The sequence below is a fragment of the Hydra vulgaris genome, chromosome 10, assembly GCF_038396675.1.
Source record: "Hydra vulgaris chromosome 10, alternate assembly HydraT2T_AEP".
Classification (NCBI taxonomy): Eukaryota; Metazoa; Cnidaria; class Hydrozoa; order Anthoathecata; family Hydridae; genus Hydra; species Hydra vulgaris.
Window position 1 is genome coordinate 23,998,704 of NC_088929.1, and position 144,179 is coordinate 24,142,882.

The 144,179-nt window shown below is 28.1% G+C and overlaps 3 protein-coding genes and 1 long non-coding RNA gene across 4 annotated transcripts in view; 1 reads left to right on the top strand and 3 right to left on the bottom strand.

Annotated features, from left to right (window-relative positions):
* Positions 1–10,183: 10,183 nt before the first annotated feature.
* On the bottom strand, positions 10,184–11,231 carry LOC124816743 (uncharacterized). Its single transcript, XR_010641400.1, has 2 exons — positions 11,111–11,231; positions 10,184–10,847 (listed from the first exon to the last, which is right to left on the bottom strand). It is a non-coding gene; the product is annotated as an uncharacterized LOC124816743 (long non-coding RNA).
* Positions 11,232–31,055: 19,824 nt separating this feature from the next.
* On the bottom strand, positions 31,056–40,852 carry LOC101235716 (uncharacterized). Its single transcript, XM_065807568.1, has 7 exons — positions 40,506–40,852; positions 40,081–40,341; positions 37,260–37,472; positions 36,539–36,793; positions 35,806–36,288; positions 32,004–32,216; positions 31,056–31,660 (listed from the first exon to the last, which is right to left on the bottom strand). Exons 1-7 carry the CDS (start codon positions 40,591–40,593, stop codon positions 31,377–31,379), a joined length of 1,797 nt encoding a protein of 598 aa, XP_065663640.1. The 5' UTR covers positions 40,594–40,852; the 3' UTR covers positions 31,056–31,376.
* Positions 40,853–44,333: 3,481 nt separating this feature from the next.
* On the bottom strand, positions 44,334–71,459 carry LOC100212935 (tektin-1). Its single transcript, XM_065807569.1, has 7 exons — positions 71,315–71,459; positions 58,013–58,434; positions 53,751–53,821; positions 52,641–52,778; positions 52,288–52,510; positions 44,701–44,868; positions 44,334–44,583 (listed from the first exon to the last, which is right to left on the bottom strand). The coding sequence occupies exons 2-7, from the start codon at positions 58,421–58,423 to the stop codon at positions 44,395–44,397; spliced, it is 1,200 nt and encodes a 399-aa protein (XP_065663641.1). The 5' UTR covers positions 58,424–58,434; positions 71,315–71,459; the 3' UTR covers positions 44,334–44,394.
* Positions 71,460–92,815: 21,356 nt separating this feature from the next.
* LOC100210923 (SID1 transmembrane family member 1) overlaps positions 92,816–144,179 on the top strand; it is a 109,062-nt gene continuing 57,698 nt past the window's right edge. The window contains exons 1-9 of the mRNA XM_065807570.1: positions 92,816–92,996; positions 111,643–111,758; positions 111,876–112,031; positions 116,378–116,426; positions 116,558–116,656; positions 123,045–123,113; positions 125,714–125,840; positions 126,133–126,207; positions 142,673–142,766. Of these exons, the coding sequence (XP_065663642.1) occupies positions 92,820–92,996; positions 111,643–111,758; positions 111,876–112,031; positions 116,378–116,426; positions 116,558–116,656; positions 123,045–123,113; positions 125,714–125,840; positions 126,133–126,207; positions 142,673–142,766 (962 nt within the window). The 5' untranslated portion in view covers positions 92,816–92,819. The remainder of the gene's footprint in view (positions 92,997–111,642; positions 111,759–111,875; positions 112,032–116,377; positions 116,427–116,557; positions 116,657–123,044; positions 123,114–125,713; positions 125,841–126,132; positions 126,208–142,672; positions 142,767–144,179) is intronic.

The window sequence follows — 144,179 nt, forward strand, 5'->3', positions numbered from 1 at the left end:
ATTAAAAAAAACTTTTTTAAACGAATTGTGAAAATAAACAAACAAACAAAAAAAACAAAAAAGTTCGAAAACTCGTCTGCAGCATTGTTTATACTAAGGATTGCGAAACTTTAACTATAAGCGTGTAAAGTTTGTTATAACAGGTTTCTTTCAGCATTAAAATAACTGTAAAGTTAAAATTATTTATTGTAACGTTCGAAAAGTAAAGACAAAAACTGTGCAATATAAAAAAAAAGACAAAGAGTTTAGAAAAAAAATTCTTTTCACTTTGACGTTAAACATGAATGAGTATGGTAAGAAAAAGCCCTTAGTCAAATTATAGACATAAGTAAATTTAAAAAGAGTTGCACACCAAAATGTTGTTGCGTCAAAATAATGGGCTGATTGAGTTCATTATTAGAATCAGCAAAAACAACAACGCCAATGATTTTTCAAAGTCCGAAAACTGAAAAGTGTAACACTTTCATTCCGGTAAAATTTAATCATATTTATATTTTAATATTATTCATCTTTTTAGCCAATTGGTTTATTAATATATGCATATATTTATGTAGGCGTATAAACAAAATCTAACGAAGTTTTTTTTCTATGCACGACGTATCAAAGGATTAGCATTTCATGGATAGTATGGAATAAAATCCTATCTAATAAACTTAAAACTCTTGAAACTCTTGACAAATTTAAAGTAAAATTAAAGCAAATGCTCCTAGTTAGTGATGGAGTGCTTGACTTTTTCGGGTGACACAGATAAGTTTTTTCGATTTAGTTTAAAGTTTATCTTTGTCAACCCTTTTAAAGATTTGGTTATAGCATGCTTAAATAAATATAAATATATATAATTTTTCATTGGAAAGGTTCAATTTCTTCTCAATTCTGTGTTTTATTATTAATTTTAGTATTTAATCTTAATTAATTTGAAAAAAAAAAAAAAAAAAAAAAATTTTTATTGTAAGTTTTACTTTGTGCAAATTTATATTAATCTTTATATACTTATTTATTTAATATTTATTTCTAAGAATTTGTTTATATTTTATTGATTTATTGGTTTATTGAATTTATTGATTATTTTATTACTTTAAAAGAAATTTTTTTTTAATTTTAAATTTTTTTTAAAAAAAACAAACAAGCAAACATTCTTTATGACCCTGTAACTTTGTGTTTTTGTTTTATCTTTTTAAAAATACAGTCTTATTTTATATATATATTGGTAACATTTATATACTCTATACGAAGTTATTTATATTTTACGGAATCAATCTCGGGGCTTGGCGATAAGACAAATTGTGTCTTCTTCTTGCCCTAGCCATCTGTATATTGGAAATATTGGTTGTATTTATATTTTTTATACGGCAAAAATGGAGAGAAAAAAAAAAAAAAAAATGGATCAGACTAGAAAATTGGATCATGTCATAATGGAGATTTCCTTGCTGCTTTAGAGTTATTAGATGAATACGACCCATTTCTAGCTAATCATATAAAAACTTACAAAAATCAACGTAAAGGTAACACTTTCAACTAATCAACTAACATTTTAAAAGAGTTCAGCAAGTTACTTGGCGATTCACATTTACAAATGGTAGTTATACATCACTTTTATGTTTTTATTTAAAATCCTTAGAAGTTGACAATTTAAAATAATTTTTTTTTAATTGGCAAATTTCTTTCCTGCAGTTGTACAAATTAAAGCTGCCAAACATTATTCAATTACCATCGGTTCAACCTCAGACGTCTCGCACATAGATCAACTCATTTTGCTGTTCGGTATCTAAAACAAGTTTTCCATTAGGCATTACATACCGAAATACTTCACAATAAAACGTTTTTTACCCTTTATTACGATCATAGGTTACTGGGCAGCTGATATGCTAAATCTCGCTAAATATACATAATATATTATTCCTCCAGATATAGATTCTGTTGCAATCACATTTCATGCATAAGAATTTTTATAAATAAGTATAATAGGGTAAGGTTGCTTAAATCGTACCAGTGCCTAAGTTGTACTTCTTGAGTTCTGAATGAATTAAGCAGACTACTACGCATACAACCAAAATAAAAATATCAACCAGATGTTTTAAGTGACATTTTCTGAAATAAAAGTTTGTTATAAAATTAATGTTCATTTTTGCTTTAATTTTTGTTTTTTTAGCCATAACTCTGCAAAATTGTTCATAAAAAAACTTCGTTTTTTCATTTATTTTAAATACATTTTGATAATGTCAAAACGTATTTATAATAATTGAAAAATTAAGATATGGAAGAGACTTGAACTAAATTAAGATAAGTACTATAACTTAATGAAAGATAATCTTTGTTTATTTTTGCGTACTCAGAGTCAACATCAACGGCCTAGGCCAGGGCTTTCAGCAAAGAATTTGTTTACGGATTAATTACTAAATACAAATCCATATTAGATAACAAGTTTACTGCTAACCAAATATATATGACTAAACAGGATTGTCAATTGCCCATAAACCAATGAAAATAGTAGCTCAGAAAGGTAAACATCAAATTGGAGCACTTACAAGTGTTAAAAGAGGTTTAATCACCACAGGTGTATGCTGTATGAATGCTGCAGGTGAAATCATACCTCCTATATACCATAGGAGGTATGGTTTCACCTATTTAAAAGCAAGCGGATGAACGGTTGCTTGAAAAAAGGATCATCACCGGGTACTGTTTTTGGATGCTCTAAAAACAGATGAATAACATCATAACCTTTTTTTCAATAGTTGGTTCACAAATTTGGATAAAAATAATAATAAACAAATGCTCCTTCTTTTGGATGGTTATATTACCTATACAAAAACGTTGAAAGTATATGCCCAGCGTGCGACTACGGCATTATAAATATAAACTACCACACTACTGCAATTTCTTTTTATCTATTATATAAAGATAGATAAAAAGAAATTGCAGTTAAGAAGTGGTACTATAAATTCATTAAAGATAACCCTTGTTTATTTTTGCGTACTCCAGAGGCAACATTAATCACCAGGGCCACAATGTTGTTCCTTCCTATTACACAATTCACCGTCCCCAAACTTTAGACAGATCTATTTTCAAATCTTTAATCTTTTTGATTAAAAAAACATCTTTTAAAGTTTAGTAGATTGTGTGCTAACTCACGAAATGTTACCATAATTAATGTGGCTATGAATTAGACTAAAGTATATTAACTTAAGACTTTGAATATTTATGAATGGGCTAATTCTGTACATTATGCCAATTATTTTGTTTATTTTTAATTCGATGCATTTTATGTGAGGAAACCAAGATAAGTTTTTATCGACAAAAACTCAAAGGTATTTTGAAAAGTCTTGCTTTTTAGTTTGTTTATCATTATAAAGTGAGCTGGTAATTTAAGTGGCAGATTTTCTTCTTGTGTTTTTTTGTAAAATAATTTATATTGAGTTTTATCTGTGTTAGCTCCATTTATTAAACCATTTATTTACTTTCATCAATTCAATATTCATATCTCCATATTTTGTATGAAAAGAATTAAGTCTTTGGTATAATTATTTACAGTATTTTACACGAAAGAAAATTAATGACATTAATATTAAAGTGTAACCCTAAAAAAATATAATCTTGTTAATAATTTATACTTTATTTTAACTGTCAAAAAAAAGTGAAAAAAAAACATTAAAAAATTAAACGAAAAATAAAATCAACTAAAAAGAAAAATAAATAAATGTTTTAAAAGAAGAAAAGAAAAAGAAATATCTATGAAAGAAAATAAGTAAAGAAGTTTTGAAAATAGAAGTTAAAAAAAAAAAAAAAATGATGATTGAAATAATTAAAAAGAATGGAAAAGAAAGAAAGAAAAACTATTTATACATTGAAAAAAGATCGGCAAATCAAGATTTTTTTATTTTTTCATATATTTCTTTAGTTTTATTTCATATATTTAGTTTTTTTTTCATATATTTCTTAGGATTCTTTATTTACGATTTATTTTTTAGTTAAGGTCTTGTAGTAATGATTTTTCTTTAGTTTTTTCGCGTATGAAATTTTACTTTTAACTTTTTGTTGGTTATTTATTGTTTTATTTTTTAGTTATTAATTATTTTTAAACAGTGATATATAATTTTTTATTCAATTATATATTATTTGTTTTTATTTTCATTTTAGTCTGTATTATATGTTTTATTTTACCGTGTATTATTATTTTTTTCTTTATTTATTATTGCTTTTTATTTTTAATATTACGTTGTTGCTTTTTTGTTCTTGTGCCAAAAGTTCTTAACATAATTTTTTGTTTTGTTTGTAATGTTTGTTGTAACTTTTGTTTTGTTTTGATTTTCTGAATATTTTTCTGTTTATATTTTATTTATATATTTAGTCATATTATTTGCAATATATATTGGTTATTATATTATAAGAACCAGGGCCGTATTTAAGGGGTGGTTTGGAGGGGCAATAGCCCCCCCCCCTGGAATATGTCAAGGGGGCGCCAAAATTTTTACGGAGACTATAAAAGGTTTTCGGAAAAATTATAAATTGTATTGATATTAAAATATAATATTATAATACAAAATACTAAATATTAGGTAATTGACAATTGTACAATATTGTAAATTGTTATTTGTTTCCCAATCTGCGGAATATTATTTCGGCCTCCGTAATAGATGAGTATAGCGGCGACCGCGGTCACGGTAAAATATATTATACTTATGTAGTTATAATTAATATATTTAGGTTAGCGAAAGATACTATGACTCAAAATGAGGTTTTGATTTTAAAAAAAAACGAAGACCAGATATATTACTGATTTGAGGAGAAGTGTAGGAGAGTACTGGTACATCGATTGATCTATACCTGCCCCAACCCAAACCCTAAGTCGATGTAGCAGCATTCCCTTGCATGTTATCCATAAATTAGCCAATCTAGAAGCACTCTCTTACATTTCTCACCAAATCAGTAATATATCTGGTCTTCGTTTTTAGAAAAATCAAAACCTCATTTTGAGTCATAGTATCTTTCGCTAACCTTATTGATATGTAATGAATCAAAAAAAAAACTTAGCGGAGCTGCAAACAAAAAAAGAAAAATGCAAATTGAAAATAATATTTCAAAACTTCCAAAAATATTTGATTTTTTTTCAAAACAAGAAATAAAAGTTAAGTGTTTTTAGCAACTGTCGGTTATTAGTTTTATGTTTTATAATCTAGCTCTCTAGTTACATTTAATACATTTTTAAAATAATTAATATTAATTTAGTTAAAATTACATTAATACAATAACTTCATTATACACTTTGTTGGTTTAAAAAAAAATTAAGAAAATGAAGAATCACCAAGTGAAATTGAGTCTGTTGTATTGTCTAAGAAAATAAGTAGTCAAGTATCACACAACAACACTAGAAATATTAATGATTTACATAAAGCAGGTTCCAGTGATGTTCCATTGTAAGTAATTTCATATGTTTTAAAATATTCCTTTATAATAATAAGTTACATATTTATAAATAATGTTGGCATTTTATAATTGCTGACTGGAACCAACCTTGTATGAAAAATAAATTAAAATTCCAGTATTTTCAATTGTGCCTAATTGTTTTAAAAACTAGCCTGAGATCTATTAAAAGAATATGTTTTAGTATTTTATTAATTTAAATTTTTATTGTCGTTTTAGAAGTAACAATGAAGAAAATGAAGAGGCACTTAGTGAAATTGAGTCTGTTATATTGTCCAAAACAAGTAGTCAAGTATCACTCAATAAGACTGGAAATATTAATCTGGATATCGATGTTTTACATAAACCAGACTCCAGTGATATTCCAGGGTGAGTAATTTCACAATATTTTAAAATATTTCTTTATAATATATACAATTTGTATAAAAATGTTAGTTATTTATCTTTGTTGACTTGTGTAAATCTCCTATGTAAAATTAGTAAAATTTAAAATTAAACCTAACCAATAAATGTTGTTTAAAAAAAAAAAATATCAATTAAATAGATTATTAGAGAATAAATTACTTAAATTTGTTAACATATAGCCATATAGGTATAGCAAATAGTGATTATTATTAATTAGTGTTTTTTTTTAATTTGTGGTAATTTTAGTTCTGATCCAGGATTGTGGTATTTAGACGAGAAAACAAAAGATTATATTTGTAGAAATGGATTCAGCCAAAATATAAATGCAGATTTTACACATTCCAAAAAAGAGTATCTCATTGTACATAAATCCGGAGGTAATCAGACTTTTAATAGGTACTTAAATAAAGATTGGTTTAAAACTGTATTAGTCAATGGAGAGACATGCCAACGAGATTATTTATCCTACTAAGAAACAAATGGATCAGTGTATTGTATCCCTTGTTATTTGTTTGAAAACCAGACTGTTTTTTCTAAAAAAGGATTATCAAATTGGAAATATCCAGAAAAATTGATAAAACATGAAAACTCAGAAGGACATAAAATTTGTGTATACAAAATGAAACAACGGGCAACTGATTTAGGCCGAATAGACATTACAATTACTTGTCAATAAAAGTAGAGACAAATTATTGGATTAATGTGCTAACTCGAGTATGTTCTGTAGTGAAGTCATTAGCTAGTCATGGATTACCATTTAGAGGAACTGAAGAAAAGTATGGATCTTCTGTTGCTAATAGTGATAATTTTATTATGGCAATGGAATTAGTTGCAGAATATGATCCTTTTTTGTGTCAGTATATAAGTAAATATGGGAATCCTGGTAAAGGAAATACATCATATTTATCTTTTTATACTTATGAGCAGTTCATAAGTATGTCAGAAAAAGTCCTAGAAACAATTATTAAAGAAGTCAAAGCGGCAACATACTTTTCAATTAGTATTGATTCAACCCCAGATATAACTCACATTGACCAACTTTCTTTTATATTATAAGGTATGTATTACCAAATGGAGAACCAGTGGAACGTTTTATTGGGTTCATTGATGATGCTGGGCATAAGGCTGAGTCGTTAACTGACGCTATATTTTCTATATTGAAGAAATATGACTTAAATGTTTATTTTCTTAGGGGGCAGTCTTATGATAATGCCAAAAATATGTCTGGCATATATTCCGGTGTCCAAGCAAGAATTAAAGATGTTATTTCCTTAGCTGATTTTGTTCCCTGTTCCGCTCATTCGCTAAATCTCATTGGAATGTGTGCTACTAGTTGTTGCAAAGAAGCAAACAATTTTTTTTCATTTATCCAAAACCTATATGTTTATTTCTCATCTTCAACTTATCGCTGGAGCTTATTAAAAAAATACAATAATTCCACTCTTAAGAGTTTATCAGATACTCGTTGGTCTGCTCGAGATGATGCTTGCCATAGTTTGAATACAAATTGGGCTGGCGTGAAAAAAGCATTATTAGATTTGAAACATGATCAACTACAAAAACCACTTACAAGATCAGAAGCTGAGGGACTACTTCGACAACTTGATAGACTAGAAACATCATTTATGACCGAGTTTTGGAATGATGTACTTCATACATTTAATAAAACTAGTAAACTATTACAGTCTGTTTAAATAGATTTGAGTACTGTAGTAGAGTTATATAATTCATTAGTTGCTTATGTTAAATCTGTACAAGAAATGTTCCAAACCTATGAAGACGCAGCAAAAGAAAAATTTATAGATTGTAATAAAATTCCGGAATTTGAAAATAAACAAAGAAAACGAAAAAAACATTTTGATGAATCCAATGATCCTGGTCATACATTTGATAGCCAAAACAGTTTTAAAATTAATACATTTTATGTCATATGTGACAATTTAACAGTCGAACTCAACAAAAGAAAATCTGCTTAAGACAGTATAATATCTAAATACAGCTTTATTTTAAAAATATATGAACTAGACCCTTCAAAAATACGCGAAGATGCAAAAAAATTGAAAACTATCTACAAACAAGATCTAGATGAATCCTTTGAAAATGAATGTGTTCATTTTCAAAGTGTATTAAAATTAACCACCAACCCTCCTATAACCCTATTAGATATGAGTAAATTTATAAAAGAAAAATAATTAGTTACAATTTTTCCTTATGTTGTTTTTAACTTTAAGAATGTTCCTTTGTATTTTGGCCTCCAACTGTTCAATAGAAATGTCTTTTTCTACACTCCGTAGAATAAAAAATTATTTAAGGTCATCTATGTCTTCAGAAAGACTTAATAGTCTTGCAGTTCTTAACATAGAAGCTACTCTTACAAAGAGCTTAAATTACTCAGATGTGATAAAAATATTTGCGGCAAAACAAGGAAGAAAAAAAAAACGAAGTAATTATTTTATATATTATAATTTATTTAATAATATGTTATATATTTTATGTTTATTTTATATTTTATTAGTATATTACCTATATTATTCTGTTATTTTTTACCTAGCAAGAAAAAAAAACTGAAGTAATTATTTTATATATTATAATGTATTTAAAAATATGTTATATATTTTATGTTTATTTTATATTTTATTAGTATATTACCTATATTATTCTGTTATTTTTTACATTTTTAAATATATTAATAATATTTACCAGGCCACTGCATTAGCTTTTTTTATTTTTATTTTATTTAAATACTAAATACAGACACCACAAATTAGTATTAGTAGTATTACTTACCAACTAGTTTTAAATTTACTTATGCCAAAATCTTAAATACGGCGCCAAAATCTTAAATACGGCCCTGATAAAAACTATGATTAATATATTTACTAAACCTTTAAAAAATTTTTTAGTAATAGTCGTTTTATGTCATTGTTAGTTGTTACGTTTTGTTAGTTTATTACTGTTTGTAACTGTTTATTTCTGCTTGTAACTTTGTATGTATAAGCGATTGTTGTATGGAAAGTTATACCGATTTATTTAAATTATTATAATTACTATATTATTATTATTACTATTATTAAAATAACATGTTATAATTTTTATTATTTATAATTATTATTTTTTATTTATTGTTATTATTTATTTTATTTTTCATTATTATCATTCTTTATTATAATTATTTATTATTATTGTTATTGCTATTATTGCTATTATTATTGTTATTATTGTTATTATTATTATTATTATACCATTATTATTTTAATCATTGTCATTAAGTGTTTACTTAATGCTAGTTGTTTATACTATTTGTAAACAACCTCGAAATGTATTACCAAATATTTCAAGAATATATTTATTGATTAACTGTCAAAGAAAAAATATATTCATAATTTTTTTTTTTAATTAAAGACTGTTATGGTTTTTTGAATTTAGTATATTCTTGCTTCTTAATTACAAACAATTTTAATTTGTTACCATATTTATTATTATTTTTTTTCATTTTTGATGACCTTTTTCATTTTTGATGACCCATCAAAAATCTATCAATTTTGATTATAAATTATTTGTTCATTATATTTGTTCGTTATATCTGTTCATTGCATTTGTTTATTATGTCTGTTCATTATATCTGTTCGTTATATCTTTTCATTATATTTCTGCTTTGACATAATTTTTAATCTTATCAATTTTACTTTTAAAAAACTTTTAAAGTTGAGAAATTCTTAGATTATTTAATTTTTTGCATTTTTTTCAAACTTCTTCACAAAATTTTGCTTTTTATTTTCATTCATATACGTGTGTGTGCAGATAAATAAGGGACTTGGTGATATAACAAAAGCGTCTTCTTTTTGTCCTCGCCGCCATTAAATTTTTAATTCACGAAACTTGTAAGTTAATATTTTTAACTTGTTAACGGCTTAATTAATTTGTTAAAACGGCTTGTTAACGGCTAAATAAATGAATAAATAAATAAAAATAAAGAAATAAAGCCGTTTTCATAATAAAATTTTTTATCATTAAAGGAATTTTTAGAGATTCTTAGCAACCTTATTGCAGACACAAATTGTTTGTCTGTGTGTAAAAGCGCTTTTAATGATGATGGAAACAAGTAAACTACTGTAATTAAGCTACGGCTTTCATTATGTGTATAAAGTACTATTATGAAATCTAATGGATTTTTTCGCTGAAATACGAATTGCGTTTAATAAGGATGTTTCTGGCTGCCGGCTACATTACTCATCGTCGTTTTTATATTGCGCATGAAATTAAATACTTTTTGATCCCAAAATCATGCTTCTAACTACTGCAAAATTTTCAAGTGAAGCATTCAAAGATAAAATTGAAAACCAATAACAATGCAAAAAAATTAAAAGTAATTACCAATGTATATTATTATAACACAATATATGATTTTATAAAACTACAATATTATTATAAAATAAAGATTTTAAAATGTAAAAACAATTATAAACATGATTTAACTTCTTTCTAACCCACCTCTTTCTCAATCTTTCTCTTTTAAAATTTAATTATTCTACCGCCTAATTTTCTCTATCCCCCTACAATTTTTTCAAAATTCAAAAATCTCAACATTAATCGTTTACAATATAAAAATTGTTCTTAATGATGTGAAAGTAAATGTAGCGGAGTGATTATTTATTATTTTATTCGCAACATATTGAAAAGTTTATAAATTCGCTTATACTGTTTAACATCTGTAAATACCCGTCGCAAAAACTAACTCCTATAATTGCTTTAAAAAGAGAAATATACGTTTGGCATTCCTCCGGAGAAGGTACTATTATTGTACTGCACGGAGGAGTGACACATGTGGAAAAACCTTGAGTAAAGCCAGAGCCAACATTGGAGCCAGAGTTAGTAGTTAAATTGGAAGAGCAATTTTCTTGAGCTAAAGAAAAGTAGCTTCTATAACATAATTGAGTAGGGCTATCGTTGTTATCTATTGTAACGCTTTTTGAACTTGATAAAATAATCACCAAAGATATTGCAACAAAGTTCCATCGGTGCATCTAATAATAATGAAAAATTTCTTTTAACAAATGCAACAATTAAAGATAATCTTTTAAGAACTCAAAAGGATTTAATGACAAGATGGATATTTCATTTTTAAAAATCGAAAATAATTTAAAATAGTTTTCAATATAATAAAGAATTATAACAGTAACTAAACGTTGACCTGGTCACTAAATGGTGACTTAGTCACTAAACGTGACCTTTTTATAACAATAAGTTCAACATGAAGTTATATTTTCATTAAATTTACAAACTTTACCTTTGTATTTAGTCTTAGATCAAGTTGTAAATATAAAAAAATATTCACTTGCATTTCAAATAATAATTTAAGTTTTCCGCAACAAAATGAGATTTGAATACCAATTAAAATTTGAATGACTATTAAATTTTTAAACGGAATAATTGAAATTATTCCGTTTTACAATATTTTTGCAACCAAAAACAGGATGTTTTTGCGTCTTATGTTACATAACATTAGCAACAAGATATTTGTTTCAAGGTACATACTTCCATTGATATATATATTTTACCTCCTGCAAATCTCAAAAATTGAAACTCAAAAACAGATAAAATATTGCGATCAAAACTAACTAAATTTGTATAACTGTAAGGTTAAGTATGCTGCTTCTTAAATAATGCAGGCGCAATAGGGTTGTTTTGGAATATGTATGTTTACTGTTATTAATACCCAGCAGGCACACAACGTTGTACTAACGTTGTATTTATGTTAAAATCGCGTTTTACGTTACTTAACGTAATCTTTTTACCGTAATATTTTTACGTTGAGGTAACGTTGACACAACGTTAAAAAAACACAGAAATATTAACCTAACATTCTAACATTCAGCTAATAAACGGAGAACGTAAAAAAACAAAGAAATATTAACGAAGTTCTGCTAACTATAATTAAATCTACCGTCATGTTTTCCTTTTTTTTTTTTCTTAAAGATGGCATATGAACTTGCATCAGAATCGACTAAAAATGAGTTTTTAAAAATAAGAATTTACCATGAGCCTTACAATATTTTAAAAACTTTATATAACATGCAGTTACTTAAAAAAATTTAACTTGATTTTTAAGTAACTGCATGTTAATTAATTACTATGTTTATATAAATATTATTAAAAATAACTAACACAATTTAAATGCTTAGACATAAATCAAAATCTTACTTAAAAAGTTTTTAAGTATGTCCGTTGCACAATGGTTTCTGAGACGCGATTTTTTGGCATAAATTAATAACTTCAATTTAAAGACAAAATAGCTAATAATTTTTATTTCTCAAAATTGGCAATATGTTCTAAATATTTCATAACTAAATTTTATATAATTAATATATAAATATATATAAAAATATATATATTGTTTATATATATATATATATATATATATATATATATATATATATATATATATATATATATATATATAAATATATTTAATATATAGATATAATTCATCTAATATCTATTGTAAAAAATATCATTAGATGAATTCATATTCAAAAACCAGTTAAATTTGACTATATTTCATTATCCAATGTAATTAAACTTAAATAGTTTATGGAAAGTCCTCGTCGGAAGTTGCATCGTCATAGTCGTTTTCGCTTTCACCCAGTGAAAAATAAAACCGCGTCCCACATGGGTTTCGCGTGGGTTCCGTGTGGGATTGATGGGATTTACGTGGGACGGATTTTCCCATGTGGTATCCGTATGGAAATTTGTCACCTTAAACCCATGTGGGTAATCCCACATGGGTTACATGTGGGAACCATTTGGTATTTACACACATGGGAAATCCCACGTGGGTTTCCTGAGGGATTTGCATTGGAATTAATTTGAAAGCTGGAAACTGAAAAAAAACTTTTTAAAAAAAACTAAAAAAAAATTTTTAAATCGACATTGCATTGCGTTACGTTTATATTGTGTGAAAATATTTTATATTAATATAGAGAATGGCAAGCAAGTATGTAAGAACCACGAATAATGTTTATCTTTCTTTATAGAAATGAGATTAAAATTTGTGCAAATAGACGTATTATTAGGATAATATAATAGTTATTTGAATATAGATCTTGAGTAAATTATTTGCAAACCATTAACTGATGCAAGTTGAAATGTTGTCAAAAACCAATCTTGCATGCATGGGACACTGCAGTGTCCCACAAAGAAATGCAGGTCAAAGAATTCCCAATTTTCTTTATTGAAAAAAGAAAAAAATAGGATGGAGATGGGTTTCTGTAACTTTTTTTATGCTCCAAAACTTTTAACTTTAGATATAATAAGGTCCTTAAGACTTAAGGGACTTACAAACTACATTGAGGAACAAAAACAGGATATTTACAGAAACTTTTCAATTTTTAATCTGGAGTACCACAGTGTAATTGGGAATAAAGTCTCTGGGTCCAGTATTCAAAGTAATATGATCTAAAGTAACATATAAATTAAATAAAATGCTTTAAAATGCATGCAGTTATACATATAACTCCTGATAGTTAATATATGTATAACTAGTTATACATAAAATTTATTATATAAACTTATTTTTTAAGGTTATGCTTAAACAAATTAGTACCAATTAATTCAAGTTCAAGATTTAGTTCAAGTTCTTATTTGTTCATTGTTTTTTCACTATTTTATATTTATTTGATCAAATTTGTTAACTAGTACTAATTCTTACTACAGTAAGAATATTTATCATTGTTGAACGTGATTTTATTAGTAACTTAATTTTACTTTCAACATATTTTGACAACACCCTTTACATTTTAAATGATGACAGCTTTACTTTTCTATTGATGTTAAATTTATTACGTTTCAATAACTCAGATTGAATTTTAACTGAATTATTGTAAGCTTTGTAAGGATTTGTTGTATATCAAATGGTGTTGTAAATAAAGTAAAAATAATATATATATATATATATATATATATATATATATATATATATATATATATATATATGTATATATATATTATATATATATATATATATATATATATATATATATATATATATAAATATAACATTAAAACAATAAAATTGATACAAAATTTCACTTTAAAATGAATACCATTAACATTGTGATGATAATAGCATTAGGAAACTAGTATTTATGTATTATTATTATAATATAAATAAATAGTTTTTTAATTCATTTTATAAAATAGAGACTGACAACTGATAATTAATGGAAATAAATACAAATTATAAAAATCATGTAAACTTCATTTATTATTTCTAAATACTATATTAATGTTAGTCTACAAAGTTAAAATCAATTTAGAGCATTGTTACTAGTTCTTTTGCGATTCGCAATACCACTTCTGTCTCTCAAATTTATAAAATAGGTGGTCAAAGCTTGCTCATTAGGCAGGTTCTCAGCATAACAATGCTTTTTTCTTACACTTTCTAAAGAGAAATATGGCAAATTGATTACTTATTTTACCTAAATCATAGGGTCATCTATGCATAATGATGTCAGATGATGACCCGTTTATTGAACACCTTCACCCTTTATCAAACTCAGTCAATTTTTTGCCATCTCCCATTGAAAATGATGTCAGTTTTTGTTATCATATTATGGTGGTATATCTGAATTGTTAATATAATATAAAAAATGCATACACCATCAATTTTTTTCTGGTTCAATTATACATTTATTCTCAACAGTACTAAAAGTAAAAAAAAAACATAAATTGTTCTTTCAGATAAGCAAGCTAATTTCTGAATTTAAATTGTTTTTCCTATGATCCTCTACAGTTTTAAGCAACAAAGCAAGAAGTTTTTAGACCGCATTGTTGGTGTAAATACCTCTAAAACCTGCTCATAGCTAGCATAAATTGTTTTACTTTTTTTTTAAATAAAATATTTTACTTTTTTTTTGAATTCAATTTTTTAATTGACATTATTTTGGTCTCAACATCCCCTCCCCATTGTCAATTATTGTTAAACTCGCACTGCCCCTCTATCTACTGGCATCATTAATGGATGATCCCATAGCCTCAATACTATATATATATATATATATATATATATATATATATATATATATATATATATATATATATATATATATATATATATATATATATATATTTATATATATATATATATATATATATATATATATATATATATATATATATATATATATATATATTATTTTTACTTTATTTACAACACCATTTGATATACAACAAACCCTTACAAAGCTTACAATAATTCAGTTAAAATTCAATCTGAGTTATTGAAACGTAATTAATTTAACATCAATAGAAAAGTAAAGCTGTCATCATTTAAAATGTAAAGGGTGTTGTCAAAATATGTTGAAAGTAAAATTAAGTTACTAATAAAATCACGTTCAACAATGATAAATATTCTTACTGTAGTAAGAATTAGTACTAGTTAACAAATTTGATCAAATAAATATAAAATAGTGAAAAAACAATGAACAAATAAGAACTTGAACTAAATCTTGAACTTGAATTAATTGGTACTAATTTGTTCAAGCATAACCTTGAAAAATAAGTTTATATAATATTTCATGTATAACTAGTTATACATATATTAACTATCAGGAGTTATATGTATAACTGCATGCATTTTAAAGCATTTTATTTAATTTATATGTTACTTTAGATCATATTACTTTGAATACTGGACCCAGAGACTTTATTCCCAATTACACTGTGGTACTCCAGATTAAAAATTGAAAAGTTTCTGTAAATATTCTGTTTTTGTTCCTCAATGTACTTCGTAAGTCCATTAAGTTTTATGAACCTTATTATATATAAAGTTAAAAGTTTTGGAACCTAAAAAAAGTTACAGAAACCTCCTTATCTCACCCCTATTTTAATACTTTTTTTTAATAAAAAAAATTTGACTCAAACCAGCATTTCTTTGTGGGACACTGCAGTGTCTCATGCATGCATGCTTGGTTTTTGACAACATTTGAACTTGCATCAGTCAATTGTTTGCAGATGATATACTCAAGAACTATATTCAAATATCATATAAACATGTTAGAGAATGTTCATATGATATTTGAACATCACAAATTTAATAATATTGTTTTGATATGTTATATAAATAATACCATAATAGATTATGATATGAAAATAATATAGGATATGAAGGCAATGATCAAAGAATAAATTTACTTATAGAAATTTAGATGTTTGTTTATTAGTTTCAGAATATTATAATTTGTGTGACCACGGCCTATAATAACAGGCCTTGAAATCGCGCAACAAAGTTGTTAAACTGAAGGCCAGTTCCTAACGCTTACATTTTCATTTTTTAACATTAGACGAAAGTTTGTGTTCACGCTTTTTTAATAAATCCTTAAAATTTGATTGGTTTATAAATTAGATAGTGCAACTTCAAGATGATAACGTTGTAAGGTTCAAGGTGTTACATTGTAAGGTAATAATATTGTCAAACTAACGATAAATTTTTTTAATAAGTAAAATGCCTTTAAAATGCTGTGTAACTCTTTGCAAGTCGAACTATCTCAACTACAACAAAAATATCAATTTATACAACTACAGTATTAATTACAACTACAACAAAAATATCAATACTCAACTACAACAAAAATATCAATTTATAAATTCCCGAAGAATCTAGAGGAGAGAAAAAGATGTAGTGAAGCTATTCCAAGAACTGGTGTTATTGTTACAGACAGTATGTCAACTTCATTGTCATGTCAACATACAGCAGTATGTCAACTTCATTGGCCAAATGAAGCACCTTTTAAAAGCAAATATGGGAAGCAACGACCTTTAAACCTACCATCTGTTTTTAAAAATATTCTGTCTAGTTGTTTAGCCACACCAGCAAGTAAAGTTAGAAAAACTGTAACTTCAAGCGGTTTTCGAAGCATTTTACCAGATGAGTTAAATGATTTTCTAAAAGAGGATGAACTTATATTTAATGATATTCAATCTTTGTTAAGTGATAATAACGATGTTATTGTTTTCCAGCTTAATAAAAAAAGTTTACACATACAATCAAAAATGTACAAACTTGGTGTTCCATTATTTATTTTAGTAATTTTCAATGATTATTCATTTGTAGCTAACCATAATGGCACAACTTGAAATATTTCATCTTTAGCTGTAAACAAATTAAAGTTAATAAAAACAAAATCAGCTTTATTTGAAGCAGTTAGATTTTTAAAAAATAAAGAAAGTTCGCTTTAGTCAAATATTCTATTCGAACACCTTAATGCTATGAGAAAAGTTAAATTTGGTGAAGTTTTATATACTTCAGATATTATATGTAGAGCATATGAATATTTTGCTATGCGACGAACTTGCATAGCAAATATGATTGAATATGATTGTTTGTGTATTGACTACAAGTTCCCAAGTATAAGTACTTTAACACGATTGACTTCAAAAATAAGCTCAATGGAGGACCTAAGTTTCATAAATAGTGTTTTTATGAATTTAAATCCATTGAAAAGAACTTCCATACTACTAATTGATGAGGTCTATGTCAAAGCTTCATTACTTTACCAAAGAGGTGCTATGTTTGGTCAAGCAGTAAACTACCCTGAAAAGTTAGCCAAAACAATTTTATCATTTATGATTTAATGTCTTTTTGGAGGTCCAGAATTTATATGTAGAGCTCAACCTGTTGCAAATCTTTCCTCTGAATTTCAGTTTGCTCAATGTCAACAAATTGTTGATACGATAAATAATATTGAAAATAGTAAGACACTGATAATAATTACTGATGGTAACCCTGTAAATCAAAGATTTTTTGGAATGTTTAAAACAGTTGATAGTAAACCATGGTTAACAACATCAGGTATATATTTATTGTATGATTATGTGCATCTCTTAAAATCTATACGAAACAATTGGTTGACAGAAAAGACTGACGAACTTCAATTTTTGAACAATAAAGAACTGGCTTTGGCTAAGTAGAGTGGTTTAGAAACTTTATATAAAACTGAGTGCAATAGTCTTTTTAAACTCTCTAAACTTACAGCTAAATCGGTTTATCCAAAACCAATAGAGAGACATTTTGTAAAGTTTTGTTTGTTTGTTTTTTGCGAAGAAACAGTAGCTGCATTAAGAACGCATCCAGAGATTGAAAATAAAGCATTTGAAGGTATTGCTGTATTTATTGAAAAAATAATTTTTTTTTGATATATATATATTTATTGTATGATTATGTGCATCTCTTAAAATCTATACGAAACAATTGGTTGACAGAAAAGACTGACGAACTTCAATTTTTGAACAATAAAGAACTGGCTTTGGCTAAGTAGAGTGGTTTAGAAACTTTATATAAAACTGAGTGCAATAGTCTTTTTAAACTCTCTAAACTTACAGCTAAATCGGTTTATCCAAAACCAATAGAGAGACATTTTGTAAAGTTTTGTTTGTTTGTTTTTTGCGAAGAAACAGTAGCTGCATTAAGAACGCATCCAGAGATTGAAAATAAAGCATTTGAAGGTATTGCTGTATTTATTGAAAAAATAATTTTTTTTTGATATATATATATTTATTGTATGATTATGTGCATCTCTTAAAATCTATACGAAACAATTGGTTGACAGAAAAGACTGACGAACTTCAATTTTTGAACAATAAAGAACTGGCTTTGGCTAAGTAGAGTGGTTTAGAAACTTTATATAAAACTGAGTGCAATAGTCTTTTTAAACTCTCTAAACTTACAGCTAAATCGGTTTATCCAAAACCAATAGAGAGACATTTTGTAAAGTTTTGTTTGTCTATTTTTTGCGAAGAAACAGTAGCTGCATTAAGAACGCATCCAGAGATTGAAAATAAAGCATTTGAAGGTATTGCTGTATTTATTGAAAAAATAAATTTTTTTTGTTGTTAATGCCAAAGCACCTGGTGCTGGCATTCGGTTTAGAAATGAATTATGCGGAGTTGGTGATCAACAGTTACAACTGCTACAAGATATTGCTGAACTGTCAAATTTTATGAAACCTACAGGTAAGCGTGTAAAACAGCTTACGCTAGATACCAGCAATGTAATAGCGCATTCATGTTATGGCTTTATTGATCTCGTAGAAACTTTGTTGAGTAATGGAGCAAAGTATGTCTTATTAGGTTGGTTTTCAACAGATCCACTTGAAAAAGCTTTTTCTAAGCTTCGACAGGGATCTGGAGGTACTTACTTTAGAAACGCTAAATCTGTAATTGAAAAATTTAATATTGAACATACTAAATTGATATTACAATTTGACATTCCTGTTGATGGTATCGATGGTCATACTTGTGACATATGTTTAAGAGATATTTCTACTGATGAAAAAGAACTTCTGGATAATATACATGATCTTGAAAGCTCAGTTAATAAATCTACATTAGTGGATATAGTTTACATAGCTGGCTATGTGCAAAAAAGCGAAATAAAAATTTATGATGATTCTACCAATTATTATTATAAATATGGAAGTTATCTGTATAGCCTAAACTGAGGCGGACCTGAAATTCCTTCTGATACTCTTGTCTAATGGTCAATATTTTGCTTTTTTTTCAAGGTGCTACTGACCCTTTATGCAGAACATTTTGTGTTACTCAGTTTCAGTTCATTGCTGCTAAATATAAATTTAAAATCACATAAAAACAATGCAGAGTATATTCTAATATTCTACTAAAGAATTACTCACTAATTACCACTCCCAAAATACTAAAGCTATCATAATTTATGTGAAAATTAGTTTTGTAATTTATTATTATATTTACTTGTTATGTTTTTTATTTTCTCATTAGCCTATATGTCTCTCAATATGTTTGGATTTGTAAATATTTACCCTGTTGAGATATTTTTAGCAAAAAAAATTAAAAATACAGTTATCTTTTTAATATATAGATATATGCTTTGTTATGGTTCTGCTTGTTATTGATACTATTTAATATTACATAAATATTTTTAATGAAATTTGAAATACGAAAAATATGATTATCTTTTAACAATTTTTTGGTTTTCTTTTTATATTTCCGTCTTTACTAGAGATTATTATTAGAAAACATAGACTGCCATTACACCCTACCTGATATAAAAATATATCAATATAAGTAAAAGTGAAAGTTTAATCGGCCTTCAGTTTTTACGGCATTTTGCGCGATGTCAAGGCCTGTTATTATAGGTCGTGTGTGTGACGAAAAAGTAAAGATACTTTTGCATCCAGTGGCTATTGCACCCATATTGTTTTTGTTTAACTACTTATCCTAATTGATCACTTTTTTTCAGGGTTCTCCTCATGGGTTCAAGCTCATTACGCATAATATGTGTTCAATTACCCATAATACGTTAGTCATTGTAAGTAATAAATTAGGAAATAATTATTTTTGAAATATTGTAGTCATTAATGACTTCGACCTGGCTAATAATTAAAATTGCTCGACTAATAAGGTTCCTTATTAAAATTGCTCTCTCTCTCTCTCTCTCTCTCTCTCTCTCTCTCTCTCTCTCTCTCTCTTTCTCTCTCTGTCTCTCTCTCTCTCTCTCTCTCTATTTATATATATATATATATATATATTTATATTTATATATATTTATATATATATGTTGATGTTGCAAGGTATTAGATGCCATTTCTGTTAGTAAACTTAATACCTCAGATGGAAGAAGTAACATAAGATGATTCTGATTTCTTCTATGTAAGTTAATACTGGATATGATAGGATCTAAGTTATCTAAGACTCTATGAAAAATATCTTCTAGATTTTTTTCTTTACTGGTTTTACGAGGATGAAATTGTCTATCATGTTTAAAAACTTTATGTCTGGCTTCAGACCCTTCTTCACCAAAATAACCTATTGGTAGTACTGTATTTTCTAGAGTTTGTCTGCCATGTATTAAAACTTTATGTACAGTTGCAGGCATCGGATACCAAGGATATTTAGACATAATGTTTTGCCGTATCAAAACAATATTTTTCAAATTTATCTAAATTAGTTTGAAACTGGGAAGAAATGGATATAAGAATAGTTTTAAATTTTTTTATCAATTCTTCATCCACGTTAGTTATTTCGGAAAATTTTTTAACATTTTCAAATGCTTGGCACACACTATTACCATCGTTGGTACTTCCAAAACCTCCTACTTTTGGTTTATCCTAGTGAGGGTGTAAATTTTTAAATAACCATTGTTGTGTTTTTTTTTTCTACATAAAAGAATTTTCTTGTTACTAGTACCACGAATTTGCCATTTACACAAATCATATTTGTATATGTGGACGATGAATTCAAAAAATCGTATCCAAGCTTGCAGTGGACTAATGCCATACTGTAAAGTATTAGGTTTAGGCTTAAATAATTCTGGGATTTTGAATTCCTGCACTTTAACAAAATAATTGCGAGTAGCTCCACATATTGGACAAGCTTGGTTTGATTTTGTTCCAGTTAATATATTCAAAATTTTGCCATCAATTGGCTTCATAAATATATGAAGCTGATTTGAATTTTTTTATTATTAGAGAAATAAATTGTTATTGGCTCTAACTTATTTATTTGCCCGTCAATATCTTGTTTTTCTTTGAAAATGTGTTCGTGGATTCCTTAATGAATTCGACTTTTAACGGTCTAGAAAACCGCACAGATTGAGGAATGCGATTGTTCATAAGATTTATAATCTTCTGAGTTCAAGCGGAGTGGTACGACAGTTGCCACAAATAAATTTGAATCAGAATGACATCTAGCTCTATCAAAGTTTTGTTTATAGGCAGAATAACTGGAACTGCCATCAAAACCATAACTAAATATCATCTCGGCTATAATTTTGTCAGTATTAATGGATTCCATGTACTGAAAAATCACTTCTTGTTGTAATTGTACAACACGTTTCACTGTATGCTATAAGAAATTCTTTAATAGTACTTGTTCAATGATATCGGAAATTGATATACCATTTGGTCTACATGCTAATTTACAATTTGTAATCTGGATGTTTTTTACAATTTTTGATAACAGCTCCTTGTCTAATGTTTTGATACTGTTGTTTATTTAAATTAGAATCCAAAATTAATTCTAATGCTTTTTTGGCTGTATAACGTACTGTTTCTTTTTTTGGTGAAAATACAGTTTTTTTAATTTTAGTTGGCCGAGATGGACTTGTGTTCAATTCTTTTAGAACTAATGCTAAATCACGATTCTTTTGCTGACATGCAGCCATACCTGCTGCTTGTAATATATGAGATGTTTTGTGCAAATTATCCTAGCATAACTCTGATGCTTTCAATTTCTTGTCCTGATCCGATTTTTTGGTATATGATAATCTTGGTTGTCCAGAAGATGTTAATGGGAATTGATTGACTTGAAGATGTTGATGGAATTGCATCATCAGTAAATGTAGTTTCTCTTTTCAACGAATCTGAATTTTTACTTTTAAATCAGTATATTTTTCTTTGACAATCTGACCATTTTTTTAGAATTATTTAGAGAGAAATCAAAAGCTGAGGATACCTTTTGATACCTTTAATTGCTTTCATAAATTACAATACGAATTTAGACATAACCATTCTACTACACATCCACAAATTGATTTTACAGAAACAAGAAATGCTCTTGATAAAAATAAGTTTGTTTGTGGTGTTTTCCTCGACCTGCAAAAAGCATTCGACACAGTAAATCACGATGTTCTTCTTGCCAAATTACAATACTATGGTGTACGTGGAATTCCACTTAAATGGTTTAAATCCTACTTAAATAACAGACTTCAATACGTTACAATTAAAGAGACATCTTCATTAACCAAAACTATAATTTTGGGAGTTCCTCAAGGGTCAATATTGGGGCCTCTGTTTTTTCTTGTATACATCAACGAACTAAACACCTGCATTAATAATAATTTAACATACCATTTTGCCGATGACACTAACCTGTTAATTGTTAAAGGTTTGCTTGAAAAAATGCAGTTAAAAACTAATGAGGCCATATTTTCTTTTATTAATTGGCTTAGAGCAAATAAAATTTCACTAAACGCTACAAAAACTAAAGTAGTTGTCTTTAAAACCAAAAACCAAAAAAACAAAGAACAATGCACTTTTAACATTTATGAAAAAATATTTAACTTCGTCAAAAACTGTGAAGTACCTTGAAGTTTGGCTGGATGAGAGTCTTTCTTTTAAGTACCATCAAACTTACAGACTAAGCTAAATTGATCAGTTGGAATATTAGCCAAGATCAGACATTTCGTAAATTTTGAAACACTTATGAGTATTTATCATGCCATATTTGGATCGCACCTTAGGTTTGCATGTCAGATCTGGGGTAAAAAGCATGTCAGATCTGGGGTAAAAAAAAAAGTCCTTTTAACCAACTAGTTTCACTTCAAAACAAAACCCTTAAAAATGTTCACTTTTAAAATTTCCTATTTGACAATGTTTCTCTGCTGTATAAATTATCCAAAGTTCTTAGGTTGAACGACAATATTACTTTTTTAAATTGTTTATTTGTATGGGATTATGTACATGATAAACTTCCGATTTCCTTTAAGGACTTTTTCTTTCAAATATGTAGCAAACATTCTCACTTCCTAAGATTTTCGGTGAAAATTTGCACCGAAAATCAGAGTTTTTGGGTCATTTTGACTTTTGAATAACTTTTGAACCGTAATTACATTTGACTTGTAGTTAATTGTAACAACAACAATAAGAAAATAAAATACTACAATTTTATGTTTTTAAATCTGTCGGAATTGTCCAGAATCAAATATTTTACTGACTGAGGGTTTTGACTGATTTGTTAACTTTTGGAACCGTATTAATATTTTAAAATAACTTTTGGTCCGTTATTACATTTGACTTGAAATTTTCCATAGTGATCCAACAACTATAAAGAAATAAAAAACCAAAAAAATTTTTTTTAATCTCTTGAGCTCGTCTAGAACCATCTATTTTACAGACTTAAGGGTTTTATATTATTTACTAAGTCTCGGATAAAAATGGGTCATGTTATAATTGCACCATGCAAACATGCATAATGGAAGTCAAATAATACATTATTTGAAAATTATTGTACAATTTACAGACCGTTTAGTGAAATTATGGCATAAATAATAGACCGGTCAATAAATTACAGAAACAGGGCTGTACAAACCAATTAAGCATACCACTTTAAATACATTTGATATTTTTGAACCGATACTACATTTGAATTGAAATTTTAAATAGCGATCCAATTTTTATTTAATCTGTTGGAGTTATCCAGAATTGTTAATTTTACAGACTGAAAGATTTTTACTTATTTAATTATGTTTTAGAGAAAAAATTTAGGGTTACGCTATAATTACCCCAACAAATACATATTTGTTATATAATACATATATTTGTTATATAATACATATAAATACATATTTGTTATATAATACATTTAAATTTGTTATATAATACATATAAATATATAAATACATATAAAGGATTACGGAATCTAAAAAATACTTCATTTTGAATTTATTGCCTAATTTACAGAAGGTCAGTAAATTACAAAAAAAGAAATGTATCAACCAAATGGGTATATCAACTTCAAATACATTAGATATTTTTGAACCAATATTACATTTGACTTGAAATTTTAAATAGTGACCCAATTTTTATTTAATCTGTCGGTGTTATCCAGAATTCGGGGTTATCCAGAAAAAAGGAATCATGGAAACCAAATAATACTTCATTTTGAAATTATTGCCTAATTTACAGACCGGTCAGTAAATTACTGTGAAAGAGCTGCACAAACCAATTAGGCAAATTGGCTTTGAATATTTATGATTTTTGAACCGTTATTACATTTGATTTGAAATTTTCTATAGTGATACAAAATTATACGAAAATTAAATGTCATAATTTTTGTTAAACCTGTCGGGATTATCCAAAATCGTTTATTTTACAGACGTATTTTTTGTATAATTTTGTACACGAACAGGGTTCGTGTAATGGTTGGAACACTTTGAGTCGTAATAGCCTGAGAGAAGTAAGGAAGATTTAACTAGTAAGATTAAGTGTTAGTATCAGATTATTAAAATTGGACAGATGTCCAGTAAAAAGTAAAAGCTTATGTAGAAAAAGTAGGTACACATATTCCCTTCTATTGTACATCTGTCTACAACTGTCTAAGTATAGTCTTTTGTATTACGTAGATTCGTGTATTATTGAATACGTTGCGTTAAAAAAGTCCAACCAGTAGGAATTTGTCATTCTATAGAAGTGTTTTTACTTATTTGCCTAGTCTTGGAGAATAAAATTTAAGGTTATATTATAAAAACTCCATGCAAACATGCATAAAGTATCATGGAATCCAAATAATACATCTTTTTAAAACTATTACTTAATTTACAGACCGATAAGTAAATTGCTGTGAAAGGGCATTAAAATCTGTCGGAATTATTCAAAATTACCTATTTAATAGACAGACAAAAGATTCTTTAATAAAGTTACAATTTTATTTTAAATGAAAATAACTTACAGCAAATGCTTCCTGAAATTTTAAGTATTTACAACAGAAATAGCAGGTATAACAGCAGAAACTCTACCTAAAAATGTAATAAAATTATTATTAAAAATACGAATACATAATCTGTTAAAAATATTTTGTTAATTCATTTCAAAAATTATAAATTAAAATAAATTATAAATTAACAGTTCAAACTAAATAAATATAAAATAAGAAACATACTCTTTAAGAGTCTTTATGTGAACTATTGACAACATAAAAAAAGTTTTTTATTCTAAAACTTATATCTTGGTTTTTAGTGAATGATTAGAAGTAGCAAGTTTCAGTAACGAAACAACTTAATCATTTTTAATAATAGACATCAGCGAGAAGGTAAGCCAAGTTGTCTATCAACACAAAACATCACAACAATAGCATCACAACCACAAAATATACAGACCTGTGGCACTAAATGCTGCTAAATCACACTGGTGTTACCACTCAGCTAACAATGTTAACTTCTGTCCTCAACCCTCTACTGTTTCTAACCAACATTAATGATCATCCTGAAAAGCTCACAGGTATTTGTTAATGATTTAAGAAACATATGGATTTCAATCATCTCATCATCGATTACCTTTTCATACTATCCTCTCATGGAAATCTATACAATTATACTATACAAATCATTGCAAAGTTAGTATTTTTATGCAATATTATAGTATTATATTGTTCCTAAGTGCTCCAAAAATTCTTATTCATCTAGTTTTTTCCCTAGAACATCAGTTCTTCGGAATTCGCTTCATTCATTTTGTTTTCCTGATTCATAAAGTTTGCAATATTTTAAGTTGTCTGTTAATCATTATCTTGCTCTATAATCTTCATCTTGGCTCTTCCAGTAACTTCCAACTCTTAAAGTGGTTCCTTGCAGTCTTGTTGGAAATAAAGATTACTTAAAAAAGAAAAAGAAAAAAAACTCAATCTCGCGTGATTTAACAAAGTATTATTTAAGCTCTGATGTTTCTCTCGATGGTGCTTCTTTTGATGTTATTGGTTTGTTACCTTCTGTTAGTTGCACTATCCCTATTTCTAGCCATACTAGTGAATTTGTTCCAAAAGATGTTTCTGCTTTTAAAAGTTAATCTTCTGATTAAAACTTAAAAATTGCGAATGATGTTTTTCATAGCTCTGTAACTCCAACTTATATTGTATACATGCCTTTAAAAAAAAACTCTGATGATTGTCTTCTTTAACTCGAACTTATTTTGTATACATGCCTTTAAAAAGAAATTCTGATGATTGTCTTCTTTAACTCCAAATTATATTGTATACATGCCTTTAAAAACAAACTCTGATGATTGTCTTCTTTAACTGCAACTTATATTGTATACATGCCTTTAAAAAGAGACTCTGATGATTGTCTTCTTTAACTCCAACTTATATTGTATACATGCCTTTAAAAAGAGACTCTGATGATTGTCTTCTTTAAAATCAAATCAACTGTTGAAACAAATGATTCAATATTAACGGAGAGTTTGAATTACTTTGAAAATCTTACAGAAGAGCTAAGGGAAAGAATTGATGATTTTGAAAGAAATGTAGTTGATGTTTTTGAAGGAGATAGATATAATGAGGAAATTCGCTCTGTATATTACAACCTCTTAAGTAAAAATTTTTCAGTCAATAATGTTGAATCTGTTATCAGAATTGTTCTACAAAAAATGGCTGGAACTTCATGTGACTTCCAAAAAATACTTTAGCTGCTGAATTTTTTTGTAAAATGAACCTTTTATCAAAAGCTCAGGTTAGAGAGGCTATGTTGAATAATACACACAATGTTCTTCATACAAATGGCACAAAGTACAATACTAATAAGGTTAGTAATTTTCTAGTATTTCCCAGCATTCAAATTTAACAGCTTAAATACCTTTCATAAGTTCAATAACGCTTTTGTAATTACCCATTATATTTAATAAAAGCAGAATATACTTCGGTCTCTAAAACAGTTTGTGACACAAAATGAGACTATGAGCACTTATTCCAAATTAATTGGTTTAAAGCTTCATTTGGATTTCGGATAAACCCATGTAAGCATTTTTATAAAAGATTTTCAGAGCCAAAATCTTTAAAGATGCTTTTAATATCTATGTTTATATCTAGAAGCAAATTTAAATGTGCTTTGTAGGTTGTACCTTTGATTTTATCTTGTACTTGTACCTTCAAGTTTATCTCTTTGCCATTTACACTGGTTTTTTATTATTCGAAGGCAAAACCAATCATTACATTCAACCAATTACACAGCACATACATTGACTTCTTGAATGTTTTTATTTTTTATCTCAGGAGACGAGTAAAAACTATAACTCCAATCACAAAATATATTCTAGTTTAAGGTTATGCGAGAGTTCCAATTTTTTTATCCGGTCAAGGCAAACTGTGACCTTGTCACCACAATCTCAAATTCCAAAGTGAACTATCATAAATAGGGTGCCCAGAGGTCCTAATTTTATCAGGATTATCCTGATTTTTTAGAAGCTCTCCCTGATTATAAAAATGTCCTGATTTTGTCCTGAAATTCGGATTCCCGTCCTGATTTGTCCTGAACTTTTTTTAAACTTTAAGATAATCAAGATTCAAAGCTCGAGAAAGGTTTCAGGCAATTTTAAATTGACTATAAATTCAAGACAGCTCAAGAAATAAATGATGTGTTAAACTATTTGCTGTGTGAACCTTAAAGGTGTTGTAAATCTGGTCTAATATTCGCCAGAGAATAATTAGCGGCTCACATTACAATAAGGATTTTACGCACGTGCTCAGAATCACCTAATGACAAATGAACGTGTAATCACTTTTCTAAGCCACTTGGGAATTTCGTTGTGAAATGTTCTATGTGGTTTATATTGTTTTTTTAGCTTATAATTCGTAGTCAGATAGTGAGAAATATAACGTAATAGTTGAAATATAGCTATACTAAATAAAAAGTGATTCATTAGTGTCTCAGGAAAACATAGAATAAATTCCCCAGGAAAAAAGCTGAACCTTAAAATAAAGTATGTTGCAGTCAGTTTCAACTCAATCGCTTCATTTTTAGATACATAGATTTTCTTATTATATATAATACACCTATGATTGTTTGTTTCAGGATTTTTGTACTCAATTCGATAATTTTGTATTTAATTTGAATGTTTTTATTTTCGTTGTAGTTGTAGCCATTATACAATTTAAAAGTAATTTAATTAAATTACTTTTAAATTGTATAATGGCTACAACGAGGAAGAACCTTTATTAAGAAGAATATTCTAAAGATTTGGATGGTATCAAAAAGAGTAGAAAGAGAGATTCTTTCGCATTCTGTTCACATTGTTCATTGGATATTGATATTGGAAGTACAGGCGCTCTAGCGATTTCTAGTCATTATAGTACTAAACTTCATGATGAAAATTCAAAATCCAAGTAGGGGAAAGGCGCCTATGATGGCATACGCCTATGATGGCATACCGGTCATATTTCCATTAAAATTGGTTTTGGTAAAAAAATGATTAGACCAACATGACTATACTGACTTTACATTAGTTTTAGTGAAAAAACGTCCCTTGTGCACAAGTATTGTTTTTATAATCAACAAAAATCGATTTTGGGATGTGCTGTTGTAGTTTTATTTCCTTCATATATTTAAGATTGCAATTTTACTATTAACTGAACAGAAATGAAATTTTCATGCATTTTATATTCAAGTTTTGTGCATTTAGTGGAATAGTTACTTTAATTTTATCTTTTGAACAAAGCAGACACAGCTTGTTTTAGTGAAAATGATGACTTTTACCCATGATGGCATATTGACGAGTTCTGGGTGTTGAAATATTGACGAGTTGGGAAAACCTTTTTTTTTATAAGAAAAACTTATTTTTAAGTAAAGTTAAAAGAAAGCGATGCTCCAAAATTTTTTGTTTGGTCCAAAAAATACGTAAAACGCAATATATCCCATGCGCATGCGCAAAATTTTACGATGCTGGTGTGTAGCATGAAATGGTAAATTAGGATGGTTTCGAGTAATTTCTGGCTTTTCTGAGGGAAGAATCTAAGGTTAAATGAAATCATTAAGTTACCCTCGATCCTAACTAGCCCTATCCTCCCCTATGCCATCATAGGAGCAGTGGTTGCCTATGATGGCATACTTGTGCTTTTTTTTACAATAAGAATAACTTATAAAAAAAATAAAACTGATGAAAACTCCCAGGGTAATTATTGTTCTAGATGCAAAAAAGACTTCAGCGAAAGCTTTTTGGTGCCATTATAATTTCTAAACTACCAGGTTTAGATGATCCGTATTCGGTCAATCAACTTAAAAGTGAGTTCATTGACTTTTATACAGCGGCGATTAATAATATTGAAAAGTGAATCTGCTTAGATAAGTATCCTTGTTCAACCGATTGGTTGGTGTTAAAAGCTAATATTAAATATGACGGAGTTCAAAAGTCGGCTGAGTATTTATTGCCAGATATTGCCATGAAAGATTCGTTGTTTTATGCAACAAATAAGTGAAACTCATTAATGGAAGCTTCTTCTGATAAATTAAAGAATTTGCCAATTGATAAAAAATAGTTTATTTTGTTTGGAGGCAAAAAAATTGTTGATTTGAAAACTCTAGTAAGCGTAATATTATGGATTCCTACATCAAACGCGATTGTGGAAAGAGTATTTTCCTTGTGCAAAAAGCAGTGGCCAGACAACCGAAATCGGTTGAAAGTTATAACCGTGAAATACTTGCTTCAAATAAAAGTAAATGACGAAAATTTGCTGAATCAGATATTGTCTAACAGTAAATACGTGTGAGTTTGATGTTTTATTGTAGTAATAAATGTTATTTTGAAAATTGCCACTTTTTTCAAAATGCCCTGATTATGGACCAAAGGTATCTGGGCACCCTAATTATAAAGAAGTTAGAATCTCCTTTGTCAACAGTTAGAAGTAATTCATCTAAACTGATATTTGATGACGAAACAGCTTTTTTAAATTGTGGTTTATCAATTTTAATTTTTTGCAGTATATATATATCTGTTAGATGTAAACTGTCTTTTTCTGTTTAATCTTTATTTTTATTATTAGCCATATTTAATAACTCTATAAACACATAAAGAATAAATGCAGTTATTTGTATTATTGAGATATATAAAAAAATATACGAAGAAATCACTATAGCATCTATGTTGACATCAACACAACATAAACAACATAGTTTCTTCATTTTTAAATGTCATCATCAAAATCAAAACTATAACTTGTAAATAACAGAATGCCGTAATACAAAGAAGACAATTTGAAAAATTCATTTTGCAGTTCAAATTAAAAGTTTTGTGTCAAAAAGCAAGCAAACAAAACAAAGCTAACACGGTTGCTAAGGTGTTGCTATGAATAGCAATTTTCACCCTATACCATAAAAACGTAAATTTATTTATAATGGAACGTATAATTCATCTCAAATGATATATCTTTGGAATCTGCAATGTTTAAACTAGATAAAAAAGCAACAAAAAAAAAATTAGGATTTTTTTTTTTAAATCTAGTTTTAATAAGGGTAATAAATTGTAAAATCATAGCGTTTTTTATTTTGTAAAAATTGCTAAATAAATTATTCTTAAGGTTTATGGTTATTAATATATATTTTAAAATTTCGGCTTTATGTAATGGATATTTTTGTATATTTTTAAATTTTTGCCCTATTGTTTACACCGGGCAATTGATAAAATAAGGACTAAGTTAGAATAAAAGCGTAGATAAAATGATTCTTTTTTATATAAAAGTTTTAATTTAATACTTCTTTTGCTGAAAATATATACCATAACATTTATATTTATTTAAATGCATCTTTCACCAAAAATTTAACAAAGCTTGTATTGTGTTTAAATTTATGTTTAACAAAAACTCTTTTTAACTCTGTTTATCTTGTTTAGTTTGTAGTTTTCTTTTAACTCTGGTTATCTTGCTCTGTTTATCATGTTTTTTTAAGAGTTTAACTCGAATATATTTACTATTTAAAAACTAGCTTAATAAGGTGCAATTTCTAATTTCAAAGATTTCCGATTCAAAAAAGAGTGATTAGATGGCATTTAAGTGATAGAACTAGATGCATAAAATTTTTTCATAGATCTTTTAAGGATTTTCCTTTGAATATTTCCATCAATCCTTGAATAATTTGGCTTGTAAAATATTATACTTTTTTTTCTCATACTAGTTGAGCAACATGACATAGCACACGTGTTTGGATTACAATCATTCAAGCACACTGTAGGACACACTGCGGGATTTGGATGTATAGCTTTTGTAATAGTGTCATAGTTTGTATCAGACTGAAACGTTGTTCCAATGGGATACGACACTGTTGCAATCGAGGCTTTAAAAAAATAACAGGTATAAATTATAACAATATTTAGACAATTTAACAGTAGATATAGAGTATAAGAAATTGAAAAATGTTGTAAAATTATTTTTATTATGTTATATTTAATGTAACGAAGTTTATTAGCATATATATATGTTAATAAACTTCATTACATTAATAAATATAACGAAGTTTAAAATATTTGCAATATTTTAAACGTTATATTTATAACTGTTCCTATGTTGATTATATATTGTTTGTATATACATGAGTTGATTATACTATATGAATTATTTGAATTGCTATACAAATTAGAAGGCTTTTTAAAATAAATTCATTTACTCAATGGGTTTACCTTCGCATGGATTTAGCATGCATTTTTGCCATTCTTGCAAGGGTGTGCATGTTGGTAACGGGTTAGTACATGCAGCCGTTCGGTATTGCATACCATCGCCACATGTTTTACTGCACGCAGTCCAATCAGTAAACTCTCCATGAACTTCAGTATATTTTGATTCGGTTTTTTCATGTAGCAAGTCATCGTGCATTAAGCTAGAGTATGGATCGCCTATTTTAAAATATTAAGAAAAGTTTAAGAACTAACACAAATACATACAAAGAAACTTATTGTTTATTTAATAGTGCACCAAACAATGTTGGCGATTATTTTTATTATATACATGCTTTGAAGATTAAAACGATTTTTTTTTTGCTTAAAAAATATTTTGTTCTCTACTCAAAAATGTAGTTTTGTACTACAAATGATAATGATTTTAAGTTAAAAAAAAAAACATTTTGAATCAGCCTATCCCATACCTGTAATGCTAAAATAGCAATTGACGTAAATGACGTAAAGTACCCACGATGCATACTCTAATAAGTTTGTTTGCCAAAAAAATATCCATTAGGACTAATTTTAGTAGATCCGACTAAATTTTCTTTAGCCAAATTATAATTCTATTGAATTGATATTTTATTTTTTTGAAGTTGGCTCAAATGCTGAAATATTTTGTTTAAATCTAAAAATATCTTTATCTTTACCTTATTCTTCACCGTTCCAATCTGAATTTATTATATAAAAAATTAAATAGTTTAACTATATTGTAAGAACTTAACTATAAGAAAATGCAAATTTTGAAACATTAAAAAAAAGCCTTATAATTAAATTTGCAAAAATTGTTGTGCATTTTGACGCACTTTTTGTGAAAAGTGAACAGTATTTTCATGGGAAATTTTGAAGATAAATGACTCAAATCATAGAACGGAGAAAAACCAGCTTTTTATAAACGGTATGTAGATGATATTTTTGCTGCTTTCATTTCCGAAAATCACGCCGATTTATTTTTGGAGTATATCAATAATAAACATAATTCTATTACTTTTGCAATGGAAAAAGAAAATCAATCAAAAATATCATTTTTGGACCTAACTCTAAATAAAACAAACAATTCCACAATTACCACTGTTTTTCATTAGAAAACTTTCTCGGGACTGTACACAAACTTTTTTAGTTTTACTTCATTTTCATACAAAGAAAGTCTGGTTAAATGAGTGTGGTTAAGAGCAGCCGTGGCGCAGTGGTTAGAGTTCTGGCTCAGAACCCAGAGGTCCTAGGTTCGACGCCAGCTCTAGCTTAACAAGCGACATTGGTACGGAAGGAGGCGTGAACCTCCTGTTAAATGCTCTCCCGCGGTGCTCTGTGATAAGACCGTAAGGACTTCTTGGAGCACCTAAAATAACTACAAAAAAAAAAAAAAAAAATATGTTTAATCGATAAAGCTTATAAAATAAACAACACTAGTCTCGGTCTTAGTCATGACATTAACGATCTTTTTAAAGTTCTCAAACCTAACTTGCACCCGTCTTGGTTGATTGCACCCGTATTGGTTGATTAAGAAAATCCATAGCTCTTATACAACATCACCAATATCAATATTTCATCGCGTTCGGAAAACCTACAAAATTATCAATATTTTAAACTTCCTTATATTGGAAAAATATCTGATTTAACTAAACAAAGACTAAACGCAGTCATTAAAAGATATTGTAAATCAGTCACCGTAAGATTGGTTTTTACTTCATTTTAAATTTCAAAATTTTTTTTCGCATAAGATCTCTTTCCTACAGATTTTAATTCATTTGCTGTCTATAAATTTGAATGCGCAGGCTGTAAATCCTGTTATATTGGAGAAACTACTCGCCATTTAAAGACACGAATAATCGAGCACCAAAAAAGGCAAAGTTGTTTTAATAGTTTTAATCATGCTAATTTTACAATTTTGGATTCGGCTTCCAACAAATTTATATTAAAACTCTAAGAAAGGATGTACATAGTGTGGGAAAAATCCACTATTAGCAAACAAATGAACCATGCAATTATGACAATTTCAATCTAGTTCCTTTTAACATTACCGGTTCTTTTATCTTTTTAAAACATTTGTTATATTATTTAATTGAATTTTTATTCTATTTTTTATTATAAGGTCTCTATTAATTTAACTTAATTTTACTAATTTGATTTAAGCATTTTAATATATTTTAACTGATGATGGCTATGATTTAGTCAAAACATGTATTTATAAAATAAATGATTTTAACAAAAATTAAAAAAATTGTCTTAATTATTAGAATATTTACTCATTTTGTGCTGAAGAGAAACTTATATATATATATATATATATATATATATATATATATATATATATATATATATATATATATATATATATATATATATATATATATATATATATATATATATATATATATATATATATATATATATATATATATATATATATACACTGCAGGCCAAAAGTTTCCGGACACTTGATATTTTTATATAAAAAGCTAAAATCTATCCTGTATCATTAAATTAACCAATAAAATTAATTTATAATACTTAAACTTACTAATTTTAAGTGTTTATGTAAGTTTGAGGTCAGTAATTGGGTATTCAGTTCGTAAAATTTGCAAAAAATTAAAAGTTGCCAGAAGTACTGTACAAGATACCATCAAACGATGGAAAGAAACAGACATTTTTGAAGACAAAAAAAGATCTGGTAGACCACGGAAAACAACAAAAGCAGAAGATAATAGTATAATATTGATGAGTAAAAGAAATCGAAGACTTACGGCCCCGGAAATAACTTCAGGCTTTAATAGGAGTCATTCAAAATCTATTTCATTAATCACTACGAAACGACGTCTTAGACAAGCAGGACTTTCTGGCCGTATAGCGGTCAGGAAACCGTTGCTACGGATTGGAAATAAAAAGAAAAGGTTACAATGGGCTATAGACCACCAAAATTGGACAAAAGGAGACTGGGGAAAAGTACTATGGACCGACGAGTCCAAATTTGAACTGTTTGGGCAAAGACGTAGAATTTACATCAGAAGAACAACAAAAGAAAAAATGATCCCAGAGTGTTTAGTGCCGACAATCAAGCATGGTGGTGGGTCAGTTATGGTATGGGGATGTTTTTCTTCAGCTGGTGTTGGTGACCTAGTTAAAATTGAGGGTATTATGAAAAAAGAACAATATAAAACAATTCTAGAAAACAATGCTATACCTTCTGGCTTAAGAACTATTGGTCGTAGTTTTGTTTTTATGCAGGACAATGACCCTAAACACACCTCAAAATTATGTAAGAACTACATAAAGGAACAAGAGGATAATGGTGTCCTCAAAAACATGACCTGGCCGGCCCAATCACCAGATTTGAACCCAATAGAGTTACTGTGGGAAGAATTGGACAGAAAGGTCAGACAAAAATGCCCAACATCCAAAGAGCACCTGTGGCAGATATTAGAAGAATCCTGGTTATCAATTACACCCGAAATAATAGATAAATTAATAAATAGGATGCCACGGATCGCAAAAAAAGTGATAAAAACTCGTGGGTTATTTTTTGACGAAAAGACAGTTTAATAATAATAGTGTTGTTAGTATTTTTTTTCTTTTATTTTTTTTCTTTTTTTTTTTCTTAAATAGTAACTATATGTATCTTTTATAAAATAAATATGATATAAGAATTTTTTTGAAATAATTATGGGAGTTTTAATTAAAAAATTAAATAAAATCCAAGTGTCCGGAAACTTTTGGCCTGCAGTGTATATATATATATATATATATATCTTTAAAAAAAGTAACTAACCTTCAAATGAAGAAAACATTTTTTTATCTTGTAGCAAGTGATCAACATGTCCACTAACCAGTTTATGCCAAACTAATGAAGGATTTCTGAGTAGTTTCAAATCAATTTTGCCTTGGACAGCTTTTCTTGTTGCAGTATCATAACTAAGAGTGCTCTTTGAATCTGAGATAAGTTTCATAACTTCACTGTTAACCAATGATTCTGTGTTGTCGCTAGGGTTACTGTTTAACCCGTTACCTTTATCGGCTAATTCAGGATGGTTAAATATATTAAAATGCAAATTAGCTATAAGAATATTTTTTGCTTCCATTTTCCAAGTTGTATCAAAATCAAATTCATTGGTGTTATTGCTTAACAATACCCTGACATTAAATGGTGGAGTATGTAAGTATCCAAGAGAATATGTTTGAGATTGATATGGATGAATGTAGTAAGATCCTTGTTCGTCTAACAAAGATTCGATTGTAAAAGAAGCTGCTTGAGCTAAAAAAAATTGTTAATCTACTATTTTTGTTAAAGTTGTTACTACCGAGCGAGCACACTAAGTTGGGTCAACTTCAAAGCAAAGTTGGAAGCTAGCAACGTAGTGTGCTAACTCGGGAAATAAATTTTTTAAATAACTAAACGTTTAATAGTTTAATTAGTTATGATTTTTTGTAAATATTTTTTGCTAAGATTTATTTTAATTGTATAAAATTGCTTCTTGCAATTTTATACAATTAAAATAAATTACCAAAATGAGCTGATTGGTCTGTTTTCTCCAAGTATATGTCTTTTCCCTTTCTTACTAAATAATAATCACTATATTTTTCGCTTTGAAACGAAGCAGATAAATCAACGCCAACCAGCCCTGGCTGTATAACTTTAAACATATCAGCAGGCATGCCAACTCTTGCAATTTGATCTTTGTTAGCTACTATTCCAAGCTGGTGCTGAGAAAAAGCTTTACGCAATAAAATTGTAGTGTAAGAATTCAAATCATCTTCACCTATTAAAAAAGTTAACTTCAGCTAAAAAAGTGTATATTATATATATATATATATATATATATATATATATATATATATATATATATATATATATATATATATATATATATATATATATATATATATATATATATATATATATATGTATATATATATATATATATATATCTATACATATATATATATATATATATATATATATATATATATATATATATTATATATATATATATATATATATATATATATATATATATATATATATATATATATATATATATATATATATGTATATATATGTATATATATATATATAAATATATATATATATATATATATATATATATATATATATATATATATATATATATATATATATATATATATATATATATATATATATATATATTTATAATTTGAGGAAACTTATACAAGGATCAATACTTTTTCAAGGATAAATTTAACCTTTCATAGCTTGATCTATGGCGGCTTGATCAACCGGTAGATCGCTGTAAGAACAAGTTTCATAAAAACTTTTTGTGTCATCATCTTTACCAATAAAGGTTTCATATGGTGGCTGGTTTTCTGTACAAAGAAAATAGTATTCGTGTCCAAACAAACGATATGTGTTTTGGTTTAACAAAACTCTGTATTCTTGAAAAAAAGATGCTTGATCTTCTAAAAAATATGTAAATATAAACTTAAATTTATACCAGACGCGCAACTACGAGAATGATCTACTTTTAATTAGACTTTATAAATGTTATTATAAATATAAAATTTATAAGTTTGTACGTTTTTTTTTAATTTGCAAAGCTGATAATGTTCAACCACAAAGAATATAATACATATGATATAATATATATTGCAAACAAGTTTAGCAAACTAAGTAAAATGACAAACAGATGCTTTCAAAAAAATTGGCGCGATAAAATATTTAGATAATATAAAGACTTTATTTTACACGAAAAGAAAGTTTTTTCTATAATTTTTTACAAAAATGTGTTTAAAAGCAATAAGATAAGCATAAAAATGTAAAACAATAGATATAATGGATGGCTCCATAATTAGTAACAAAGAAGTAGCAAACAAAATTAAAAATTTCAGAGCATTGCGTCAATAATGTTCTAAAAACATTTAAAATTACAGGTGGCATTTAATATCATACAAATGCAGGATTCGTGTGGTTAAAAAAAAGCGGAGCACAAAAAGCAGTCATATTTTGTATAGTAAAACCAATTTAAAGTTAAGCTATCGTGAACTTACCAACACATTGAAAGAAAACCGAGAAAAACCTCTTTCTTCAAATAGATTTAGAAATATTTTATTTACTTAGGAGTTTATGCAGCTGTTAGAAAACTGGCTGTTTTTGGTGAGATTGTCAATTTTTTTAACATCAATCTTAAAAGATGAAGGTAGTGGGAAAAAGTAAACATGAAGTAATAAATAAGAAAAAAAATTTTTAAAGGTTTAAATCTGAAAAGTATAGTTGCTTTGTTGTACTGAGGTTGCAAGATGGCGGAGGTTGGGTTGGAATTTAAAGCTGTTTTAATTTTAACGGAGTAGATTTGTGTATTATTTATAACAGCCGAATCAGTCAACATACCTATATTATTACTTTTATTATTATTTCCTTTATAAATAAAAACATTACTTAGGTATTTATGAGAACTTACATAATAAAGATGCTTTAAGTATTTATAAAAATTTATTTAATAGAGATGCTCGAGAACTGCATCAATAGAAACGCTTATTGATTGACAAAAATGATTTTAGTTTGAACAAGATATGATACCTACTCAGACAGCTCGTACAGTCAAAGTATGGGTGTAAAAAAACAAAGTAGAACTTTTGCCCTGACCAGCTAGATCATAAGATTTGAATCTCCTTGAATCTATTTAGGATGGATGGAAAAATAAATCCCGATTAAAGTCCGAAAAAACATGATATTTTTAAATACCTTTTACATCAAAGGTTTGTGCTTTATACAAACATTGTAAAACATACAATAATGAAATGCCAGATAGAAAATTGCTAAAATTTTTTTTCAGAAACTTATCTTATTGCTAGTTATAATTTAAACAGAGAAAAGAAATTAAATAATTTTTAATTTAAAAATGGTTTTGATCATTTTGATAAATTGGGTTTTTGCTCTTCAATTGGGTAATAAACCAAAATTTATCTAGAAAAAAAGCTTGACAAGATTGCATCACTAAGATATCAAAGGAGTACATAAAATAGTAGATAAACATTTTTGTAAATAAACTGAAAAATAATTATTATTGAATGTGCTAATCTAAATATTACATTTGTTCTGTTCATGCTTGTATTTAAGGACAAAAGATTTGAAATCAAATACAACAATGATCCGATTGGTATTTTGTTTGACTCTTTAAAAATAGAAAAGCGTTTATACCTGATAATTATATATATATACATATATAATTATCAGGTCTTGGTATTGATGGTGTGGTTGAAATGAAACTGAACAACATATCATAACACTTGTCTTCTAACAGTACTAATAACTCTTTAAACAATATAACAGTACTAATAAGCTTTAACTCCAAAATAACTTAGTTATTGTTAAAACAGTTTCAAAATCTCGACAAAATAACTTAATGATTGTTAAAGCATCACTGGGACTAAGAACTAGTTATGTTTATTGATCAGAACCCAGAAAAATGATAAATATTGTTAAAGCTATTATATAAAACAGCATTAATAAAATACGATTAAATTGATATTTAATTAAATGTTATTTTTTTGACAAGTATTTCCTTAAAAAAAAGTTCAAATAAAAATTTGGAGCTTTTTCTTTTCTCGTCCAAGATTTGCAGTCCCAACCAAATTTAAACCCTTGGTAGCACTTGCTCTGAATATTTATTAAATGTAAACAAAATAGCAAAAGCAGCTTATGATATTTTTCAATATTAGACTACCATGCAGAAAATAATAAATATTGATTTTTATATTAAATGAAGATGCTTGCTCTGAATATTTATTAAATGCAAATTAAAATAATAAAAACAATTTTTGATATTTTAAATAGTACACTACATATGCAAATAGTTTTTTAAAGATTGAATAAATTCCTTCATAAAATGATTTACATAAATCTTTTCTTTTCAAGTATTTTTTATTTTCAACAAACTCTCCGGTCCTTTGTGAATTTGAATAAGAAACCTACTTTGATTGACATTTCAACATCTCATAACTCTACTACTTTATTATTTAAAAATGTCAAAAATTTAACATTCAAGAAAACTAATTTAAAAAAATTTACTTTGTTTATCACTTGTTACGTTATTTAGTGTCATTGTTCTATTGACGAGATCATCCATTTCTGCTTGCAAATAATATCCTGGAAACTTGACTGATTCAAATGAAATTAGTTCAGTCTTTCCATTTGCTGCAGGGTTATGTTTTAGAAAAACGTCTGCACCATCATTAAGCTCTGAGAGTTTAGGTTTTTTTCCTGGATAAGCATGCAAGCTAAGTGTCTTATCCAAAGCATCTATGCGTTCTGTGAAAGTCACGTAATTTCCTGCCGAAATGATTAATTTTGATTACTAATCATAAAAAATATATTCAATTTTAATGAATAATCATAAAAATATAGTAATGGAAAAAATAATGGAAAAAATCAATCTAATTGAAATTAAACATAAGGACACAAAATTTTTTGAAAGTGAAAGTGATTTTAATTACCTTTTTTAGTACTTTCTGTTTTTGCACATTTTATTATGTGAATATTTTTATACCAAAATAAAATTACATATAACCATAAAATGTGCATGTTAGTTTGCAAATAAAATCTGCTGGGTTAAAGTAAAACCAGCAAATATTATAGTTTCTAGTTTATAAAAGTAGGCGCTTCTTGCACATAAAAATTAACAATTGTTTAAAACCTGAAATACTGGGAGAATCTTAAAATATTCAAAATAAAACATTATAAAAAAAAAGTCTTTTAAACAATATACAACCAGTATTCTTTTTTTCTTTATACAATGGTCTAATAAAAAATCTTTATTTTGTAAAAATCATAACATTAAAACATTTTTGCAACCTTATAATCTGGTTTTACAACCCCCGTATTTTGCAAATAAACCATGTACTCTCAAGCATAAAAAAATGTCGTTTGCGTGAAGTGTTTTGTTAATACTTTCTATCTGAAACTGTCATTCTTATATATATAAACGCTTTTTAAGCAAGCCTATATAACATAAAAAATCTATTTGTGTGCGTGTCTGTGTCTGTATATATATATATATATATATATATATATATATATATATATATATATATATATATATATATATATATATATATATATATATATATATATATATATATATATATATATATATATATATATATTTAATAGAATTATTTGATAAAAAGGAGTTTGTAAAAAAGGTAATTTTATTTGTAGAAACTTCTGTGCACCATTAATTTCAACTAAAAGAGTGCTCCAAAAGAAAAGGAAAGCTAAAAAGGGATACGCAATTACACATAATATGCGATTAGTCTTATTATCAATATCTTTGTGTCTCTTATCACTATCAAGGACATTTACTATATCATCTAGATATATGACTCTTCAAAACATCCCATCAATGAGTTGAGGCTGAAAAGTAGCTGTAAGTTTTTCCCATTGTGCCAAAGAATGTTACAGACTTATTACCACAACCTACTTTACGCACCAGCAATATTCAGAGAATGCAATAACCATGGTTCAAATTGAAATTTGGAATAGATTCCCGAAATTCTTTTTTGGACCTCACTTATATGCCCAGCCTTTGTAGTTGCATTGTCATAGCTTTGAGCATAACAATTTCCTCTTTCTAGTTTATCTGCTGCTAGCTTGTTGAAAAGATGAGCTATAACTGTTTCTGCTGTTTTTCCACTTAACTCAATAAAATCAACCAAAGACTCTAACATATTCAATTCATTATTTTCAATATGCAAATATCTACGTCAAGCTACTTTTAAAGATTTAAAGAAAGCCACATCTAGAGGTTGATTTATATGTATCTATGTACTATTAGGTGATAGGCAAACAAATAGTATATATTTTTTTCACAAGCATAAACTATTTTTTAAGAGATATGAGAAGTTAAGATATTGTCAAACGAAACTTTAACTCCTGATTTCATTTTAAGAAGGTAAAACTATAAAAAAATACCACTCTTCAAAAGCTGCTCCGTCAAACCAACTACTTTTAGTGTTGAAGTATCTGACTTAGGACCTCCTACACACCAAGTTGACCAACAAAAGGTGGTAGAACTTCACCCTGCAGGATTATCTGATATCAAAATGGAAATGCTTGTCTTCCAAGTGTTTCTTATATATTACAGTTTTGGATAATCGCTGAATATAATTTTTTTAAACTTCTTGATCAATCGTTGCTCGAGATTTGACACAAATCTATTTATAAGCTGTGGATACTTTTGTAAAAATGAGTTAACTAAATCAGGCTCAGAAAAAACTTTAGGCTTTTTTACTTTTTTTCCTGAACTAATTAGATAGTTATTCAAAATATGACGTATATCTATTTTACCGATTGGAAATCCAAAATCACTCAATTGAATGGTATATTTCACAAAAGCAGCCATCTTGAATTTGGAAAAGAAATATGGTTTACCAGGTTTCAAGTTGTGTTTTCCTTTCAATTTGTAACAAATCATTCTTCGACTAATACCATATTTGGCAGCAGCTTGCTTTGTGTAAGCTTTTACATTTTACCTCTTTAAGATATTTGTATAGGTCATTATTCGTATAGTCTTTATATTTTTTTGGCTTTGTAACAACTTGACATCTGGAAATAACATAAATGTTATTTTTATTTAGCATAAAAATTAATGAAAACATTAAAATTTATATGTCATAACTTTGCTTGCATATACAAATTATTTCAAATTTTTTAAAGTATTGTTTTTAGATAACTAAAGACAGTTGTGGTTATTTTGCACATTGTGCAAAGTTATCCTAATTTTGTCCAAAATAGTAATTTATTTAACAAATTGGTAATTTTTATTCATATATATCAACAATCACATTAAAACATAAAATACTTCTAACTAATATTATGGTGAACATTTACTCACCTTAGGGTCCAGTTCTGGTCTGCTTAACAGATAAAAGTTGCAAGAAACTATTTGCGTGGCTTTTTTCTATGTTTAAGTAAAATTACTTGTGTAGAAAGAAATCTCTTTAAAATGACTATTTTACACTATTTTCTTAGTAAACCTAGCACAGCTGATTTCAAAAACCTAGATTGCACAGCTGATTTCAAAAACCTAGATTGCACAGCTGATTTCAAAAACCTAGATTGCACAGCTGATTTCAAAAACCTAGATTGCACAGCTGATTTCAAAAACCTAGATTGCACAGCTGATTTCAAAAACCTAGATTGCACAGCTGATTTCAAAAATGTTTTGCAATTGTATCTCAAATTTTAAACTGCTAGTATCTTTGACTTTGGTTGTGCAATTTATCCATGGTTGTGCAAAGTTACCCAAACTTATGGTACTTTAAAAGTTATTTTTAAAGACATTACTTAGTTTTTAAAAGTACTATAGCTATATTAAATAATTATTTAATATAGAATAAAAATTGTTAGATTTTACTTTAATTGTAGTTATCAGATTTTACTTCCACTGTAAATTCATTTTATATATTAATTACTTAAACACACAATTAATACTTGATTTGTCATCAATATAAACTAAGACGTCCTCAATGACGATGTTATGCGTTGCGATAGATGATAGAACATTAGGCATGACTAACGTCTTATCATCATATATATATGTATCATATCGCTTAAACGCCTACCATCATATCACCTATCAGCGATACACCTATCGCCGATAGGTAATATGATGGCGTTTAAGGTGATGGCGGTGATGTAAACTTTTATTGGTGATGGTGATGTAAACTTTTAATGGTGGTGTAACTTTTGGTGATGTAAACTTTTATTTTTTTCGTGTAATCTTGAATCCAATTGATTTTTTGCAATGTTTTATTGAAATCAAGTTGATTTTGTAATGTTTTATGTAAAATCGAGTTGATTTTTTTGTAATGTTTTATTGAAACTGTCAGAATTAAGGTAAAAATTATTTTAATTTTGTTGATGCTACTGCATTTTTTTAAAAGAAGCATTACATTCCAATTATAGAATCAACTTGGGAAACAGATTGGAACAAATGGTCCCTCGAAAGTTTATTTTCAGTGCAACCAGTTACATCAAATAATGGTTTAAAGTATAGTAGGGTTGTAAAGTATAGTAGGATTGTAACCTTCGACATTTTGTATAGTAGGGTTGTATGATTATATTAATTAATAACATTTTAATTGTAAACCTAAGACAAAGATTTTAAACAAACAACATACCAACAATTGGCAATTAGTAGTGATACCATTCTTTTATAAAATTTCAGTATTTAAAGTAAAACCTTCGACATTTTGTATTTATTAAGTATCAAAACAAAAATATATCTATTCTATAATTATCTAAAGATAAAATTTCAAATGTCTATAAATTGCTAAATTCATAAAAAATATATTATTTACAAGATAGAGAAATATGGGTTTTTTACTTTTCTTCATACACAATTTGTTTTCTCAACAACAGGTTTTGATCGCGATCAATGAATAAAGTATTCTCCTTTATCGCAATAGATTCTTCAAGAGTTAACTTTTGACTTAAAAGACTTTTCAACGACATTTTAGATTCAAGCATCATAGACTGTAAACGATTCACGTTATTTTTTATTTCGTCAACCTAATAAATATAACAAATTTAGTTTTGAGTAAAGAGAAACTTTAAAATATAAATTCAAATTGATAACAGTTATATCAAGGTATCTTTTTTATGATTTTATGTAAAAGTAAATTGAACCTCTTCTCGCAATTTTCTTTCTACACGATCTAGACACAGTTCTATATTAGGTCTGCATGCCCGTTCATCAAGTCGAATTTGGGCAACTTGCAATGGAGCGTCATTTTCCTCAACAGTACATCGTATTTCATTTATATTGTCATCCATTTTATCAATTTCAACAAGCACCTAAATAAAAATTGAACAGGTTTTACATACAAATGTATTACATAGTAAACAAATGTATTAGGGTGTTCCAAAATTGAACAGGTTTTACATAGTAAACAAATGTATTAGGGTGTTCCAAAATTGAACAGGTTTTACATAGTAAACAAATGTATTAGGGTGTTCCAAAATTGAACAGGTTTTACATAGTAAACAAATGTATTAGGGTGTTCCAAAATTGAACAGGTTTTACATAGTAAACAAATGTATTAGGGTGTTCCAAAATTGAACAGGTTTTACATAGTAAACAAATGTATTAGGGTGTTCCAAAAAGCAATCAAGTTAGTTATTTTATATATTGTAGGTAAGAGTGTTATTATTATTATTATCATTATTATTAAATGAATATTTTTACCAAAATATATGTTACACTTCAATTTTAAAATAAAATAGCTATCAACATGCCCAGGGAGTTACAAATTAATATTGAAAATTATTATTATCAAAAACAAAAACAAATAATAAAAATTATATGAAATAGTAATTATCTGAAATAGTAAAATCAATTTTTATGTTTATCAATGAGGATTTTAAATCAATCAAATGTTTATCAATGAGGATTTTGAAGTTGCTATAATTTTCAACAATTCTAAATTTATAAGGAATATCATTATAGAGTTTCGCATATTAACTTAGGTACCGAAACCGATACCTAAGTTTCGGTTTCGGTACTTTTTATAAATTCGGTAAGAAACAAAATTTCGGTTGAAAAACATACCGAAAACCGAAATTTCAAATTTGTATGATTTTAGATTTTTTAATGAAATTTTGAACCTATCATTCACTCAGAGCCGCCGAGAGCCGTCACGCCGCCTGGGACAGCAACCCTGATTGGCGCCCTTATTTATCAAAATTTCCCTATATTATAGAGTTTTTTTTTTATAGGTACCTTCTTAACATTTGGTACCCTTTGGATATCAGCAGTCCGAGACATATTGACCCTTCTCCCCCCCTCCGTCCCTCGGCGGCTCTGCGTTCACCTTTTAGTTAGTAAATAGCACGTATCCATCTGCTTTTTAAAAATATCAAAACCGTAAATAATCAAACAATTGCAGTGCGCATAATATTTTGAATCTTGCATTGATAACGTTTTGTTTAAAAAAACAATTTCAATTTAAATAGTTTAAATAGAAAGTGAACAATGATAATATTTAGTGGATATAAGCTTTTTGTTATCTTTATAGATTTTACTATGAGTAATTTACTATGAGTAATTTACTATGAGTGATTTAATCAAAAAAGCAAAACAAAAATTATAGAAGTATCAAAAAATCAATAAAAAATAAAAAATGACAAGAAGAACAAAATCCTAGAAGAAACACTAAAGTTACTTTCTAAAAAACTCCAAAAAGATTTTAAATTAAAATTAGAAGAAAAAGATAAGAAAATAGAAAATATAAAAAGAGATTTTTAAGCTAAAATTTCCGCTCTGGAAACAGAAAGTAGTAAATTAAAACGGGAACTTTCTGATCTAGAAAAGAACAAAGTAAATCCACCACTCTTTAGTAGTCTATTAATTAAAATAAAGCAAGCAGAAGTTGAAACATAAATTCTAAAGCCATACCAGCGAAAAAAAAAAAAAAAAATCCAGTAAAGAAAATAATTTTTGAAAAAATTAGAAAAAGACTTTTTCAGTAGAAAAAGACGAGGAAGAAAAACAACAATTATATGAAGTCTTTTCATATCTCAACTTAGATATAAACAAAATATAAAAACATTATAGACTTAGAATAAAAGTAGTCAGCCTGGTATTGAAATAGTAACTCTAAAGTCAAAATTGGATCTTTAACTGGTACTACAGAGGCGATTCTATAAATAAAATGAGGGATGAGGAGCGGGGGAGGGGAAAGGGGATGAATTCTTAAAATGTATTGTCTTGTTCCTAAAAAGAAAAGAAAAAAAAAAACTTCCCCAAAAATTCATCTGACTGAATTGCGTCCAATAATTTGAAAATCACCTTCTTTTGAGGGGGTGGAACCCCCAAAAGAAGGTGATTTTCAGATTATAGTTGGTTTTTTAATGAATATAGTCAGGCAGTCGGGCAATTTTTCTGAAAATCAAGAAGGTGATTTCTAGGTTATATTTTTCAGGTTATAACCCCCTTCCTCCTAAAATATTTTAAAAAGTTTGAAAAATATAAAAGCAAAGTATATATAAACCAGGACCTTAACAATTTCAAAGCAAGTATAGTTTTAATGGTTTAAAAAACATGGTGGTCAGACAAATCAGCTGTTACATTACCAGGTTTTAATTTGTAACACAGGGATCGTGTACACAATAAAGGAGGAGGTGTATTTATTAACATCAATAAAAAAATAAAACCTTACAAAATAAAAAAAACATGTCTAAATGAACCATTGTCTGAAGACATATGGTGTATGGTAGAAATTGGGACTAAGAAAATGGTAATTTGATGTACCTATCAAAAAAGCAAAAGTTTATGATTATGAAAATTTATTTCCTATCGAATCTAATAATGTTGCTTATCAAATATTTTTGTAAAACAAATGTAGAGGCGTCATGATATGAGGCGATTTTAATCATACATCAGTAAAATTTAGCAAAACAAAAATATAACCGATAAACAAGTGAGTTTATTCATAGATTGTTTAGAAAATTATTTTCTGTATCAAAATATTCTAAAAACAACTTTTCAAATAAAAACAGGAACAAATAGTAATGTTTTTGATTTAATATTAACTGAAAATAACAACATAGTTTTTAATATCAACCATCACTGTGGTACATGGCAATTATTGGTTTCAAACAACAAAACAGTGATACGAAAATGAAAAAAAAATTCCTTTTAAATAAAGGTAATTACAAACAAATAAATAATTTTCTAAAATTGAATCGGATAAAACATTTTTAAACTTAAGTGCTGATGAAAATTATAATGGTTATCAATCTATCACAATGCTTGTAACAAATTCGTACCAAACTAAAAATCTATCAAAATAAAAAAATTAAAGAACCATTATTGATGAATAGAAATAATAATATTTAAAAAAGAAAGAGAAAATATTATGGGTCAAATAATTAATATATTATGGGTCAAATGTAGAAGCGCCAGAAGTACAAAGAGTAGGCGAATATAAAATACTGAGTAAAGAAATAAAACAAATCATTAAAGCAAGTATAATAAAATATGAAATAAACTTAGCAGCAAACTCGAAACCCAAAATCAGTTTACATGTATATCAACAATCAAAACTAAAGATAAAAGCGCTTTATACAAATGAAAAGTTAACCCATGATAAAAATGTTATCACTAATGATGAAATTAAAATAGAAAATATTTTAAGCAAGTATTTTGTTTTAGTTTTTACAAAGGAAGAATCAAATAATATACCACAAACAAAGATAAAACTTAGATTAAAACTTATTATAAAAACTTAAAATTTAACATTGATTTTATTAAAAACTTTGGAAAATAATGGAGATAACTAATAGAGCATTTGAAGCTGAAAAAGTTGAAATGTTTTAAAATCTTTTTCAGTGGAGATGGCAAAACTATTATTGAAAATATTTGAAAAATTGTTTGAAAATAGTTCTTTCAAAATCTTCCTACAGTTTGGTTAAAAGCTATTGTAATACCTCTATTTGAAAAACAAAATAAACTTGATCCAACAAACTACTGACCAAGTTTTTTAACGCCAATAGTGTGCAACACAGATTTGTAAACAAGGAGAACACATATCTGAATGGAAAAATGTTTTAAGTGGAGTTCCCCAAGGATCTGTACTAGGCCCCTACTATTTATAATATTTATAAATGATTTATGTGTTAATTTAAAAAGCGTTGTAAAGCTCTTTGCTGATGACAAAAAAGTGATTTCGGTGAAAAAGAATCAAGAGGACAATAAAAATGTTCAAAACGAAATAGATGAATTAAATAACCGCTCAAATGAATGGTTAATTAAACTTAACAAAAATAAATGCAAAATAATGCATTTTAGTAAAAGTAATTGAAAACATGATTATAAAATAAATAATTTTACACTATTAAAAACTCAATCAGAAATTGATCTTGATATGGTCATCACAAATGACTTAAACTGGAAACTTCACATTAACAACAAAACAAATAAAGCAAATAAACAACTTGGATTGATTAAACACACATTTAAATATTTAAATGAAACGTTAGAAAATTTTTTACATAAAGCATTAGTAGGAACTTATCTTGAATATGGTGCAGTAATATGGAACCCTTTTAGAAAAGGTAAAATTGCAAAAATCAAAAAATCATAAAGCAATTAAAATGAAGAATTTAAAGGGTTTATCATATGAAATAAGGATTAATTACCTAAAAATTCAAACATCAGAAAATAGAAGAAAAAGATTAAATCTTATTCAAATGTTTAAGATATCCAAAAGATTCTATAAAATAAATTTTTTCTCTTTTGGTTGATCACTATTACTCATAAAATAATTTAAAAATTAATTATTTAAATTAATTAAATTATTTTATGAGTAATAGTGATCAACCAAAAGAGAAAAAATTTATTTTATAGAAAATAATTAAAAAGAGTACAACTTTTTATCTAGACATTTTTGTACTGTTAAACAAGTGTTGCTATTTTAAGCTTATCAATTGATGGTAAATTATCTACATAATATACATAATTTACTATCAATTGATAAACTTATAATAGTAACGGAGTAGATGACAACATTGGTTTATCTTTATGAAGTAAGTGCAAGACACTTGCATATACTTTGTGTGTAAAGTAAGGTCTCAATTTTAAAAGTTTTAACAGTCTTAATGTGTTACTTGCTTTTTTGTAATAATTCTGAAAAAAATCGGTTAATGTTTGAGAAGAATCAAGTATGCAATCAATCAAGGTAATTATATGTTTTTGTTGTTTAGATTTTACTTTCTTGATAACAAAGATCAAGTGGCTGAGATGGGTAGGTTTAATAAGTGTGAAATTTCATTAGTGCAAAGTAGTTGCAAAAACTGGCATAAGTGTAAACTTTTTTGTTACATTCATTATTAATTGTAGCTTGGTAAACAATATTGTTGACTGCAACTGTGTAAATAAATCAATTTGTCCATTAAACGAACAGTGTTTGTTCAATAATATTGTTTACCAAGCTACAATTAATAATGTAATGTAACAAAAAAGTATATTTTGGTATTAGTCACACATCATTTAAATTAAGATACGCTAATCATCTAAAATCCTTTGCTTCAGTTAAATACAGAAACGACACTGAACTTTCAAAGGAAGTATGGAGTTTGAAAGATCAAAACATAAAGCCTATCTTAACGTGGAGAATAACTAAACGTTGCAGAACCTATAATCTTACAACAAAAATATGCCACCTCTGTCTCTATGAAAAATATGTAATTTTATCACATAGTGGAACAAATTTACTAAACAAAAAGAATGAAATTGTATCCCAGTGTCGACATTCAAAGAAATTTTTGCTCTCTTTATTTGACACAGGAGACTAGTAAACTATAACGGCTTCTTGTTTTGTTTTTACTCAGATTTGTTTATCACGTCTGAATCCGTTCTACGGTATTTAATTTTAAGTTTTTTAAACGGTTTTTTGACATTTTTTGTTTGTATTCACGGCTGATGATTGCCTTTGGCATGAAACTCTAAGTCCCGCTATTTAGTTGTTTTTATTCATTTAATTACATAAAGTATACATATATATATATATATATATATATATATATATATATATATATATATATATATATATATATATACATATACATACATATATATATATATATATATACATATACATACATATATATATATATATATATATATATATACATATATATATATACTACTGTGATCAAAAAGTAAGGTGAATTTTTTTATAAAATGAAAAATCTTTATTTATTCTTCCAAATCTGTATCGTCCCCCTCAAAATAATCCCCCCCGGCCCCAATGCACTTTTGCCAACGTTTTTTCCAGTCTTCGAAGCATGCCGAAAAGTCCTCGGTAGGGATAGCCTTCTGTGCGCGTGCCGATTCACATTGGATCTTTTCAATGGACTCAAAACGATTTCCCCGGAGTGGTCTCTTGAGCTTTGGGAACAGCCAGAAGTCACACAGTGCTAAGTCGGGCGAATACGGTGGTTGTGGAGCAATATGGGTAGAGTTTTTGGCGAAAAACTCACAAAGAACCAGTGCTGTGTGCGAAGGCGCATCATCGTGGTGCAAAATCCAAGAGTTATTGGCCATAAGAGTAATTCCGGTCTCTTTTTGCGAATAGCTTCACGCAAACGTCGCATAACGCTTAAATAATATTCCTTGTTGACAGTTTGGCCAGTTGGAAGAAATTCGTAGTGCACGACACCACAATAATCAAAGAAAACAGTCAACATGACCTTGATTTTTGAGCGACTTTGACGTGGTTGCTTTGGTCTTGGCTCGCCTTTTTCACGGTATTCACTCGATTGGTCGGTTGTTTCAGGGTCGTATGCGTAGACCCAAGTCTCATCACCAGTAATAATTTGTTTGTAGACGTCTTGATAGTCAGAAAGCATTGCTTCACACGTTTTAACGCGACGCTCTTTTTTAAAGAAATTGAGAAATTTCGGCACCAAACGTGATTTGAGTCTTCTGAGGCCCAAATGATCCTTCAAAATCGCTTGCATCGACCCAAATGATATTCCAACCATGTCAACAAGGTCTCGAATGGTTAACCGACGATTTGCAAGCACCAATTCTTTGATTTTGTTGATGTGGCGATCATTAATCGAAGTCGATGGTCGTCCGGAGCGTTCCAAGTCATCAACACCTTCTCGGCCTTCTTTGAAGTCTTTGTACCACTTGTAAACATTTTTTTGAGACATAGTCTCTTCACCGAAGGCCTTTTGCAACATTCGATACGTTTCAGCAGCAGAAATATCATTCCGCAAACAAAATTTAATAGCACTTCTTTGCTCAACAAAATTAGACATCGTGAAAATCGCCGAATGCACTTTTGGTACTTCAGAAACAAGCGTAAACAAAAAAAAATAATTATGAGTTTGACATGTAATTTGGCGCAAATGTTAATGACATTCCTACCAACTTAAAAATAAAAAAGATTGGACGATTCGAATAAGGCCGGAAGTTTAAATTAAAAATTCACCTTACTTTTTGATCACAGTAATATATATATATATATATATATATATATATATATATATATATATATATATATATATATATATATATATATATATATATATATATATATATATTTATATTTATATTTATATGTATATATGTATATATGTATATATATATATACATATATATATATATATATATATATATAATATATATATATATATATATATATATATATATATATAAATATATATATGTATATATATACATTAAATAAAAATATTTTCACTTACTTTACTTAAACTTTCTTGAAATTTTTTTTTTGCAAGCTCTGTTTCATCAATTCTCTTTGATAGAGCAAAATTAACTAAGTCAGATTGGTTTTGTAGACATTCAAAAGCATTATGTAACATTTCATCAACTTTACTTCGCAACGATAAAGAGAGAGCATGTTCTTGCTGGGCCTTTCGTAGATTTTTGTCAGAAAAATATTCCCAAATCTCTGGAGTCACAGGCCTAAATAAATAAAAAAATAAAAAGATAATCTAAATTTTTTTAAGGTTATACAAAGTTTGAAAACTAATGTTTTTAAATATTGTAAAATGAGAATTTAACAATTACAATAAAGGTTATTATAAAAACTTACATAGAAATGTTTTTAGAAGTTTTATCTTGCAAAGGTAACGAATCGCTGTTTAAAGTGTAGCAATAATTGTCTATTTTTAAAGCCGAGAATTTATCAGCAATATCTTTACCAATATAGTAGTTTGAAGAGCGCAACAATCTAAAATTTTTTCATTAATTGATAAAAAAAATGTACTAAAAATATAATAAAGTATTTTCAACAAAAATAGCCACATAGTTCAGTAGGATATATTACAGTAAATATCACTAGCATATAGTTATAAAAAAAGTATAATTACGTTTTTTAAATTTATTATTCCATTAAACATGACATATGATTAAATAATATCAAACTGCAAATATTTGAATATTTTATTGACATCTTATAAAAAAATTATGATAAAGCTTTTAGAGCTTCAGTCAGTTGGTCTTCTTATTTTAGGAAAGCTGTTAACTATTTCATTAATTTTAAAACATTTAATTGATGTCAGGGCTTCAATTATATCATGTGTTGCATAAGAATTTTCTTCAATAATAGCATGCACACATTTGATATTCAACTACATACATAGTTTTAAGTTGACCTGTGTAGGAAACATCTTATAGACTTTCTCTACCAACTTGAAATAGAGTAGCCCACTTGGCAACTGTATTATATTTTGGTGCTTGGTCAACATGAACTAATACGAATTTATTAGTAAGGGTTTTTTCTGAAACTCTGAGTAAAGCTCAGATTTTGATATATGTTTAATATTCAATTTTTTCCATTTAAAATGTTTTTATTTAAATGTATTTAATAAAAGTTAAACGACTTATTATAACATAATCAACAAGAACTTAAAATGTTCATAATTAAAAATAGTATAAGATGATAAATATTTATTTAATTTTAGTTATATATTGCAACTTTATATATAAAGTTCTTTTTTAACAAATGAACTCTTCTAACAATCTAAGTAGTTTAAAAACCTGTTTAACAATTAACTCACTTAAAAACTTGTTCAAATAAAATATCAATAAAAATGATATTAAATACTTATATTTCATGAAAAAGTTTTTTGAATTCTTTATGAATTGTACAAACCTACAAACCTTTTCAAAAAAAAGAAAAAAATTAATATATCATACTCACCTAATTTTTTCCACTATTTGAGCAAGTGTCTTTGTAAGCTTAACTCTCATAATTTCAATGATTTCAACTTCCTTTAATAAAAATTTAATAAAATAGTTATATTGCTCTGCTTATAAAGAACATTCTTACATATATCAAAGTTATATATCAAACTGGCCTAACAGCGATTTCCAGCAAAACCAAAAATGAAACACAAGCTGTGTTTAAAATAATTGTTTCTGGAAAAACATGAAATGAGCGTATGGCTTAAAATAGATTAGACAAAAAAATGCAAATGTAAGCAATCACTATGTTACCAGCAGCTACCCATTTTCTGACCTAAGAAAAACTTTTTGGGATATGATAGGTATGAACAAGTTTGGAGTTTGCACAATGTGTGAAAGTGTCCTATCTGAAATATCAAAAAAATCCTGCGGGCGCCCATGTATATATCCATATATATATATATATATATATATATATATATATATATATATATATATATATATATATATATATATATATATATATATAATTTAAGTAACACTTTAATAGTATGTAATTATAATATAGGCATTAAAACATCATAAAGGTATCATACTATGTATTTATTTTTATGTACTATTTTGGTTCATACAGCAAGAGCCATTATCAAACTAATAAAACCGTTTATTCATTTGATAGTTTTTTTAGTTTGATAATGGCTCATGCAATTATCAAACTAAATATGAGTTAAAACATCACGTAAAAAAAGAAATAAATAGTATGATATAGTATGTATATGTATGCAATAGTATGCTATATATATATATACATATATATATACATATATATATATATATACATATATATATATATACATATATATATATATATATATATATATATATATATATATATATATATATATATATATATATATATATATATATATATATATATATATATATATATATAAACTCCTAACTGGTTGTCAGAAAGTTTTTCCGTATTTTGTTGACAAAAAGTAAAAATTAAAATGCAACTGGAATTTTTTTTTTTATTACTTGATAGACAACCTGCCCTAACCAAACCCTCAGTTGATGTAGCAGCACTCCCTTGCAAGTCAGGCTATAAGATAGTTGATGTAGCAGCACTCTGTTGTGAATCAGGCTATTTGCCAGTTGATGTAGCAGCAATCCGTTGCGAGTCAGGCTATTATTTGTCAGTCGATGTGGTGCACATGATGAATAAAATTGCCAAGCGCGGTATTTTGCACTCATAAAACTGAAACACGTTATTAACGAGCCTGATTATGCACACTTAGCATCAAGTCTTTGAGAGCAATATTCAGGGTCGAAAATTGGTTCCCATAGGTCATCCATAAATTACATACGCAGGTATGGGGAAGGGGTCACCCAAAACGGTACCAATGCATTCAAGGGAAAGGGTGGACAATTTTTTGTTTATAGTTTTTTCATGTGAAGTCTGGGAAATCAGGCAAAAAAGCTTTAGTTTTTTCGTTAATACATAAGTCGATATACCGGAATAAATATGTTACTGCGGCTTTGATATTAAATAAAAACAATGAAATATCAAGTAGTTTTATTTATTTTATAGCCGTTCTCAAAAATTTTAATTTATTTCAAATCATGTTTTCACATTTGAATTATTATTAAAAAAGTATTCATCTTAAGAATTAAATAAAAAAATTATTTATAGATTTTTATTTAACTTATTATTAAAGTAAGTTGTTACAAAAAGTAAGTTGCTACAAAAAGTAAGTTGCTACAAAAAGTAAGTTGCTACAAAAAGTAAGTTGCTACAAAAAGTAAGTTGTTACAAAAAGTAAGTTGCTACAAAAAGTAAGTTGTTACAAAAAGTAAGTTGTTACAAAAAGTAAATTGCTACAAGAAGTAAGATGCTACAAAAAGTAAGTTGCTACAAAAAGTAAGATGATACAAAAAGTAAGTTGCTACAAAAAGTAAGTTGTTACAAAAAGTAAGCTGTTACAAAAAGTAAGTTGTTACAAAAAGTAAGTTGTTACAAAAAGTAAGTTGTTACAAAAAGTAAGTTGTTACAAAAAGTTATTACTAAAATTTTAGCAACTCATTCATTAAAAATGTTCAATGCATGATTTTTTAAACCAAGTTTTCTTGTTCTATTCCAATCTATCTGCTAGCCATAATGACTTCATAACTTTCCATTCATTGTTTGTGCAAAACAGAAAACTTTCTAATTTAAACTGAATGCAGGATTTACTTATTATCAAGTGAATTATACTTTATATACTTGATTATACACTTAATAAATATATAATAGACTTATAAAATATACTTATACTAATATAATAAATATTATAGTGTAAGTATATATCTATATAATATATATATATATATATATATATATATATATATATATATATATATATATATATATATATATATATATATATATATATATTATATACTATATAGATAATATCATATAGTGATGTTAAATTTTTTTTTTTGTTATTTGTGAGCACGCTTCCCAAAGTTTGAATAAACAATACATATAACAAATAAATCTGAAGAGATTTACATTTTGAATTTTTTGTCATAGTTTTAATTTTTAGTTTTGTTTAGGTTCAACTTTTTTAATAAATTTTTTATAGGCTTAAAATACAATTTATTATAAGCTTAAATTACAATTCATTATAAGCTTAAAATACAATTTATTATAAGCTTAAAATACAATTTATTATAAGCTTGACCACTCTAGAGTTGTACCACTGTAGACTTTATTATAAGCTTGACCAATTTAAAGATATTAGTAAAAGTATTGTTTTGTTAAGTTATATTTGACACAAAAGTATTTGATATTGTAACATTTTGAATTTAATTTGATGTTTTTGAATTAAAAATGTTATAGTCATTAATAAATAGAATGTAATTGAACATGAACAATATCGAAGCTACTATTGAAGTTTTCGTTTAATAAATTATAATAAATAAAATATTATGCTAGATATTTAATTTGTAAGCATTCAAAGTTTGGAATTGTTATTAAAGTGTTGCAAGTTTTGATATTTCATTACATAGACTTTTATGTAATTTAAAGTAAAAATCTTAGTTAAGCAAAGTTTTTTGTCAAATGGATCCAAAAAAACTGTGCGAGTTAGCGAATGGTTTGACCAGACTATGATTATGGGATAATATGATAAAGTTCAACAGGAATTAATAAAAAAAAAACTTCATGCTGAATTTAACTTTCAAATAAAAGATATAAATTGGCTCTCTTGCACTGAGGTTTTTAATTTTAATTTATGTGTGATGCACTTTATAACAAATATAACTTTGTTGGTATTAAGTATTTTTTAACAATATGCAAACTCTATTGTTTAATTAAACAAATTTGACCGCAAAAAAATCTTACTGAAAATATTTTCTATAAAATCGACTTATAATTTTCTCCCTCGCAAGTTCTTCAGACGAGCCCAATTTTTTACTCTTGTAATGACAATAGCAAGTGTTATTTGTTGTGCCCAGAAGGCGTGTTTCATGTGCGCAGAGCGCTCATTCCTGCTTCATCATAAGGCCTGTATATGTGTGTGTGTGTGTGTATATATATATATATATATATATATATATATATATATATATATATATATATATATATATATATATTATACATACATATCATGTATATACATATATATATAAATATATATGTATATTTATTATATGCAAGACCAGAATTTTTTTTGTTACTTGATAGACTGCCTGCCCCAACCAAACCCTCAGTCGATGTAGCAGCACTTCCTTGCGAGTCAGGCTATAAGATAGTCGATGTAGCAGCAATCTGCTGCATATCAGGCTATTTGTCAGTCGATGTAGCAGCACTCTGTTGCGAGTCAGGCTATTTGTCAGTTGATGTAGCAGCACTTTGTTGCAAGTCAGGCTATAAAATAGTCGATGTACCAACACTCCGTGCATTATTTACAGTAAAAAAAAATAAAAATAAAAACATTTTATCAAAAAAAAATAAAAATAAAAACATTGTTTATATTATTAAAACATTAAGAATGTTTTAAAAACATTCTGAATGTTTTTAAACAAAAGCATATTTTATTGCAAATTTTTTGAAAACATTTGTTTTACCTAACTCAAAAGATATGGAATAAGTAAAAAATGTTTTACAAATAATTTCAAACAAAAAAGTTACAAAAATTACAAAATTAACATTAAAATATATTTGTATTCAGTGAAATAAATATGTTTAGTATTGTAATTTATTGTGATTTTCAATAGTTAATTGGTTACCTTCAAAAGTTGTACTTCAACATCATCATAAACAAGATCTATGGATATGCGTTTCTCTCTATTTTTAATACATTGTTTTGAAATTTCTAAAGGAACTTCAGTCATCTTTAAAAGAGCTTCAGTTCGTTTTTGATATTTTAAAAGATTTTGTATTTCATTTTCTGTTTCTAAAAATTGACTATCTAACTCAGATTTCCAAAATTGTATTTCATTTATTCTTTGCTCAATTTTTTTATTGACATCAAGATGAGTTTTTATAGTAGAAATATGAATTTCATTGGTAAACCTTTTATTTTCATCTTGGATTAACTCACTGGTTTGCAGTTCTTGATCAGCTTGATCATATTTGATTTGATTTGAATCATTCCATTCTTTAATTGTATACTTTGCATTGGGAACAACAAAATCCATTTCAAAAATCACTAAGTTATAAAATTTACTCTTAACTTTTATAAACCAAACAAAAAATTTATATTTCTATGTGTTTATAGATTTGTTTGTTGTATTCAACAAATAAATCTATATACACATATGTGTAGATAGATAAATCTATATACATATATGTGTGTATATAGATTTATTTGTTGTATTCAACAAATACATCTACACACGTAAAGTGTGCAAAACAAAAAATTTTTAGTTTCACACTTCATGTAGGTTAGGGTGATTAAGGGTTTTTTTTTTGGTTATTTGTTTTTTTTGTTTGTTTTTGTGTAGGCTTTTTCTTTTTACTTCAACAGATTTTTACAGTTTTTCTTTACTTGAATTAATTTTTATCTCTTAAAAGACTCTTAAAAGGTTGTAACAATAATTGTATACTTCTTTTTTTGTTTTTATTTTTTGTATACAGTGTAGCCACAGATTACTTTATTACTAATAATGCTCATTATTAAGTTTTAAACCTAATAACTAAAAAATATGATTACGTTAGAAATCTGCTTTATTAATGCTTACAACACCTTAAATTAATATATTCTAAAATAATTATATATACATATACATTTTACTATTTATATTGTTACTTTTTAATTTTGAGATTTAATTTAATAAAATTTAAAAACTTGAATCAAAATGGTTGTAAAGTATTTCCAATATGTTATCAATTAATATCAACCTATTGTTATTAATCTATTATTATCAATAATATTGTTACTTAAGTACTTTTTTAGATTTGAATGAAAAATGGTTTGTAGTTAAAAATTAAAAGATCAAACAGCAAATTTTCAATTTATAATAAAATTAATTTATGAATTATTGCATGTTATGATTTTGACTAATTTATAGGAAATCCAAAAAAGTAAAACCCCTGCTTTAATAAAACTATTAAAATTGCATTTATTAGAATCTTTACAAACATAAAAAAATTTCTATAAATTAGAGAATAATTTGTTTTATCTATGTGGCAATGTTTGTAGACAATAATATTTTATAGAAATTTTAAATATGTAACAAATTTATGAATAAATGATTTTATTCATAAATTTGTTACATATTTAAATTTTTAAATATGCAACAAATTTATAGTTAAGTTTTTAGTTTCAAAGTCTACTTAATTCATTTTAGTTCAATTTAACCAAGTTAATTATTCGATTTTGCAATTGCTTTTAATATACCTGTAATATTCATACCAAACATATTTTTTCCACTCTTGATTATATTATTTTATTAAACCTGTATATGTAGAATTCCTTTTAGTTTCAATGAACAGATTGATTGTTATTGATTACCTCTTTATAAACCTTTGCTTGCATATTTATGTTACTTTTACCTATTTTTGTATAATTTTTAGCTATTATTTTAATATCAATTTCTTCTTTCATACTTATTAACTCAATTAAAATGTTTTTATGTAATAATGAATATTCAAATTTTTTAAATTCAGTCTATTAGTATTGAAATTTATTGTGATATTAGTTTTAAATCTTCTTTTTTTAAAGATAAAGTATTTACAACTAATCATATTATGGTTATAAAGTTTTTCTTTTTCACTAGTTTCTACAAGAGTGTTAGTAACTACTAAATCAATACAATACTAGATCAATCTGATATTTTGGTTGGTTCACTGTTGACAATACGCAATTTACTCATTTTGTTAGATTGTTTTAGATTTTCAGCATATTAATCATTTGAAAAAATATTGATGTTAAAATCATTAAGAATAATAACATTTTTGAATAAAGCATATTAATCCAAGCAATAAAAAATTCCAGGAAGGTAGTTTTCTTTTATCAAATAATGGACATTTCTTATTGAATGCACAATGTATAGAATCATTAAATTGAATCTTTTGTTTTCATAATTTTTTGTGATTTTGACAATTGTAACTGTTATGATCATCTGAACAGTAGCAACATAAAGGAATAATAAAGTGATCATTTTAAGCTAGATGGCTGTAACCTTGACAATCAAGACATTGAACAATATTAATATGTTTTCTAACTTGCACTGACTCACAGTCTATTCCTAATTTATAATTTTACTTGTTTATAATGCTTTTTTATGTGTTTATATGTTAATCAACAATTATTAATTCATGTCTATTATTTTTCATGTTAACTCTTTTTACAAATTTGTCTTATCAATTAAATTATTTAGAGCTACTATATTATTTGCAAATATTTCAGTGCTCACTTTATTATATTTGGTAATCCTAAACTTAATTCTTTTCTTTTTTTACTTCATTACCTTTTTCAAACACGATACTTACACAAAGTTTACCTTTAATTTCCTGACATTTGTCATCTTTGTATCATATGATTACTTCATTGTTTTGACTTATCATAAGTTGGATTTGTAACCCATTCTCTTTTGATTTGAGATTGTCCATAAATAGTTTCTTTGTGTTTATTTTATTCTATTTGTTAATTTTTTTAACTTTTTATCATTTTTAATTCATTTTCAACTTTTTTGTTCTTCTCATTTACAACAAAACCATATGAATCTGAACTTTTAAAACTTAGTTATTGTATTAAAGTCGTTGTTAGAGAGTTTGCAAAATTTAAGATAACACCATTATTTGCATACTCCAAAATTTTGATGAATATAATTCTTTGAAGATAATATAAGAGAAGACCTAATAATAAAATAAGATAATAATATGCAAAGGGGATGTAATAAATCTGGTCAGAAGTCATTTTGCACAACTCCACCACATAATTGTGCAATTCCACTGCATAAATGCGCAAAAAAAAATTATAAATTGCATGAAAAGGAAAAAAAGTTAATATTGAATCTTCTTCAGCTGCACAAGGAAGTTAAAAATGTATTGAATTCAGACCAAGTCTCTTTTTTAAAAGCTGCTCAAGGAGTTGATGTTTTCTTTAATCACATAATTATAGAAAAAGATAATGACATTTTAAATTATTAGAAACATGAAGAAAAGTTTTAGTCCACTGCTAAAAGAGTAAACACTTAATTTACTAGCACCACCTGCATACTATGTATTTTCGGAAGATTGTTTTCATTATTTATGAGAAAAAGCGATCAAGGCTAAAAATGTTAATTTCTCCACGTTGAGGTAAAAGAAATATAAATGAGTGATAAACTGATGTATTTATTGCGCATATATAATTTTAGTAGCATTTCAATAATAATAACAATGCTGAATAAAAACCATTAACATTATATTATTTAAAAATACAACATTTCTAGATTTATATCAATTTTTAAATGATATTAATGTGAAATATCCAGTATATAGAAAACCATTTAAAGTTATTATCCGGCCAAATATTGGATACCGAATAATACTCCTATCCAACTTGGATATCCGGCTGGATAGCTTATCTGGGACACCCCTACTTTAAATCATCCAAAAAATAATATAATGCTATACTGGATTTTTTTTTTTTAAACATAAAAATAACAAAATACATACTATTAATAAAATAAATAATAATACAAAAATAAATAATAATAATAACAAAAACAATGTAATATAAAAGTTACATGATAATCGCCCATAACTAATAGGCAAATTAGGATGCATATATTTGGGACCATAACGAAATTATATTCATAAAACATTTAATATAGTAAAAAACGTATGTGCCAAAATAATAATGCTTTATTGTCTTATTTTAGCCAATTAAGATACTTTCTTTTGAAAGCACCAGGTGCTCACGTGTTTTAATAAAACCTGTTAAGCATCGTGAGTTTTTTAGTTTGATTTCCACACTTTGTCATGGTTAGTAAGTTTCTATAAGTTTTATATAAAAATTAAATTGTTTCTTTTTGAAGTAAATTTAATAAAATCAACGGAATTAAGATAAGTGATAATCAAAGCATTAGGTTTTTAAATAAAAGATAAGGATTACAGAATAAAATTTCTTACAAGTATTCTATGACCTATGTTTTTATACGATTCTTAATCAGGATAAAACTTTTAACCATTATTAAATCGATATGTGTATATATATACACAAATTTTTTTCTTAGAATGTCTGCTAAAAATAAGTTTGTGTGTTTGTATGTGTAAAGATATAGACACTGACCAGAATATTCTTTTTTTTCTAGGTGAGCACAGCACTAAAACTTATTTTATTATTATTTTTTTTTGATGTGCTCCTTCATAAAAAAGAGTATTATCCTCACCCTTTTTATACATTTCTATCGTTTGTATATATTTTTATTTATACATTTATACATTTACATATTTTATGTACATACATATTTTTTTATATGTGTGTATATATATATATATATATATATATATATATATATATATATATATATATATATATATATATATATATATATACATATACATAAAAAAATGTGCAACAACATTATCAAATATTTGCCTATTTAAACTGTAAATTAAACTTTTAGCTATTTTGTATGAAAGCTGTTGGTCTAAAGAAGAATATAAGCTAAAAAGTTTTGAGTCTGGCCAAAAGAGGGCAAACTTATTACTGAAAATGCCACTTAACTTAGGTTACACAGAAAACTAGGTAAAATAATTGCTTCAACTTTTAGGTCAGATTTCTGCGAATCAGTAAAGCGGTTTGTATTAGAAACTTTCACAAGATGTTAAGAATTCTACACCAATTTAAAAAATTTATAAAAGTTTATCAGAGGTGACCGGCTAAGGAAAATAAACTTGTTTTTTTGATACTATGTATTTAAGTTATGTTACATCATTTATGTTACCGACCTATTTTATCGTGAAATTTTATATCTATAATTAAGAGTTAGAGTTACATAACAAAAGAATTGCAAAAGTATTGAACTCATTTATTAAAAATATGTAACAAAGGAAATTTTAAAAAACTGGTGGCACACTTCCTGAGTGATTTTTCATAACATTTATGATTATTGAATCAGTTATTGAATCAAAAACAGTTTTTCTGCAAGACCAAAAGCAACTTTAAAAATTTTTTTTAGTATTACAACTTTATTAATATATAATTGAGTCATTTAAATAAAAAAATCTTTGGTTTTCTTGAAGTTTTTATTTACACTTCTTATGTTTATGCATATTTACTTATTTTCATTAGGTTGAATTTTTAAAATGCTTCAAAGTATTTACATTTAAATTTTTAAAAATATTTTTGACGTAAAAACTGCTATCACAGTTTAGGAGGGAGAGAATATATGTGATTGTTTGTGACAGGAGGGAAAGGGTTACGAATTGACAATTGTAGGATGAAAATATTTGTATAACTGTTATTTTATTTATATATGCATACTTATATGTCAACAATAAGAACACAAAAACAAATAAAAAAACAATAATATAAATTATTTTAATTAACATTAAAAAATATATATATATATTTTTTTTTATAAATTCTCCTAATATAAAAAGTTTCACTTTAAACCTTGTAAAACCAACACGGCGAAATAAGAATTACTTAATCACATCATTTATTTTGTTAACGAAAAAGCGCCAGAACTTTAGTAAATGCATGTAGTTTTAACTTACGTTACACAATTTTAAAATAAAAATGTGCTTCAACAAAGCATCGAAATTCAAAATTTTAAATACAAAAACGTAACATTTAATATTCTTTCGCATATATTATTAAAAAACTTTTTCAACTAAATTTTAGAAAAAACATAAGTTTTATCATGTTTTTGTTAACTTGCATTACCCGAAAATTGCAAAAGTTCTTTCGTTGTTTTCTTGAAATATATATATTTCAAGTATAAAATCTGACTAACAACAATTTGAACATGTTAGCTCCATTTTCACGCTAAATTAATTCTGATTATGCAAATAAATTCATGATTAAAATAACATTTTACAATGATACTTTTTTTTATCATTTGACAATGAGAAAAACCGTAACTTTTGGAAGCATAAAAATGACTTAAATAAATTAATTTTAGTACTTTAAGGTATATTTTCAATAAACTTTCATGTGTCTACATCAATATTCATTTGCTAAAAGTTGACGAAAAAAAGAAAATTTGACTACTTTTTCATTTTCTGCTGTGGAATTACCCATATATATATATATATATATATATATATATATATATATATATATATATATATATATATATATATATATATCAGGCCTTGTTAAGAAGCGTTACGCAGCTCACATTTTGCCTGCAAAATGACGATTTGCCTACGCGTTCAGCAGTTTTGTATTACGCAAAAACTTTTATCTTTTAGAATATTTACATCATCTTTTGATATTGTTTACGTGACGTTTATTCAGAAGAAATAAAGTCATAAATAAAAGCAGTTAACCGCAATTGTAAACTAATAGATTTTTTGTTAAAGAAACAGTTTGTTTAATAATTTTTTTGTTGTTGTTAAAAATTAGTTAAGAAAAATAAAGTGTTTTAAGTTTTATCTTAAGGAATTAAATATATAAATTCCTTTTAAATATAAAAATTATTTTTTGTCATAACAGTTTAAAAAACGTACGATTTATTTTGATGTAAATATTTTATTAATAAGATATTTTGTTTATTGTTAATTCAATAACGTAAAGTTTTAATGAGGTTCGTTTAATTTATGAAAATAAATTATGATTACGAATATGTTATCGGTAACTGATAAATAATAAAAAAAAACTCTTTATTGTTTAAAAACATTATTAAAAAGAGTTCATCAGAAATATATATATATATATATATATATATATATATATATATATATATATATATATATATATATATATATATATATATATATATATATATATATATTATGTGTGTATATATATATAAAATTTTATGTATATATATGTATATATAAAATTCTATGTATATATTTATATTTTTATGCATATATATACAGGGCTGGCACTAATTATTCCGAAGGTGTCTGAAAAAAATATTTTGGCGCCTTAATAGAATAAATCAAATTATCAATTTTGTATTTTAATACAACTTTTTTGAAAAAAAGTTATAAGCAATTTCTTGAAAATAAAACTTTTTAAAACAATACTTCTAAACATTGTAAATAGCTGGTTAGCAAAAAAATGCACATGCATGATTTGTTCTTTATTAATTAAAACATTTTAAAAATTATACACTAGTACACTAAATAAAGCAACTTAACATTGAACATCATTGCGGAAAGTCAGCAGCATTGAAGGATAACCTCAACAGATGCTAGTGTAATTGAAGTTTTTATGTTTATAAGACATAAGCCTAATCATTCATTAAAAGCCAACACAACATTTTGCTATTAAATATTTACAAAAATAGCAAATTATGACATCTTTTATTATACAATTTGTTTTTTTCTTTAATGGTGTTAATAGGTTTGCACTTTTAAACATAATAGTTTTTTAGCAAATATTTTTAACAGGGGTGTGGAGTCGTAAAAAAAGAGTTAGTGAACAATTTCCAATTGATCAATTATCAGAAGAAACTTGGATGCTGTACGAAAAACTAGTTAATAAGTGACCTTCAAAGTGACCCTCTAAAACTTGAATGCTGTACGAAAAACTAGTCAATTAAGTGACCCTAAAAGACCAAAACTCTTTTTTATTTCCAGTAACTTTTGAGGTACTTTAAGGCTATATACTTGGTTCTGTATTGTTTTTTATTTACATCAAAGATCTTCCTGACAATTTTACATCTAAGGCGGCTTTATTTGCTGACGATTCAACTTTATACTCCTGTCTTGATAAAAAGTAAAAACAGGCAGATAATCTTAGATATGATCTCTCATGTGTAACAGCTTGGGGCTTGCAATGGCTTGGGAATTTTAACTCCAACAAAACTCAGTTATTTTTTGCAAACAACTATAACAATATTGTATTCCTATATTAATTTTATTATATATATATATATATATATATATATATATATATATATATATATATATATATATATACATATATATACATATATATATATATAGCCCTCGGAATTAGGAAAAATAGGGTCAGCAATAATTTGCTCTCTCAACGAGTCCTCTTATGTCTTCTTGGATTATTGTTTACTAATTACTCACATGGAAACTACTGTTGCAAAGGTAAAATATACCTGAAAATTTTCTGGTAAATTTACCAGTAAATTTTGTAATTTTTTATTAAAAAGAGAGACAATGTTAATTGCTGAATAAAATATATAATGATCAAAATGTATTTAAAGCCTCATTTTATCACATGTAATAAAGCTGTTAAAACATATACTTTGTGAAATACACGTTTTTTCAGAAATGAGAAATAAATGACACCAGATTATAGCATGTAAATTGTAGAATAAACATTTAAAACCTTTTCAAAATTTGCAACATGAAAAAAAGATTTCTGATTTTAGAGATGGATAGGACTGTAGCTAGATAGGTGCAGCGATACACTGCACAGGTGTCATTGAATGTAAATTGTGAAAAATGTGTACATTTAGAAAAAAATTTTTTGCCTAAAATAAAATAAAAATTTAAAATAGCTTAAACTCAATAACCTAGGATTGTTGTTAACTTTTTGATTCCCAGTCAATATGATAGGGTCTCATTTGTTTATCTTACATTGGGGCCAGTGGCAGATTGAGACTTTTTGGGACCAGGGCTATTTTAAAGCAGGAAGCCTCTTTCCATGTCATTAATCAAATAATTATTTTTCAGACTTTTTGTAAAAAAATCTTTTGTTTTGAATCAGGGTCCCCAAAACTGTGCGACCCTGATAAAAAAAAAGCCCCACCCTTAATCCAGCACTGACATTAAATGCTCTTTAATGAGGGAAGTTTATTATTTTAGACATTTACACCAAAAAATAAGAAACAAAAACTATATTTTGTTTACATTTTTTGTTTTCATTAAAATATAGAGCCTTTCTTTGAAAAGATGTATTGAGGTAAAAGTAGATAAAAAATGGCTGGTTGGTTGAATACAAGGTTTCATACCGCATTTTTAACACTGAATTGATTTGGACACTGCTCAAAGTAATCCTTGTCGAGTAGGTTGATGTCATGGAAATAACCCAATAAATGCAAATCCCTGAAATGCTTTCCTATAGTTTTCTTGAAAAAGCATTTTTCTTAACAAAAATTAACCATTTCAGACATAAAATTTATCGGAAAATTTTCTGAGGAAATTTTGAATCAAAATTTAATGGTAAATTTACATCACTAATGTAAACCATAAATACAATCGATTGCAAAGTTAGTATCTGCTAAGGTTGCTTTTTTTTATCTTGCTCACAATTATCTTACGCCTAATTCCATTCTCTACCTCTACAAATCTCTTATTTATCCCTGTATGGAACACTGTTGTCATGTTTGGGCTGGTTCTTTTAATGATAATTTTCTATTCTAGAAATGGTTCAAAAATACATTGTATACTTAGTTGAAGTTGATCTACCTGCCAAGCTTGAGCCACTCTCCCATCATCATAAGGTTGCATCTCTTTCTCTTTTTTACAAATACTAATATGGTCGCTGCTCAAAAAAGCTGTCTCTAATTTTATCAAAACTCATTCTGGCTTGACTCCTCATGCAGCAAAATTGCATCCTTTGTACTATATCTGACCTTTCATACTCTAAAAAAGAAATCTCTCCTACCTTAATGTTTTCCTGACTCATACAACCTACAACATTTCAAGCCTTCTGTCAACTGTTTCTTTGCTTTTTAACACTATTCTTTGTTTTCTAGTAACTCCCAACTTAATAGTGATTGATTGGGAGAGAAATAATTTGAAAAAAAAAAAACTCCTGAATATTATGCAGCATTGGACTGACTGTTGATAACTTAAAAATAGAAGAAGTAAGCACCTTTGTTTCTTTCAACCCATCTCTCAACACAAGCTGGAGGTTGTGAACAAAACATAGCAATTCTGTTTTTTTCCCCCTCTGTTAGTTAATCTTTAAGGGTTAAATCATTCAAGAATACTGAATAATCAAAATGATCTTGATTGTGTTAATTATTTACTTGTAAAGTAGAAAAACAAGGTGCAAAAGATTTTCTTGAGACAGGGTTGGGGTCAAATACATTTGATCAAATACAAATACATTATCCCTAGATTTTCAAATACAAGTTCAAATACAAATATATGCAATCAACATTTTCCAAATACAAATACAAATATTTGTACTTTAGGTGAAGAAAAAAGATTTTTTATAGACAATACTGATAAAAAGGTCTACTAAATAGAAAAATGAAAACAAGTCTTTTAATAAATATCCCTTAAAAACAAATTTTTAATTTATTTTAGTGTTAAAAATGAAAAAAAAAACCTCCTGGTATTTCCCAAAAAATACTGGTTAACCTAGTTTATGGAATTTTAAATACATTTTGAATCAAATACAAATATTTAGCTAATTTTTTAACCAAATACAATAGAAATACAAATATGCCAAATTAGTCTGTTTTTACTAAATACAAATACGTATTTGATGCCAATCCTGTCTTGCACTGATAGCATTGCCACTATTCAAATAATCTAATTTATTTGTCAACATCCATAATTGTAATTCCGTTGCAAAACTCTATTTTTGATATCAATATTCTGCAGCACATAGGGCTGAACTTACAATTAGTTACTCCAAAGAGTCAATACCTTTACAGAGATACAAACCCTATACATTTCTGATTGAAGTGTTAGCAATAACCAGAAGTTTCAGAAATTTTTCAGAATTGTATATAACTTCTAGAATGCTTTCAGACTGTAAAAAGGTTGTCACACAAGTATAAAAGACATATTTATGTTATTGCTAAATAAAATATAAAACTGTAGTTAAAATACTAATTGATTTAGATAAAGTGGTTGTTTGTATCCAGTAGATGCATTTTGCTACTTGTGTAGACAGTTTTATGAAGATATGAAAATAAAAGCATGTCTTAAAATGTGAATGACCTACAAGGGGTAATTAGCATGCTTGTAAAGGATCAAGACACATCTTGGGTACCTTATCACATGCAATCATTGTAAGAAAACTCTAGATAGTAACATGAACAATTGCAACTACAAAATGTCGCAATCAACAAAGTTTTCATATTTATCAGTTATAGAAAAACATCTTTTATGTTAATATCATACGCAAAATTAAGTAATGAGCAAATTTTTCTGTTGTTATATTAACAAAGTTATTTTATCTGCAATGTTATGGGTTGGTATAGAGAAGAAAAGAGAGCTGTGAAGTTTGCTATCCCACAAATTGGACAACACTAACAACTTAAGCACCTACTACTTCAAGGCGATGGATCCTACCAAACATCAGAGAAACTGGTTGTACAAAACCCAATGCTGAATTTCTGACATACCGACTCAAGCAATGGAATTTGCTGGATGACAATAGCCAGAGGTCAGAAAAAGCATTAATAAACATTCTCCAACTTCTTCAGTTATTAGGATGGGCTCTTGTAACAAATTGGTCACAAAAACATGATGGGGTTTTAGCTTTATGGGTTTCCTTAAGAAAAATGAAATCACTACTGATAAATATTTCAAGTATTTGAAAAAACTTGCTTGTACCATTTGCCTCTATCAGATAACCATGACACAAAGACACAGTATCAAAAAAAGGGCTGGCCTTAACAGACCAGGTTCTCTATAGAGAAGAGTAGCATTTAGTGGGTGATGATGGAAACTCAGAAGGCACTGCACCAATAATTTAAGCTTCATCAAGTAATTTTTCATAAACCTTGTTACCAAAGGCAATATAACAAAAATATTATGAGGAATTACATTAGGAGGCTTTCTCAAGAAATCAATTTCCAGTACACTACTATATTTCAAAAACTCATTTCTGTACCTATTTGGATGATTTTTAAGTGTCATTTTATCGTGCAAGTATTTTTTTTTTCAGGTTGTAAAAACAAAAATAAAAATATCTTTCTTTTGTCACAAATATAATGTTATGTGGTCATAAAATTAAAGTTTTTACTTAATGGGGGGTAGGTTTTCCATAGACTTTAGACGTAAGAAGTTTAATTATAACACTTGAAAGCCAGGAATAAAAACAAGCAGTAAGCATTATGCATCATGCAAGCATCAAGCAGTAAGCAGTTAAGCATCATTATTTTAAAGTACTTTTTGAAAAAAATAATTGTTTTTTCTTGACAGTACAATGACTTCTAACAACTCAGATTGAAAAGTAGTTTCAAGAATTAGGTGCTGATATATTTCTTCAGCTATTATTACTGTTAAAAATTTGATGATAAAATAACAATAAATACCTAATTTTTAATATTTTTATTTTTGTTATGAATATTAATTATTACTATTATTGTTAATACTATCATTCTTGTTTTCATTAATACTAAAATTAACATTTGCACAGAATAATAACACTTTAACTTTTTTTTAAACTGCTTAAACAGTAATAAATATAAAATTTAAGTAAAACAAGTTTTTTCTGATTTCAAGTTTTTATTTGGCAGCATTACATTTGCTCCTAGAGCTGTAGAAATTGACAAAAATTGATTAATTAAACCTAACCCATCAATAAAAAGTTTTAAAAAAGTTATTTTATTTTTAAAACTGATATTGTTTTAATTATTTACTTTGACCAAGTGCAGGCCGAATATTAAAATCAAATATTATTATTTTTAATTTCTTGCAGAATATGAAAATAGTTTTTGAATAAAACCTCGCTTTACATATATCACTTGTATATAATAAAAATAACGTTGTATACAATAAAATATTAACAAATGATTTCATAGATTGCATACTATGTAAATAATTGATCTCGTTTATCATAAGATCTCGTTTTATTTATTGATCTACTTGGTTTTAGTTTGATTTTTAGTTAAACTAAAAACTAAGAATTTAAAGCAAATTTGTATTTATTAAATTCGACTTATAAAATAAGTGCACCCATATAAGTTATATGGGTGCAATGATAAAAGTAAAAAAAAAAATTTCAAAAAAGATAAGATTATATTAGTTACCTTGTTATAGACACTTTTAAAAATGTAAAATGCAAAAATATAAAAATTAAAGTTAAAAGCTAAGTTGTTTTAAAACAAAAAGTTAGTTAAATTGACTAGCAACGGCTAAATCAATAACAACGGCTGATAAACTGTGCTGTGATTTATTCCGTAAATTTGCTCTCTATTCTATGCCTACACTTTTTAGCCATTAGGGCATTGAAATAGCCAATTTAGGATCAAATAAATATTCCTCAAAAAGTTTTAGCACTCGCTTTTGGTTTGTATGTACATTTTTCCTATTTTATAAAAAACATTTAGTTCGTAAAAGTTATTTTTATTTCAGTATTTTTAAAAATATCCCAAAAAACTAAAATATTTTCCGCTCTTTTATAGTCCCGTAGAATTTAGTCTTAACCTAGAAAAAATTAGTATAAAGACATGTTATATATCGTTGGAAAGCTTATTTTTTCCTCTTTTAAATGAGTAATTGGTAATTTTTTTTATTTTGGGGAAAAAAAGTTGTGACGTCATAAAGATTAGCAGAAAAGCACCAAAATCGACGTTTTTTTACTAAAAGAATTTATAATTTAAGCAAGTAAATGTAATATATTTTTATATTTATTACTCCTAAGTATTAGTAGTTGGTTTAATGAACTGAAAGCGAAATACTTTACGCTACTTTAGCCAATTTTTTGAAAATTTGACTTAAAGATGTGTTTACAAAACAAATATATTCAAAATATATAAAATACTGTTAAACGTAATTATCCTGTAATGTTACCAAGAGCATGTTAAAAAATATTTACAAAGAAGTTTATCTTTATGCATTAAGTTTATCTTACTTATTCTGATTAAATTAAAATTTATGTAAAAACATCGGAGAAGTGACGGTCATGGGCTGGTTCATTTTCTTCGTCAACTTTTTCAATATTTGTACAGTTAATCCCGTGACAGGTAGCACACGATGAAGTGCAGTGAAGTCCCATCTTTCTGCAGGAACATCGACTCGAACAGGAGTTTTTACACCCACATCGAACAACCTTTAGGATATCCTCTGGACCTGCGTTTTCATCTGTCGCTATTGGTGAGTACATAAAGCCATTTAATTTCCATCCCCAATTAAGTGGGTCAAGATCAATTTCACTTAGACATCTCCAAATACGCACTTGATGATATACTCTCAATCCATGGTAGTAAGCAGCTCTAGGAGATGGTGGAAGAACAGAAGGGTCTATGTGAGCTCGATCTGAGTTTATCATTTCCTCGTACTTTTGCTTTCGTATTTGTTGTAGATTTAATGTTGAGGAATGTAGCAGCTGAAAGAAACGAATTGATGCATTTCCAATCTCATCAGGCGATTTATCATCATGGTAAAAAATATTTGCTGCATTGCACAAGTCTTTGGCTTCAAGTTTTCTAAAAATTGAAGTCTTTCCAAAATTGTGAATTGCTGATGTTGTATCACAATCTGTAAATGCGTGCGCAAAAAGAATATTGTTAATGACATGTTCTGCTGTACTGCCAATAATCTGATCAATGTCATAACATTCACGCTGGCAATCAACTCTTTTTGTCATACTTGTTAAATATATTTTGTGTAAAGATTCAACTGATTTACAGTGGTGTAATAAGAGGCAAAGAATATCGCTGTCATCAGCAAATATTGTGACGGGCTCTGTTTTGGAAAAGTTAAGTGCAATTTTAACGATTGTAGTATCTGCGTCAGAATGACACACATACACAGTAAAACCTCTTTCTCTTAATCTAACTTCTAGAATTCGGATAAATGATTTTTTGTTGGCGTAGTTAGAGAAAAATTTACTTCTATCAGACGGACAAGGATTGCTTTTATGTATTTCAACTGCAAATTGTGATAAAGATCCGCGCTTTATACGCGTAGCGTCTTTTGTAGAATTTTCATATCCATCGAATACTACTACACTAACTTTAAGGTAATTAAGAAATTGGATGTACTTTTCAAAAATATTGTCAAATATTTCACCCTTGTTCCAATCGCAGCAGTATAAAAGAGCGCCACCATTGGCAACTTTTAAAGAATAAGGAGCAAATGGCATAGATATAACTGGCTTTGTTAGGTAATTTTTCAGCTTGTGTTTTTGAGCACTGCGCATAAGACCATCTTTAAAAAGTGACATAGGGAACGAAGTTAGTTCATAGTAAAAGTAGTCTTCAATTTCTTTTTCTGGTTTTTTCTCAACGATAACTGATAAACGCAAAAACAATGTCAAGGGATCAACTGATATATTTTCATTGTTGACTTTAATATTTGAGTACAGTCCTTGAAGATTTTTGAGTTGATTACTCCTTTTGAAGGATACTTCTGTGTATGTCATATCATTCATTTGTGCCAGTATTGATGCACCAATGCTTTCCGAACAATCACAAGTCACCTGATTAAACTCATCTACAAGCCCTGAGTCCAGAGCATCAAGTTGTTCTCTTACATCAAATGGGCTATGAGAATCAAACCATGATTTAATTTTTTGAAAATCTTCAGAGTCACGTCTAATCCTTCCCGCTCAAAGTTCTTTGTGTTCTTTACTTGAGTTTCTTGGCGAGGTTAATGAATTTATTGCTTCTGTCATTTCAGCGCACCTTGATAAAAAATATTATTTCTATATTTGTAAATATTTGCCCCATTTAGTTTTTGCTAGAAATATCTATTTTATTAGCAAATTCCAAGTAAACGAAACAATAAATATTTTATTTTATTTTTACCTATGCATTGTACTTGTCCAAACATGTAAAACATTTTCAGTAATTCCTCTGCCATCAACTCCTCCTTTGCCCTTTAACGATTTCATTAATATCTGTTCTATTGATAAATCAGTCCATATTCCAGACCAACTCTTTGAAGTGCGCCTTACTGTATGTTCTCCATTGAGGAACTGTTTATATACTTCTGGGTGAGTGCATGCTAATTCATCCACTGATTGTAAATGTAAACGTAATGATTTTGTATAATTATTGTGCCCTGTTGAGGCAAGTAGTTTTAGCATACATTTTGTTGTAGCAATATGTAGGTTCCAGTTACTAGTTCTTTCCGCTCGAATAAACTCTTGTACAATAAATATATAGTGAACATAGTTTAGCCATAATTTTGCAGTTCGTGATTTTGCCATGTATTCTTCTTGCTTTTTTTCAAATAATAGAATTAACTTCTTTTCAAGGTCAGTGTCGCCATTTTTGTTATGCATATTTGAGCTGTACATTAATTTAATTTCAGTTTTTTCTTCATCGCTTAGTTCAACCCAAACTTCCTCCAGCAATATAGATAAGATAGAAGATGCAGCAAACATATGGCCTCGAAGACTTCGAGAAATTGCTTTTCCAGAAAACATGTGGTTGACTGAAGCGGAAGCGTAAACAGTTTCAAGAGCAGTTTTTAATCCACTTCCTTCCATCAATGTTCCAATAGCTCCAAGAAAACTCATTAGCTGATGAAATCCACCAATTCTAATAAAAACTTTCATTTTCTTTGAAGCCGCAATTTCATAGGCTTTCACATAAAGCTGTTGATCAAATGTAACACATGGCATTCCAAGTTTTAGCTTTTCTGATTGTATTACAACGAAACTTAACAAAGAATATAAAGCATTAAAATCAGTTGCCGGTAAGTTGATTACTGGAAGCATGAATACTTTAGAAATAGGAAGAACATTATTAACTTGACGACTCATGTAGGCAGCCCAACTTGGGCATTGTAATTTAAAGATATGCGACATGTTCCAAAGTATATCGACAAGGTTTGGCTTTAAAGTAACCTTAAATAAAAGAAAGTTAAAAGTTAATGATTGTCTCATATCATCAAAATCTCAAAATAAATTGTATCTATAGAAGTTTTTATTATATTTTAAAGCTGTACATGAAATTTAAACACTAATTTTTTGAAACGCTATCCCTCTTAACCCCAGTCAAGTAAATACCTTTGTAAATTCTTGAAATTTTATTTGAGATAAAACCGGAACGTCAGAGCTGTAAAACTGAGAAATTGTAATCTGGTTGTCAAAGTTTATGTTGGACCAATAATCTTTTTTATCCCTAGGCAATCTTTTCTTATTTGAGTTCTCAATAAAATTTCCATTTGCAATTGATATGGAACCTAATCCGTGATGTGTATTTTTACCATCAATTGTTGCTAAATCATGATCTGTGTTATCCCCAACAAACTGAATAGATGTTGTACCTTCAGGGCAAAGTATATCGTTAATTTTATCGTGTTTCACTACGTTCTGCTTGTAACGAATGACCTGTTAAATAAATTTAGTTTTTCTTGTATTCTATATTGTTATGTGTAAAAAATTTTTTAAAAAACAAATACAAACAAAATTATCACTTAATAAACAAACCTCGTCGTAACTTGATGCAAAACCCAGTTTAGCAAGTAGAACATTTAGCCACTTGGAAGAAAGTACATTATCAACGGTAACGGCTACTCCTAACTGCATTGGCATTATTGATTGTGGCCACACTGCAGAAAACAATGCTTGTGAAATTGACGTTTGTTTTAATGGCACAGGAATTAGTTCTCTGATAAACACCTTCAGCAATAAGGGTATGCAGGTGTTTTCATTGTTAGTTACATCTTCTATTAAAGGATACGTTTTTACATCATGGTCAAAATTCTTTATACAATCACTCAATAATTTTGCTGCTGCAGTTATAACTCTGATTTTTTCGTCCTCTGCATTGTGTTTTTTTCTGGTGTACCAGTTTTTGCATAATATATGTCTAAATCTGTCCAGTATAACTACATTACTTTTACCTTGTCGCGAGACTAATTGCATAGAATCTCCGTATTTTTCTTTTAATTTATTTTGCGTCATTTTAAGGGAATATATTTCTTCTCCTAATGTTTGCATCATCTCGTAAAACTCAATATCTTCCTCAAGTTTTATGCATGCTGCATTAAAGACAGTAAGCTTTTCTGTTGATGCTGGTCTTCCACAGCTTGATGTAGTAATAGGTTTTTCAAATTTTGCACGACAATAGATGTGATATCGTGCTTCAACAGCTACAAGATCATTTATATTCAAAAGTCTAGCTTCAACTGTTTTAGATAAAAAATCGTTACGTTCGTTGCATAATTCTAGAGTTGCATGATAAATTTTTGATGATTTTGTTCTTACTTCTATGAAATTATTTCTCTCAGGATGGCGACTGTCAAGTGTGCACATATTTCCACAATAAAAACATTGCTCTTTAAAATTAAAAAAAATCTGTTCTGATCGAGTTGAACGTTTTCTTTCAATAGGAGTTTCCATCGATGCTTGTGATCGTTTAATTGATTTTGATTGGTTTCTTAATTTAGTTCGACACGATGAGTGAATAAAAACCTTTTCTCCTGTCTCTTGTTTTTTATTCAGTTCATTTACCAATACATTTAAATCCAATTTTAAAGCACATTCAATTAATTTTCCAAGAGCTCCTTGGTTATCAACATTCCTTCCAAATCTTGCCCCCACTTGGCTCAACGAATCTCCTTCTAATTTCATTTTACCACACAATGCACATACAGAGGATTCATTTTTTAAGTCCATAATTTTTCAGTTTCAGAACTAGTTTTATTATCACTTACAAGATCAGATAATTTATATTAAAATCTGAAAATAGAAAATCATTACATAATTATAAACACTAAGATAAATAATTTATTAAAAAGTTTTTGATAAATATTGCCAAAAAAATTCGATTACATTTCGAATACAAAAAGAATATTACATTCTAATAACTTTAAAATTCGAAATGTAGAACAAGGAATTTTTATTCCCTCTACCCATTTTTACTTACAGAAACAAAGTTTAACAAAAATATTTGACAAAAACAAACAAACAAAAAAAAATTCCTCTTTCAAAATTCAAAAAAGGTCCTTTGGGAGGCTGTGGCCCCCGCGGCTCCGAAAGCCATGTTTCTAGTAACAAAATATATATATATATATACTCAACACTTTTATATTATTTAAATATAAGTGTTATTATAGTTACAACGCAACTTATTGTACAGCATACTTAAAATTTATCAGCAACGTTTAAAATTTCGTATTTTACTCGTAATCTTTGTGACGTCATAACTTTTTTTCCCCAAAATAAAAAAAAATACCAATTACCCATTATAAAGAGGAAATAATAAGCTTTCCAACGATATATAACATGTCTTTATAATAATTTTTTCTAGGTTGACCCCTTTTTTGGTGAAATTCTACCGGACTATTAGCGATTACGGAGCGCAACGAAAAACTTTTGACGTTTGACAAAAAACACGTAATTTTCATGAACTTACTTTCTTATATCATTTTTTATAATTAAGCTAGAATCTTGAGGTTTTGAGTATTAATTAGTTAGACTTAACTTTTTTCCAATCATGTATAGGAGGTACTAAATTTTATATGGCTTCACTTATATATTATTCTTGCCTTAATATTCATTGTCTCTAAGAATCAGACAATTTTGAAGAAATTAAATACTGAATGTCACAAATTTCGCTCTCTTTTACATATTTGCTTTGTATAATAGATGCAATGATAAATACAAAGTATTTTGGTCTAAATATTTGTCGCTCGGCCATGGCGGTACTTTGAAAACTGGGCCAATTTTAGTCTATTTGCTTTTTACACCATATGGTAGCTGTGGGTCTAATCTTCCATTGAAAAAAAATAAAATTGGGCGTGGTTGCAAAAAATCAGCCATGAAAAACATGTTTTAGAAAAAACTGTTCCAACTTTAGACCGCAATAAAAACTAGAGCCAAAAGATTTGAAAAAAATATTTACTGGAAATATGTTATAAAAATGTAGACTGCCATATAAAAATCTTAACTTACTCTCTAGAAAAATTAATTTGAAAAAAAATTTCTTCATAATATATACTTATATTTAGACATTATATAAAAATTAGACATTATATAAAAACTAGAATGTTGGTGGTAGAATAAATTGTATCAAAAATGTTCTACTTATTTCCTACGAAGAAGTATACTATTCAACGTTAGCTTTATCAAAGTCGCTTACATTTACAGTGAAATATGATCTTGGGTTGATTGGAATAGGTGGCGCAATTTGACATAAAAATTGATCTTTTTCGTAGTTAAGGATTTGGTAAATACCAGCAGCATGTGCGTGTCAAACTTAATCCTGTCAATAAATGAAACACTACAACCACTCTCTTGACAGAAAACTATATTGCATAGTTGTCTGTCTTTTCTTGTTTTGGCTTTTTTAAATTTTTTTTTCGCTTATTAGACGTTTATACATTAGACTATATGGAAGTATGATTTGATAGTCAGATACAAATGTAATGCCACTATATAGTTGATCGACACCTTGCCCAATATCAAAGTATCTCCACAATTTCATATGTTTTTCAAAATACTGTAAACTGACATTCATGATAGCTTCACCTGATAATGATGTTTTATTACCATTATCTATATATATATATATATATATATATATTATAATATTTATTGATCTACTTGGTTTTAGTTTGATTTTTAGTTAAACTAAAAACTAAGAATTTAAAGCAAATTTGTATTTATTAAATTCGACTTATAAAATAAGTGCACCCATATAAGTTATATGGGTGCAATGATAAAAGTAAAAAAAAAAATTTCAAAAAATTTTATAGATATACATTATATATATATATATATATATATATATATATATATATATATATATATATATATATATATATATATATATATATATATATATATATATATATATATATATATATATATATATATATATATATATATATAGATATAGATAGATAGATAGATAGATATACATAATAGTAAATGGAAATGTATGATAAAAATTAATTAAAAAATCAATCATTTGTTTTGCAGGTTTGAAGATAAAAAGATATTGTTAATATTTTATATTTAATATTTTTCAAATTGATTTTTCTAGAGAGTAAGTTAAGGTCGCACTTAAATTTTTTTGTGTATGGCAGTTTACACTTTTACGAGCATATTTTTATTCAAGGTTTTTTTCAAATCTTTTGGCTTCAGTTAAAGCGGTCTAAAGTTGGAATAGTTTTTTCCAAAACGAGTTTTACACGGCTGATTTTTTGAGATGCAAATTCAACCACGTGCAATTTTATTATTAAAATAATCCATGTTTCTTTGTCGGCTTCAATAGTTACGGCTTCCTAAAATTCATATTTTTCGCAATTTTCTTACTTTTAAACTATCATTTCTAGGCAACGAAAACAATTATTTATTTTTTTCTAGTAAAACTTGTCGCTGGCTTTTATAAATAAGTTGACAAAACTTATTAAAATAAATAGTATTCCAAATATAGCTTCAGAAAGTATGACATAATGCAAAAATAAGTAAATTGACTAAAATTCGCCCGATTTTCAAAGTACCGCCATGACCGAACGACAAATATTTATACCAAAAGCTTTTGGATTTGTCATTGGATTTATTATACAAAGCAAATATGTGAAGAAGAACTAAATTGATGACATTCAGTATTTACAACTATCTTATACAATGGCTCTTAAGCAATACACACTTGTACGATGTTTTTTTTATTTTTAAGTTTTTTTTTATTTCTAATTTTTTTTGCAATACTTGATGACTCAAATTTAGTTTATTCTACAAGCTTTGTATTCTCTTTCAAACAAAATTATAGAATCTCTATAAAAGGAATCAAAAGCATTTCCAAATCGTTTGTCTGACTGCCTTAAATATTTAAAACATAGCAACACGCTCTGCTCTTTTTAAAATTACTAAATTGGTTTCCATTAAATTCTCTTTCATACATTGGTAGCTTTCAGATGCTCTATGTGATTAACTGTTTCATGCCTCCTTAATTTCTCCAGCATTACTTGGTTTTCAAAATTAATTTAATAGATTTCATGATTACATCGGATAAACGTTGGGTTTAAAATTGTAAAAACAATCAGGTTTTGCGATGGTTTTATATACGTTAGCCCAATGAGCTTGTGCAAGCTGTTTTTAGTTGTGTTGGTATTAGGCAAAGATTTAAGGGGTAAACAGACTCTACCTGTTGACCAGCCTTGCACCCCTTCTTCATCTATTAGGCTTGCGCAGTTGTATTTTTAATACATTGTTTCCAGTTCAGGATGTTGAACGCTAGATCTTCTTGACTAAATGCATAAGTTTTGCTTTTGTCTCTACTTTTATGACTAGGCAACTCATTCTAATGAAGGTACAGCTTTAAAACTCAGTTTTATGGTTCTGAGGCCGGCTGGTGGCCTGGTGTCCCAAACTCTGTGGTATCTCTCAGAGAGGCTAATTCCATCAACAGCTGAAAAATATCAGAGTACTAAAAGTGCCATCTTGCGCATGGATGGTGTCCCTGTTTGTACTTTTGGTGTGCGTTGTTGAGGCCATGTTTGGAGCCCTTTGTTACGGCATTGGGTTCATTTATAGTAATGAGGCAATTATTTGGACTATTAAATAGTGTACTGAGAACTATCTTTGCTTTGAGTCAAGTTCTTTAAAAATATTTAAAATGAAAAGTACTAAAAACTATAAAACACAAAAACCCATCGTCATCACGAAGTTTTCTAAACCTATCATTCACTACTATTCGTGGTCTTCAAAGTAACTTTTCTTCTGTTGAGTCTTATCTCTTGCAAAGTTCACCAGACCTACTTGCTCTTTGTGAGTCTAATTTGAGTTCAGCTGTCTCATCTTGTGATCTTAGAGTTGATGGTTATCTTCCATTAATTCTGCTACAGCATGGGACTCACAGTGGCTGGTAAACTTTAATTCAGATAAAACTCAATTTTTTTCAGCCAGTTTTTATCGCAATAATTTAGATCTTCCTATATTTATAAACGGTAACGTACTCGATGAGTCATCTACCCTTCATCTTTTAGGATTAACTCTTACTTCCGATCTTTCTTGGAAACCTTATATCAAATACATTTATTCTCGTGTTACTCGTCATTCAATTAAGTCTCATCCCTTTTCTGTGACTGTTCCTAAGTGCTCCAAAAACTCTTACTTGTCTAGTATTTTTCCTCGAACATCAGTTATTTGGATTTCCCTTCTTTCATCTTGCTTTCCTGATTCATTTAATTTGCAATCTTTTAAATCGTCTGTCAATCGTTATCTTGCTCTACAAACTTCATCTTTTCTCTTCCAGTAACTTCCAACTCTTATAGTAGTTACTTGCAGCATTGTTGGAAGCAAAGATGTTTAAAAAAAATTAATTGTTGGAAGCAATGAAAAAAATAAATAAAAAATAAAAGGCTTTTATCTATATTATTGTTAAAAACATGACATTGAATCAACGTTGGATTTGCATCGGCAAAAACAGCCGACGTTCGCAACGGTTTTACATACGTAGGCCAAATGTATGTGTGCTAGATAATAAAGCATTTCACAATTTGTATTCAGTTGATTTTCTCCATTATCTTAGTTCACAACAAAATACTTACAAAAAAAAAAAGAAACATTTTTAACAACATTTAGAAATTCATGTGGTTTTCGGTAGATCAGTGGGACATCTAAAATACATTTTCGAACTATTTTTTCAAAAATTATGTATTTTAAACCATGAACGCTTAAAATTAAAATAAAAAATTAACTTTTTTTTCCTTTCAAGAACAACACGAAAATAAATTTACTTTAGTTTTTTATAATTTAAAGTAATTGGTTTTTTTTAGTTTTAGTAATGAATGGAAAAAGAAATTGTTTTTATTCGAAGAGATTTTTTATTTATTTAAAAAAAACACCAGTTTTTCAAAATCATTTAGCGCTCAAGATCGCGGATGATCGCAGCCACACTTTTCACGGTAGTTAATAAGCACTCTTATCTAAAAAATATCAAAATATGAAAAAGGTACAACCTGGAACAATTTTTAACTCTTTATCAAAGTTGAAATTAAGTACTTTTGTGATGAATATTTTACATCAAATGCATGAAAAATTGTAGTACCAACTTTTTCAGGAAATTTAATTAGTTCTATTTTTAACATATGTATTATATATATTGTCAATTTTTCAATGATCTATATATTAAAAAAATAATATTTACTAAAACCCCGCATCCTAAGAATTTTTATCAAAAATGTATTAAAAACCTAACTTCAAGAAGCCACTACCATTGAGCCTGTCACATTTAGTATTTCACAAACAGGAAAATTCTTAGTCAGGGTATTATTAACATAACTTAATATCTGAGATAATGTTTGAAGTAAGCCACTTTATTGATTTTTGGCGATGTGATTTCCCACTGCATCGGCACCGGAATTTTGGTAGTAGTATGACTTGACTTGACACTTGACTTGACATTTACTAAATAACTTGAGACTTGACTTAGGACTTATAAACAGCTGTAAAAAGATATCTAAACACATCTGTAATTAAGCATCTTCAAAAATGATGCTAGTTAGTTTTGAGGTTCTATGTCAATCATTTATAAAAATTAAATAAGAGAGCGTTTTAAAAATTGAACCTTGTAGAATAGATTATATTAAAATTCGAAACTTATAAAGTATGAAATGACACTATCATCAACAAAAGTGTATATTTAAACGAACTTATAAAGTATGAAATAACACTATCATGAACAAAAGAGTATATTTAAACGAACTTATAAAGTATGAAATTAAACTATAACAAAGGAAATTGAAAAAGACATTGTTTTTGATCTGAAACCGACAGTTCTTTTTTAAAAAAATTTAGTTTTGAAGAAAGATTCATTAACTGCAAATAGTTATTGGAGTTGGCATTGATGGTGGCCAGGGTTCTTTGAAGGTTATAACTAATATTTTTGATCTAGTAGATCTTTATGTAAATACAAGAAATGAAAAGAATAATGGAGTAAATAGAGTTCTAGTTCTAACTGTAATTGAAAAAGTTCAGAAAAATACCCCAGCAGATTATAGTTATCACTTGGAATACTGAGTAAACTGATTACCAAAGCTGTTCACTAAAACATAAGCAAAAACAATGAAATGATTTTGCAACGAACATGGCAATCATGGCAAGCTACTTTGAACAATTGCTGTCACATATTCTAGTATGAGAGTATAAGTAAATTATTACTTCAGTGGCGGATCCAGCATTTTTTAATCTTTGAGATAGCTAAATTCCAGACATGGAGCTTACTCAAAACAATTTTATGTTTATACTTATATCAAATAATGAGGGTTTGCAAAAAATTGCGGTTATTGGAGGCTGGGAACAAAAAAGCCCCAAAATTTTTGCTACACCTGCCCCAGACGTGAGAGCAACAAGTTGATGAAATATTTTTTGTATTATTCTCAACTAGACTTATATTCATCAATAATTTTTAAGTTTCATAGTATTATCTCTCAGCAACAAGTTGATGAAATATTCAAAAAATATTTCATCAACTTGTTGCTCTCACGTCTGGGGCAGGTGTAGCAAAAATTTTGGCGCTTTTTTGTTCCCAGCCTCCAATAACCGCAATTTTTTGCAAACCCTCATTATTTGATATAAGTATAAACATAAAAATGTTTTGAGTTAGCTCCATGTCTGGAAGTTAGCTATCTCAAAGATTAAAAAATGCTGGATCCGCCACTGTACTTATACTCTCATGTTAGAACACAATAAAAAATGTTAAACTGTTTGATTACTAAAACTGAATGCAGAACTGTAAACCTTAAAAAATTTTAAAAAATGAATTGATTTTTATAAGGTAACATAAAATTATAAGGTAAAAAGTAGTAATTGCTTTACATTCCTTAAAGATACTAAGAGCAATTATCCCTTGTACTGCAATTTGTTGGTAATGAAGTTTAGAAACTTGTTGATACACAAAAAATTTGTGAGAGTGCTAGATATTTTTATTAAAACAAAGCAAATGAAGCATAACCTTAATTTAAACAATAAAATAAGAGATTCATAATTGAAGCCAAAGATTCGATTTTGCAGCATCAATAGCAGGTTCGTTATCAGGTATTCAAGCTTAATTTATAAGGTTCAATCAAAAACAATATACAGCCATTGCGCGTACCATAAACTAAATTTGATTATAAGTCATTCTTGCAAAGTACCTGAAATAAGAAGTTTACAAAATAAAAAACGCAAAGCGAATGGAGCTTTTAAACTTGGTGTATCAGAATGTTTGCTGGGTTAATATTAACCTTGTGTGGACACAAACCCTAAAAAATGTTTATGTTGTTAAGACCATTATGGAAAGTGCTGTCGCATCAGTTGTTTTATCATTCAATGATGGAGGAATTATGGTTTTGTTAGTTTTAAAAAACTTGAAAGTTTCAGAAGGATTTTTTTCAACACAAGGTTTAAATCAGGAAAATATCTTTTAAAAAATAAACGTAAACAAAAAATCAGGTATTCAGCTACCTATATGTTTCTGTTATCAATCAAAAAATTACCAGCTAACCATTTGTGTGAGGCTATTTTTAAGTATGAGTTAGGCAGTTTTCTGAAATACCTTAAACTCAACCGAATTAAGTGCATTAAAGTAATTATTAATTAAAAAAAAGAAACTTTTGAAGAAATCAAATCAAAGCTGTTTTTCATCCCCATTAAAAAACCAAGTAATGTGAGTTGAGTTACAATTTACATGAGATATGATGAGAATAAAAAAAAAACAGATCAATCAACCGCATTCGAGTTATCTCAACAACTCGAGATCTTTTTAACGAGTTAAATTTTAAATAAAATTCCCTCGGAATTACCTCGGATAATCTCTCAAAAACTGTATTAGATACATTTCAGATAATGCTTTAAATGGTTTTAGAATAACTCAGTTAGGTCACATGAAACTAAATTGTAAAATTGTATTGTGGTGAGTTGCATTGAGGTTTTTATTAATCATAAATTCAATAGAATTCGTATAATCGTTTGGCTAAAACAAAATCGTATTAATTTTATTCAATGTTAGGTTATGCTTATTTTTAAATTTAACTTGTGTTGTGTCTTAAATTGAACCTAAATGAGATTCATAAATTGTACCATGATTGATACGATTGGTACCAACTGTACCATGATTGGTACCGATTGTACCATGATTGGTACAATTGGTACCAATCGTACCATAATTGGTACGATTGGTACCAATCGCACCATGATTAGTAAGGTTGGTACCAAATGCACTATGATTGGTACGATTGGTACCAATCGCACCGAGCTTTTTTAGGTTTTCAGCCACTATTCTAAGAAGACTTGCTTATCAATTGGCAGAAGAATATAAACCACCCCATCGCTAGAGCTTTTAATAAAGATAATGTTTATAGATTTTTGATAAATACGAATCTATATTTGATAAACCTAATTATAGTGCTAAGCAAATTTTTAACGTTGACAAAACAAGATTGTCCCACTGTTTACAAACCATCTAAAATAATTGCTCAGAAAAGTAAACATCAAGTTGCACTTACAAGAGGTGAAAGAGGTTTACGAACTACTGGTGTATTTTTCAAAAATGCTGCAGGTGAATTAATACCCCCGTGTTAATACTTAAACGGATCAGTATAAACGATTGCTTAAATAAAGGAGCAACAGTAGATACCGTATTTGAGTACTCCAAAAATAGATGGATAGCGTCTAAACTTTTTAAAAATGATTACAACATTTTATTAAGTAAACAAAGTTAGAGAAGAGTAAGAGTATGCAAGTACTTCTTCTTTTGGATGGACAAACCACACATACAAAAAATATTCAAGCTATAGACTTGGCGTTCGAGTATGGGATTTTATTATTTTCCTCAATTTGAAGTTTAAAATTTTATCAGATTATAATTATTAACGCAAAGAGATTATTGTTTGAAATTTAGAATTTATCGTTGAATATAAATTTATTTGAGAATAATAAAAAGAAAATCTTTATCAACTTGTTGCTCTCATGTTTTAGGCAGTTGTGGCCAAAATTTAAGAGCTTTTTTATTCTAAGGTTCCAATCAACGCAGTTTTTTGCAAAGCATCCTATTTGACATAAGTATAAATATATTGACTTTATCCATCACAAATTAATCGACAATAGTTTTACTACAGACATCTTTAACAACTCCATCCAAAAAGATATCATAAAAACTGACATATCCGATCACTTTCCTATTTTCCAAACCCTTAACACAATATTATCAAATAAAATTAAACAAAATAGAACTGTAGAAAAACGTATTTGCAACGACAAAAAAACAAACGAATTTTAACATTAACTATTATTACTCCATTGGGGGCTCATCAACTTTAATGACGATGCAAATAACATTTATAATAAATTCTTTGAAACTTTCTACTTAGTATACGACGCGTATTTTTATAAAAATATTTCTATGATTGAAAGTTCATTTGAAGACTACTTGTGTTCTATAAATAACTCTCGTTAAAACAATGAGTATTCATCTGAATTATTCCACGACACAGTGGGCTAGAATTCACTTTTACTGGACAAAATTCATGACTAATTTAATAATAAGGTTATATTCACTAAAATTAGCACGAGTTCTAATATCAAGCCTGCGCTTTTTATAAAGGTAAAAAAATTTTATTTCGTTGCTATGGATACCTTTATTTTGCTTCGCAACAACCTATTTTTGGTATTTGCAGATATTTTACGAGTGTCATATTCACTTAATTTAGCATGAGTTCCAATATGGGATCACATTTCTTATAAAAGTGATAAGTTTTTATTATTTAGTTGCTAAGGATACTTATATTGCTTAGTTACCAGATACTTTTTTTAGATACAAAGGGGTCAATTGATTTTTGAATAAATTTTATCGGATTTTCGACCTACCTGTATTGAATAACAATTAAGTATTTAGGTAAATAATGGCTCAGCAATAATCAAAACAAAAAATTGTGGAAGAAAACATTGTCAACATAAAATTTTACCAAAAGTTATAAAAAGATAATATTGTTTGAAGATTGTTTAAATAATTGTAAAACATCTGAAGGAAGTGTTTTTTGATTTGTTAGGTGTGATGTTGATTAACGCAGAGATAAAATAACAGTATCATTGGAAACTAAGAGTCAATTGATTTGATCAGTATTTGTTGCTCTACAGTCTGAAATTTTTGCGATAAGATTTGAAGTGTTTATTTCTAGCCTCTTCAGCTTCCTCTGACATAAGTTTGATGGATAATGTACGGCTTTTAATTATCTGATGCCCATGTATCAATGCTTTATGAACTGATTGAGCCATGTAATACCATGGATAAAGGGACACAAATAGACTAACAGTGTTAAAACAATAATCAGTCTATTTCATACCCTAGAGAGTGTTACCAAGATAATGTAAAATCTGAATAAAAGGTTTTGATATTTTTATTAATGCTTTGGCCAGTAGCATCATCAAAACCTTACACGTGAGTATCATTGCTTTGTTTGCTTTGTCGTTCAATATTGAGTGCCTCAGCAGAGGTTCCTGAAGTGCACAGATTCTTTGCAAAGAATGAATCATTAAATCTTTTAAATGAACCGAAGCCAAACTGTTATATTTTCAGAATAACATTTCAATTTTGCATCCCTGACCTCATTGTAAGCGGGGTAGATATTATATTCTTTCTCCAAAGCTCCGCTTTTAATCAATTTATATGAAGCTTTTGTCAGGCTAGCATCAATTATTAAAGCCAGTGCTTTGTCTGCTAAATAATTACTTGCTTTATCTGTATTTGAAATATTTAAAACGTCCTTGGTAGCAATAACAATAGATTAATCTTTTTGTTTTTTACTAGCAGCAAAAAATAATTCATTGGATGAATGAGATTCAAGTATACCAGATGCACGCCATTTTTTAGTTTTAGTATAACTATCATCAAATGTCGCTGGTTTTTGACCACGTCTACTTGCAGTTGGCTCAATATCTTTTACTGACAACTAAGTGTTCATTAAGCCAGTTCACAAACTTCTTTTCAAAATTTTTGACAGTATAGTTTGCAGATTTCCCCTTTTTTTTATACAAGTTAACAAATCGTTGAACAGCATGTCTAAAATCAACGTCTTTAAACTCAGCAATTTTTGGCTGAACAAATTTTTTCAGTAATATTTTGTTTTGAAATACTAAGATTGTTCTTTTGGAAAAAATTATGAATGTCAAAGTTTAATAAAACCATATCTAAATAATTCTTCTAACAAATATTTTGTATTTAAAAGTTTAATATTATAATATATATGCCACGTAGGGTACTAATTCTTGTTAGTAATTAAGTTACACAAATATTAGTTATTAAAATTAATTAAATTACTGTGAGTGTTAGTAATTGAATTACAAACAACTACCGAAAATATGTTGTTGCTATGCTATGCAAAATAAGGTATCCATAGTAACAAAAAAAAATTAACCTTATAAGAATTGTGGATCTTATTTTAATACATACGCCCAATATTGTGTACTTAGCGCAAATAAAATACTGTAAAAACAACGTTAATGTAAAATGGATTGTTGCTATGCAAAATTACCTACCATAGCAACCAAGTTAAAACATAAACAAAATCTGAATGGGGATTTAAGGGGACAAGCAATCAATGGAAACTTGATTGAAGCATCATATAGTTCAAATAAATATAAGACAGCACACGGCAAATTGTGGTGATTATTAGTTATAGTGCAGCAAAAAATATATTTCTTAAAGATTTTTTTTTTTTAATCTGTGATTTTCAAAGTATAACTGAGATAACATGCTATGACAAATTTTATTTCACACAATTGTTTTTCTTATCTCTAAATACTCCAAATAAATATGTACTAATTTTTTTTTTAAAAACGTAGATGTAATTAAAATATCACACAACGTTGATGTCACCAAAACTACTAATTTATATATATATATATATTTTTATCTTTTTTAATTTTAATATTCAAATGCTCAGAGCCCTGCTAACTAAGGGATTTAATAAAAATAAATTACCAATAAATTTCTCCTAATATATATAGATAATAAATTATATAAGTTTTTAAGATTAGACAACTAAAATTTTTTCCATTTTGTCCACCTTACTGGCCCACTGTGCACGACAAAAAATAAAAGCTCGATAAAACCTTTAAATCTTTAAAAAGAAATAAAGCTTTTGGTGCTGATAAAATAAGTAGTAACATAGTTGTAGATTGTTATGAAAGTCTGAAAGATATTCTTTATTATGCATGAAATGCATCTATAAAACAAGGAGTTTTCCCGGATCAATTGAAAATTGCAAAAGTTATACCAATTAACAAACAAGGCGATAAAACAAACATTAAAAACATTAATACACCAAATTTCAATTCTTTCAGCTTTAAAATTATTAGAAAGAACATTATATAATAGAATATTTAAATATCTTGACCAAAATAATAAACTATAAACCCAACGGTTTGGCTTTAAAAAAAGTATTTCAACTGTGCACGTAATTATTAAATCTTTAGGAAAATCTCTGGATCCTTGGAAAAAAACCATATAGGTTACCAACGTATATGGTTTTTTTCTAAAGATCCAGAGATTTTCCTAAAGATTTAATAATTACGTGCTTAGTTGAAATATTTTTTTAAAGCCAAACTGTTGGGTTTATAGTATATTATTTTGGTCAAGATGTTTAAATATTCTATACTAAAAACTCCTAACGTCGTTAGAAGTCTTTATTGATCATTCAAATACTTTCGACATCTTTGACCATAAAATATTGCTTAGAAAAACTCATATATTCTAAAATAATTTCATAGTTACTTATCAAATAGAAAGCAACTTGTTACCTCTAACGATGGCCTTTAAAGTGAATATGTTGAAATAACCTGTGGTGTTTCACAAGCTTCTATTCTAAGTCCTCTTTTTTTTTTGAATTTATTAATAATTTAAGTAAAGCAGCTAATCTTTGGAGTATTATGTTTGCTGATGATACGAAGTTATTCTTATCAAACAGTAATACTGATGAGCTGTTTTTTGATATTAATAAAGAAATTAAATGCGTATCTAATATTACAACTTGATATTAGATCTATCAGCCAACAAATTTTTCGACGTTGATCCGACGTTTGGCTGACGTCAATGTGCTATTTGAGATACGTTACGAACTGGTACTGATGTTTAAAAAAATATTTTCTAAGTTTAAACTTACAAACAACACTCAATAAAAGCAACAGAAGTTAACAAACACACAATATTTGAAATGTGAGAAGTTATTTACACACAATACTCAAAACATTTAAAAACTCGAAATACAATTACACACAATACTCGACAAAAAACAATAGAAAGTTAATTAAATGGATACTCTTACCAAAATACTTACTGATTAAACAATTCCGTTAACAATAATGATAAACTCTACTTTACTCAAGTAAAATATATACTCACCAAATTTCTACAAGTAAAGTCACTCAATTTCTACAATTAAACATTTTATAAATAAACACAACAAATTTTAGAGGTCGAAAGAACAGTAATCACCAATAATAAGTTATAAATATTAAAATAAAAACTATATTATTAAATACATTAAACAAACATATTCAATAATATAGTTTTCACCGGGTGACACCATCACGACCTTGATTTTCTACTAATTCAAAATTGCTCTGTTCTTTTAAGAAAATTGAGCACTTAAACAATTTTAAAATGTATTTTGTAGAATACATTTTAAAATTGTTTATATATACATATATATATATAAACAATTTTAAAATTGTTTATATATATATATGTATATATATATATATATATATATATATATATATATATATATATATATATATATATATATATATATACATAAACTATGTTAGTGTATTCTACAAACAGAGTGCTCAATGTTCTAAAAGAACAGAGCAATAATAAATTAGTAAAAACACTTATCTAATTTTTGATTACTTTAACACTGTGTTTCATCATCAGTAGGTTCATCAGGAAGAATCTTCCTGATGAACCTATTGATGATCACTCTGTTTGTAGAATACACTAACATAATTTATATATATATATATATATATATATATATATATATATATATATATATATATATATATATATATATATATATATATATATATATACATATATATACATATATATATAAATGTATATATATATATATATATATATATGTATATATATATATATATATATATATATATATATATATATATATATATATATATATATATATATATATATATATATATATATATATATATTGTGTAATTTTAACCCATTATATAAAATAATTGCTTCCTCGAAAACATTGCGACTATTTTTTTAAATGTGCGCGCGCAGTTTTGAATAAAAATAAATAAAAAGTAAACAATGCTGTTAAAAATATCAATATTCACATTATTGATGATATTAATAACCACAAATTTACTTTCTTTTTGATATCAGTATAATCGATAGGTATATATTAATATCAAAGTTTACGCAAACTTTTTCATAACTTAAATTAATAACATATTAATTATATCGAGGAAAATGACAATAGAATGGTGTTAGAGGGTTTTATACACCAATATTATAATTTTACATATTTCGCATAGAGCTGTAGAAAACTTCCTAAAATTAAAATTATTAGCATTCTTTTTCTCATATTTTAGAATTTTTAAAAATGTTGTAAGTTGTTTTAATACTGAACTTGTGCCTATCTATAATAATGTCATTTTTTTTTCCACATTTTTTAAATATACAACCTAAAATAACTAATCACTTTTTTGCAATATGAAAACATACTATTAGTAATAAATTATATATATATATATATATATATATATATTATATATATATATATATATATATATATATATATATATATATATATATATATATATATATATATATATATAACATACTATTAGTAATAAATTATATATATACATATATATATATATATATATATATATATATATATATATATATATATATATATATATATATATATATATATATATATATATATACTTTCAAACTTATCCCTGTTATGATTAATGATTCTCATAGGGGGATCAATCTGAAAAACTGGTTAAAATCTGAAAAAAATCCTTTCAAAACTGTCTTTCACTTCCACAATGTTCTCACACTTATAGTAGCACTTTAAAATAAATTTACATTTTTTCAATGTTTATTCTAATATCAGTCATTATTTTAAATTGTTTATAACTAGAAAACTAATAAGAAATCAGTAAAAATCAGGTATCAAAGTGTGTATACATTTTATGTATGTATGTATGTATGTATGTATGTATGTATGTATGTATGTATGTATGTATGTATGTATGTATGTATGTATGTATGTATGTATGTATGTATGTATGTATGTATGTATGTATGTATGTATGTAAAAAGAAGTTATACTGTTCATTCATCTGTAGTACATGTAGAAGTATACTTTTTAAATAACTTTAAAGAAGATTAAAATTATTATGATGATTAAAATTTTAAGAAATTTCTTATACAAATGTGATTATTATGAGTTAAAGGATAACAAGATATGTATAAATATAAAGAAGTTTATATTATTAAATAACTTAACTTTAGATGAAATTTAATATACTACAACATTATTATATTTATAATTAAGAGTAAGTTATGAGAATTTGATTGTATAAAAAAAGCTTTTTTTTAGATGTATTTACTTTTACTTATTTATTTTGCATGGAAATCTGCAGCTGCTTTTTCAGCACTACAAAATGGCAGCAGTTTTATAATTGGTGAGTTAGATGTTTTCTATAATGGCACCGTTTCAAATGGAAAAGAAAAAATGTACTATTTTGAACTTGCAAACAAAGTTAAAAATGGTTCTGTAAGTAATAGTATAATGTAAATGTTTATATATTATTTAATAAAATTCTTCTAAGATATTTTTTGAGGTTTATATACTATCATTTATCGGATCTTTTTTGAGGTTGCCAGACATCATGCAAAAGGAGGACATGTCTTCCTTTTTTATCCTTTATCCTCTGTCTGGCAGGCAATGCTAAAATTTATAAAAATATCTGGCTTTTTTATTATTTTAATATTTTAATTTTTGTTTAGATTTTAAGTTATTTTTGAGGTTCTATTCTTTAATTAAAATGTGAAGTTCTGCAAACTTCGCTTTTCCAATTGCATTGCAAAGTTTATCTTGTCTTAATGTCTATTTATTTGTCAAACAGTTTGACAAGCAAAATAGTAAAAGTTAAAACATAATTTCATTTCATTTAAAACTAACTGTTCTTAAAACTGTATAATTTCTTGAGTTCTTTGTTGTTTGATAGAGCAGCAAAAGATTTAAAAATTATAAAAAAGTATTGATCTATTTTTTTTTAATTTGCTATTGTTAGTTTTCGCTTACACTCTTAGCAACAACAGCACTTAAATTGAATTACAACATTCTATATAAAAATTACTTTAATTTCTACAAAGAGAAAATGCAAGTTCTCGAGCACTATGAAAAATAAATATTCATGCTTTGCTAAAGGGCTAGAATGAGGAAAGTGTACTAATCGTAGTATATGTATGTCCGTTGCTAACAAAGTAGCTAATAACTTAGAGCACCATATTAACATCCATAAAAACCTATCAAAGTGTTAGCGTCATTAAATAAGTTGGTGTGCTTTTTAAACCTAAAACTCAAAGATATTGCAGAAAGCCCATGCAGCTGAAGCAACTTTGACATTTCAAATAACATTTTTTTTATAAGTGTGAGTACCGTGGCCAGAGCATTGGAGTATTGCCCCTCCCCCACCAGAAAAATGATCATAGCACCCCAAAATTTTAAAAACCTCCCTTTATAATGTATATCTAAAATTCAGTATGTTCTCCTTTATTCTTGTTTTTGCTTCTCTATGTCCTCCTTTAAACAACAGTGTATCTGGCAACCCTAGTCATTCCATATGCTTTTTAAAAAGCAAGAGTACAGTGAATACAATACAAAGCAACAATGAAAATTTCAGCTTGGTGACCAAACTGTTCTAAAGGTATGGTTGGTTCAATATTAACCAAAATCTGAGTATCTGAAACTTATAGTAAATTTTTTTTAGTACTTTGGCAAAACATTGATAACCTGAAATTTTGTATATTAATGGTTTTTTACCAAAATAATTTGTTTTTGCAGTTGTATTTGACTTATTTCAAAAAAATTTTGAGTTATTGTGCCTCAAAGTTGCTAAATAATGCAAAATCAAGATTTTTTAAACTTTGACATGCTACAAATCCATGCTTACTTATAAGCATTGTTAAATATTTGCTACTTTTGTGAGCTTATGGTAATCACCTGTAGTAAAAATCAAAATTATGATTTAATTTTTTTTAATTTTCAAATTTAATCTCATTAAAAGTTAATTAAACATATACACACACTGGCCCTCAACAAACTGAAGATTTATAAAAATGTCAACAAATAACTGTTTGCAGATCTTTTTAGAACTTTTTTTGTTCATCACAAATCTGTTGAAATTAAAATCCTAGCTGCTTGATCAAGATTTTTAAATGACTTTTAAATTGACCATTTTTTCCTAAAAACGTCAATGTCCGGTTTAAATACTTGATAGGATAACTAGATCATTTGTGTATATTTCTGGATTTTAATTAAAATAATTTTGTATTACTAAATAGCTAAGAACTTTATTAAACTAAATTAATAAAATTTTGAGCTTTTATCAAGTATTATAAACGGAAATGATAACAAATGTGAGAAGTAATAACTATGACACTATTTATGCATATAAAAATAAAGTCTTTATCTTTGACAACTTTATTTTTAAAAAAATTATGAACTAAGTCTTTAAAAATAAGTATTGAGTATTATACTTAAGATATGCCCAACAAATCAGCAAATAATGATGAATCTAGAGTAAAAGTGTGTGCACCATGTGGGAAAAAAATAATTAAAAAAAAAGTCTCAGTAGTTTGCACAGAAATGATAGCTGAACAAATTAAAATGTATATAAATTCAGATTTTTGACAGCAAAAAGCAGATAAATTCTTAGTATAGGGTAATCACTTGTGATAAAAATCAAAATTTTGATTTAATTTTTTTTGATTTTCAAATTTAATCTCATTAAAAGTTAATTAAACATATACACACACTGGCCTTCAACAAACTGAAGATTGATAAAAATGTCAACAAAAACTGTTTGCAGATCCTTTTAGAACTTTTTTTGTACATAACAAATCTGTTGAAATTAAAATCCTGGCTGCTCATCCATGTTTTTAACTAACTTTTAATTTAGTCATTATTTCAAAACATATTTTTTCATCTAACATTTGGTAATAGAGAAAAGTTATAAAGTTGTTATTAGTTATAAATTACTTCAGCTATCTGCAATACTTTTGAAAGTTATTATAAATCTACAATACGCAATAAAACCATACTTTTGCATACTTTAAATCAAATTGAAACAATTGCTAATTGAATTAGAATCAAAAGAAGTAAAAAATTGTTTTAATTGATATTTTCATAATTAATGTTAAAAAAAATGGGGTTTAAACAAATAAAATTAAAATAAATAGAAAATAAAAATGTTATAAATGTCTGGAACTAAATTCCACAACAGCTTTCATCAACTGCTCCCCATACGGTATATATATATATATATATATAATTTTTATGTTAGTTAGTAAAAACTGTCTCTAAATTTTTTATCAAGTTCTCACCTGATATATTAATTTGATATCGCGATTGGTGATATATTAATTTGATATCACAATCAATACTTTAAAAATTCGCTATGGATTAACTCTCCGGCTTGTTTAGATACAAGTCCTAGTCTATAATCTGATTTTAGTTCGCAAAGGCATTGCTCAATGTGTTCAAGAATTATGTGCATTTTAGAGTTTCAGATAAATCTGTTGCCTGAAACATTGTTTTCAAAACTTGCAGGTAATGAGATAAATTGTGAGAAACATTTCCAGTTCCAAAACAAAATTTGACCATATTGTCCATTGCTTTTAGCAGTGAAACTATAGGCAACAATATAACAGGCTAACTTTACCAAAGACATCAGCTTCAAGAAGTTTTTCTGCATGTTGAAGTAGCTTACGACATGCATTGCCTTCATAAACCTCCCCCTAGACAAAAATTACAAATTAACTAATTTTTATGTTAATTAGTAAAAACTGTCTCTAAATTTTTTATCAAATTCTCACCTGATATTTCTTTGAAATCAGTTTCAACTTTAAGGGTCATAGCATGGCTTTTTCTCTGCCTAAAAGTGGGAAAATTCCCTTCCAAAAGACATGATTGACGAATACTTGTATTAAAAGTAATTTAGGAAGAAGAGATTTAGCTATAACTAACATAGAACCTGGTTCATTATAAAGTGGAAGGCTCACTGTACTCATAGCGTTTGGGGCATATCTTTTTTTTTATTCCTCCTAATAGCTGAAACCTAATAAAATATATATTAAACATATATTAAATGTTTATTATTAAACGGGTGATAGTACAATGAGAACATAAAATAATTTAAAACATGTTTAATTTTACCTGTTGTAGCATTTTCTCAGATCACCATATGTTCGCAAAGATTTCAAAGAAATCTAAATTGCAGTTTACATCACATATATTTTTGTCGTAATTTAACATAGCAATATGGACAAGGATTTGTTGAAGTGGCTGTGCAGACGATTAACAACCAAAATTGATTTAAAGTCAGCTACAAAAGTATAAGGAATCCTATCTAACCTTATTAGATTAAACAGCAGTTTCATGTTTTCATAAGATTCTTTAATTTGAGGTACTATGCAAAGCATTATTAATCTGTGAACACCTGTTAACTTTTCTTTTTTGCTAGCTATACCCCCTTCAGAATACAAGGATCTTTTTTGTTAGGAAGGCTCAGTTCCTCCGACTTTTTGAACTCTTCAGTTTCATCCTCAGTTAATTCACCATTTAGCTCTGGGTGATAACTTTCTGGTAAAATTGTTGCACAGATTTTTTGAAAGCCCTGGCCTCCGTTCGTCCTCAGCCTAAACTAAGCAGGTTTACTTCTGAAAATTATATTACTTTTTACAAATTAAATTTTAATGCAAATATAAAACACAAGGATACCTTAATGTATACTTTTTCATTAATCTCTAGCTATCATCATAGCATCTATAATATCTTGTGAATCTGCGCAACAAATTGTTCTCTTTGCTTTCTCTTTAGATTCACCCTATACATCAAACATATCTTGTGTAACCTGATGTAAACTTTTCAAAGATTTTGTATTTTCCTGATGCCTGCTCTCTGTGACAGGCAGGTACAGCCTTTCACAGAGACATTTATCACATTTGAAGATACTCCTGTATTTACCTGAAAGTTATTTGAGCATTTGCTTGAAAAGTTGTTTTTTTTTTGGCAATATCAAGTTTTAAATCGATTTGTGATTTGTATCTGCCTTTTGAATGAAGTTCTAAGCAGATATTTTTTTTACTTGAATCTTTGTTATTATCTGCCTTAGTTTTAAGTAATGAATTTGTTAGCTGGTCTTTTTCTTTTTCTGATAAGGTTTTGTTTGAAAATTTTTCAATATTTTCTGCTAATTTTGTTTGCTTGCAATAATGGGACAGTCCTTTTCCAATTTCTGATTTGCGATACAAACAAATAATTATTAAATTTGCACCTTCATTACCTATAAATTTTGAATAGAAATATCACTCTTCGTTTATTATTAATTATATGTATATATATAAATTATGTCAAAGCTTATAATATTTACCTGAACAATATTTTAAAGAAACCTTCCTAATTCCAGCAGCAACAAGTAAACCACTGTCCTCAGTAATGTTATAAGTCAATCTTCTTTTATAACCTCTTCCTTTAATGACAGGTTAATGACCAATATACCTTGCTGTGATGCATATATAGCAATTGCATTGTCTATCTCCTCTAGTTCTAGTTTCTTTTATCAATAATATGTCTTCATAGTTTAGCATTTGACATAGTTAGGCAATTTTTTATTTTCAACATCTTTGTCTTGCTAATTTAGTGTTATTCTGCAGGTACCACATATACTAAGAGGTTATTTGCTTTTTGCTATGTCAAAAAGCAAATAACCTCTTAGTTAAATTCAAAATCTGAATTTATATACATTTTAATTTGTTCAGCTATCATTTCTGTGCAAAATACTAAGACTTTTTTTTTAATTATTTTTTTCCCACATGGTGCACACACTTTTACTCTAGATTCATCATTTTTGCTGATTTGTTAGGCATATCTTAAGTATAATACTCAATACTTATTTTTAAAGACTTAGTTCATAGTTTTCTAAAAAATAAAGTTGTCAAAGATAAAGACTTTATTTTTATATGCATAAATAGTGTCATAGTTATTACTTCTCACATTTGTTATCATTTCCGTTTTTAATACTTGATAAAAGCTCAAAATTTTATTAATTTAGTTTAATAAAGTTCTGAGCTATTTAGTAATACAAAATTATTTTAATTAAAATCCAGAAATATACACAAATGATCTAGTTATCCTACCAAGTATTTAAACCGGACATTGACGTTTTTAGAAAAAAATGGTCAATTTGAAAGTCATTTAGAAATCTTGGACGAGCAGCTAGGATTTTAATTTCAACAGATTTGTGATGTACAAAAAAAGTTCTAAAAGGATCTGGAAACAGTTTTTTGTTGACATTTTTATCAATCTTGAATTTGTTGAGGGCCAGTGTACAGAGGCATGTTTTTAAAATCAAATTTTAAAAATAGTATTATAAATTACATTGACTTTGTGAACATAAAAAATAGCGTTAACAGTTGAAATAAATTTTAAAACTTTGCACTGTGCAGGTTTTGTATATTAACTATTACCTAAAAATTTCTAAATAGGAGTGCTTATTTATTGCCTCTCAAAAGTGTTGGTGAACTTGACAAATTAAGAAATGGAAAGCACTAACTTAATAAACTGAATTTAAGTATGAAAAACCTAGTACCATCAATATCAGATTTTTAGATAAAAGAAATATCAGAAAACAAGCAAAAGTGCATAAGCTGTAAGAATTTATACAAACATTGAATCAGAATGATTTTGATGATCAGACCACCAACAAACAATAGGTCACAGTCTATAAATATCAGCTTTAATGATTGTTACGATTATATGTATATATTTATAACTGAAAAGGTCTTCTTAAAAAAGACCTTTGCACTTAAGAATATATGCATATAATGGATTAGCTTGGCAAAGTGTTTTAGTCTTGTCTGTATGAGATATTTTTTATTTAGGATATTGTTGAAAAACATTTTTTATTGTTTTTCACTTTCAGTTTCAAATAAGATTTTTTTTTGGGATATAGAAATACTAAAATAAGTGTCTACTGCATAGCACCGAAGTTTTAATTTATTTCGTAATATTTTACTGCACAATACATTTTATTTTATTTTATGTTTTTATAGATTTTATTTTATTTTGTAATATCATATTTTTTGTTAATATTTTATAGTTAAACGTTTTTTTAACTCCACAAATGTTTGTTGTTGAAGTCGAAAATTCACTGCAAAAGCCTGGATAATAATTAGGGAAATATTTGTTTGTTTTTTTTTGTGCATCTTTTCCACTGATCTTTGAATATTGAATGAATTGCTTTGGGTTCTTGTTCACTAAATAATCCAAGTGAAGTGCCATGATGTTCAATGAATAAACATCTCAGAAAACAGCACGCGATTTAGGAGTCACTGTGACTATTTAAAGTTATTTTAAAAATTGAAACAACACTTATGAAGGGAATGTTTCAACAGCCTATAGCTTAATAGTTATATAATATTATTAGTTTTTTTGCTATTCTTTGAAATATGTTGATATTCTTTAATAGCACTCATTTCCTACAAATTGACCACAATAAAAAAAGTAGAAACTGAATGTTTAGTTTTACAGCCAAGTCTCTTGCTTCTAGCTAATACTGTAGAAACTTCTTCTATAAAATATTTAACATACCCTAAATGAAGATGAACCTCCATTGACAGGATCAAATTCAGAACAATTCAGAGTTTTCATCCATGATCAAAGATTCATCATGTTATTGAGTTCCTTGGATTTGTTAAATAGACAAATTAACAAATATTTTGCTCTGCCTTTCAGTAAGTATAAAACATCAAACTTAGATGTAGCACATCAAAGTTTGAAAAAAATTTCCTAATTTTAGACTTTGTAGTAACTTTGAGATACAATAGTTCAAAAATTTTATGAAATCAGTCAAAAATCAATCAAATCAGATTATTTTGTTAAAAACCATTTCTATATAAAACTTCAAGTTATCACCTTTTAAATTGTCAAAGTTATGGTTTATCAAGAATCAATTATTTTTAACATTAAATCTGTGAGTGATCAAAACTTGAATCTGTTGATTCTTTATATTGATATAACTGGTACAAATTTTAACTTTATTTTTAACTTTATTTTTTATTATTATTAAAAAGTAGTTTCCTTCCTTTTCATTAGGTATAGACACTATAGAGAAGAACTTATTACAATTGACCGCCAGTCTTGTTTACAATAGACGGCCACAGAGAGCATGGCCACTATGTTTCAAAACCTTTGTTTGCTCAAACATGATAATTTTTTGCATAAATATTAAGGGACTGTGTCTTGAAATAATTTTATACCAATACCACGATTAGACCTACAGTCTTGAAACCTATCAAGACTTAATTTTGCAGTCTTGTTACATTGTAATCATTTCAAGAATTCCAAGACTTGACAAGACTTTTCAAGATTGCCAATTTTGGTCTTGTTTTATTATTCACTCTCTAAATAACAAGACTAAATTTTTTATTTTATTTCACAAAAGATGAAATCATAACATCAATTTGAGGTAAATGATTTTGAATTGTAACACTTTTATATAAGATTTAACTTTGCTGATAATGTTTTTGGACTTTTTAGATGAATAGTTTGTTATTCATTATTTGGACTAAGGTTGGCAGGAAACTAGTAATTTTCCTCATCAAACTTTGGTTCTGCATTGGACTTATCTTTGGAGACAAGCTTCCAACGATGAATTTCCACACTGTCATAATTTTGTTGGATATAAAGCAGCTTATCCACTTTTTTAGGCTGAAGCTTTGTTCTTTTGCATGGCACAATGTTTCCACATGAATAAAAAGGTTGTTCTGATGAAGCAGATGATGCTGGAATGCACAACCAATGACAAACAACATCTGCCAGAAATGGATACTTGACCTCATTTGACTTCCACCAGTTTAAAATGTTGCTTAGACCATCATCTTTTGTTGGTGTAGGCATGGATTTGTACTCATCCCACTCAGTTTCAATCAAAGATTTGGTCAGTTCTGGTTGTGACTGAGCTTCGCAAAGAGACAGAGCTAATGCCATCAAGGGGTTCTCCTCATCTTCACGATTAGTTGGAGTGGTTTGAGCTAAAAAAAAACTCTGATTAGATGATGATCTAATAAATATTCTAGTTTTTACACTTGTTTAAATCTTATTTAGAAATCTTTCTTAGAAATCAATCTTACTTAGAAATCTTTCTTAGAAATCAATCTTACTTAGAAATCTTTCATAATAAAGTTAGATTAGCTATTTTTTATTCTGCCAGCTCTTTTTCCTAAAGTTACAGAAATAATGATTTTTTTTAAAAAAATCTGATTTTATTAACATTTTTCTGACAAGATCTAGTTAAATATCTAAGTACCTTGAGTTTGTTCAGTGAGCCACGTTTGGTGATTTTCATGATTGATGATCAATTGTTGGTACATCTCTTGAAAATTTTTGCTGATACACTCAACACCAACACCACAATTAAAAGGATTGAGCATATTTCCAAAGGCATAGGCCTCCACCACTTTTAAAATCACTTCTGGAACAGCTCATTGATCAGCATTTTGACAAATGATTTAGCTCCCTCTGATAGTTCTTGAGTCAATTTTTTTTGACATGTGGATTGAAGGCCAACAATCAAAAGAGCCATTACTCTTTTAATTGTTGGGTAATGGTCAGCAGACAAGGCCTCAGATACTTCTACTACACGAATCATAACATCCAGACACTTAGAAGCTAGCTCAAAATCTTCTTTCGTTGGAACAACCTCTGCCAGATTTCCATCATCACATCCTGGGTTGTTCTGGATATTGGAAAGTGTTCTGCGCATCTTGAGGACATTTTGTATCATCATGGTCACAGAATTCCACCTAGTGGCAACTGGGGTAATGGTTTTGGAGTAGTTTTCATCTTTATATGAAAATATTCATGATGACTATTAGTTACTTTATTTTTTTCCTCTTGAAATTGTTGTTGATATTTAAAACTGCATTTAAAACTCTTACAAATTTTTCTAATTTAGAACATAATAGAGTTCAACCTTTTACTTGTGAGTATTTGAAAATTGTTAATACAATAAACATGTCTGAGAATTTATACCTGAATCAATATCAAATTCATCTTTGTCAATGGCTATTTCCTTTTGAATCCTTTGCTTTGCAAGAGTTGACTTTTGTGATTTAGTTGCAAGTGCAGTACAGCATTTCACTGCTTCATTCAAAGTTGGGCAAGTTGTCACAGCTTCAGAGATTGCCAGTTGGAGCAAATGGTTGGTGCAGGGAAGAGATTGGTTAATGATGCTACTGCGAAGTACTGCATTCTTCATGTTAGCAGCTGAATTATGGGTTGCAACAACTTGGAGATTTTCAATGTGGGGGATGTCCTTCAACAACAGCTCAATTTTTTTTGGGATGGCCTCACCAGTGTGACGACTTACAACAAATAGAAAAAATTCAAGATTATATATCAAATTTAATGTATATTGCTTTGAAATAGACCAAAAGAGATTTTGAGTATTGAATAAAAAAAATTTGCTTTAAAGCATAAGATTCCTACAAATTCATTAAAAAATTGCCAGTAAAATATGCTGCATTGAGCACAAAATGTTGAAGCTTCCATGACTTATTGTTATAGTGAAGTGTCAAGGATTGATATAGATCATTTGCCCTTGATATCCAAATATCTGTTGACACTTCAATGCCACTGCAGAGAGGTAGCTCTTCCATTAGGACTTTGTCAACTGCCACGTTCAAATTCTCATACAACAAGGGCAGCTTGAATCTGCTGAATGTAGTAGCTGCTGTGACAGTGAGCCTAGGGTCAGCATGCTTGAAGAGATCCTTGGTGCCAGGTGTACTTACAAGATTCAAAGGCAGGTTGTTTCTGGCAAGGAATTTTATAGTTTCTAGATCCCATCTCAGTTGTTTGCTGTCATTATACTTCGCAAAAAATTGAAAAAGCATATAAAAAGAAACATGATAATTATTTACATCCACTCAATTAGAAAAATTAAATTTTTATGTTGCAAAACAAAAATAACTCAATGATCAATTTAAGTTACCAAAGATTCTGTTGAGTTTTATGTTGGGATGAAGAATCTGAAATGGCCAGATTTGATTTTTTCTTTGAGACGCCAAGGACTTCTGAAGAGTTTTCAAGCTGGTCTTCATCATCAATATCTGATCCTGGAAGTGCTTCAGCTGCACTTCTCTTTAATGAAGCTTTTGAATCCTGCACTTCTCTAAAAATTTGAGGTTGTGTGAGCTTCAGATGCTTCAACATTCCAGACATATTCAAATTTTTGATGAAAAATGTTTTGAAACACTTCTTACACTTTCCAACAGCAGCTCCATCAGATCCTTCAATTTGTTCAAAGTGCTCCCACATGTCTCCACGGTTACGAGGCGTGATCACCAACTCATAATTTTAATCAAAATTCAGACAAACATTAATAATGTTCGTATTTTGCATTGGTTGCTAGTAGACCGGAAATTAATGACTCAATCAGCTGAAAAAACTCTAGTACAAGGTTAACTTTTTGAAGCAATCTTAGAAATCATAGTCATGCTACAATTATATTTCCGAAAATTTGATGAAATTCATAATATTTTTCTTAGATGAATTAAAAAGAAGACTTCCCCTTCTGTAGATGTAAGAAGTGTTTATTTAACCAGGTGAGTTTTGTATTTAAAAAGAGTTCAAAGTAAGATTCCAATTTTAAAGTTAATGAAATTTTTAATACCGATAATTCAGAAAGTTTATACTGTTTCTGCAGTGTTTTGTTTTTGTTGCAGTGAATAAATTAACTTAAGTAGTGCTGTTTCATGTTATACATACTTGTTGGAAGTTTTCATATTTTTTTTCTTAATGGAAGTTATTTAAATTTACGTCTGTATTCAACCGTATCAAACAATATCATAACAAAACCACATCAAATCCCAAGGGATAAATTAGATAATGACAAATATTCAAAAAGCTAGAGGCGGTTATTGCAGAACTTTTGGCGGAAATTGAAATTCTCAGAAAATTAATTGAAGCACGATTGAAGCACGACAAAAAAAAGTTCAAGATTTAGAAATAAATAATTTAAAACTAAAAGTTGGAGATCAACAAACTATAACTAAGGGTGTTCCAAAAATTCATAACTGGGCATCAATTGTGTCAAGAAATAAAGCACCAATAAAACAACTAATAGTTATAAATGCTATAATGAATGAACAGAAAGTGAGGGAAAGGAGGTTTAAAAATGTTGTTATACTCAGATTGCTGGAGTTTCAAAAATCAAACTTAAAAGAAAAATCCACAGAAGAAGTAAACCAAATTTTAGAAGATATTGGTTCTACAGTAAAGCCAGTTTTTATTAAGACTGAGGTCAAGTAATTCATTAAAACCAGGACCAATACTTATTGGTCTACAAGATGCATCAGAGGTGTCATTGCAAAATCCTTGAAAGATAAGTTCAGTCTTGTGCAAATTAGTCTTGTTTTGTCTCGTCTTGTCTTGCTAAAAAGTGAATAACAAGACTTTTTGTTTCAAGATCCTTAATAAATATGACAAGGATTTGAAAAATAAGGTGTCACGCTTTTCAATTTTTAGATTATAATTATATGAATAATTATTCTACATAGCAACAAAAGAGGATCAAGAAAGCTTTTAAAATCATTAAAAAAAAAAATTTTGAAAGTTTGTATTTCATAAATATAGGGTGTTGTATAAATTTATCAAAAGTAGAAAAAAAAATAATTGAGCTGGTAAATATATTTTTAATATTACATTGTACACACATATGCAGCCAACTTTCAACCATTGTCACATGGTTGCTTCTCTTTCTTTTTTCTATAAATACTTTAATTGGTGCTGCTCTAAAGAGCTAGCGTCTCTTGTGCCACCTACTAAAATTCATTCTCGTGTTACTCAATTGAGTATCGTACTTTTACTGTGTCCAAAAATTTTTATTTTCTAGTTTTTTTAATTGAACATCAGTTTTTTTTTTCATTTTTTCATCTTGATTCGTATAATTTGCAATCTTTCAAGTCACCTGTTAATCGTTACCTTGTTTTATAAACTTCATCTTTTCTCTTCCAGTAACTTCCAACTCTAATAGTTGTTGCTTGCAGGGTAATTCCATATGAAATCATCCAAAAAAAAATTTTTGACACCCTTTCAGAGTTTGTTCATTTTTATCTCACTTGCAGTCCATATTAAGAAAATAATACCTGCGAAAATTTTAGTTAAAAACACACATGGGTTCCAAAGATATTGTCAGTTGAAATAATGACTCAGCATTTTAGTGATTATCTGAAGTGACTACAAAGCAACTTTGACATATAGTATCTTCATAGTGGCTTGGGGAAATTTCCTAAAATTTGGTACCCCATTAGATTTTTACTTGAGGAATCCAAAAATAGCACCTTTAAGACTCATTTGTAATGGGAAATGCCTCATTTATCCAATTTTGTTCAAAATTATTGACTTGTAAATTAATGATTTTTAGATGTAAAATGAAGACTGTGGCCCAAAATCCGGTGTAAAAAGTTTAAATGTATATAATTATTTTATCTTAGCTCTATTGAAAAAAATTAGATTCATCAATTGTCTCTCTAATACTTGATCAAAATTTGCGTTTAAAAATTGTGTCCTTTGAGAAAAATTTAAATTTTGTAACGAAAGCAATTGAAATGTTTTTTAAAACACTTATTTGAAAAAAACATCAAAAAGTGTTATTTATTGACTAGTTTAGGACATTTATAGTCATAGGCCAAGGGAGGGCCAGGGGGCCTTGACCAACTTTGCCCCCTATCTCCCTGGATTTTTTTCTTCTTTTGATACATAAAATGAATTAATGATAAATAATTATTAAAACTCAATTTAAAAAAATAATTTTTTTTTAGTTTAAGTTTGAGAAACAATATATTTTCATTATTTCAAATCGATAAATACTTACCTCTTATTTCAAAGTAACCACTCAAAGTTGAGATCTTATCATGATTTTAAAAATCATAAATTTTTAAACCAAAGATATGGAAATGTTTTTTAAAACATTTTAACAATCTTATATGGTATTATTTATATATATATTATGTATATCTTTATGGTAATATTTAGTAGTTTAAAACTAATATAGTCATTGACATAATAAGGTGGTGAGTTTTATTTAAACCCCCCTCCTTCTCAGCCTTCCATCCAAGGATTTGAAAAAAAGAAAAAAAAGAAAGACAAATTCTAAATGCAAAATAGGTAAATAAAATTACAACAAAATTATTTTATATGTAGTTAATTTTTTTTTGTAACTAACTGCTTATATTCTCCAAATATAAATCTGATATGTTGTACGTATGGCTTTATATTGTTGTGGGTGTAGAAATTAGGCATATAACTTCAGAACTGAGCACCAAATATTTATCATTTCTCATTGGCCAAAATAAATTTTTACCTGGTCCATATGGATGCATGAATCTGGACATTGACGTTTGCTCCAGTACTAACTTTGAACCGCATCCTGAACAACATATTGATTATTTTCAGCAAAATTTGGTTAAGATTTTCTTTACAGTTTTTCAAGTATCTACTTTGTGTTTTTGCAATATATGAATAATAATAAATCATTAAATTCATCTAGTGGCAATGATTGTAATAGAAGTGTTGTACGCTCGGTACTCTGCGATTGCTTGAATGCTACATCTTCTTCGAGCTCATGGTCCATAAACTCCTGCACTAAAAAACTTTTTAATGTTTCAATACCAGGGCATTGGTTACATCGATGCAACATAGATTCTGCATTTTCAAAAGAACAAACAATCAATGCCATGAAACTTTTATTCTACCTAATGGCAAATTTTGTATTTTGGTGATGTATGCATACACAAATATTATGAGTACCTGACACATTAGTTGTAATGCGCCATTTAGGTTCAAGAGTACAAAGCTTTGACAAACTGACTTTGATGTTAGGGTAGTCTTTTTTTTTGATTGAGTAGCAATAATCAATCGCCATAAGGCGAAAATGTTAATTTTCACCTTATGGCGATAAGAGAAGTCAGTCTCTAAAATTTTTTTTTTTATATCATACATTAAAATGTCTAGATCATGGTCATTGTTAATATTGTTGCTTGAAATGAGGCTTTTTATTTCTGTTGTTAAAAAAGTTTCTTTAATGTTATATGCTGAGACCATTTTTGCAACTCTGTCAACAGTGTTCTCAAACTTTTGTTTTGCTGCAGGCAATTTGCTGTGTTTTGAAAGACTTTTTAGTTTGACTGGTGGAATTCCAAGCAATTCTATAGTGGTATTTAACTTAATTTTTTTCTCACTTTTTGATTCCCATTTTTCCTGTGAATTTTAATCTTCATCAGTTTCTACTGCTTTTTTGTAACATTTACTGAAGAATTTCCAACCTGGGATTACATAGACATTATTTTCTTGCAAAAATTTTGCCAAGTCTAGGGAAATATTTATATTACCGAAGAAACAAATTTAGTTTTAAGTTTTTAAAATAACTGAAAATATAAAATATTTTATAAATAATAAATTGTTTTTCTTTTAATTTCCATATCAATTCTATTGTAATTAATGTTAGATTAACTTTTATAGCAATTTTTTGATTTTACTTGTGTATTCCAAAAGGATTGCAACACTTTGTAATTTTTCTCTCAAAATATCTCCATAGAATTGCTCATAATAACAACATATAATTCTTATTGAACAATATTTTTCCTTCAAATTTGCTTGCCATATTATTTCTTCTTGTTTTTCACAAGGAAGATCTTTGAATTGAACAAAATTAGATATTTTTATTATTCATAATATTATCTGCCAAAATAGATAAAAACAATTAATCAAAACAAAATTTACAATTAATCTTTAAGAAAGTATAAGCAAGTACAACCTTTAAAAAGAACAAAACAAAACTTTTGCTTGTTTTTGATATAATAAGAGGTAAGATTTGAATTGAAATAATGAAAATAAATTGTTCCTCAAACTTAAACTAAAAAAAAAATTATTTTTTTAAATTGAGTTTTAATAATAATTTATTCTTAATTCATTTTATGTAGAAAAAAAAATCCAGGGAGATTGGGGCACAGGGGGTAGAGTTGATCAGAGCCCCCCCTGGTCCTCCCTTGGCCCATGACTATAAACATCCTAAACTAGTCAATAAATAACACTTTTTGATGTTTTTTTCAAATAAGTGTTTTAAAAAACATTTCAATTGCTTTCGTTACAAAATTTAAATTTTTCTCAAAGGGCACAATTTTTAAACGCAAATTTTGATCAAGTATTAGAGAAACAATTGATGAATCTAATTTTTTTCAATAGAGCTAAGATAAAATAATTATATACAATTAAACTTTTTACACAGGATTTTGGGCCACAGTCTTCATTTTACATCTAAAAATCATTAATTTACAAGTCAATAATTTTGAACAAAATTGGATAAATGAGGCATTTCCCATTACAAATGAGTCTTAAAGGTGCTATTTTTGGATTCCTCAAGTAAAAATCTAATGGGGTACCAAATTTTAGGAAATTTCCCCAAGCCACTATGAAGATACTATATGTCAAAGTTGCTTTGTAGTCACTTCAGATAATCACTAAAATGCTGAGTCATTATTTCAACTGACAATATCTCTGGAACCCATGTGTATTTTTAACTAAAATTTTTGCAATTATTATTTTAACATGCAAGTGAGGTAAAAATGAATAATATTTTTACTCTGAGACATAAGGGTGTCATGGTTTGGATGGTTTCATATGGAATGATGCTGCAGCCTTGTTGGAAGCGAAGATGGTAAAAAAAGTATATACATAATACACATTACATAATCAAAAGACTATATGACCTTTGTACATCCTTTGAATTATCCATAAAATTCAATATATTAAACTGATTGTATCAACCCTATTTACTTTTAGATTATTCCATTTCAAGTCAGCAGGCTAATGTCACCCCATGTTTTGGGTTTTGCTAATTTTTATGTGATAGGATTTTTGAAAACTTGAAAAATTTGAAAGTAGGAAACTCCTTACAGTTCTTGAAATATTTGGGTTTCAATTTTCTTATTTACACTGACTTTTTTGTCATTAAATAACGATATTTAATGTAAAGAGTAGTCAATAGAATCAGCTTAAAATTTTTAGCTGATTTAAATATGACAATATTAGCTATATATGATAATATTTAAGTATATAAATTTTAAGTAGTAAAACGTAAAAATTTTGATATCATTTTGAAGTTAATAATAAATTTAAACATTAATTTTAAATTTTTCGTTTTCAAGGTGGGCACTAGGTTGAGGGGGGGGGGGGAGGGAGGGCTGTAGTTGAATAATTATTTTTGTTTTGACTCAATCTGACTAAATACTTTTAACTGAATATTCAGCCATTTTTCTAAGTTTTATTTTAAAATATAAAAACTTAGAATGTTAGAAAAATAATTATTATATTAAAGATGTCTGTTAAATAGTAAAAAACATCTGCAGTGCAGAGTTGTTAGTCCTTGGTCTTGGCCTCGGCCTTGCCTCAAGGCCAAAAATTAAGGCCCTGGCCTTAAAAGTTTTGGCCTTGACCTTGATTCTTTTGGCCTTGACTATAAAAAAAAAAATACATAAAATTAAAGAATTAAAAGTTTTTATTCTTTATTTTTATGTATTTTTGTTTTTGGCTTTTATATATATCTACAAGTATACTTTTTTATTGACTTCCTTGAATTCTGCGCATAACCTTGTTCTATTTTTACAACATGTGGTTTTATTGTCACAGCACTTGCTACTTACAGTTTTTTTAATAATTGGTCTAAACATAAGGCAAAAATTTAAGTCTTTGGTCTTGAAAATGTTTGCGTAGGCCCTGGCCTTGAAACTCTTATTCTTGGCCTTGGCCTTGTAACATGTGGCCTTGCCCTTGCTACTTTTGGCCTTGTTAACAACTCTGCTGTAGTGTGTAAAAAGAACTGTAAATAAAATTTAAAATTCATTTTTAAAATTTAATTCATTTAAAAGGTATTAGCACACTCATTTAAAAAGTATTAGCGCACTCAATTTAAAAGGTATTAGCGCACTCATTTAAAAAGTATTAGCGCATTCAATTTAAAAGCATTAGAACACTCATGTCATTTATTTGAGAAATAATTTTTTGTATTCTTTTTGATTGATTTTTGTTAATTACTCTCTGCTAATTAATAATAGTCAGTTAAAAATAGTAGTATAAATTGAAGCGACAATTATGTCATTTGAAATACAGTTAGTTAAAATTTCGATATTGCAACAATAAAAGTATGGGTTCAAAGAGCATATCAATAGAAAAAAAATGTTGTTGGCATGCATAAAAGTAGTCTCAGCAATCAAGAAATCAGATGTCAGCTCGAGATCAGCTAATGCAGCATTAGACCATCACTCAAAAACTTATAATGAGTTTGGTGCAGTCGAAGACAAAAGTTGCTCTGGTTATCCTAAAAAAATCTCAGAAAGTGACAAAAATAAGGCAATTATGTTTGCAACCGAACATGAGCATAGCTAAACTGCCTCAGACCTGAATACAACACTGGATGCACAAAACAACTCAAAGAAGCAACAAAGAAGCCATTACTAATTCTAGGCAATTTGATCAAATGCAACTCTAACTATTATTTTATTAAAAATCAAAAATAAAATTTTAAGTTTATTTTAATACATTAAAAAAAAAAAATAAAGTATAATATAAAAATATAAAATATAAATATACATCAAAAAAAAAAAATAAAGTTATTTATATCAGCTATTTATATCAAGTTATATTGAATAAATCCCTTTTTTATTTCAATGCGTCTTGAAATTACTTTATTAAGGAGATATTTTACTTTATTTCAAACTTATTTTAAAAATATGATGCGTTTCAATTAACTGATGGTTTTCTAAAAATATAATGTAACTGCAGGTTTTCCAAAAAATCAAAAAAATGGTTTTTTTCAGTATTAATCAGTATCATGTAGGGAGCTACAAAGTTCAAAAAAAAAAAAAAGCATTCGACAATTAGGTTTCATTATGTAGATTGCTAAATATTTTTTTAATATTTTTATAAACCTCAATTAAAATTTAACAGTATTTTTTCGTTACTTTATATTGTTGCAGTTGTTTAAAATTTTTTTTTTGCAGTTTTGTACAATTCTAAAAATGATCACCTAAAAATCTAAAGTATATTAATATATTTTTATTTAATTTTTTTCTTACAGGTTGTCCAAATATTTGTTATGGGCCCCAATTCTACTAAAGATTTACCATTACTTTTTGTTGTTCGTCAAATGAGAGGCGTTAGCTCTTGGAGTGTTCCTTTTACATCAAAATCTGGGTAATTTTTTTTATAAAAAGAGTTGATAAATAAAGTTTTTTTCATAAAATATTTTTTAGTTTGTATTTGTGTTATAAATTTAAATTTTAATATGCTTTTTTATTATAAATTTTTTAGGAAATCTTACGATAATGTGAATCACCTGTTGTGTCCACCATTAAATAAAAATTTTCAAAATAAAACTTTAGAAAATTTTTATGTTGATATTTCGAACTCTAATCATGAGGATTTGTTTTACTCTTTTAAAGTTTACACACTCAATTATGTAATCAGGTATATTTATTTACTCAACAATGTAGTCCGGTGTATTTAAGCATATTTAATCAGGTAAGTTAAAACATAAATAAAATTAGAATTAAAGATTAAAGGTTAACTTTTGGTAAATTTAAAAAAGTCTTTTATGAGTTTTAATGTTTGGTGTTAATGCCACTTCAAACTGACTAAATATTTTGCCTCTTTTTTAACATGTTTAGTAAAAAAAATTTAACCAATTTCAAAGTAATTGTTGAACTTTTATTTGTTTTAACTTAAATTACATTATTATTATTGTTATTTCCTTTATAAATAAATCCGATATTTAGGTGTTTAAGTAAATTAACAAAAATCCGCAAAATCTTTTATTAATCAAGTTGATTTTGGATGCAGAAGTTGCAGCTTGTATGAGTTTCTGAGCATTTGCACTATAAGTCTAACTAAAAACAATGCTCAAAGAGGGCGATCATTCGATTTGGCAACTTTTTTGATTAATCTGAGGCAGATACCTTCAAGACCCTTTCAGGGTTGATTTGAACATGGGCTCTTGGTAATATGATTGTTGCACATTTCTCTATGGTCAAAAATTTCACAAGTTAAGAGCTATAGATATTGCAAAACATGGTAAATGTAAACCATATACAAAAAGATTGAGGCAAAGTAAATTTTCCATAATAAATCAGGAGGGATACCAAATGATGCCAGACAATGAATAGCAGACATTCCAGCGCAACATTTCTGATGGATATTTTTGAAGTGAGTGTTCCATTTAAGGTCTTTTTTTTTTTTTTTTTTTTTTTTTGTAATTCACCTTCCCTAGGCCAAGAAGGCCACTACAGATGAGGAGGCTACTTGTGGTTATAACCCTCTCCCAACTCCGAAACACGAACCTTGATGAACAAGGCCACGGCGTGGAGAAACAAGTTGAATGCAGTACTACCAGGGACATGGTGGGATTTTGTAATGTCATACAGTGATTTTGTAATGTCATACAGGAGTTTGAGTAAGGATTGGGTTTCTAACTTATTACTTGCAGCAAATATTGCCAAACCCTTGGAACATTTTAAGGAGAAATCAATCATTTTAGTTTTTGTGTCGTTAACATGCAATTTAGCAAATTATTAAATTCTTCCAACAAATTATTAAAGTCATTGTGTTTGACATGATGTAATAGTAAAGCGTCATCAGTGTACAAGTTTATAGGCTTTTTGATTGGTCAAGGACCGACATACTGTTGACTATCATGGCGAAGAGAAGTGGTCTGAGCACACCCCCTTGTAAAACTCTACTAGTGGTATTAGTCCATGGGACTGAAGTCAGAGAAACACTGGAAACAATGACCTTTTTGAGAACAGCGAAAGAAATACAATTTAATCCAGGTTAAAACAGTTTCTGGTAATTTAAATTCATATTTAGCTTCGATGAGAAATTTTATCAAATGTCTTTTTAAAGTCATTTCTAATATATCGAATACATTCATCTATTAGGCTGGCGCAAACGTATTTTTAATATATTGTTTCCAGTTTAGGATATTGAATGCTGGATCTTCTTGACTCAATGCATGGGTTTTGCTTGCGTCTCTATTTTTATACAAGGCAACTCATTCTATCTCCTAATGAGGGTACAGCTCTAAAACTCAGTTTTATGGTTCTGAGGCTGGCTGGTAGTTAGGTTTCCCAAACTCTGTGGTAGCTCTCAGAGAGGCTGGTTCCATCAACAGCTGAAAAATATCAAAGTATTAACAGTGCCATGTTGCGCATGTATGGTGTCCCTGTTTTTACTTTTGGTGTGCATTGCCAAGGCCACATTTGGAGCTCTTTCTTACAGTTTAGGGTTTATTAATAGTAATAAGGCAATTTCTGATCATATTGATCAAGCCCTCTCTCTTCATCCATCAGCCAATATTGTTGTTGTCGGTGACTTTAATGCTCATCACACTGAATAGCTTGGCTCTAGTGTCAGTGACTCTGCAGGCAATCAAACTCACAACTTTTGCCTTTCTTTACCTTTAACTCAAATAGTCAACTTTCCAACTCGCTTTCCAGACAACCCGAATCATTTACCTTCTCTACTTGACCTATGTCTTGTTTCTGATCCTAGTCAGTGCTCAGTTTCTCCACATTCACCCTTAGGTGCTTCTGATCACAGTTTGATCTCTCTAAAACTATTATCTTATTCTTCTTCATCATCAGAACCCCCTATCATTGTACCTCTTAGAACTACCTTAAAGCTGACTGGGACTCTTTCTGTGATTTTCTTCGTGAAGGCCCTCGGGTAGAAATCTTTTATTTTCCTGCTGACAAATGTGCTTCTTACATAACTTCGTGGGATCAGGCTGGCAAGGAATCTTTTGTTCCCTCTCGACAATTCCAGGTCAAGCCTCACTCTTCTCCATGGTTTTCCTCACATTGTGCTGCTGCAATTGCCAATCGAAACCATTACTTCCATATCTATCAGCAAAATAGTTCTCCAGAAAACAGGCGTCTGTTTATTACTGCTAGAAACCATTGTAAAAAGGTTTTGTCTAATGCCAAAGCCCACTATTCTCAGGTCATTAAATCTCGTATCTCATCTCAAAAATTAGGCTCTCGTGACTTCTGGAGAATCTTTAATAGTATTAATAATAAGGGCAAATCTGTAATTCCACCTCTCTTGTATGGTTCAGACTTTGTCACATCACCTAAGACAAAGCTGAATTGTTTGCTAAGAACTTTTCATCAATATCATCCCTTGATTTCACTAGTTTGGTTCTACCTGATATAGCTGTCAAACAGGTTGATACAGTAATAACTGATGGGTTTTATCGTGCATTATTATTGAATCCTTCCTTTCAAATCGTAGTATAAAAGTTGTCCTCGACGGACAGCACTCTTCTTCTTATTCTGTAACTTCAGGGTTCTATCCTTGGCCCTATACTCTTTTTAATTTACATTAACTATCTTCCAGATATTCTCACATCTAAGGTGGCATTGTTCTAGCTGGTGATACTACCATTTATTCTTGTCATGATAAGAAGCCAACACTCTCTGATTGCTTTGAGGGGTCATTTTAGCATGAAAAGGATCTCACTTTTACTACAGCATGGGGCTCACAGTGGATGGTGAACTTTAATTCAGATAAAACTCAATTTTTTTCAGCCAATCGTTATTGCAGTAATTTAGATCTTCCTATATTTATGAACAGTAATGTACTTAATGAGTCATCTACCCTTCATATTCTAGGATTAACTCTTACTTCTGATCTTTCTTGGAAACCATATATCAAATTTGTTGCAAAATTAGCATCTGTTAAGGTTGCATCTTTTTATTGAGCTTGACACTTTCTTACTCCTGATTTTATTCTCTATCCCTATAAATCTCAAATCCGGCCTTGTATGGAATACTGTTGCCATATCTGGTGCGGATCTTCTAATAATGCCATTCCTATTTTAGACAAGGTGCAAAAATGCATTGTATATATAACATAGTTGGACCTGGTCTTGCTACCAACCTCCAACCATTATCACATCGTCGTAATGTTGCTTCTCTTTCTCTTTTCTACAGATACTATAATGGGCACTGCTCTAAAGAGCTAGTGCCTCTTTTACTATCTACTAAAATTCATTCTCGTGTTACTCGTTATTCAATTAAGTCTTTTTACTGTGACTTTCCTAAGTGCTCCAGAAACTCTTATTCGTCTAGTTTTTTTCCTTAAACATCAGTTCTTTGGAATTCCCTTTCTTTATCTTGCTTTCCTGATTATAATTTGCAATCCTTTAAGTTGTCTCTCATTCCCTATCTTGCTTTACAATCTTTATCTTTTTTCTTCCAGTAACTTCCAACTCTATATAGTATTTGCTTGCATTCTTGTTGAAAGCCTTGTCTTGTTAATGTTAAAAAAAAATTAATAAATAAGAGTTAGTTTAAGGTCCAAATAACAAATCCAATAAGTCCAAATAACAGAGCGTTAGTTGTGCAGTTTTATAAGGACCAGGCACTAACCAAATAGAAGGAATAAATATTTTCCGATGGTAAAGAAATAACCTTTATGAAGGAACCAAATTTTTTTTACAAAGGGAAAGAAATAACAAACATAAAAGTAAGCTGAATTAAAATATCAACACTTAATCCGATATTTTATTTATTTCATTTTAAGCTATTTGAAACAATCAGGTTTTTGTTTTATTTTATTTATTTGTCACGTTTTTAGCATAATTTAACTAAAATTTTGTGTTTAAATAAATTTTCTATGAAATAACTGCTATTAATATATTCTTGAGAAAATTTTTTTTATTGCTTTAATTTTTAGTTTAGTTCTTAGAACTTATATTATTTTTTCTTAAAAATCTATTGTTTCATTAAAAAATTGTTAATGGAATATTTTTATAGTTCAAAAAGTGGTGTGCGTTCATGTGTTGCGAATCCTGCTCAACCAGTAGTAAGTTTTTTCAGTAGTCTTTGTACTATAGTTTCTTTGTATCGTTTGCTTGAATATATTTTAATATTAGCATTTTAAAAAATGCGTGATAAAAGGATTTTTTAATTTAACTTTGTTAAAGTGATTTTTAGGTGTACTTATATGAATTTGCAAATGATGAGGAGAGGGTCCTTGTTAAAGCTTCATCAGAAAGCAAAATTTGTGCAACCATTGCAATTCAAGATTCAGAAGTAAGTATTAAAGTGCTTTCTAAATATAGTGTCTTTTTTTTGTGGTTAAACAAAAAGTTGGTTTGGTTTTATATTTCTTCTTTTATTTTCTTGATTTTCTTTCCACTAATTTATAAATTCTTTAAGTTACATACACACTACATGTTATACCCAATCATCAATCTGTTTGTTGCTTCCAAAGTTAAATATTATGATTGCAATGTAGTTAAGTTGCAATAGATAAAGTTACATTAAATCAATTTATTTGTTTACATAAAATGTTTTTGTAATTAATTTTGTTGACATAAAATTTTTAAACATTTTGCTTGAGATCTTTTTTCATTTAACTATTTTGTATATTATCTCACCTTTTTTTTTTAATTTAAATTCACCTCCTCAAGGCCAAAAAAGCCTATACAGATAAGGAGGCTACTTAATAGTGGTTATAACCCTCTCTTAACTCTATAACTCCGAAACATGAACCTTGACGAACAAGGACGCTGCGTGGAGAAACAAGTTGAACACGGTACTACCAGGGACGTGGTGGGGATCGAACTCGGAACCTCTTGCTTACGAAGCGAGCGCTTTACCACTACACCACTACCGCATAATTCGCTTTACCACTACACCACTACCTTAATCTATAACAAATAAAAGTCTATAAAAAGCTGTGTGTTTCACTTAAGTTAGTGTTCACATAATTTTTTTTAGTCTTACCTAAAAATAAAAAGGGGGTCAAAAAATTTTTCGGTCTAAAATAGCATCTATGTTGTTAGAAAATTGGATTTCTGGGAAAAGATATGTTTTGACATATTATTTGATGAACAATTGTATTTGATAAAACATCATAATATCACATCAAAATAGAAATCATACTCATTTTATGCACAAAACTTGCAGTTAAAATCATATGCAGTGAACATCATATCAAGTGAACATCATATGCAGTGAACATCATATGTAGTGAACATCATATGCAGTGAACATCATTTGCAGTAAATATCTTATGCAGTGAACATCTTATGCAGTGAACAAAATTTGCAGCGAAAAAAATTTGTAATGAATAACAATACAAATTACACAATCATACACTGTGAACATCATATGCTACTTTAGTTACATTAAAACTATTTTAAGATAAATTTAATTATTTAGAAATTGTGGTTTTAACAAATGTTACTGCAGAAAATATTTCCTTATTAAAATTAGTTTTAATAAATGTTACTGTAATAAACCTTTCTTTATTATTAAGAATCGATTGTCAATTGCAAGTGTTTAAAATTTAGTAACTACTAAAATACAATTAAAATGTTAAAAATGCCAGAATCAAAGCAAAATACAGATTTTATACAAATAAAAATTTTATTAAAAATATTATCAATGATTTAAATAAAATTCTGAAAATTATTAGGGCATCCAAAACCGGACCAAAAATGGAATACTGGTTTTTCGGTATTAGGTTAAGTGAAAACCGAAGTACCGGTATTAATACCAGTATTTATAATTACTAAAAAAAAAATTAAGTAAAACCCAAAGCAACAATTAAACAGTTCCAAAACTTTATTGTTTAAGTTAAAATAATATATTTAATTAATTAATTTGAAACAAAAAACATAAAAAATTTATTATTAAAATAGGCTGCAAAAAACATAAATTATTTAAAGTTTCGTCATTTAAAGATGATTGAATTTTTGTACATAACATTCGTGATGAAGAGAAAGCCCGTTCAACTTCTACGCTCTTTGGGGGAATAGTTAAAATATAATCGTAGACCAACGTTTTTTTGAGCTACCCTGCCATCAGCTACCCATGGCATTTATGCCAGGGTAGCATCAGCTGATAGTAGATTAGCGTCTCTCCGACATAAAGCCTCTACAGCCAATTTCACTGGTAACAACATAGAAACTGTTGATAATATTAATTCTAATTCAGATTCCATAAAATTAATACTTGAGTTTAAGTCAATCAGGGCTTTTTGAATAGAATTGTTTAGTTTATAAAAACGCTCTAGCATAAAAGGTAAGCTGTTCCATCTGGTCTTATTATCTAATATTAATGACAGGTTATTACCCTGTTCAGTTTTTACATAAAATTGAAGGGTTTCATTCTTTGTTGGTGATCGTCTGAACACCTTTACAACTTTTCAAACTTGGCTTATTAATGGAGCCAAATTATTTGCAAGTTCATTTGAATTTGGTGAGCTCTGAAAAACCTTTAGTCCGTCTAAATGGTCTTCATTATGTTCATTGGAAATCTCACCAGCGCTATCAGATTCAAAATAATCATCTGTCAATTCCACAACTGTTATTTTATACAAGACGTCAACCACAGCCAAATGGATTCCGTGGGTTAGACAAAGTTGTTGGTTAATAGACATTAATCGGCCTACTTTCTTCATAACTGAAGCACCATCTGTGGTAATACATACAATATTGCAATCAATTTTTAAGTTGTGTTCTTTCAGTATGTTTTCAATTAACTTAACACACATTTCTGCTGGGAAATGTCCATTAACTCTTGCTAAACCCAAATTCCAAAATCTGTTTCGAGAATGAACATTAATGTTCAAATAACGTCTATTTTTTACCACTCGTCAAACGTAAGACTAAATCGATTTCCTTGACGTTGAAGTTCAGATAATTCTTCTATTATTGAATTTCGAATTTTAGTAGCATATTTCATAACTATTTGGCAAATGGATTCAGATGATTTCGGCACATCAAAACCTCGAGCTACCAGCAATTTTCTTAGCTCATTAGATTTTATAAAAACTCTGAATGGCAAGCCATTGGTGCCTGTCATTTTAGCTAAAACATTTAGCAGTGTATCTTCGTCTTCATTTTTCGTATAAAAAGTTGTAATTTTATTTCTGGGCCTAACGAGTTGCAAATCAGGCTTAGTCAAAACACCAGCGGTAGGTGGTGAAATTGAAACTTCAACTAACGTTTAAATAAATTTATTTGGTGAGAAGTCCTTAAATGTGTATGGAGTCCACTAGTCAAGCCACCACAGGTCTTCAGCTCTCTATTTTGCTGCAGCTCCAGACTTTTCGTGCAAAAAGTAATTCCACACCGAGTTTTTGTCCTGAAGTCCTTTTTTAAAATCTTCAAATACTTTTGGTTTATCAGCCATGGCAGCACGTTTTTGAATACTATAATTTGCAAAATATGAAAAATAATATTGAAATACAAAATAAATAAATATTAAAAATTTATAAAAATGAAGATAAAGATATGAACTTATATGAATTTAATATAATTATATGAATTACATATTGAATTATATGGACTTTTCATATAATTGGTTGTCAGAAAGTTTTTCCGTATTTTGTTGACAAAAAGTAAAAATTAAAATTCAAGACCGGAACTTTTTTTTTTATTACTTGATAGACTGCCTGCCCCAACCAAACCCTCAGTCAATGTAGCAGCACTCCCTTGCGAGTCAAGCTATAAGATAGTCGATGTAGCAACACTCAGTTGCGAGTCAGGCTATTGTTCAGTCGATGTAGCAGCACTTTGTTGCGAGTCAGGCTATGAGATAGTCGATGTAGCAACACTCCGTGCATGATTTACAGTAAAAAAATAAAACTAAAAACATTTTATTAAAAAAAATAAAAATAAAAACATTGTTTATATTATTAAAAATATTCAGAATTTTTTTAAAAACATTCTGGTCAATTAAATTTGCGTTTTTGCGGTTTAAAAAAAAAAAAATTAATTTGTAATTAAATTAATGGTTTTAACTTTCTGACAACACACAAATGTTGGGTGAAAGTCAAAAGTAATTAAAAGTGATGTATTTGTTGGCATAAGAATCATTTTTTTCCTTCAGTACTCCCAAATGCAACAATCTATAGACTTATATATATATATATATATATATATATATATATATATATATATATATATATATATATATATATATATATATATATATATATATATTCCCATAGTAAAGGTCTTAAACTTTTTTATACAAAAACTTGCCGCTTTTATATAAAAAAACTGCACTTATAACATAGCTTATAACAAAATGCATTTAGTTAAGGAAACTAATTAAGTTTATTGATTTTTTTAAAAAAAAATCACAAAAACGCAAATTAACGCAAATTAGAATGTTTTTAAAAACATACTGAATGTTTTAATTTGTTTTTTTAAAAATAAAAACATTCTGAATGTTTTTATTTTATTTTTTGTTAAATAAAAATATTCTGAATGTTTTTATTTTATTTTTTACTGTAAAACATGCACGGAGTGTTGCTACATCGAATATCTTATAGGTTACTGCTACAAGAGAGTACTGCTACATCAACTATCTTATAGCCTGCTGCTACAAGGGAGTGCTGCTACAAGAAATATCTTTTAGCCTGCTGCTACAAGAATGTGCTGCTACATAGGCTGAGGGTTTGGTTGGGGCAGGCAGTCTATCAAATAATTAAAAAAAAAACTTTTTTAGAAAAAGTTTAAACTTCTTATGTTTAAAGTTTAAAGTTTGCACAGTTTCCTGTAATCACTCCTCACAAAAGTTTTTGAGGCAAGATCTTCTTTTCCAAACTCCAGAGCTTTCTTAGCAATTTCATAAAGGCGTGACTCACTCTAAAGCTGATTCCAATCAAACTTAACTAGGTCATCTTAACCTCAATTTCATTAGATTTTACTGCATTCATTGTGATTCTACCTATACCTCTTACCTCCTCCATCCTCTTCAGCCGAATATTTTTATTTTTAACTGAGTTTTGTAATATTTCATCCACTTCTTCTTTAAAATACATGTTTTGCTTTTTTGATCTAAATTGAACTTAATATCCTCCTTTTTGGCATTCTCAGAATGTAAACGATCCTGATTTACTTTTTGTTCAAAATTTGCTAGTGAAATATCAAAGAGTGTATTACTCTCCTCTAAAAACTCGTTCTGTATCTTAGAGAAGCCATTGCTAGAGTTCCAATTCAATGATTTAAAATAATGCAGATTTATGTACTTATTATGGAGCTTCATTATCTTATCCCTGACACTGGATCCACTGATGATAAAGTCTTGAAACTTTGTTTACTTGCAAGTAGAGCAATTACAGCGAAACCAGCACATCTTTGTTCAGAATTCTTGTAAAAAATTTTCTTTTTTGTTCAGAATTCTTGTAAATATCTTTGCTGATCAGATCTCTGTTCTAATGCTTATGAGGGCAGACTACTATCAACTTTGAAATCTTATTGATCTAAAATAAAAATAGACAAGTATTTATCATTGTGGTAATTTTGTTCTTAAATAAATTTTTGCCTAATTGTGTCTCATTTTAAACATTCAGGGAAGGAGGGGGGGGGTAACATTAAATATGTATTGCATAAAATAGACTATTTTAAAATTTTATCATTGTTTTATAAAAAATTATTTTTTGTTCTACCTGGGAGATTTTAGAAACTAGATGTATCTTAGAATATTTCTGGTTGCTAACTGGTTTATTGAAAGCTCATTAATTGTGTACTTTTGGAGAAACAGCAACCTCCATGGATTTGTTGGCGCGCTGTACTTTCTCTTCTCAACCTTTTTTGTTTTTGTTTTTTTAAGTATGACTCATTTCAGTTATTACTTTTATTTTTAGTTAATGCTAAAACAATTTTAAGAAAAATTAATTTTAGTATCCCCCTAAAAAAATTAAATTTTATTATACAATTTTCAAGTAAATAAATTAAGTAAGATATACATAACTAACAATTATATATAAAAAAACTAGTTTCTAATTATTACTATAAGCGGTTTAAAAAATAGACAAAATTCAGTTAAAACAAAACAGTATATGGACAACACAAAAGTTGTTCAACTAGTCATTATTACCAACCCCCTCAGTGAATCAGGCTTTAATAAACTTTCTGTACCAAATAGGCCAGATGGTCTGATTCTTATATAGTCTCAAAACAGTGCCTTTCTAAATCTTCTAGGGTAATGAGCATTAAAAATGTAAAATTGTTGAGTTTGCATCTAAAATTCAGGGAATTCAAATGTCTGCAAAAAAATCAGGGAATAATCAAGGAAATTGGATTAAAATTTAGAACAAATCAGGAAAAATGGGTCTTCATCAAATTTACATGACTTATATCAGTTTTATATCATACACATAATATAAATTTTATTTAAAAGGTAGTTTTATAATCATTTCTTCAGACTCTCTATTCCGCTTTTGTTTTTTGCTCCCACTTGGATATTTTCTAGAACTAGAAATGGTAATATCACAATTAACAATTAACTTTACACAATTTTGTTATCAACTTTTCCATTAATTATAAAATATAATATCATATACATAAAAAATATTTAAAATAGATATTAAAATAATAAAACTAGTTTTTTTTGAACTTTTGTATATGGCTAATGAGTTGATTATTGGATGTACTGCAATGATATTCTGATTTTTTAGTGTCCATCTCAAATTGTTTATTCTGGTGTGTATGCCACAATGACTAAACAAGCTGGAATAACAGTGGAGGTATTTCAGTATATTTTTTATATTTAAAATTTTTTAAATTTAAATAAAAGCTCAAAAGTTTTTGATTGTTTATTCAAAATATTATTAAATCATTTTTGTGTTTAAAAAAACACAAAAATTATAAGAATTAAAGTCTCTATATTCTCAACTACTATAAAATAAAAAGTGTTGGACTTTACATCTTATATTTCTTAACCACAGAAAGTGTTTAACTACATACTTTATATTTTCTTAACCACAGTAAGTGTTTAACTTCATGTCTTATATTTCTTAACCACAGGAAGTGTTTAACTAGATGCCTTATATTTTCTTAACCACAGTATATGTTTAACTTCACGTCTTATATTTCTTAATGACAGAAAGTGTTTAACTTCACATCTTATATTTATCCATCAGCTCTTCATCCATCAGCTAATATAGTTGTTGTTGGTGACTTTAATGCTCACCACTCTGAATGGCTTGGCTCTAGTGTCAGTGATTCTGCAGGCATTAAAGCCCATAACTTTTGCCTTTCTCAATCCTTAACTCAAATAGTCAACTTTCCAAGTTGCTTTCCAGACAACCCGAATCATTTACCTTCTCTACTCGACTTATGTCTTGTTTCTGATCCTAGTCAGTGCTCACTTTCTCCACATTCACCCTTAGGTACTTCTTATCACAGTTTGATCTCTCTAAAACTAATATTTCATTCTGCTTCATCACCTATTATCGTACCTCTTACAACTACAGTAAAGCTGACTGGGATTCTTTCTGTGATTTTTTTTGTGATAGCCCTTGGGTAGAAATCTTTTGTCTTCCTGTCAACAAATGTGCTTCTTACATAACTTCAGGCTGGCATGGAATTTTTTGTTCCCTCTTGACGATTCCAGGTCAAGCCTCACTCTCCTCCATGGTTTTCCTCACACTATGCATAAGCAAGGTTTTTGAATCTTTAATTAACAAACACTTAATTTCTCATCTTGAATCTAGTAACTTACTTTCTGACCATCAATATGGATTTTGATCTTCTCATTCTACAGCTGATTTGCTAACAGAAATAACCGATAGGTTTTATCGTACATTAGTGGAGAGGTTAAGGCCATCGCATGCTAAACTTTATCAAAAAGCTTTTGATAAAGTTTAGCATGCTGGTCTTCTCCATAAACTTTCTTCTTATGGTGTATCTGGTAACATCTTTAAGATTATTGAATCCTTCCTTTCCAATCATAGTATAAAAGTTGTCCTCGATAGACAGCACTCTTCTTATTCTGTAACTTCACAGGTTTTTTCAAGGTTCTGTCCTTGGCCCTATACTCTTTTTAATTTACATTAACTAACTTCCAGATATTCTCACATCTAAGGTGGCATTGTTTGCTGATGATACTACCATTTACTCTTGTCGTGATGAGAAACCAACACTTTCTGTGATAAGAAACCAACACTCTATGATTGCTTGGAGGGGGCATTTGAGCTTGAAAAGGATCTCACTTCTGCTACAGCATGGGACTCACAGTGGATGGTGAACTTTAATTCAGATAAAACTCAATTTTTTTCAGCCAATCGTTTTTCGCAGTAATTTAGATCTTTCTATATTTATGAACGGTAATGTACTTGATGAGTCATCTACCCTTCATCTTCTAGGATTAACTCTTACTTCCAATCTTTCTTTGAAACCATATATCAAATCAGTTGCAAAAATAGCATCTGCTAAGGTTGCATCTCTTTATCGAGCTTGACACTTTCTTACTTCGGATTCTATTCTCTATCTCTATAAATCTCAGATCCCTCCTTGTATGGAATACTGTTGCCATATCTGAGGTAGATCTTAAAATGATGCCCTTTCTCTTTTAGATAAGGTGCAAAAACGCATTGTAAACATAGTTAGACCTGTTCTTGCAGCCAACCTCCAACCATTATCACATAGTCGTAATGTTGCTTCTTTTTCTCTTTTCTACAAATACTAGAATGGGCACTGCTCTAAAGAGCTAGTGTATCTTGTGCCATTTACTAAAATTCATTCTCGTGTTACTCGTCATTCAATTAAGTCTCATCCTTTTTCTGTGACTGTTCCTAAGTGCTCCAAAAACGCTTTTTCTTCTAGTTTTTTTCCTCGAACATCAGCTCTTTGGAATTCGCTTTCTTCATCTTGCTTTCCTGATTTATATAATTTGTAATCCTTTAAGTTGTCTGTCAATCGTTATCTGGCTCTACAATCTTCATCTTTTCTCTTCCAGTAACTTCCAACTTTAATTAGTGGTTGCTTTCAGCCTTGTTGTAAGCAAAGATGTTTAAAAAAAAAAAAAAAAGTGTATAACTTCACATCTTATATTTCTTAACCACAGAATGTGTTTAACTTTACATCTTATATTTTTTAACCACAGACTTAACTTCATTTCTTATATTTTTTAACCACAGAAAGTGTTTCACTACATGTCTTTTATTTTTTAACCACAGAAAGTGTTCAACTACATGTCTTATATTTTTTAACCACAGAATAACCAAGCAGTCAACTATATGTCTTATATTTCTTAACCACAGAATAATCAAGCATTTAGCTACATGTCTTATATTTTTTAACCACAGAATAATAGACATTTAACTGCAAGTCATATTTTTTCCAGAAACAACATTTACCATATGGCAAATTCTATATTGTACTAATGGTAGAAGATACAGATGAAGCTTGTGTAGTTCAGAGTGGCAAAATCAATCCATTCTCTTCTGGAAGTATTGATGTTGATAATGGAGGTGAGACATAATAATATAATTGAGGTAAAATATAGCAACAAAAATGGAGGTAAGATATAATAATAGAATGTGTAATATATATGATGATAACATCATGTATATAAAATGTTGGTAACAGTTGTAAAAATAGTAATTGATATTGATAACAGTTGATTGTTTGATGCTTATATTAGTAAAAATAGGGAATGATGTTGGACATCATATAAATCTTTAAATTTTAATAACTTTTTATAAAATAATTAAAATAAATAATTAAAAATAATATTGTTTTATTTATAAATATTTGTTTTAGATAAAAGTTTTTCAACTAAATTTTCTTCATCTCGTGAAAAGCACATCAATATAAGTGTCGAAGTTCTCCCAAAAGGTTTGTTGTTATAAAGTCTTATTTTTTATATAAGAAGAATTAACTAATTTAAATGTATAAGTAATGCATAGCTATTGCAAAAATATAAAAAATAATGCATAACATGCATGGGAAGAATTAACCAATCAGATATGTATACATGAATTGGGATTATTTAATCAGGATTAAATAAAATTTAAGTAATGTATTTTTTTTTGGGTAATATTTGTTTAAATATTCAGTTTAGTTCTTTTTCTGTAATATTTTGCTTAATTATATTTAGTTCAAATCAGTAAATAAATAATAAATAAAAAATAAATGTTCAAAACTTCAAATATTTCATCTAAGTGGCATTTTAATCAGATTAAATATCATCCACTCTTCGTCATTTAAAGATTAAATATCATTCCCTCTTCATCATTTAAAGATTAAATATCATTCCCTTTTTATCATTTAAAGATTAAATATCATTCCCTCTTTATCATTTAAAGATTAAATATCATTCCCTCTTCATCATTTAAAGATTAAATATCATTCCCTCTTCATCATTTAAAGATTAAATATCATTCCCTCTTCATCATTTAAACACGTTGAAATGAGTATTTTCTCCCCTTACTTTCAAGCAATTTATGCAGGACTTTGCATAATTCAATTTTAGAATGTGTACAATGTGCATATACTTAAGTAAATGCAAAATTTAATAAAATATTTTTTTAAATAAAAGGAAAATAATACTTCATAAAAGTATATGTTTTACAATTATTGTTATTTAATATTAGAATAATATCATACTCTGAACATACATTGTTTTTGTCCTTTATTTTTTGTAATGATTTAATTGCATTATGTGATCAATTTAACAGGTTATTTAACCAAATCATTCCAAACATGTAATGATTTCACCAAAAGTAATTCATTTTGAAAAATAATGTTGTGTTTCAAAGTTAATGGATCAGTGGAAATATATAAAATTTTGTGAAAAATTATGCAGTTTTGCTATGAAATAACTTGTTCCTTTTTCTAAGATTTCATTTCTAACATTTTCTAAGATTTCATTTCTAACATTTTTAACAATAAATACACAAACGCCTGAGCATGCATAGTTTATTTCCAATTTAAATTTGCAATTCAAAACTGCTACTTGGTAGAATGGATCAACACTGAGATGGATCAATATTGAGAAATCATAATCACTCTGCTACTGGTAACATGTAATCTAGTGAAAGCTGTTCCATGTCCTGCTGCCTTGAAGGATTCGTTTTCTAAGCAAAGGCCAGAAAAAGCAAACCTCCTTTTATCAATGCTATTTAATATTTGTCATGTCTATAGTGATATCTATTTTTGTCTGTTATATAGTTGGAGATGTTTTAGTTACTGTGGTTATCTCACTCATAATTTATTATATACGTATGTTTGTGTTCTGTCAGAACCTCTGGTGCAGTGTTTGCTCACCTGTAAGTAACTATATTTGTGTTTGTGCATTCTTGAATCTCTGGTGTAGTGTTGTTGTGTAGAATCTCTGTTGTAGTGTTGTTGTGTAGAATCTCTGGTGTTAGCTCAGTTACCAACTAGTCACAACAACTACATAAAATATACTCGCTTTAATTTCTGATATTCCTTTAGATGTAATATTTTTTTGTTAATGCATAAAATGTCCCATTTAATGTTTTAAAGTACTGCTCACAGAAGTAATTTTTTCAATTACTTCAAGTCAGGTTAGGTTTTTGAATCATTGCAATCACCCTGCTACTGATAAGATGTAACCTAGTACTACCTGTCTCATGTCCTGCTGCCTTGTAGGGTTTGCTTTTCTAGGTATCTCAAAATTTCCCTGCCTTGGGGTTCTTGGTTAAGAAAAGACTAGAGATGATTTTCTCAATAAAAAGACATAGCTGGATGCAGTTAACATCTGCTCATTTTGAGCAGATATTAACTGCATCCAGCTATGTCTTTTAAAAGGCCTCCAAGGCAAAAACTTTAGGAGTAAGCAAAATAATTCTGTTGACTAGCCTCACACTTTTTTATTTATTAGGCTGACTGAGGTATAAACATGCTGGAAAAGTAACTACAAGTATGCCTGTATTTTTACATTTGTTTTATAAGTATTTTCAGTCCTCATTTGTTGTTGAACCTCTAGATCAAATGCCAAATTTCAGGGACCAAATGCAAACAAAGTGCGGTTTAATTGAAGCTACAATCACACAAGCAACTGTACAGCAAAAGCTTGAAGAGCTAATTGAAACAAAATCTAAAAGCTGCAACAGAATGCACTTTCGTGTCCTTCACAATTGGGCTGTTGTAACTTCTGTACCATCTACAGCAGCGGCTGCAAGAGCAAACCAGGTACTTAGTTGGCTTAAGAAATCTTTCCAAAGCAGAGGCCTCATACTTTGCAAAGTGCTTTACAAAATGTATGTTAGTCTACATCACAAATTCACCATCCAAGCATGGTCGCCACATCTAAAGGGAGACATCAAAGAGCTCGAAAGCATTCAGAAATGTGCAGCAAAGCTGATCACAGAGAACTCAAACACAAATCAAATGAAGAAAAGCTTACAACTCTAGGTATAACCAAACTTGAAGACAGACAAATTAGAAATGATTTAGTTCAGCAATATAAGATTGCGCATAGTGTTTAGAAGATCAAGTTTGTTGTGCCTCAAGTCTACGCGCAAAACCTCTCCCAACATAATCTTTGTGGCTGAATAAACAAAAAAAGATGTTTTCTCTTTGTTCTTTATCAATCTCCTTCTTCTCAAGACACACTCTTTAAAATGTAATTTCTGATCAAATCGACCAAGTCCTTTTTCTTTATCCATCTGCTAATATTGTTGTTATTGGTGACTTTAATGCTCATCACACTGAATGGGTTGGCTCTCTCTCCACTGACCCTGCTGGCTCTAAAGCTCATAACTTATGTATTTCTCAATCTCTTACTCAGATTATCTTTACAACTTGTTTTCCAGACAACCCTAACCCCTTATCTTTACTCCTTGATTTGTTTCTTGTTTCTGACCTTAGCTTGTTTTCAGTTTCTCCTTTAGGTGGTTCCAACTATGCAATGATCTTTATAAATCTTTCATCTTGTACTTTTTCAAACTCACCCTTATATCACACTACTTACTATTACCCTAAAGTGGATTCTTTTGGTGATTTTATTTGTAATGGTCCTTTGGCTAATGTGTTTTGTTCCCACTGATAAATGTCCTTTCTACATAACCTTCTGGAATTAGACAGGTAGGAATGCTTTTATTCTTTCTTGTTGGTTCCAAGTAAAACCTCTTTCTTCTCCATAGTTTTTATCTTCTTTTACAGTTGTTATATCTAATAGTAATAATTTTTTAAATTTTTGTACAAGAACAACTCTCTTGAGAACAAATGCAAAAAAAATCAATGTAAAAATGTACTGTCTGATGCTAAGCTCCTTTATTTCCAGTAGGGGTTGCAATTTCCCGGACTTTTTCTATTCCAGGGATAGTGGGAATCCTTTACATTTTTCCCGGGATCCCGGAAAAATCTTCATCAGGGAAAATATAAATAACTAAATACAATTTTCTATTTTTCTATTTATTTTTTGTAACTGTTTACGATTTTAAAGTGACTTCTGAGAAAAACCAGTGCATCGAGATGGCTGTCTGTCAATCTAGTTCCATAGTTGGTAAAAAAAAATCCAGTTGAACTAAACACCCTTTCAGCCTCTGGAAGGACGAATAGTTAAAAGCGCATTATAAAGCATATCTAACTTATGCGGTCTTTTATTAGTAGCTTCAAACAGATTGAATTCTTGACGCATAGTTGATTTATTGCACTTGACTTTTTTTTTTACAAGTTTTTCTAATCTGGCAGCCATAGATTCAGATAACTGATTTATATTAATAATACTATTGTTACTAATTTTCAATTATGCGACAACTTTTTCGCATAATTTTCAATTATGCGACAACTTTTTCGCATAATTTTCAATTATGCGAAAAAGTTGACCAGCTATTTCAATTGCTAAATTTATCATAATTGCTTTAGGTGGTATGCTAAATAAGTCATCATCACTTTTTAAAGGTTGTGGATTATCTAAAAATCTAAGTAAACCAAAAAGGTCTTTTTTTCTTCTTTGACATATTCTTTCAATTAAAGCATTTTTAAGATCTTTTGCTAGGTAGCAATCTTGAACATCAAGTTCTTTAACCATAAATTTTAATGTTATGTCAGCTGTTAATAAAGTTGCTTCCCTTCTTGCTAATCATTTCAGAACCTAAGATAATAGGTTCCAGACTTTTTGCTAAATTTTCAATTACTGTAAGTTCATCAGGAGACAACATTAGGTTTACTAAACTGAAATTTACCAGAGATTTAAAAACTGCTTTTTTAACTTTAATAAATCTTTAAATCATAGTCAACATTGAATTCCAACAAGTTTTTGAATCCAAAATTAGCACTAGCTCTTGTCCAAATTCATTTTTAGAATGACGCTTTAAAGAATCCATTTTTAAAGGAGATCTTTCAAAAGTTGCAACTATTTTTTGAACTTTAACCAGAACTTTATGAAGCTCAGGAACAAGATCAGGAGCTTGGTCACTAATTTGATTTTTTCGATCCTCATCATCATCATCATCATCATCGTCATCATCAAAAATATCATCTTCAATATCTTTTTCATTAGTACTTGGATTATTATTTGTAACTTTTTTTTTATAAATTACATCAAGTACAGCTAAATGTATTGCATGTGCAAAATAAAGTTGATATTCAGAAGGCGAAGTATTTCCTAATGTTTCCACAACAGAAGCACCATAAGTTGTTATGCAAACTACATCATTTGTAAGACTTACATTAAATATGTTTAATTTTTGATGAGTAGTTCTAGGCAATCATTTGAATTGTGCGATCCTAACATTCGCTCTAATCCAAGATTAATAAAGCCTTTATTAAAGTAAAGATTTATATTCATAAATCTTCTGCCATGTTTTGAATATTTATCCAAATCTATACTAAACTTGCATTTTTTTTTTCTTTTATTTCGAGTATCTTTCTTTTATTTTCTTCGACTATTTCCATATAATATTTATATATAAGATTCATGACATCTGTTTTCGATTTAGGTAGAGTGAAGCCTTTATCACAAAGCAACTTACGAATTTGATTCGATTCAGTTATTACATTTATAGAAAAACCATCAATAGCAGCAAAATGAGCCAATCGTTCTCCCAATGAAACTTTTTTTGTCATGGAATCGATTGTTAATTGAACACAACATTTTTTTATTTGATGGTTCTTCTTCTTTATTTAAAATAATATTATGGGTTTTTTCTAAATGTCTTTTCAATCCAACACTGGAACCACCTTTGCATAGTAATATTTTCGGACAATGTTTGCATAGTGCCTCGTCTGCTTTTTTCAATATCAAAATAACTCCAAACCTTCGAAGTTTTAAGATTTAAGGACAATTTTTTTTAAATTTCTAATGCACTGCGATAAATTTCAATATGTAAACAATATAAATAAGCAATATTTCTTATGGTCCGGAAAACAAAAAATTCTGACTTTGGCAGGAAAGTTAAAAATATGGTGTACAAAATCCCGAGATTCCAGGAAATTTGAATAAAATTTTTTCCGGGAACAAATTCCCAGGAAGAATCACTAATTACCAGTTTACTAAATCTCATATCTTATCTCAGAAGTCAGGCTCTAGAAACTTTTTAAAAATCTTTAATTGTGTCATTAGTATTTCATTAACTTTTTCTCTAATTTAACTCTTGAATCTAACGGTCATATTCTTCCTGCCATTCCAGTTAAACAGTTTAATCCATTGTTAAACATCCAAATCACTCTGGCTTCTTTTGCTAAAGTCATTTCTCAATTAAACTTTTCTATGGCTTGTGGTCCCGACATTATTCCTGTCATAGTCTTACAAAAGTGTTCTCTAGAATTGTCTATTATTAAATAGTTTAGAGAATTGTCTTCAATTCTCACTAACTTATTTAATAAGTGCTTCACTGAATCTAGTTTTCCTATCTGCTGGAAAAATGCTGTGGTTTCAATTTATCAAAACTTTGGAGAACACTCCAACTATCTTCTAAATAGTCTTCTCTTTATTATTAGCAAGGTCTTTGAGTCAACAAATTTGTAAGAGGGGACTCTTGAGTCAAATAACTTACTCTCTAATAATCAATAAAGAAGTTTTCGACAAAGTTTGGCATGCTGGTCTTCCCCATGAGCGTTTTTCATACAGTGTATCTAGGTAAATTTTTTGAAATTATTAAATCATTTTTTTCTAACCACAGTAAACTCAATCTCAAAGACCAACAATCTTCTTCATTTCAAGTAAATTCTGGGGTACTTCAAGGTTCTATCCTTAATCCTGTATTGTTTCTTATCTACATTAATGTTCTTCCAGACAATCTTATATTAAGAGCAGCTCTATTTCCTGACGACTCAACTTTATACTCCTGTCTTGACAAAAAGTCTTCTCTTTTCAATTGCTTAGAACAGGCAAATAATCTTTAATCTAATCTTACTTCTATGACAGCTTGGGTCTTGCCGTGACTTGTGAATTTTAACTTCAATAAAACTGCAGAACCGCAAACAACTATCACAATATTGTCAACATTCCTATATTAATGAATGGTAACCCTCTAACTGAGTACTCTCCTTTACATCTTCTTGAATTATCATTCACTACTGATCTCTCATGAAAACCATGTATGCAATTAATTGCAAAGTTAGTATCTGCTAAAGGTGCTTCTCTTTATCATGCTTGCAATTATCTTACTCCTGATTCCATTCTCTACCTCTACAAATCTCTTGTCTCTGTTGTCATGTTTGTTCTTCTTATAAGGCTTTTTCTCTTCTAGCTATCATTTTTAGTTCCATCAACCAAAGCTCATTCTTGCTTGGCTTATCATTCAGTAAAGTCACATTATTTTACTGTATCTGTCCCTTTATGCTCTTAAAACTGTTCATTTAATTTTTTCCCTTGCACTTTAATGCTTTAGAACTCATTTCCATCTTCATGTTTTCCTAACTCATACAATCTTCTGCTTTTTATGTCTTGTGTCAATTGTTTCCTTGCTCTTCAAGTCTATTCTTTATTTTCAATAACTCCCAACTTAATAGTGGTTGCTTGCAGCTTTGTTGGGAATGAAAGAAATTAAAAAAATATATATATGATAATATTTTCGAGTAAATAGCTGTAAATATTTCCATCCACCTAATATAATGAATAGAACTCAAATAGCTGTTATTTCCATCCACCTAATATAATGAATGGAACTCAAATAACTGTTATTTCCATCCACCTGATATAATGAATGGAAATCAAATAACTGTTATTTCCATCCACCTGATATAATGAATGGAACTCAAATAACTGTTATTTCCATCCACCTGATATAATGAATGGAACTCAAATAACTGTTATTTCCATCCACCTGATATAATGAATGGAACTCAAATAACTGTTATTTCCATCCACCTGATATAATGAATGGAACTCAAATAACTGTTATTTCCACCCACCTGATATAATAAATGGAACTCAAATAACTGTTATTTCCATCCACCTGATATAATGAATGGAACTCAAATAACTGTTATTTCCATCCACCTGATATAATGAATGGAAATCAAATAACTGTTATTTCCATCCACCTGATATAATGAATGGAAATCAAATAACTGTTATTTCCATCCACCTGATATAATGAATGGAACTCAAATAACTGTTATTTCCATCCACCTGATATAATGAATGGAACTCAAATAACTGTTATTTCCATCCACCTGATATAATGAATGGAACTCAAATAACTGTTATTTCCATCCACCTGATATAATGAATGGAACTCAAATAACTGTTATTTCCACCCACCTGATATAATAAATGGAACTCAAATAACTGTTATTTCCATCCACCTGATATAATGAATGGAACTCAAATAACTGTTATTTCCATCCACCTGATATAATGAATGGAAATCAAATAACTGTTATTTCCATCCACCTGATATAATGAATGGAAATCAAATAACTGTTATTTCCATCCACCTGATATAATGAATGGAACTCAAATAACTGTTATTTCCATCCACCTGATATAATGAATGGAACTCAAATAACTGTTATTTCCATCCACCTGATATAATGAATGGAACTCAAATAACTGTTATTTCCATCCACCGGATATAATGAATGGAACTCAATTAACTGTTATTTCCATCCACCTGATATAATGAATGGAACTCAAATAACTGTTATTTCCATCCACCTGATATAATGAATGGAACTCAAATAACTGTTATTTCCATCCACCTGATAAAATGAATGGAACTCAAATAACTGTTATTTTTATCCACCTGATATAATGAATGGAACTCAAATAACTGTTATTTCCATCCACCTGATATAATGAATGGAACTCAAATAACTATTATTTCCATCCACCTGATATAATGAATGGAACTCAAATAACTGTTATTTCCATCCACCTGATATAATGAATGGAAATCAAATAACTGTTATTTCCATCCACCTGATATAATGAATGGAACTCAAATAACTGTTATTTCCATCCACCTGATATAATGAATGGAACTCAAATAACTGTTATTTCCATCCACCTGATATAATGAATGGAACTCAAATAACTGTTATTTCCATCCACCTGATATAATGAATGGAACTCAAATAACTGTTATTTCCATCCACCTGATATAATGAATGGAACTCAAATAACTGTTATTTCCATCCACCTGATATAATGAATGGAACTCAAATAACTGTTATTTCCATCCACCTGATATAATGAATGGAACTCAAATAACTGTTATTTCCATCCACCTGATATAATGAATGGAACTCAAATAACTGTTATTTCCATCCACCTGATAAAATGAATGGAACTCAAATAACTGTTATTTTTATCCACCTGATATAATGAATGGAACTCAAATAACTGTTATTTCCATCCACCTGATATAATGAATGGAACTCAAATAACTATTATTTCCATCCACCTGATATAATGAATGGAACTCAAATAACTGTTATTTCCATCCACCTGATAAAATGAATGGAACTCAAATAACTGTTATTTTTATCCACCTGATATAATGAATGGAACTCAAATAACTGTTATTTCCATCCACCTGATATAATGAATGGAACTCAAATAACTATTATTTCCATCCACCTGATATAATGAATGGAACTCAAATAACTGTTATTTCCATCCACCTGATATAATGAATGGAACTCAAATAACTATTATTTCCATCCACCTGATATAATGAATGGAACTCAAATAACTATTATTTCCATCCACCTGATATAATGAATGGAACTCAAATAACTATTATTTCCATCCACCTGATATAATTAATAGAACTCTAATAACTATTGTTTCCATCCACCTGATATAATGAACTCAAATAATTTGAAAAAGAGCAATAGAAATTCTCTTTATAATTTTCTTAAGTTGTTGTACACAAAAATTTTATAATTTTGTTGTACACAAAATTTTTCACAAAATAAAGGTTATCTTTCAAATCAAAATATATCTTCCAAATCAAGGATATCTTTCAAGTCAAGGATATCTTCCAAATCATGGATATCTCCCAAATCAAAGGATATCTTCCAAATCAAAGAATATCTTCCTAATCAAAAGATTTATTTTTATTTATTTGCTGCAGTGAGCTCACTGAGTAGTAAATTACTTTTGCAGCAAGTTTAATAACAACAATTTAAAATATTAAAATAAATAAAACATAATAAAGTTGAAGTTTTTTTTTTTTAATTTTAACACTGACTTGATAAGTTTGTCATCAAACAGCAAATTGTTACAAATTAGGATGATGCAATTGGTAAAACAGTTTCTTCTAATTGAGTGTCTATTGTTCTCAGAAATGTATCTTTGATTGTAGATATATCCACAGACACTTCCAGCTGGTCCTGTTGGTCGGCGAAAGTTTCATAAGAAGCATACCATATTAAGCTAATAGAAATTATTAACATATTTAAAATAGATAATCAAATCACTTCTAATAAATAATATCTTTATTTGAAAATTCCAAATATTAAACACATATTCATGATTAGGGCATACTAGCAAAATGTATAACAATTTAACTAGTATTTAAAAATGAAAATGTGTTGGATAAGAACTAAAATTCTATTTGCTTCAAAAATACATGCAGATATGCAGATATATACATGATAATCATATTTCAGATTGTTTTTTAATATGGTTGTCTTTACATTCTACAGTACTCTATTGATAATCAGAAATGTAATAAATCTGAACTAATGCTTTTTAAGCGTTTCAAGGGTCTTGATTAGACACCAGTGGTTCTCAATTTTTTTTTAAGAAAAATAATTTGCTTCAAGCGAGAGTACCTTTTATTAGACCATAAAACTATAATGTGCAAAATCTTATTTTAATATTTTACATATAATTTATAATGATACATAAACTAGAATGAAATATAATTAATTTTTAATTAATTAATTATATTAAAAATTAATTAATTTTCATTCTAGTTTATGTTTTTTTGGGTCCTGTAAAAATGGATAGTTTAACATAAAAGCCATATAATAGATGAACTTATGGAAATAAAAAATTTATAAAAAACTTGTTGTTATGAACTCAAAGGATAAATTTCAATAGTTAATTTATTACTTTTTAACATATTATTAACTAAAACAATAAGAAGAAATATTAATATAATGACAATAATAATGTTTGATTTCATCACTTCTCCCCAACATCTTTAGGTTTTAAGTAGTACATTGTTTAAAGGTCCAACCGATTTAAAGTTGTACGCTTTCAAGTTGATCATCTTGGTAAAGTATTGTTTTTATACTGATTGGATGTGGCAGGATGAGACCCACTGGATGTGGGTTTGCTTCCATTATGAAGACCTCTTCTACATCAAATTCATACTTCGAATTTTTAATAGGTCTTTTTAATAATACCTTGCCAGGTTGCATGAGCCATGGCAGGATTGAGTGTCCTGTAGCAGAATGTCTTTGATATGTAAGAGGTTGTTCATGAGGAGTTTCATTAGTAGTGGTTTTGATTAAGGAATGGAGGGCATCAGGCAAGACAACCTCCTAATATTTTAAAGCAAGGTTTCATGATTTCAAGGCTAGTTTGATTGTTTTCATAATTATATCGTTGTATTGTTCTACTTGACCATTTCCCTTAGGGTTATATGGAGTTGTTCTACTGAAAGCTATACCTTTTTTATGAAGAAAATCTTGTACATCATTACTCATAAATGATGATCCTCTTTTAGAATGGATGTAGGCAGGCATACCAAAAATGGCAAAGAGTTAGGAAAAGCAATCAGTAACCGTATTTGAGTCTATGTTGGCACAAGGAAATACAAATGGAAATCGAAAAAATTTATAAATGATGGTGAGCATATATATATTACGAGTAGCTGATGGTATAGGTCCTTTGAAATCTATGTTTAGTCTTTCAAATGATTGAGTAGCTTTAATGAGTTAGGACTTTGGTGGTGTGTAGAAAGATGGTTTACGTTGGTGGCATGTTTGACAGTTCCCCATAACAGATTTCACATCATTTACTAAGAATGATAGGTTGCAAGAAGGAACAAAAGCAGTCATTCTGGTAACACCAGGGTGACATAATGAATTATGTAAAGACGAATTAGTAGACAAGCTCATTGCAGAAGAGTACATACAACTGAAAGTATCAGGTGCAATATTTTCTATTCCCTTTCAATAAACAATTAATTTTTTGATGACAAACTTCGTAGCTGAGAAGATTCAGAGATGTAGTAGAAAAAAAAAACATTTTTCCTTGTTGTTAGTTAAATTCTTAGTTTTATCAGCTAAAAGGTAGTGTTTGAAGTTGTAGTCATGTTCTTTTTACATCAAGAAAGATACTTGCATCTTATCTCAATAATTTGACAGATGGTCAAGTTATTGAGATTAGCAAAAGTATCTTTCAATTTTTATCAGAAATAAAATTTTCTATTATTCTTTGAAACTGAGCTACACAGTTTGTCACACCAAACAGCATATGCGTGAACTGATGTAAACCTCCATCAGCTTCGAATGCAGTATACAAGAGATCTTTTTATTTGATTGGGATCTGGTGATAGGCTGTTTTCAAATCAGTAGTACTAAATTATCATTACTGCCAAATTTTGTTTACAAGTTTCTATACTCGTGGTAGAGGTTAGGCATCAAGACATGTTAAACAATTGGTAGTTTGACTATAATCTATGACTAGACACTTTTTTGATCTTTTGTTTCTTGGTAATAATAGTGTTAATAATAATAGTAATAATAATAAGTATAATAATAATAGTAATAATAATAAGTATAATAATAATAGTAATACACATTTAATAATAGTGTAATAATAGTGTTAATAATAATAGTATTAATAATAATAGTAATAATAAAAAAATGTTTCTATGGTGATGTTGGAGGTTCAATAATTCCTTCTTTATAAAGACATTGTACTTCAGAGCTAATAAATTAATTCTGTCTTCAGCACTGTAGAGGCAAGATTTTAAGGCTATTGGTTTACAGTCAGGTTTGAGGTTTTCGAACAGGTTCAGAGGCTCTACATTTAATGTGGCGAGTCCAACTACAAGAGGTGCTCTCTCTCCAACAAAGTTAAGTGTTACACTTTGGTGCTGGGAATGGAAATCAATGCCAAAAATAATATCAGCACACCAATTGTCCATAACATATAGTCTAACATTGGAATAGTTTAAGTCATGAATTTTTATGTCAACTAAACAAATCTCAACAATTAAGGTTGACAAAGAAGTTGGTGCCATTTGAACACAGCTGTTAGTTAATGATACTTTGAGAAAGAGTTAGTTGACTAGTTTAGGGTGAATAAAGCTGTGAAAGTGAAAATCAGAGCTTCCACTATCAATAAGAGCTTTGATCAACTGGTTATTGATTGTAATATTGCAACTAGATTTTTGAAGAACTAGATTTATACTAGTAGTTGCTAATGTTGGTTTTAAGATAGATGCAGCTGCTGAGTTGGTGTTAGTTTGCTTTGAAAGGCAAAGTTTGGGAAAAAAGGACGTTTTTTTACTTTAGAGAAATGTCCTTTTTTCCCACACCTGTTACAGGTAGCATCTTTAGTTGGACATCTATATCTAGGATGCACAGCATTTCCACAGAAGAAGCAAACTTTGTTTTTGGCTGCCATTACCCTACTGGTAAAAATGGCAGCAGATGGAGTGAGAATTTCTGTATTCTTATTAGAAACAGATGCTGTAAAGGTAGGTTTTTGATAAACTGAGGATAGATATTCTTCAGAATGTTTTTGAGCATAATCGTAAGCTTTAGCTTTGTCAAGCATAATCTCTAATGTCATATCTCTATTTTCAAGAAGTTGTTGGCCAATTCTATTAAAAGCTATACCACTGATAAAGGAGTCACAAATTGCTTTTTCTTGGTATCATAACGCAGTAACTGCTTTAAAGTTATCATCTATAGTAAGTATTTTAAGTGCTTGGATATAATCATCGAATGATTCACCTGATTTCTGTCGGCATGTTGCTAAACAATGTTGAGCAAGTATAGTGTTTAATGGTTAGATTACTCAGTGTTTCTAGAGCATAATCATCAGTGTTACATTCACTGTATTCAATGTATTCAAAAATCTGATGAGAAAGAAAATTAGTTAAAATTCTAAGTTTGTCAATGTTTTCTTGAGGTAAAATATCTAAAAAATATTCAAAAGTTCTAAACCAATGTTTAAATTCTTGGTTATTTGATGATGTGTTTGGAGGTGTTTCAAATCATGTAGGTTGAAGAGCTTTTTCCATTGTTGTAATGTTACACAATGATTAATAGAGTTAATAAAATTTTATTAATCATTGTGTAACAATAAAATTATTACACAATTAATTAACAATAAAATTAAAGCTATGTGTGATGAAATCAAACACTATTATTACTTAACAGTAATAATAGTGTTAGATTTCATCACACATAGCTTTAAGTATTGCAACTTATTTGGGTTTAGATAGACAGTTAAGAAAAACAATTTCATATATTTTTGTTTTTAAGTTAGAAAAACAAAACATTCATCTTTTTAGCTTGAAAACTTTAAATGCAAAAAAATAAATAAACCACTAAAAAGTTTTAGTTTTGTTTACATTTACTTATTTTTAATGATGCATTTCTTTGTAATTTTACAAAAAATGGCGTCTTTAAAGTGATTTATTATGCTTATTTACTCATAAACTATCTACTTCAGCTTAAAGCAATTTAATACCAAAAATTGCTGGTACCTAGTCTGGATGATAATATCAATTATTATTATAATTAATAATATTGATTATTTTATATCTGATCTGGTAAATAAGAGTTTTTCATTAAAAATGCTTTGAAGAATAATTTCAAAAATATGATGTCTGGAGGGTAAGTATAGAAAATCACATTTTAGCAATTTTTTTAAAATAATAAAAATACCTTTTATTTGACTAGTGTTTTGATGTTATCACAGCACAGTACACAGCACAGCACAGTGCACAGTACACAGCACAGTGCACAGTACACAGCACACAGTGCTTTTACCTTTTCTGATAAGTTCTAGTTATTAAGTATTTTGCAAGGAAACTGTTGCAAGCAATTGCTCAAACTTCCCACTTGCACAGAGTTACTTGTACAGACCACTTGCATTTATTACAGAAAGTCAATCAACTGTTACATTATGTTTGGACAATGATAAAAAAATTAAAGAACTAATGAACTACAGATTCTTTCTCTAAGATGGTTTGCTGCTTTCTTGAATGTTTTATGATATTGATGAATAGAGGATCTGTTTATAACCAAATTTTAAACATCTAAAATTAAAATCTAAAATTTCAGCCACTACTATTAAAATATGAACAATCATCTCTGCCCCTAATTTTGCAGCAGTCAAGCAATGCAACAAGTTTTGCAAAGATAGTTTAAGATTACCTTTGTTTCTTCAATGTGTTGAAGATCTTAATAAATTTCTCTTGTTGTTATTACTCAAAATCCTTTAAAAGAATGGTGTCTAAAAAAATATAAATTTTATACATTTTTTACAAAATATAATTTATTATGCTAACAAAATTATAAAGATTACACGCTTCTTCTAATTGAGATGTGTTGTTTTCTTTTCAGTGCATTTGATTTTGGCATTAGTCTTCTTTTTTCTATCCTAGAGTTTTATCTCCTTTCTATCCTTATTTAGAGTGCTTAAAATTAATTCCACTCATAAATCCAGGTCAATCACTTTGCTTCTACAAAGTTAAAAATAATATATCTTTTGTACAATACTACAGTCAACATATTTAATGTACTTGCCTATGCAAAATTGAAGAGATCATTGAATGAAGAAAAAAATGCTGTTTTTTTTTTCTTCCTTCTATTGTTCTTTCAGAGTCTTTAAGCAAATGTCTCTATTTTTTGTACAAAACTTCCAATTTACTGATGCAATGTTGAATTTTTTTTGTAGGGATTTGTGCTTTTTTCCCATAAAATATTTACTTCCTGTATTAATGTTGCACATTCTTGTTAACTTAATATAGTGAAAAGTTGTAAAATAACTTAACAGCTACTTGCTTGAAATTTCTTTCAATTATCTGTTGAGAATACCAACTAATTTTTATCTCACAAATTACTTTTTCTTTTTTTTTTTAATTGTGAAATTTTTTTTTATTTTTATTTATATTTTTAGATACAATTAGCAGTTGCATGCCTTTGAAATTATAAAACTTTTTTTCAGAGAGCAGAAAGATTTATACAAGATAAGATAAGAAAGACATTTGATTTTAAAAAAATACTAAAAAATTCAGTGGTGTACTATGGTGGTTTTTTGTCTATACAACTATATGTTATTCCAACTATATGCCAATTTAAATATGTGCTTCGAGCATTTCAATAATTTCATTTAAAGTTCTAAGTTTTGCATGTTATTTTTAATATCTGTTTACTTTTCGCTTGTTTAATGTTGTGATTACAGTACAAAGACCAAATTTTTTGCTACTGGCAGCATTAGTGGTACTCTTTATAGAAAGTGGGGCACATGTTCTCTTTATCTGATCACTCCCAAATTTCACAGCTATTTTTTTTTATTATTTGATGGATCCATTTTAAGGGATGTCCCTTCTAAAGATTAAAAATAAAAATGTTCTAATAAAAATACTAATATGAATAACTTTATGTTAAAAGTCTCAAAAGCAGTTTGAGAAATATTTTTGAAAAGTTTCTATCTGATTAAAGTATATTTTTAACAACTTTTTATCTGATCACATTATATTTTTACAAAAACCTTTCTTTGTGATGTGAAATCAGAGTCTGAAAAATAAAACTTATATTAAAAAGGTTTGCTTTATTTTTATGTTTTCTAATAGTTATAATTTTTTGTTTAGTTGAGGAATACCCAATTTCAGTTATTGCTCCTACAATATTTTTTGGCTTATTTTATGTTTTCTAATTGTTATAATTTTTTGTTTAGTTGAGGAATACTTGATTCCAGTAATTGCTCCCACTATATTTTTTGGTTCATTTTATATCTTATCATTTATTTTCTTTGTGGCACTTTGGTGCTTGTAAGTTTTTTTTAATTTTATGTTTAATGTTCGTATCTGTTAATATTTTTTGAAAACATTTATGAAAGGCTTACAGAAAATTTATAAAAGTCATTTATAAATGTAATAATATATCTAGATTTTGAAAAAGTTATGGTTTTAGATGATGCATTGAGTGTTGATGAAAGCAGTGACACTGTCACTGATATCAGTGTTAATATCAGTTATTTACAGACTTCAATTTAATTGTTCTTTAATGCAATTTCTTTATACTGTCTTGATGCACTTGATAATTTTATTTACTTAGCTGTGCTTCTCTCTAGAATAAGAAGGACAAATAGTAAGAAGAATTTCGTATAGTAAGGAGAGATTAAATATTAAATAAATGTAATAATATAGTGTTGTCAACAATAAAGACTTTCTTTTTTAATTTTGAAATTCTAGTTGGCTATATTCTGTGTAAATGTCTGTTTCGTTTAATTAAAACATTTTGAATAGTTACAAACTTTATTGCTCATACTCTTGGGTTTGACACAACCATGGAAAAAAGTGTTAACATCAACAACATTTACTTGATGTCAAAATATAAATTTCAGGTCATTGCTCTAGACCAATTACTTAAATGAGTTGCTGATGATTATGAAAAGCTTGATTTTCTTGAAAAAAATAAAAAAATTGGAGCATGGCTATGATTTTTCATTTTTTCACTTAATTTGATGAATGTTATAATTTGATGACCTCAAAAATATTAAACACATAAGAGTTGCAGTTACAACCCTCAGAATTAGGTTTGGCATTCGGCAATGCTGACCTAAATGCCGATCTCAAAGTGTTTGAGTTTGGCAAAAAATTGTCAACCTCATTTCTATGTTTTATGGTAAGACCTTTGTATCAATTTTTTTTGCAGACCTCTGAAAGATTGAGGTCAGCAAATTATTGCCAACTTATTTTTCCTGATTCTGAGGGTTGGAGTTAACTAATTTGCTTTAAGCAAAATTTGTTAAGCCTGGAAAAAAGTTTGAATGTGCTTAACTGCCATTTTCTAAACACTTCATTTTATTCTCTAGAATTTGAAAAACTAAGTAGTCATAGTAACATGTTTTATAATCTTATTTTAGATTACAACAACAAGGTTGAAAGGTTTTTTGATATTAGGGTAAAGTATGTTGGGCTTTATGACGGTAAATATGACAGCTCTTTCTCTGGAGCTTTTGTTTGGAAAGGAACTCATGTCCCTTTCTCTAACTTAATGATACATCAATAATGTGTTGTAATCTAGTAAAACATAATATTTTCTTTTACTTTTTTCATTTGTTTTAATAAAAACTAAGTATTCATAAGATTAAAACATTTTTGATGTGTGTTAAACCATTTTGAGTGAATGAAACAATCATTGTCACATCCACTCCCAACTGTGAGATACACCTCTATTAT

Excerpts from the sequence above, each read along its gene's own strand:
- LOC101235716 (XM_065807568.1), bottom strand. The coding sequence starts at position 40,593 with ATGCACATTTTATGGTTATATGTAATTTTATTTTGGTATAAAAATATT. Across the intron at positions 37,473-40,080 it reads CGTAACAAGTGATAAACAAA|AAGATCAAGCATCTTTTTTT; the intron begins GTAAATTTTTTT and ends CATATTTTTTAG. Across the intron at positions 36,289-36,538 it reads AGACCAATCAGCTCATTTTG|CTCAAGCAGCTTCTTTTACA; the intron begins GTAATTTATTTT and ends AATTTTTTTTAG.
- LOC100212935 (XM_065807569.1), bottom strand. The coding sequence starts at position 58,423 with ATGGATTTTGTTGTTCCCAATGCAAAGTATACAATTAAAGAATGGAAT. Across the intron at positions 52,511-52,640 it reads ACTTCTAAAAACATTTCTAT|GCCTGTGACTCCAGAGATTT; the intron begins GTAAGTTTTTAT and ends TTATTTATTTAG. Across the intron at positions 44,869-52,287 it reads TTCAAGAAAGTTTAAGTAAA|GTGCTTGTTGAAATTGATAA; the intron begins GTAAGTGAAAAT and ends ATTTTTATTTAG.